The sequence below is a fragment of the Peromyscus leucopus genome, chromosome X, assembly GCF_004664715.2.
Source record: "Peromyscus leucopus breed LL Stock chromosome X, UCI_PerLeu_2.1, whole genome shotgun sequence".
Classification (NCBI taxonomy): domain Eukaryota; kingdom Metazoa; phylum Chordata; class Mammalia; order Rodentia; family Cricetidae; genus Peromyscus; species Peromyscus leucopus.
The window spans coordinates 135,160,407-135,280,207 of record NC_051083.1 but is presented as its reverse complement, the minus strand read 5'-3'; the positions used below and the strand labels follow the sequence as shown (position 1 = coordinate 135,280,207).

General features: G+C 44.8%; 4 protein-coding genes across 14 annotated transcripts; 2 read left to right on the top strand and 2 right to left on the bottom strand.

Annotated features, from left to right (window-relative positions):
- Positions 1–7,421: 7,421 nt before the first annotated feature.
- LOC114687200 (paraneoplastic antigen Ma6F-like) lies at positions 7,422–10,081 on the bottom strand. The gene has a single exon (XM_037199091.1). It carries the CDS (start codon positions 10,079–10,081, stop codon positions 7,946–7,948), a length of 2,136 nt encoding a protein of 711 aa, XP_037054986.1. The 3' UTR covers positions 7,422–7,945.
- Positions 10,082–31,504: 21,423 nt separating this feature from the next.
- Positions 31,505–33,798, top strand: Pnma5 (PNMA family member 5). The gene is given in 2 exon segments (XM_028861914.2): positions 31,505–33,077; positions 33,080–33,798. Coding segments are annotated over 2 exon segments (1,872 nt in total). The 5' UTR covers positions 31,505–31,684; the 3' UTR covers positions 33,559–33,798.
- Positions 33,799–36,068: 2,270 nt separating this feature from the next.
- Znf185 (zinc finger protein 185 with LIM domain) lies at positions 36,069–93,575 on the bottom strand. Of its 11 annotated transcripts, none has more exons than XM_037199309.1 (23): positions 93,003–93,573; positions 78,009–78,086; positions 77,725–77,848; positions 77,317–77,379; positions 76,248–76,286; positions 76,085–76,162; positions 75,446–75,532; positions 74,698–74,781; positions 73,671–73,754; positions 73,364–73,402; positions 71,347–71,430; positions 71,096–71,185; positions 70,097–70,183; positions 69,028–69,126; positions 60,690–60,884; positions 56,715–56,909; positions 53,697–53,807; positions 52,366–52,446; positions 50,197–50,268; positions 46,111–46,213; positions 38,762–38,860; positions 38,150–38,186; positions 36,069–38,058 (listed from the first exon to the last, which is right to left on the bottom strand). In XM_037199309.1, exons 2-21 carry the CDS (start codon positions 78,040–78,042, stop codon positions 38,762–38,764), a joined length of 1,848 nt encoding a protein of 615 aa, XP_037055204.1. In that variant the 5' UTR covers positions 78,043–78,086; positions 93,003–93,573; the 3' UTR covers positions 36,069–38,058; positions 38,150–38,186. The 11 variants fall into 11 exon arrangements, with proteins under 11 accessions (XP_037055204.1, XP_037055205.1, XP_037055201.1 ...); XM_037199310.1 differs by having other exon boundaries at positions 73,364–73,405; positions 78,021–78,086; XM_037199306.1 differs by having other exon boundaries at positions 73,364–73,405; positions 93,003–93,548.
- LOC114687199 (60S ribosomal protein L18-like) lies at positions 88,020–90,032 on the top strand. The gene is made up of 2 exons (XM_037198816.1): positions 88,020–88,131; positions 89,518–90,032. The coding sequence occupies exons 1-2, from the start codon at positions 88,020–88,022 to the stop codon at positions 90,030–90,032; spliced, it is 627 nt and encodes a 208-aa protein (XP_037054711.1).
- Positions 93,576–119,801: the final 26,226 nt, after the last annotated feature.

Genomic DNA, 119,801 nt, shown 5'->3' with positions numbered 1-119,801 from the left:
CAGTAATTCCCCAGAAATGGTCTGTTTTTGCAGGTTACTAAAGATCAAATTAAATAGGTCTCTTGGGAACCACTATAGCTACATCTTTTACATTTTTGGGGGTTGTCCTAATCTCTGAAATCTATCTCTGTCATTGTTTTTATTTAATCTTCTGCCCATATGAGATAGGAAGGGGTACATTTCTACAGGCTTCCACTTGGTTTTTCTCAGTGTGAAGGTCACCGGCAGGGAGAGGTGGGGCACTTACATTAAAAAAGTGCTGCTGATGTTGACACTGATGACCACACACACACACACACACACACACACACACACACACACACACACTTTGTTAGTTACATAATTGAGGGTTGGAGTGTGAGACCAAAATGAGCCATCTTAGAAATAAGACCAAAATGCTTTCACCCTAAAACTAAGGCCTAAGATTTCTCCTTTTGGGAATAGGCCATTAGTTACTGAAACCAGTCAGTTCAGATTCCAGAAACCAGGAAGTGTAAAAGTACAGAGTCACAAGATAGTCACGAGGTAATGCCTGCCAGACTATGGAATGTCCTCTCCCTGGTTTCCAGGGTAACTGACCACAGAAATGCCCCCATCTGAGGGCAGCCAATGAGAAATGGTGGCGGGCAACCACTCCCTTAGAAGTAATTTCTAGAAGTCCCTACAAGTGAGCCAATCAGAATTGTACCTGTACTAGCACCCCCAAATGATGTAACTTTGTGACTTTTCCCTTTAAAAACTGAGCTTGCAGACAGGTGGGCGCTTCCTCCAGCCTCCACTGCGTTGGACGAAGTCCCTGCCTAGGCTTGTATTGCTTTTGGATATCCAGAATTAAACCTTGCTTTTGCATTCCGGCATGCTCGTCTTTGGTGGTCTCTCTGGGGGTCACGATCTGGGTACAACAGAGGGTTGTAGAGAGTCCCGCAAGTCGTTTCACAGTGGCGGTACAAGGAAGGTAATCTGGGCTTCTGTGTGACTGATAGTGGAAGTTCCCATGTGACAACAGACATTTGCTTGATTTGAATATGCCTAGGATAACAAAGGGAACACCAAGGCTTTCTTAGCAGCTTGTTCTGGTATGTGAATCAAGATGGAAGATAGAAAACTAATTAAATAAAAACTTCTGTAGGCAATGAAGGCTGGGACAAGGGCTTCCGCAGTGCTTGTGCTCAGAGAATAGAAGTTTCTTGGTAGTTAAAAAATAAAGTGGCCTACACTCTGCCTGACCTTAAACCCTGAAGGTTTGAATGAGAATGCCCCTATAATCTCATAGATTTGCATGAACCATTTGTTAAAGACAAAGATGCAGCTTTGTTGGAGGAACTGTCACTGGGAATGGGCTTTGAGGCCTGAAAAGCCTATGCCAGATTTGGTGTTCTCTGTCTCTCCCTCTTTGCCTCTGTCTCTGTCTCCCTCTCCCTCTCTCCCTGCCCCCATCTCTGCTGCCTGAGGATTAGGATGTAAAGCTCCCATCTACTACTCCAGCACCATACCTATTTGCTTCTCATCATGATGATTATGGACTGTACTGTACTGACTGGTTTTGTGTGTCAACTTGATCCAAGCTAGAGCCATCAGAGAGAAAGGAGCCTCAGCTGAGGAAAAGCCTACAAGAGATCCAGCTGAAAGGCATTTTCTCAATTAGTGATCCATAGGGGAGGGCCCATCTTGGTGGTCCTGAGTTCTATAAGAAAGCAGACTGAGCAAAGTCTGTGGGCCTGCTGCATCTGGGCTCTGTGTTGATATCCATGGCCTGTGTCACCACAGGGGGCCATAGGAACCCACATCTGTTGAAATCCAAGGGCTGTGCTGAGCTGGCCCCGCCCTTCACTGGCTCTGGGGTAGCTGGCCCAGCCCCTCATTGGAGAGCTGACCCCCCACACCAGCACTTGGGAGAGATGGCCCCACCCCTCACCATGGTGATGGGAGGGTTGCTTCTGCCCCTCACCTGAGGGGTGCAGTCCCAGTGGCCTGGACTGACCAGCTCAGCTCCCACCAGAGCCCACATCCTAGGCCTTGGGTTGGTCTACCATAACATCTACCCCATCTATGACCTGCTGAAGCACGTGGAAAGACTGGTCCTGCAGAATGGTAGCTGCAGGATCTCCATTACTCAGAGCAATAGCAAGATGTCTGAGATGAGTTTCAGTAAGGGTCCAGTGATGATGGTGTGCCAGAGGCCAGAGACCCTGAACCATACCAATGACTCACAGAGACCTTGAACCATATCAATGACTCATTGTAATGAACATTTACAGGTGGGGCTGATGTGTAATCGGCTCCCAATGCCACTAGGGCGAATGAAAAGGTGTTAGGTGGAAAAGACAGAGGAGGTTTTTTGTTTGTTTTTGTTTTTGTTTTTAATTAATTTGGGGTTTTTGGGGGGGAGGACACTGCAGGGGTGAAGAGCTGATATGGAGGGACTGGAAGGTGAGTAGGTTTGGTGTGCATGATGTGAAATTCCCAAGGAATTAATAAAGAATTACTATATTCTTTATATATATATATATATGCATGCCAACCAGAAACTGAAAGGCTCTGGGTAACAAAGAAGCACCAAAGCTTTCTTAGCAACTTGTTCCATGTGAATCAGGATGGAAGATAGAGACCTAGAAGATATAGGCTTTTGACCAAGTATATAGGTGTGTGTCTCCAACATACAATAAACTCATGGAATAGGTCTAAATCCAGTCATAGAGTGGTTAGTTATGCTCAAATAACTGTTTCACTATTACACCAGTGGCCATAATCCCTGACTGGTTAGTATTATTCAAGACATGGTCTACAGCTAGAAAAGAGCCCTGGTGACTTTTCTCCACCAGCAGCCTACATAAGCACCACCCAGTAATATGATCAATAGCCAGCAGTGAGGGCATTTCCAGCTCCTTCTTGCAGGGGGTGATGTCTAATTCAGAGACACATAGCTGGTCAAAGCACTGAGAATAAGTGACTGATGCCTGCTCAGCCCTAAACTAGACAACTGTATCAACTTTTCCCTGTTCTCCAGGCCTAAGGAACAGCAGGGAAGAGAAGAAAGATCTTAAAAGCCAGAGGATTGGAGAGACCGTGATGAAATTCTGCCATCCAGATATGACACTGCACTTGCAACCAAATATACACATGCACAGCAGCTACAGATACCTGCACATAATTGGGCCTTCAAACTTTCCTCCATGGACAGGGGAGGTTCCCATGTGGTCTCATTCTTTCCTCAGGAGCTACTGACTGTTAATAGTTGTTAGAGGAGGAAGTGTCTTTTCTCTAATGGGACTAACTGGGAAAAAAGAATTCAGAGGGAAGGGAAAAGGGATAGCAGAGTGTAATGGAGGAGTGAATAAAGTATAAAGCAGTGGTGTGTGTGTGTGTGTGTGTGTGTGTGTGTGTGTGTGTGTGTGTAAAATAGCCAAAAAAAAATAGGAATGGTGATCTCTGTTAGGACCAGGTGGGAAGGAGTTCAGAGAGACAAGAAGGGAGATAGCAGAGTGTAATGGGTAGTGAATATAATGAAATTTCACAATATACTGCGAGTGTGTATAACTTAAAAAAAAAATGTATGGGGGGGGGCTGCGGTACCTGGCTCTGCATTACCAGGAAAGAAAATCCCCTTTTTGTTCTTCTCCGTTTTTACATTTAAACAAAGAGAGTCTCCATAACTATTGGGACTGGACAAAGTGTGGCCCCACAAGTGGGCCTAATCTCACTCCTCCACCGCTCACTTATTAAATACACAGGGAAACTGAACTCCCCCAACTGGTACGGCCGAGGTGGGCTCAGTCTTTGGGAGTAAGGGGGAGCCGGGCATTCTTGAGATCAGGACAGGTAACGAGGTCGCCTAAGTAGACTGCCCAGGCAAGGCCACCCTGTACACCACCATGGCCAATTAGGGCCCTGAAATGAGGAAAATGGAGGTGGGGGATGGGCAGTGGCAGCACGCTGGCGCAGTTGGGACTATTTGTGGTCCTCCAGCGCCATCTTGCGTCAGGTGCGGGCACTGCCTCGGGAGAAGCCCAGCAGAGGCCAAAGTCGCACCAGCAGCCATTTTATGGTTTTGCATAGTCGCATTTCCCAAGGGCCACAACTACTTGAGCTCAAGGATGCAGGAAATGGCCGCTTGCGCAAGCGCACTCTTACTCAGAGGGTGTCCCCTGGAGTATTCACGCGCTTACACTCATATGCAGACTTGTAGATCGCTAAATCTTAAGCATGCTTTGTTAACACTACCCTGGAATTAACACACACAGCAGTATGTGTCTCAGAAGCTCAGGCTGATCAGAAATTCAATCAGAAGCACCTAGGGATGGCATGTGTGGGGAAAATGATTAGAAATCTGCTGGGACAGATATATACTAGGGACAGAAGGTAAAATTAAGGAGACTGGGGGAAATTTTTATCTTGGGTATACATTTGAAACTTCCAGGTCCATGGTCCTGGTAGCTGGGGGATGGAGGGTCCCAACCAATGAGGTGGGGGAGGGAGAGGGAGGAAGGAGAGAGAGAGAGAGGAGAGAGAGAGAGAGAGAGAGAGAGAGAGAGAGAGAGAGAGAGAGAGAGAGAGAGAGAGAGATCCTACTCTCCGGAATAGACACCTTGAGAAACTTAGGCTGTTGATTGACAAGAGTATTTATCTGGAGTCAGTTTGACATGTGAGAGATGGATCCAAGTCTATTGACTCCCTGAAGCTTACAAGAATTTTTTTGGAGAAGCATTTTTTTTGTTTGTTTGTTTGTTTTTTTGTTTTTCGAGACAGGGTTTCTCTGTGTAGCTTTGCGCCTTTCCTGGAGCTCATTTGGTAGCCCAGGCTGGCCTCGAACTCGCAGAGATCCGCCTGGCTCTGCCTCCCAAGTGCTGGGATTAAAGGCGTGCGCCGCCGCCGCCGCCGCCGCCGCCGCCGCCGCCGCCGCCGCCGCCACACGGCCTTGGAGAAGCATTTTTAAGTATATACTTAGAAGACAGTCAAAGGAAATTTAAAAGTTTGAGTTTGTGACTATGAGGTAGTTGTTGTGCCCAGATCGTGACCCCCAGAGAGACCACCAAAGACGAGCATGCCGGAATGCAAAAGCAAGGTTTAATTCTGGATATCCAAAAGCAATACAAGCCTAGGCAGGGACTTCGTCCAACAGATCCAACGCAGTGGAGGCTGGAGGAAGTGCCCACCTATCTGCAAGCTCAGTTTTTAAAGGGAAAAGTCACAAAGTTACATCATTTAGGGGTGCTAGTATGGATACAATTCTGATTGGCTCGCTTCTAGGGACTTCTAGAAATTACTTCTAAGGGAGTGGTTGCCTGCCACCATTTCTCATTGGCTGCCCTCAGGTGGGGGCATTTCTGTGGTCAGTTACCCTGGAAACCAGGGAGAGGACATTCCATAGTCTGGCAGGCATTACCTCGTGACTATCTTGTGACTCTGTACTTTTACACTTCCTGGTTTCTGGAATCTGAACTGACTGGTTTCAGTAACTAATGGCCTATTCCCAAAAGGAGAAATCTTAGGCCTTAGTTTTAGGGTGAAAGCATTTTGGTCTTATTTCTAAGGTGGCTCATTTTGGTCTCACAGTAGTCAGTACTTTACCAGGGCTAGATTAATAGCTTATCAAAACTCCATTGATAATGTTAAAATTCTGAACTTTTTGAAGTCTTAGTATAACAATATACTAAGACTTCAGGGAAAGAACTATAAAACATTTTTTTTAATTTTTACATACCTTAAATCACTTCCTTCTTATAGCTTTATAACTTGCATTTATACATCTTAAAACACTTTTTTAGACCCTCATAATTCTCTTAAGCTTTCACATCACCAGACTGTCATAATTTGTGTTTACATACCTTAGAGCACTTTTTTAGACCCTCAGAACTTAAAAACTTTAAACTGTTTTTCTATCCAAGCATTTGCCATGAGATACAGGTGGTTGATTACTGAGACTATTTATCACAAAGCAAGCGACTTTTAACCAGTGCTGAGGCTGTGATAGATTATGGGCCCTACACCCCGCCCCCCCCCCGCCCCCCCCCCCCCCCCCCCCGTTTTTGGGTAACTGTTGCCTTGCTTGCTGACCTTGACCAGATTTCCTCCCTATGCTGATTCCCTGCAGATTTCCTTCCTCCTGAAGGCTGACGGAGGTTCCTTGTCTGTGTATCCTGCATATTGGGCGTTAACAGCTTAGATGTAAGAATGTAAAGCATCAGTAGTGAACTTCTGCCCTCCAGGGTTCTCCCATTGTGCTGTAAGCCTGTATTTAAGACCTCCTCCCTCTTTCAATAAATGGCATTTGGCATTCTGCTGAGATGAGTGACCCACTGCCTTGTCTCTGTTCTTTGATCCTCAGCCCCTGGCTCGGACATGGTGAATGGGTGGTGGTGGGTGATAGATTCACAACACGCCCCACACAGTTCGGCATGGTTGGGCATGCCCAGCAGACCTAGACACTTCCACCTAGCCAGTTCTGGGTTAAAATAGCCAGTTCCGGGTCAAAACGTCTCGAGTGACCAGAACCTCATGGCTTGGCATGGTTGTGTAAAGTCGGCAGCACAACCATGTGATCTACGCATATGCGTGGAATAGCCACATGGGCCTGTGTGCGTGTGCGCGGCCCAGCCTTTATAAGCCGGCGCCATATTCCCGGCTTCCCTCCTTATGCATGTGTCTTTCTCACAGGCCTGAGCACACCTGTCTCTCTCTTATCTTAATAAAACTCTTGTTAGTGGATTCTGTCATGTTTCGTGACATTTCCTCGCAGGATAAGTAGCGCGGGTGTTACTGCTACATATCAGGACTTTTGAATTTGGACTCAATGCATTTTGCATTATGGTATGGCTACAAGCCTATGGGGGCCAGGGAGTGGAGTGTGGTGGTTTGGATGAAAATGTTATTAGCTCATAGTGAGTGGCACTATTATGACAAATGGCCTTGTTAGAGTAGGTGTGGCCTTGTTGGAGGAAGTGTGTCACTAGGGTGGGGTTTGAGGTTTCAGAAGCTCAAACTAGACTCAGTGTCTCAACCAATTTCTGCTGCCTGTGGATCCAGATGTAGAACTCTCAGCTATCTGTCCAGCACCACATCTGCATGCACACCACCATGTTTCCCACCATGATGATAACGGACTGAACCTCTGAACTGTAAGCCAGGCCCAATTAAATGTTTTCCTTTATAAGAGTTGCTGTAGTCATAGTGTCTCTTCACAGCAATAACAGTAACTAAGACACCATACTAAGGCCCAACTTACCCATTCAACAAAAGCTCCTGAGCAGATGCAGGACTCAGCTAGAACATACATGAAATTTATTGAATAGAAACTTGTAGTGAAACCACTGAAAGGGGGGATGACAACACATATGGGAAAACCCCACAACTAATAGAGGCCAACGATCTTAAGATCTTCTCTTTCTGGTACTTCTCCAGAGAGAACCTTATTCACACCCCCACCCCCATTCTGGAGATCATTACTCACAATTTCTCTTTCCTAGGGCCTCAGATAGGCCTCCTTCCAGTACAATGGCTTCTGGCAATGTCCTCATTCTTTGTGGAAACACCTCAGGGAATAACCCACTGTGGGGTGGCTGTGCATTATTCTGGTATAGGATAGTCATAGGACACTGGGAAGTACAGCAAGGAACACCCTACCCTAGCAACCAAGGAGATGGAGTCACAAGTGACAAGTAGAATATCACACAGCAAGATCCACAAGCCCTATCCATTACTGGTTCCTGCCCATCTCAAGTCAAAGTCAATCAAGAGAAAAACAAAAATTCCACGCTCCCAATCCTTTTTCCTTCCCACTGGCTCCTGGTGCTGTGCTTGAGGTGTCTGGGGAGGACTTACTCAGGTAGGAACATGCATGTCTTTTGGATAACAAGCAGCTGGCCTGGGTTTATATCAAGAAAGCAGACCTGGAGATCATGATACAGGGCAGGAGAAGACTGAGCAGAGCCTTGGCTTGAGTGAGGACCTAAGGAGCCTCAGTGGGCCTCGCCTGGCCTGAGCCAGCAGGGGCCAACACATTTTCATCTCTCTGGGTGACAGGGAAGACCTTGGCCTCATCAGAGTCAGGGCCTGCCTTTATGGCGGCACCATCACTATCAGGAGCAGCCCCAGCAGCTTGCTCAAGAACAGCAGCAGCAGCAGCCTGGCCAGCATCTTCACCAGCTGGTAGAGCCTCTCTAACAGCAGGGGCAGGCTCAGCACCCCCAACACTGACAAGGGCAGCCTGGGCCACATCCAGCTCTCCACCATGCACTTCCACCCCTTCCCCCACTGGGACCACCGCATTTTCAGCCAGAGCTGCCTCCCACGCCTCAGTCTCCCGGACAAGCCTGAGCAGCCCCACAAAGCCAGGTGGCCGCCTCTCCAGCCGCATCCTCCTCAGGGTGTTCTGCAGCATCTGGTTGGGCCTGGCCCGCATCAGCACCTGCCGTACCCTCGCCTGATCCACCATTGCAGGCTGGATGGCCCCCTTCTCCAGGGCCATCTGCAGCAGACCTTCCAGGCGCATCACATAGGCAAAGAGGGTCTCCTGAGGCCGCTGGGAGCAAGTCAGGAACTTCAGCCGGGCGGTCATCACGGTATCCTTGTTGCCAAACACCTGCACCAGTGCAGCCAGGCAGTCCTGTGCAGGGGTATCTGGATGTTCTTCCAGAAGCTCACACAGGAGATCCAGGGCAGGGCCCCCCAGGCTCTCCACCAGCCGCCGCCGCCTCTCCCTCTCGGATATGTGGCGCCACAGGTATAGCATGTCATTGGCATGGTCCAGCCAGCTCTCGAAAGACTGACCCCCACAGCCGGGCTCTTCCATCCCAGAGAAGTGTCTCAGTTCCTGGTAGGCCATGTTTTCCAGGATGGGCTGCAGGGCTTGGCTCCACTGCTGGGTCCAGGCTCCAGCCCCATGTGGCCCTCCTGCCACATCAAAGGCCCCTTCCTCACCTGAACCTCCTGCCTCACCTGCGGCTCCTGCCAATCCCACAGCTCCTATAATGCCTGCAACTCCCATGTCACCTGCAGCTCCCTCCTCATCTGACATTCTTGCCTCACCTACAGCTCCTGCTTCACCCACAGCCCCTCCACCATCCACAGATCCTTCATCCCCTGCAGACCCCTCATCACTCCCAGACCCTTCATCACCCACAGACCCCTCTTCACCTGCAGACCCATCATCACCTGCTCCTGCCTCTAAAACGCCTCCTTCTCCTGCAGCTCCTACCTCACCTGCAGCTCCTACCCAACCCATAGCTCCTATAACACCTGCAACCCCCATGTCCCCTCCAGCTCCTTCCTCATCAGACATTCTTGCAGCCCCTGCCTCAACTACATCATCTTCCTCATCCATAGCCCCCTCGTCTGACAGTCTTGCTTCATCTATTACTCCTGCCTCATATATAACTCCTCCCTCCTCCTCTGCTCCTTCCTCATCTGACACTCTTGCCTCAGCTGCAGCTTCTTCCTCGCCTGTTCTTCCTGCCTCACCTGCTCCTCCTTCCTCACCCTCTGTCTCTTCCTTGTCTGACACTCTTGCCTCAGCTGCAGCTCCTTCCTCCTGTAGGAAGGAGGCAGGAGGGGCTGCACCCGCTCCTCCTTCCTCACCCTCTGTTCCTTCCTCATCCGACACTCTTGCCTCATCCTCAGCGCCTTCCCCAGCTGCTCCTCCTGCCTCACCCACATTCCCTGTCTCACCTACATCTCCTTCCTCAACTGCAGCCCCTGATGTCCCTGAAGCCCCTGCCCCACCTGAAGCCCCTTGCAAAGCTTGCCCATGAGCCTGTGCAGGGAAATTGAATGTACCCTGTAACTCGATATCAGGGACCTGAGGCAGGAAGATCACAGACCAGGGCCCCCTATCACTTGGTATTTGTCGGGGGATCAAACTTTGGTTCAAATTGTCAGCGAATTCAACCAAAGCAACCTTTGCCCCAATCTCCTTTCTGAAGACCTTGCCAAGCACTCGGTATCTGCCCAGGGGCCTGAGGGCAGCCTGCACAGCCTCCTGGAATTCGTCTTCCTCACAGTCATCAGGGATGCCCAGGATAAGCAGTGAACGCTGGGCATTGACACCCATCCACCCACACCAGTCCTGAAGAATCGCCAGTGCCATAGCAGTGGACCTGGGTGGACAGAGCATGATTGGACAAGAGTATGAGCTGAGTGTCAGTCTCTGCAGTAGTCTGTGAGTGCAAAATAGAAAACTGGTGCCGGAAATCCCAGCCTCCACCATCTACAGCAGGAGCCTGTGATTGTTTGAATATGAATGGCCCCTATAGGCATATATATTTGAATGCTTAGTCAGAGTGTTGTGGAATATTCCTTTACACTGTATGAAGATGTGTCACTGTGGTTGGTTTAATAAAGAGCTGAATGACCATTAGCTAGGCAGGAAGTGGTTAGGTGGAACTTCTGGGGACAGAGACTTCTGGGAAGAAGAAAGGAGGAGTCTCAAGCTGGAAACAGGGAGAGCAAGACATGCAGGAGGAGAAGTAAACGCCATGTCATGTGGCAACATGTAGATAAATAGAAATGGGTTAATTTGAGTTATAAGAGCTAGTGGCAAGCTTTCATAATTTATAACAAATCTCTGTGTTGTTGGGTTTTGTGTGTGTGTGAGCTGGTAGCCCCAAGAAAAATCCATGTACACCAGAAAGTGGAACTCATTGATAGGATTAGAAAGATTAGGAACTGTGGCCTTCTTGGAAGTGAGGCATCTGACCCATACCAGCTGAAGCCCCTTCCAATACCATCTGCTACAGGGTAACTAGAAGCCTTATCCTTTCTCAGCAGAGGATCTGAGCTTCAGCTTCTTACTCTGATCTGAAACCAGAAAACCTTGAGACCCCCTCTTCCAGCTGCCCCACTCCAACACACATTAGAATCAACAGCCCCACCTCTAGGATTCCCATTCCATCCCAGCTGGAATTGCTCAATTTCCCTCCCACCATCACCTGCAGTTTTGCCACCAGAGGCCCTTGTGCAGCCTAGAGCCCTCACTACTCAGGCTCCTGCAGCTACTGGAGAAGTGCCACAACCTCTCTGCGGGTGTCCCTATATATCTTAGTTAGGGTTATTGTAGATGAATTTCTAAACAGTCTTATTAAATAAGAAACACAGAGCCAAATACAGAGTTAAAAGCCCAAGAGATCAGAGCACTAGCGAAGAGCCAAGACTACCTTTACCTTTCCAGTCACTACCGTTGCTTCCCCTGAGAGAGAGTTTCTTCCTGTCTGACTTGTCTTTTTTTTGCCTTTCTGTTCTGCCTTCTCATTGGCTCTGAACCCAACCGCATGACTTCCTCATCACTGCCTGTCTATACAGACCTCCTGGTCTCTATGGTTGGTACTGGGATTGAAGGTTCGGGTCACCATGCTTGGCTGTGTCCTTGACCACACAGAGACTCTGCCTGCCATGTGACCAGATTAAGGACATGTGCTACCACTGCCTGACTTCTGTTTATGGCTGGCTATGACCTCTGGTCTCCAGACAAACTTTATTTATTAACATACAAATAAAATCACATTTCAGCACAATTAAAATATCACCATAGGTTTCTATTGGTGAGATGAAACACCATGACCAAAAAGCAAGTTAGGGAAGAAAGGGTTTATTTGGCTTACACTTCAGCATTGTTGTTCATCACTAAAGGAAATGAGAACAGGAACTCACACAGGTCAGGATCCTAGAGGCACAAGCTGATTGATTCAGAGGCCATGGAGAGGGTACTGCTTACTGGCTTGCTCATCATGGCTTGCTCAACCTGCTTTCTTATAGAACCCAGAAGCACCAGCCCAGGAATGGCACCACCCACCATGGGCTGGGCCCTCCCCATCAATCACTAATTAAGAAAATGCCCTACAGCCAGATCTTATGGAGGCATTTTCTCAGTTAAGGTTCCTTCCTTTCAGATGACTCTGGTTTGTATGTCAGGTTGACATAAGAGTAGCCAGCACACCATCTATATCCACTACCTGCTAGTGGTAACAATGTCATCTCTTCACAGGTTGTCTGTCTGTGGTCACTCTGAGTTCTTTTGTTGTTATTGTTTTCTTTTTATTAAAATTTTTCATTTATTTTACATACCAACCACAGTTTTCCCCAACTCTGAGTTCTTGAGAAAGCAAAACCTTCAGCTACTTGCTAACTTTCTCAACTCTGACTCTGGGAATGCTGCTGCAGCCTCCAGGAAAATGCTACCTTCAGATTGCAGAGAGGATTCTAGAGCAGCCTCAAGAACACACTTCACCCAAACATTCTAAAAGTGTTGAGTTTGGGGACAGAAGAGTCTCCCAAATCCTCTGTGGATAAAGCTTCTAGAATTCCTAGGAAGATGAAGGAGAGATCTCCAGTATCTGTTCAGGGCTAATAGATGGACACATGCAGGTATCAGTGTTGCTGTGGCAACAGAACTGCATAGCAAGGGTTTTCTGGTAAATGACTTGGAGGATCTGGAGCAACAGGTTTATCTAGTGACCTTCTACAAACAGAATGGCCCAGGGGATGTGGAGTAGCTCATGGCTAGGGAATGGTTCTGACACCTGGAAGTTAGTAAACAGCCAAGTGCTAGGATTACTGACTGCCTCCACTCTTCCTCTGAATTTGCCAGACTACTTCATTATTCCAGGAATATTCCCAATAGGCAAAGGCTGCCTGTATTCCTGACTCAGGAGTCACATCACAGCTTCTTGTATTGCAGAGTCAGTCTTTAACACCTATGGAGGCACTGAACTGGAGAGTACTTGCTTTAAGACAAGCAAAACTGCAGCTGAATATTCAGTCACCTTCCCCACTTTCTCAGTATTTTTTTTCAGAATTTTTATGAAGAATTCTGAAAAAATGAGACATTGTGCAATCAGGCTTGGAAAATTGACATAAAATCACTGGCTAAGATACATTTAAGTGTAGAAGTAACCAACCTTCTTATTAAATAAGAAACACAGAACCAATGTAAAAGAAGAAAGCCAAGAGGTCAGAGCTCAGAGCTAAAACCTTACCATTCGTCCTGCGGTGGTCCTACCTCTCCGAAAGAGAGCTACTTCCTGTGTGTTTGTCTTTAATATAGTCTTTCTGTTCTGCCTTCTCATTGGTTGTAAACCCAAACACATGACTGCCTCGTCACTGCCTGTATGTACAGACCTCCAGGTCTTAAAGGCATATATCTCCAATGCTGGCTGTATCCCTGAACACACAGAGACTTACCTAGCTCTGCCTACCAAGTGCTGGGATTATAAGTGTACACCACCACCACCCTGCTTTCCTATGGCTTGCTAATAGCTCTGATCCCTGGGCAACTTTATTTATTAACATATAATTCAAATCACATTTCAGTACAAATAAAATACCACCATATTTAAGTGTCCAATAATAATGAGCTTTATATTATTTATTAACCTAATTTATACATATGCATATATTCTCCTGAGTGATAAGAAATCAGCAGCACTCACAAAAATATTTGTCCTATCCTAGGATCATTTAGTGAATTAGTTTATCATAGTAGTACATGGGGAAAATTAATAGAAACAGCTATAGTTCCCCTCACTATTAATTTATAGATTATTTCATTATGATCTTATAAGGTACAAGTAATCAGTCTCTATTTTATTTGTTAAGATTTGCTTTATGACCTAAAATGTGATCTATTTTGGATAAACTTGGTTTTATTCCAGGGATGCAAGGATGATTAAGCATATGTAAATCTATAATGCACATATAATGAATCTGAGAAAGAGGCTTGGTGGTGGTGGTGAACACCTTTAATCCCAACACTCCAGAGCAGGGATAGGCAGAGCTCTGAGACTGAGGACAGAACAGCCACAGCTGTTACACAGAGAAACCCTGTCTTAAAAAAGGAAAAAGAAAAAAAAGAAGGAAGGAAGAGAGGGAGGGAGGGGTGGAGGGAGGGAGGGGAGAGAGAGAGAGAGAGAGAGAGAGAGAGAGAGAGAGAGAGAGAGAGAGAGAGAGAGAGAGAGAGAATCAGAAAATATGTCATGGTCATCTGAATAGATTATTTTATATTTAAAATTTTAATTACAATATAATTATATTATTTATCCCTCCCCTTTCCTCTCTTGAACCCTCCCATGTTCCCTCTCTAATTTTAAAAGGTCTTTAATGAATTATTTTTCTTTTGAAAATTTATGTGTTTTAACACTAGACATCATACTTAAACTTTGTTGAGATTTATGGATGGTAATGTTTGTTGTAGTGTGACAGGCCCATAGGGTCAGGAAATTGGGTCAAAGCAGTTGCCAAGGCATGCACATAATGTACTTCATTGTATTTAGTTTGTATAAACATTAATTATTCTGGATCTGGATCATGATTAGGGTCATGAAAATTCCAAATGTGTTGCCAAGGCAGATGTGGCTGTTGGAAGGAGGCAGGTAGATGGCTGAAAAGCATCTAAGCAAAAACAAAATGGAGTCAGGACAAGATGGTATTACCTTAGTTTTTTCACCTGACCTTCTCAGAGTCCTACATTCAGGTGTCCTAGCATGTGCTTACCTGTCTCTGAACAAGGTGATCACCATCCTACTGCCCTTTTACTCTGTGCCTTCCATGGCACCCTACATTCAGATTCTAGGCCCCTGTCAGTCTGACAGCATGGTTTCTGGCTTGTAGAGACCCCAGCATCACACTTAATGACAAATGATTTTAGGGGACTGTTCATTGGCATTCCTGACATTCTCTAGGAAAGAACATCTTAAAACAGAGTTGTGGTAGTGTGAATGTAATTGGCGCCCATAATCTCATAGGTAGTGGCACTATTAGGAGGTGTGGCTTTGTTGGAATGGGAATGGCCTTATTGGAGAAAGTATGTCACTGTGGGGACAGGATTTGAGGTTTCCTTTGCTCAAGCTCAGTGTGACACTTAGTTCACTTCCTGTTGTCTTCAGACCAAGATGTAGGAATTCTGTGGGATATCTTTCTGTATGCTGTGAATATGTGTGGCTCCCATTGGCTAATAAATAAAGCTGCATTGGCCTATGGCAGGGCAGGATAGAGCCAGGTGTGAAAATCCAAAAGAGATAGTTGGAGAAGAAGGGCAGAGTCGAGTAAATGCCAGCCCACTGCCAAAGGAACAACAAGATGCTAGCAGACCAGTAATGCCATGGCCACATGGCAACATATAGATTAATAGGAATAGGTTAATTTAAGATGTAAGAGCTAGCTAGCAAGAAGCTGAAGCCATAGGCCATACAGGTTGTAATTAATATAAGCCTCTGAATGATTATTTTATAAGTGGCTGTGGGACCATGGGGCTGGGCAGGACTGAGAAACTTCCAGCTACAATTGGCATCCAATGTGGGACACAAGTTTCCACCTAAGACCTGAGAGAGCTTAAGAAGAGATTATAAATGTAGCTAAGAGCACCTTCCTAATTCATGTTGCTCATAGTGGGCCACGGTGCAGAGATGAGTCCCATGGCCATGGTGGGCTTCAGAGGCAACATGGCAGACTCCCACAGTTTCTGACAAGCCATGCTGTAATACAAAGAGGCTTCTTCCAGCTGTTGCCTACAGCCTTGGGAGCACAGCCACTGGCTTAAAAACACAGGCCTGCTACTTAATACTCCTTTCCAGAATTGGGGAGGTAAGCATGACTCATGGTACCTGTGCCATATTAAAAAGTCGAATGGGGCGGAGTCAACAGCCAAAGTTGCCATGCAGCTTAGCAGTTTAAAATCTATCTTGGCCAGAAAAGAAATATAGATACACAATAAGACAGATTCAGATGGAATAAACCTCTAGACAGTTTACAATGTGTATAAAAGGTATGTAGTCTTGAAAGAGAGAAGAAAAAGGATATAGATAGTCATAAAAATAAAATAAAGACTTAAAAAACAAATAATATATAAAAATATGTGGTGGTATTGTGTTCCCTGAAATATTGTGCATGCTAATAAACTTATCTGGGCTCAGAGAAGAGAACAGCCGCAATATTAAACATAGAGGATAGGCAGTGGTAGCACACGCCTTTAATCCTAGCATGCCAGAGGCAGAAATCCCTCTGGATCTCTGTGAGTTCAAGGCCACATTGAAAACATCCAGGCATGGTGACTTACGCCTTTAATCCCAGAAAGTGAGCCTTTAATCCCAGGGAGTGATGGCAGAAAGCAGAAAGGTTTATAAGGCGTGAAGACCAGAAACTAGAAGCATTTGGCTGGTTAAGTTTTTAGGCTTTTGAGCAGCAGTTCAGCTGAGATTCATTTTGGATGAGGACTCAGAGGCTTCCAGTCTGAGGAAACAGGATCAGCTAAGGAACTGGCAAGGTGAGGTGGCTGTGGCTTGTTCTGCTTCTCTGATCTTCCAGCATTCACCCCAATAACTGGCCTCAGGTTTGATTTTATTAATAAGAACTTTTAAGATTCTTGCTACAAAAATATAATAAAACATGTAAAGATGGAAATTAGACAGAGAGTCTGGATTATATTGTCTTTGAGAATTTTTTTTTGTCTTTGAGATTTTTGACTGGAGGGAGACATTTGATTGTAAAGGCTGCTGAGTTAAACCAATAAATATCAGTGACTCTTCTGACATAAAACAGATAATTTGGATTTTCCTTTAACCAAACATGCTTGAGTTTAGAGAAGGAGAGAGCTACACTCTAACTCTGAAACCAGCTTTGATTTTTTATTGAATTGAGACTACAAATAGATTCTTTGCCTTTTATGTTTGTAGAGAGCAGCAGAAACAAATGTTTGGGAAGGTTTATGAAATTCTACCTTGTTGTATATGTGCTATGCCATTAGGCCAATTTACTCTTTTTCTTGGAATGTTTTCTTTTGATGATTCATTCTTCTTCTTCTGATTTCTCATTTGTCCAGTGATCTTCAAGTTCCTTAGTTGAATGCTTTTATTCTCCTGGAAAGACAAAACGAAACCCTGCCCTAACTCTAACTTTGGGGAGTTCATTTTTTTTTTTTTGGAAGGTTATATCTTTGTTAAGACAAAAATGGATTTTGGTAGCAGAAAAAGTATTATCTTTTAATAATAAAAAATTAATTTTTTTCTGAGGTGTCACAGTGCCATCAAAATATTCCACAACATTTCTAGATGCCCATTTACTCCAATGAGGCTCCACCTTCCACAGCTCTACCACCTTCCAGAGCCAGAGGCTCATGATCTAATAATCATCTCTAGAAATGTCCCGACAAAAACATGCAGAGGTGTAATCAACTAATATCCAAAGTGTCTCTCAGTCTAATCAGGTTAACAATCCAGATTAATCATCATAATGGCAAAGTAGAAACAACTGATACTCTAGTTATAAAAGGACCCTTATTGATGTCACAGTCTTCTTTTGAAGTCAAGATCTTCTTTTTGAAATATTTATGTTGCTATTTTATCCATGCAAATATCACCTAGAAAAAGCAAATAAAATTTTGTGTGTATGTGTAAGTGCATGTGCACATGTATGTAGATAAATGTGGAGGTCCAAGGACAACCTTGGGACATGTGGAGGTCATAGAGCAGCCTCAGGAACTCTGCCTGTCCCTCCCCCTCCCTCAAAGACAGGATCTCTCACTGTCTTAAAACTCTTTGAATAGGCTAGCCTTCTGGTGCCTGCTGGACCCCAGGGATCTACCTCCTAGAACTGTGATTGCAAATGTGCACTGCCAGGTCAGGTGTTTTTTGTTTTTTTGTTTTTGTTTTTGTTCTGGGATTCAGAGGGTCAAACTCAGGCCCCTGTGCTTGAAAGGAAAACACTTTTTCTACTGAGTTATCTCTCTAACCCTAAAGTTTTTTTTTTCATTTGACAAATCCCATGCAGCATATAGAAATATTAATCTTATTATTTTAGCCTCCTTTTTCTTCCAAGATATAAGAGAGAGTATTTCATGATTTAAAGGGGACCATCTAGGAAGTCCTAAAGACAATTTCAATTTAAAAGCACATCATTTAGGGACTAGAGAGAAGAATCAGTAGTTAAGAGTGCAAACTGTTCTTGCAGAAAACCCAAGTTCAAGTTCCAGCACCCACATTAGGCATCTCACAGCAACCTTAACTCCAGCTCCAAGAGATTTGACATACTATTCTAACATCCATGGGCATCCATACACATGTGCCTATATGTACATACACACATAATTAAAAATAAACCTCTTTTAAAGAGAAGAGACCATTTAGAATTTTATTTAGGGAAGGAAAAATGTCAGGTTGTTTGAGCACTTGGTATACACATCATGACTTAGTGAAAAATATAGCTTGACTATCTATTCAAACTAAGTGAGATAAGGATTTTTAAGAGTTAATATAGGGCGTTAGGGGATTATTTAAAAATTGAATGCATTGTACATGATAGAATTACCTTTTTTACAAGACAAGAAAGAGACTAGAACTCAGTGTTTTAGCAATGCAGAGAGCCATTGAAAAACTGCAATCTGCAAATCAGAAAGATAGCTCTGACCAGAAACTAGGAAGAGCAGTGCTTTAATCTTATACTTACCAGCCTTCAGAACTTTGAGAAACAAGTTTCTGCTGTTTGACCCACCTGGAGGTAGATTCTGTTAGATAACCGTAAAGTGACCATAAATCACATAAAACTATTTCAATGAGTATTGATACTGTGCCTTACAAAATAGGTTGTTCAGACAGTAAGGAAAACACTTTATTACCTATAATCATTAACAACATGTCAACAATCCAAAAAGGGGCATTTAAACAGAGATAGGGTAAAATCTTAGGCTAGCATTTGGTATGGAAGCTGTTTTTTTATAGACACACAGATGTAAAAAGGGCACTAATAAGGGTGAAAGTGGTATAAAAGGAGGGTAAAAAGGGGAGTGAGAGAAAATAATGAACTATAGACATGAAAACAGACAAGAGAGACTAATTGTGAGGACAGGAAGGAGACCAAGAAGAGAGAGGAAGTGGAAGGAGGAATTTAGTGGAATAGAGAGACAAATAAGAATAAAATGTAATGATACATACATATGAAAATCTATGGGAGTTTGGGAGGTTGCTCAGTGGTAAGAGTATTTGCTGAGCAAGCATTACACCCTGAGTTTGTGTCCCTAGCACCCACATAAAAGTTGGGTGTAGTTGCTCCATATGCCTGTAACTTTCAGTCAGACAGGAGGATCCCTGGAGCTTGCTGGCCAGTCAGCTTTCAGGGAGAGGAGGTGGGTGACAGGACACCCAGAGTCCACTGCTGGCTTCCCACTCAAGCATGGGTGCAATCACCCTTCCACACATGTACACATGCATACACAACACACAAATATTCATATGTACATATGCACACCAATTATTTAAATCAAGCATGCCATAATGAAACCCATTACTTTGTAAGCTAATTTACAAGATAAAAAACAACAAAAGATATACAAACAAACCCATCTGAAAATGAATGGTTTTAACTTTAACATAGTAAAACTATCTACAACAAAAACTGTTATCAATTAAGAATTAATTTACAATATTCAGTCAATTTGCATTTAGCAAATTCAGAGAAAACACTTCATCTATTCCATCTTAGTGACTCTAAAGTTTTGTAACTAATTTACTTTCTATCATAATTAAGGACTATATAACTATTTTGTCTTCAACTCCATCAAAAACCCCACAAGGGTATTAATGTTACCTAACAACAGAGACATCTGGCTGCCTGGACAGTCACCCAAAGTTCTTCTCTAACATAGAGGCATCCATCTTCAGCCTATAGGCCTAAAATATCAGGCAGATTTTTTAGTGAAGCAGGAAATTTGGACTGTCCTGCCCTGTATTGGCAAAGTTCATCAGTCATTTTCCTGTGGGTCTTGCATGTCCAATCTGCACAGCACACAGTCAAGCAGTCAAGGCAAAAGCAATTTGTTGCCCAAATGGCTAGCCTTGTCACATTGAAAGCAAACTCCTATGGAGTTTCTTTGATGTCCATCATCCTTTTATGAAGTAAATTGGTGCTTCCAGGAGCAGATGTGTCTCATTTTAATGAAAATGAAAAACTGTAGGTTATTAGACAGCTTAAATGCCATATTCTGTAGTGTTTTGGAGTGTTTGAAAATCATCTTAAATGTACCTGTATAACCTTGAAAACATACCTAATGTGAGTACAGCTTTGATTATTATAGATTAACTACTAACCTCATTTTTTTTTTTGTTTTTTCGAGACAGGGTTTCTCTGTGTAGCCTTGCGCCTTTCCTGGAACTCACTTGGTAGTCCAGGCTGGCCTCGAACTCACAGAGATCCGCCTGCCTCTGCCTCCCAAGTGCTGGGATTAAAGGCGTGCGCCACCACGCCCGGCATCTCATTTCTTAATTATACATTATATTTTTAAATGAGCTACATAAGTACAATACCCCAAACAAGAGTATAAACATATATACAGTATAACAAAATTAACTTTAAATTTGTATCAATATATCAAAATCTATGCCAATGCAAAATATCTGAGATTAATACTTGTCTTTTAAACTATTTCTATATTCCCTTAAATTGTAACAAACATCCATGATCCACAAAATAACCAAAGAAACCTCCCACACCCCATCTCTTGGGAATGTGTGTGTCATGTTCTCCAGACTGCTTCCTATTGTCGGTAGGTGAAGGCATCTTTAGTGTCCCTGAGAAAATGGTCATGTCCTGGGAAGACCAGTAGTAACCTCTGTTAGTAGATATCACCTGTCAAGATTCAGGTGGTCTTCCCTGATCAAATTTGATCCATCTCATTCCTGAAGGAATGCACAGCCTCTTGTCTCCTGTGGGACCAAAAGCAAAATGTCTTCTCCAAAGCATTTTCAATTTCCATTTAACAAATACATTTTTAACTTCTTTTTTAAAGTTAAGCTAGCCCTAAAGTATTTAGGCTGGTTCAATTTCGCAGTCCTATCCACAATCCCATGTCTGCCAGCACTTGTTTGCTCATCAGCATTCAAAAAATTCAAAATCAATACAATACTATATAGGATCCAGACTCCCTGTATATTTCCCATCTTTTACTGCTAAACTTTTTCATGCTCTTCCTGTTTTCTCCTTTGGAAGTATATCCTTAAAAAATGTTTTACTTTGCTCATTTCTATTGACTAAGAGTAATCTTGGTGTTGCACAAAGGAACACACAAAGTGAATGTACACTTTGACAAGGGAATTTCTTTAAAAAGAATGCATGAGCCACCACCACTGACTACTGAGCACATTTGGCTGAGTTGGCTACGGTCTTTTATTTGTGATATAGGTGATGATTGTGTTTCTTCTACCATTGGCAGGAGCTTGACTTCACAATCTGACCATTGACTAGTCAGGCACAAAAGGAAATGGGAAGGTAAAGAAATTTGGGCCTTTGTCCAGATATCTACCTTTGACAGAAAAAAAAAATGTTTTCACACTATATCCTGGTCCATTTTTTGTGGGTATATGTGTGTTGGGGGTGTTTGCATGTGTTTACATGTGTGTAGATGTGTGTGTGTAGGCCAGAGGTCAACCTGTTGGTTCTCGCCTTCCATTGTGGGTTCTGGGAATTGATCCCAGGTTATCAACCTTGCAGCTATCTTTCTGGCCCCATTGTGTTAACTCTTAAAAGAGGGGTCAATAGTTTATCTTTAAAATATTATAATATTTTGGGCAATTTATAATGTCATCATGTCTCCACCTAGGGCCAGGGGTGTGTTATAACAACAAAAAGGGTGGAGGGAGGGAGAAACAGTAGGTATTTTGGAAAGGAAGCTGAGACTAATTACCCTTCAAAATGAGCTTTATTAGGAGAACCTTAAAATCATGTAGTTGGACCTTGTAGTAGGAGAATGTTTGAGGTAGATGGAACATCATTTCAGTGATAACATGAGGGGGCCTTAAAGGGAACGGTGGGGGGGGACTTCCTTTTAAAACCTAGAGAGGTGTTTCATTAGGAGAAATAGCTTAAAATGAAGAAGTAAGATAGTTGCTATGGACAGCGACAAGGGGAAACCTAAAGGAGAGCAAGAAATCCACATAACAGGGTATACCTATTTTTTTTCTTTTGTTTTTGAGACAGGGTTTCTCTGTGTAGCTTTGCACCTTTCCTGGGACTCACTTGGTAGCCCAGGCTGGCCTCAAACTCACAGAGATCCACCTGGTTCTGTCTCCTGAGTGCTGGGTTAAAGGTGTGTGCCACCACCGCCCAGCTCCTAATTTTTTTTTTAAAGTTTTGGAGAACTCATGGGAAAGTCTCTTGCCAAGATGTGTGTTCTAACCTTCATAATGGGGTTCTGTCAGTTCTTTCTAGGGTTCAGACTGAAGGAAGGTCATATTCTGATTTCTCAAAGAGACAAAGAGGCCAGGTAATGGATCTGTGATCTAACAAAGTGCAACTTGGATTTTGTTCTTTTGATTAAAAATCACGCAAAAGAGTATATTTAAAAGAGTTAAAAAAGAATTTTTTTTAAAAATCTATAAAATATGGTTTGGTGATATGGCTCATTGGGAAAGAATGCTTGCTACCAATTGATTTGACTTCAATTCTCAGGACTGACATGGTGGAAGGAGAAAACCAACTTCTGCAAGTTGTCCTCTGACCTCCACATGCATACATGGCACATATGTGCCCACATACATGCAACACAATAAATGGTGTAATTACTTTTTTTAATCTATAAAATAGGAGCTGGAAATGTGGCTCAGTCAGTAAAATGCCTGCCATGCAAGTATGAGGTTCTGAGTTTGGATACCCAGGTTAAAAAGCTAGGCACAATACAATGTTTCTAACCGTAGCACAGGGTGAAGTAAAGATAGGAAGATTCCCAGAGCTTACTTGCCAGTCACCATGTTCAGTGGGAACTCTTGTCTCAAAATATAAGGTGGACAATTTAGGCCATTCAATGCTCATGTCTGTCTTACACATGTGCACGTACATCCATTCATACATTGTACTCATATGTACATACCCCCAAGCTATAAAATAGCCTCACTTTATCAAGAGGAAATAATCTTCCCTTTCTTGGTTTCAAAAAAGCGCTGCTATATTCCCCTTTCAAATTCTAAAGAGGATTTGTGCCAGTCCCTCATAGGGTGTTTTAAATTCTAAGGTGGAGCAATTGTGACACTTTACTTTCCTTAAAATTAGTGTATTGCATGGAAGCCCAGGATCTGGGCCACCACCTGTGGCCATGTTGGTGTTAGAGGGCTGCACTGCTGTTGGGCCCATACAGACCTGAATGACATCTACTGCCATGAGGGGCCATGACATTGTATGGGCCTGGGCTGCAGCCAGAGCCACGTCTGGGTCTGTGGCTCTCCTATAGGGTTCATGTGGATGTCTGAGGTTACTATTGCCATCAAAGACCAGGTGGATTCCTGGGGTCTGATCTGCCCCCTTTGGCCAGATGGGTGTTTGTGGACCACACTGCCTCTGGGTCCATGCCAATCTGAGTGATCTGTGCAGCCACCTGGGGCCATGGTGGCATCTGAGCCTGGGCTGCTACCAAGAACCATGTTTGGGTCCATGGTCCAACTGCAGCTGGGGTCTGTGTGGATATTCATGGCCTGTAAGCCCTTCAAGCCACTTGAGTGGCCAGGCCTCGCCCCCGAGGACCTCTAACTGCCAGGTTCCTCCCACAGAATACTCTTAACTACCATAACTGTTGGACCCTGCCCCCACCCTTCAGAGCAAAAGGCCCAATCTCTAATGTAGGTGGAGTTATCCTGTTCCTGCCTGGCTCCCGCAGCCCTCAGATCCAAGTAAATACACAGAGACTTACATTATTTACAAACTGTATGGCCTAATGCTCAGGCTTCTTGCTAACTGTTCTTACATCTTAAATTAACCCATTTCTATTAATCTATAAGTTGCCACAGGGCTTGTGGCTTACTGGTATCTTAACATGTTGTTTTTCCTCATGGCAGCTGGCAGCATCTCCTCACTCAGCCTTCCTGTTCCTAGCATTCTCTTCTTCTGCTTGTTCCACCTATACTTCCTGCCTGGCTACTGTCCAATCAACATTTTATTTATCAACCAATCAGAGCAACACATTCAGAGCATACAGAATGGCATCCCACAGCACTCTGGACATGAAATCCCACCAATCTCCACCCTAGCAAGCTCCAATCCCTTCCCAAGAAGCTCTCTATAAGCCCCCTATCCTGTTCAGTTTGCTGCTGTTTCTTGCTCAAGCAGAGACAGCCACACTCCTGTTTTTGTTCCTTCCCAATAAATCTCTTGTGTGAGGTTTGTTGTGCAGTGTGACTTTGTGGTATGGCTTGACTTCCAGCTGCCAGGATACCTTTCCATCCTAGCTGCAATGCTTACTATATTGCCACCAAGGGTCATGTGGACATCAGGGATCTGGGATACCACCTAGGACCATCTTAGTGCCCAAGGACTGAGCCTCTGCAGGGTGATACAAATCTGAGTGGGTTGCACTGCCACCTAGGGCCATGGTGTTGCCTAGGCCTAGGTTGTAGTTGGAGACCACATCTGGGTCCATTGCCCTGCCACAGTAGTGGTCTGTGGTAAGGTACATGGCTCCTGTTGCTACTAAAGACAATGAGGATAGGTCTGTACAGAGTTGGCCCTGCCCCTCACTGGCTGTAGCACTAGGAAGAGCTGTCCTTGCCTCTCACCAACTGAAGCAATTGGGAGAGTGAGTCCTGCATCTTGCCTGGGCATCACAGTAGAGCTGACCCTGTTGATGGTGGCACAGGTGATCCACCCCCATAAAAGTGCAGGGGAGATATGGCCCTGCCTCTCATCTGCCATATGGTAGAGGGGGCAAGGGAAAGAAAACCTACCTCTCCCTTAGCCCTCACCTCCTGTGGCAGGTGGGATAGCAGACCCTGTGGTAATGAGAGTGGGAGAATTGGCACTGAATCTCACCCAGGCAGCACAGTAGAGCTGACCTTCTTGGCAGGGAAAAAAGTGAGCCAGCCTGGAGGGTATGATTCCACCCCCCACCATCTGCCATGTGGTGGCATGGGTGAGGGAAAGATGCACTCCCCTGCCCACTTGCCCCTTGCCACCTATGATGGGTGGGAGAGTTGGTCCCAGGGACATAAAAACTGGAGAACTGGTCCTTCCCCTCACCAGCTACAGCACACAGAAGAACAGGCCCTGCATGTCACCTGGGGAGTACACTAGAGCTGACCCTGTTGTTGTCTATGCAGGTGAGCTGGTCCTGTGGTTGTAAGAACAAGAGAGCAGCACCTGTCCCCTCCCTCATATGCCATGTGGTGGCATGGGCAGGAGAACTATGCCCTCCACTCTCCACCCCCACCCCTTGCCAACTGCAACAGGCAGGAGAGCTGGCCTCAGGGGCATGAGAATATAAGAGCTAGCCCTGTCCCTCACCAACTGCAGCAACTGGGAGAGCAAGCCATATACCTCACCTGGGCAAAACAGTAGATATGGCCCTGGTGGTATATGTGTGGATGAGACAGACCCCAGGGCATGAGAGTAGGAGAACTGGCCCTGCTCCTTGCTGCAGGCTGTATTGGTTAAGCTAGCTGGGGCAATGCTAGAGAGCTCACCCAGCTGGCAGGCTGACCAACACAGCTACCATCCAGGCCCAGAACCAGAGCTATGTGTTAGCCCACCCCAACATCCACCCTATCTATGAGCTGTTGGAGCACATGCAGGGGTCAGTCCTGTAGCCCCAAAGCTGCAGGATCTCCAACCCAACCCAGACACAGGTGCTGGAGATGTCATTCTGTATGCTGTGAATATGTTGCTCTGATTTGGTTAATAAATAAAACACTGATTGGCCAGCAGCCAGGCAGGAAGTATAGTATAGGTAGGATAAGCAGAGAGGAGGATGCTGGGAACAGGACGATGGAGTGAGGAGACACTGCCAGCTGCCACCAGGAGAAGTAAGATGTAAAGATATCGGTAAGCCACAAGCCATGTGGCAAGGTATAGAGTCATAGAAATGGGTTAATTTAAGATATAAGATCTAGCTAACAAGAAGCCTGAGCCATTAGGCCATACAGTTCGTAATTAATATAAACCTCCGTGTATTTATTTGGGTCTGAGCAGCTGTGGGCCCGGGTGGGACTGGAGAAAACTCTAGCTATGCACAGGACACCAACAGGATATCCAGGAAGAGTCCCAGTATCTATAGGTTAGCAGAAGCCAGAGGCCTCGAGCCAGACCAATGATCCATTGCAAAAAACACTTAAAAGTAAAGATGTATGGACTACTGTATGACTCACTGGGCCACATTACGGCTACCACCCCAAAATTTTCTTTTTTTTCTTTTTTGTTTTGTTTTGAGGCTATATTTTTAAATTTTGTTTTGTTTGGGGGGCGGTCAGAGGGTGGAGGCAAGGGGATGGTGAAATGGGTGGTATTGAGATGCATGATGTGAAACCCACAAAGAATAAAAAGTTTAAAAAATTAGTGTATTGCCAGGAAATTAGGAGATAACTCCAAAGCTGATTATAATCTCTATTGACTAGCTAACAACATCTTAAAAAGGTTTAGGAATAAATTATGACTTGAAGACAAGATTTCACTTCCAAGAGAGGAGAAAAGGATGTTGTAGTAATAGAAAAAAAAAAAACTTGAATCATGATATCTTCAAATGTCCCAAAGGTTAGGCCAAAAAAGGGCTTGTGGTTTTTGTTTTTTCTTTTCTTTTCTTTTCATTTTTTAGTTTTACCCTGGTGATATGTTTTTGCCATAGTCATAAGGCTTTCTTTTAAAGGGAAGAACAAACAGGCTTAGAGAGAACTTGTGATAAACAGATAGATGATGAAAAGTTTTTCCTGGGGCCTGCCTATTCTAAGAAGGGACCATTAAGGCTATCTGCTGGCTTTAGAGTGAGCAGGGCAAAGTTCAAGAGTCTGGAAAAGAAAAGAAGCTACCTCAAAAAATATGTTTGTGTTAATCAGAGAGAACGAGCAGTTCAACAAATCATTTATGAGACACAAAAAAACAGAATTTAAAAGGCTTTGTGTCTGGCTTTCTCATGTGTAACCAAGGAAAACTTTCCTTGACTCTAAGTTGCATGGGGAAGGAAATTGCTTTTTGAGAAGCCCTTTTTTGGAACTCACAGTATGGGCTTTGTTAAACCTTCAGTATTTCCAGGATAATGACTTAGGTAAAACTCAACATTGGAGCCACTCCTCCATAACATTTTATTGTTGACGAAAGAATTTGAGATGAAGCTATTTCTCTACTAGTGAGAAGGAGAGAAATAGAAGTCTCACCAGTGGAGTATTCAGTATCCCAGAGGTGAGTGGGAGTTCTTTATATGGCATTGGCTAAATGGTAGGTTCTGGGACACCTAATGTGCTGGTGCTCTGACAGGTCCTAAGTAAAATGAACCTAATGAATTTGGGACTCTCTAGCAGCATTATGAACCCTGGGCAACTATCTACTCAAACCTGGGGATGTAGCTTCAGTTTCATTTGCTCTACCATGACTTCTAGCCTCAGTCCTGTATAAATAAACACATGAGGGGTGGGGAGATTGGCATGTCTGCAAATATCATGAGCAGCGACCCTTTTTATTAAAACATTCCAGAGATGCCTATTCTGTTTGTGTATTTTTGTTTCGGAGTTTTTGAGACAAGGTTTCACACTGTAAACCACACTGGCCTAGAACTGTGAAGCTTAAACTGGCCTTGAAAACATTATATAGTTTGGGATGACTTGAAACTCTTCATCTTCCTGTTTCCATCTCCCAGATGCTGGAACAACAGGCATGAACCAGTCAATTCTTTTTTAAAGAATCTCAAATAAAGCAAAGCAAATTTATTCTGCTACCAAAGGCCTCAAATATACACCTTGTTGTATGTTTCCTGTGTCGTACCCATGGCCTTCTTTGGAGTAGCAATTTGGTTCTCCTGGGCAAACATTTGAGTCTTTCCACTGTGGGAGAAGCCTTCCTTAGGAAAGGTTGGAAACTATTTAAAGTACTAGGTGGGTAATTTGTGGTTAGGAAATCTATAGACTGAAGTGAATACAAACTTGGAAGGAAGGAAAGAAGAAAGTGAGCGAGGGTGTTAGGATTCTGCCGCCACTCCAGCGGCATGACTGCACATGTGTAGTTCAGCAGTTAAGCAAGGGGTCTTATGTCTTGCATCATCAATGCGGTGTGCAACATGGTCACGCAATCAGTGCATGTGTGTGGTGTAGCTCCATAATGTGCACGGGAATCCTTAAAAAGCTGGACACAGACTCCTCCCTCTCTCTGTTCTTCCCTCCCCTCCCCCCTCCCTCTGCTCCCTCCCCTCCCCTCCCCTCCCCTCCCTTCCCCTCTCTCTCTATTCTCTGCATGTGCTTCTTCCCCAGTCCTGGTTCTTTTGTCCCCGCTCCTCCTAATAAACCTCTGATACTGGGTTTTGTCATGGCTCTTGACTCATGACCTTTCTGAACAGTAACTGACGCTGCTTATCATTTATAAAACAACAGAGTGAGGGAGGGGGTAAAGGAAGGAAGGAAGAAAGAAGAAAGAGGGAGGGGGAGGGAAGGGAAGGAGGGAGAGGGGAGGGAGAGAAAGATAGAGAGAAAGAAAGGAAAGAAAGAAAGGGTTAAAAGGTTTTCACCTTGTATCCCAGGCTGAAACTCATGATCCTCCTGCTTCTGCCTCCTAGTGAGTGAATGCTGGGATTACAGGCACTTGCCTTCAAAGCCCAGAGAATAAAATCTTTTGATACTTTGTATGTCTTGGTGAACCTGGAAAAGTTTCATGTGCTGGAGAAATGCAAAAAGCTTTTGTAATATTGGCCTTTCAACTCTACATCACAGCCTAATAAAAACATAAAAAGGGAATATATAACTTTCAGGTATTAAGTCCCTTTGAGCTTGTATTTTGTGTGAGGCCCTATAGTCTTGCAATTAGACACATTCTTTTCGCTCAGCCTGTAGGGTTAGGTGGTTATACCCACCTTTCACTATTTGCATATAGAAATAAAAGTAACTGATGACCATCACGTCACAGCTAGTAGCCAATGAGGCACAGGCACGTGAAATGGAGAAACCAATGGCTGCTGGGCCTGGCATGACACGTGCCATGCTTGATGGTTTCTAAGTCAAACTTTGGGCCACACCTCCAGCCACTCTGTTCAAATTCTGTATCCCTCCCACTTGCTCCCCATGGAACCGTCAGGATTGGGTGAGGCAACAGTATCCTCCTATTAGGGAGTGGGGGGAGGGGAGGTGATACCAGTGCGCAGCCCCAAAAGGGTCGTGTGCAACTCCACGGGGTTGGGGGGGGGCATATATAAGATCTTCCGGCGTTGGCCTCGGAGTCCATTTTGCTCTGCGGCGTGCGTGGTCCTCTCGTCTCCTGGAGTTCTGGTCTGGAAGCCTCTTCATCAGGTATGGTGCTGCCCTCCCCCTGGCACCTTAAGGTTTCTGCCGTCTCAAGACCTCATCCATTCCTTTTGGTGTCCTTTCCTTTTATAGCCTTCTGCTTACTTCCACTATAACCCTTTCTGGGAATGTGAGATCGAAAAAGTGTGGAGTGGAGGACATTTGTGAAGGGGTGGGAAGCATAGCGGATTATTTGTTGTTTTCTTTTTCTTTCTTTCTTTTTCTTTTCTTTTCTTTTTTTTTTTTTTTTGAGACAGGGTTTCTCTGTGTAGCTCTGGAGCCTGAGCCTGTCCTGGAACTCGCTCTGTAGACCAGGCTGGCCTTGAACTCACAGAGATCCGCCTGGCTCTGCCTCCCGAGTGCTGGGATTAAAGGTGTGTGCCACCACCACCCGGCCGGTTGTTTTCTTTCTGTGAGACAGTGTATATTGCACAGGCTGGTCTAAAATTTCTGGGTTCAGGTGATCCTCCTGCCTCCTGAGAAGCCAATGCACTGGGTTTTGTTTGTGTTTTAGATAAGGTCGAGGTAGGGGAGTTTAGGCATAAGTGAGGATGGTATTTGGCAGCAGGAGTGACTTTGGGTTGTCACTAGCATGTGATGGGGGGACGTGGATAGCTTGGGACCTGGAGACATAACTCGAAATGTATATTGGATGAGGCTGGGCCTGGTTCAGAAGAACTGAGATGAATGTGGGTTCTGAGAACACGCTGGAACTTAGAGGGGGTGATGCTTGGGACAGTCAAGAAGGTGCTGGAAATTGGATAGGTCACAGCTTAGTTCAGAGCTGGAATGGAGATGGCTGTGAGATCTGGGCATATGCCTGACTGGGGAGGAGGGGCGATGCTTGTGCCAGTCAAGAAGGTGCTGGAACCCTGGAACCTGGATAGGTCAGAGCCTGGTTCTGAACTAGAACTGAGATAGCAGCTGGTCCAAAATGGCACAGGAACAGGGAAGGGTCGGTTCTTGGGACACCAGGCACGGTTGGAAGCAGAATGGAGCTGGATGGGGTGGGTTCTGGAAATACAAGTGACAGTTTGTTGTGGGTGGGGTCAGTGGAGGTAGGGGAGCAACTTTGTTAGAATTCCTTCTGTCTCAATAGAGTCCCTTAGTATAGCAGTTGCTCAAATCCTGGCAAGGATTTTTTTTTTTTAAAGAATGTCTTACAATATAGTGGTGGCAGGCCTCAAACTGACAGATTAACCTCAGTTATCCACCTTCAAGTGCAGGATTAAAGGTGTGTGCCACCTTGTCAGCAAGGAGCTGTCTTTAGATTCTTGTGCAGACTTGGATTAGCACAGCCTGCATGGGCAGGGACATTCAGGACAGACCATATTAAATATTACTCTGCTTTGCATTGAACAGATCAGTGGGCAGGAACCAGCATCCCTGCACCGCCTGTATGGAAAGAAGCCAGAAGACTGCCAGCATCAAGTGCCTGTACCAGCCAGCAAAGCCACTGTATTAAGCACACTTCAGTGGGGCACTGCATAACCAACAGCAGAGGTGAGCAGCTATTTTGGTAGTAACCTCTAACTCTAGCAAAGAACAGGTGAAGGGGCTTCCTGCCAAGGTTCACAGACTGCAGGGTAGGACCATACTTAGGGTGACAGTGTCTGTTTACTTTCTGGGACTTTTTCTGCCTCTGATTGCAGATTCCATATAATTTGAAACCATAAGCTTTTTTTTTTTTTTTTACTCAGTGCCCACTCTGCTTACCTCCCTCTGCACCTGACACCACCACCATCTTGTTACTAAGACACTTTATTGGTTGGAGGACCATGACATCACCTGTTGTTCCTTAAGGACCTTAACCTTACCACAAGGCACTATGTGATAACTTATGGTAGAAACCCAGATCCATACTATTCTTGTTTCCATGGCAGTACTTTAGCGTGTCACACATTCCTTGCATCCACCACTCACAGATCATATCTGCTGAGTTCCAGTCATCTTTCTCATCTCCTGAGCATGTCTTCAGGAAGAGGGGAGTCTCCTATGTGCTGCTAGTCTTGGACCCAGCAAGGAGTGGTCTGAATCAAACATAGCCCCTAGTGGGTGGCAGTGTTCTTCTTCCTGCCCTTTCTTCCACTGGGTCTTTTCCAATGTTTGGAGGCACTAGTCTTTGCCTCCTAACATTGGCATTTTTCCCACAGGTACTTGCAGAATACATGGTAGAGTCCCTGGACTTCAGTGAGGTTGCTGTGGCAGGACGTCAGCAGGGTCCAGTGAGGTTCAGGGAGCTTTGTGTGGGAAGACCCTCAACAAAATGATTACAAGAGCCTGGGAAGCAAGACTGAATCTCTGAGAGGAGGAGAGGTGATAGGAAGTGTTAACTAAGCTCTTATCTCTTTTACATTTCAGGCTGTGTGAAGCCCAGGACATTGCTGCCTTTCTACATGGCATTGGCTTAGAATCCTCTGAGTCCTAGGAAAATTCTGAGCTAATTACCCTAGTGTTAAGTCTGTTCATACAGGGTGGGACTAATGGCTGTGGCTCTGCTAGATGACTGGTGTAAGGGGATGGACCTGGACCCCAAGAAGGCTGTGCTCATTGTGGGCATTCCTGTGCAGTGCAGTGAGGCTGAGATAAAGGATGCTCTGAAAGAAGGCTTACCTCCTTTGTGTGCTCACAAGGTGATAGGCAGAATGTTCAGGAGGGAAGATGAAGCTAAGGCAGTCTTAATTGAACTGACTGAAGTTGTCAATTATACTATGATGCCCACTCATATACCAGCAGCAGGGGGGGCCTGGGAAGTGGTAGTCAAACCCCGTAGCCCAGATGATGAGTTTATCAATAAGCTGACATACTTTCTGAGAGATGAAGGACGGAGAATGGTAGATGTGGCCAAAGCCCTGGGGTTTAGCATTGCCCCTACAGTGAGCATGGACCTAAGGAATTCAGACCAAGACAAACCAGAAGGCTTGAAGTCTCTGTGCAGTAGCATGTGTTATCAAAAATTGAAAGTGTTTTCTGGCAGTCCCTTTCCAGGCCCAGGAGAAGAGACCTTTGAAACCTGGTTAGGGGAGGTCACTGAGATGATGCAGTTATGGCAGGTGTCTGAGAAGGAGAAGAAGAGGCGTCTTCTAGAGAGCTTGCGTGGCTCTGCCCTGTCAATTATGCAGGCACTGTGGGCTACCAATGACGCCCTAACTATGGAGCAGTGCTTGAAAGCCCTAAAGCAGATCTTTGGGAATAAAGAAGACTATAAGCTCTTACAGTTCAGATTCCTTCAGTTTTCTCAGAAACCTGCAGAGAAGCTATCTGATTACTTGCTGCGCTTAGAGCCCCTGCTGCAGAAAGCAGTGCAGCAGAGCCCCTTGTCCGCGCATAGTGCAGACTCAATTCGCCTCAAGCATGTCTTATCTCGAGTCTCCCTGACCACTGGCCTTCGGGGCAAGCTGTCCCTCTTAGATCAGCAAGGATGCCCACCCACTTTTCTGGAGTTAATGAAACTCACTCGAGATGAGGAAGAGTGGGAGACTACCATGGTAGTGATGAAGGAGCAGCAGAATCAGACAGAAAAGGAAAACAGGATCAGTGAGGCAGCAACAGATCAGGTTACCACCCAGGCAGGATATTTTAGGGAGATCAGCACCCAGACCATAGGAGAGGAAATTACATCAGTGAAACGGAGGCGACTGTTATGGACACACAGTGGTGGGGAAGAGGTGCCTATTAGGGAATCAGGTTTCAGGGCTGAAAATGATCCTGATGAGCAGAAACCCCGTGTTGAAGCACAGGAGTCGGGAAACGAGAGAGGGGCTGGGGCTATGAGCCACCCCAACCCCAGAGAAATATAGGCTCAAGAGTTCCAAGAATTCCTTCCTCTAGCAGGCAACAGAGATACCTTGGCAAAATGATGGGGCATCCCAGACAAATGGCAGGGGAAATGAGTGGTGGTGCAGAAGGTCAAGACGGCCAGGGCCAGGGTAAGGCATCCCACTTGCTACTCGCTAGAAGTGATTCCAACAAGCAAAAACAAGCTCTACCTAGCTCAGTGACTATCATATCCCAGGCCCATGGAGAGAACCAGAGAAAGGAATGGGGACGTACTGTAGCCAGACTACAGGGTGATCCAGATCCCAATTGGCACACTAGTGAGTCAAAGGATAAAGGTGGTGAGGCTTGGGGCTCTGAGCTAAGGATGCCCATTGGCACTGAAACAGCATGGGGTGTAGAGGAACCAGTCACAGGGTTGTCTCGGCCAGAGAGAACCAATGCCTCGGGGGAAGTGCAGCAAGGCAGGGAGACAGTGCTCCGGAGAGGAGGCCGCAGGATCCAGCCCGTCTTCAGGATCATCTACACTGCTCTAGGGGAGCCCCATGAGGGCAGTACCCTTGAGTCCTTTCGTGAGTGAAACCCCTGGGTCCCTGGACCCAAAGGCTCCGGGAGGCCAGTGCCAACCCAGAGGCAGTTTCCTTCTGGACACCTTGACTGTGAGCGGGAAAAGACACCAGTGCCCAAGAAGAGCCCCAAGCTGGGGGTGTGCACCCAGCACCATAGGATTCATGCCCTCAGCTGGCCTGAGAGCCTTTGAGTGTGCAGAACAGACTTTGTGTGAACAGGAGTTGGAAGAACAGCAGCAAGAGGACTTGGGGGGGGGGGCGAGGGTAGTTTGTTCTGCTCTCTTTTGTCCAGGGCTGCTGGAGAATTCCAGAAAGCAAGCAGGGGGAGCCTGGTGAATATAACTGGGCAGGCAGCTGCCAAGGCTGGCCCCAAACCCTGCCAACCTGAGAGGATGGCCAGGCAGTGCTGCCAAGGTGCCATCCTTCATCTGTCACCCATACCAAAAAGTTACAGAAGAGGCCATCTCAAGGGTTCTGCCTGGCTCTCCCAACATGGATGCCCCTTCCCCAATGCTTTGGAACACCGCTCTTATCTTTCAGCCTCATGCTGACCCAGCTGTCCAACCAGTCCTTTCCCACCTTGTGTGCTTATCCACGACCCATTGCTCCTGTACAAAGCTGTGAGTGAGGTGTGTTAACTTGAGCAGCTGGAAGCCCTGACTACCTGGTCAGGGTCACCTCTACACCCTGGCACATGTTGTGAGCTTCTGTGCCAGCCAAGGCCATGCTAGCTCCTCTCCCACCAGTGTTGTGAACTCCTTGTCTGTTTTCCTGGTGTACATCTAGACCAGCCTCCTGCTGCTCGTTCTCCTGCAGATGTTTGTGTTGTTACCTGATCAGGTGCTCCCCAGAATCCCCAGGCTCAGTCCTGTGGGAAGCAAGGACGTTGACAAGGAACTGGTCAGTGACTTCAACATAGGATAGTGCTGTAATGTTCCACTCCTGCTGTTGCTTGTGAATATTTTCTAGGGTTGGTGGAGTTTTGCAAGCTATGCTCCCCAATTCCCTGTGACGGGTCTTTGTATACTCTAAGGCAGTACCACCCTGCAGTGGTGATCTCTTGAGAGCATTCCTTAAAGCAAAGGACATTACCAGAAATTGACAAGATTGACATTGACCAGATCTTGACAAGAGACAGATCTAGGGCACCCAAGACAGTATATTGTAGCAAAAGTCCTTGTGTGGGCAGGGCTTGTGGCTTTTGTGTCCACTGAAAGTTTCTGTGTTACCTATTTTTAAATGGTTTTAGTATAAGTTTTGCTGAATAAATTTCATGAATGTTTCAGCTGTGTCCTGCCTGTGGTGGGAGTGAATTGGATGGCAACAGTGGTGGCTGGGTTGACACTGGCATGTGTACATGTGCAAGACCATGAGGGACTGCAGTGGTCTGGATGGGAAGGAGTCAGTCTACTGGTAGCCAATGTGTGTGAGATAAAATGGCGGTCTTCTCAGGGCATTTACCAGGAGCAGGAATAAAGGGACTGCATGCTGAAGGGAGGGTGCAGTACATAAGGCAGGCTCCAGGATTCTTGTTGCAGCAATATACTTGTAGAGGGCACAGGGCATCTATGTGACAGATTGACAGATATGGAAAGGACTCCAAAGGGGCCAGGGAATGATGCCTTATAGATGTTGTGCATAACTCAGGGCATGGTGTTTTTCCACCCACTCTGTTCAGTCTACGCCCTGACTGGGTAGGGGCCAGCTCTGTCTCCACTGAAGGATATTTGAGGACTAGTTAGACAGGGTGCTTGGCAGACTGTGAAGGAAAAAGGGGGAATGAGGGACTATTTCAGACAGCCTGTCATAGCATTTTTCCTGTCCTTTTGTGGGGATGTGTATGTTGTGATCCCTAAGCAGGTGTGACTTTTTATGTGCACTTGTGTGTGCATGTACCCACTTGTATGTTAGCGTGCATTTTTGACAGTGAATGAATAAGAGTATTGTCCAATGAATAGGTGTATATATGAGTCACTGTGTCTGTGAAGGAGCATGTTTTTGAATGTTGGGAACATGTGTGCCAGTGTATGAATATCTCTGAATGTGAGTATCACTGAAGGTGAGTGTGATAACATGTCATTGTATGTGAGAATGGGTGTGTTGGAGCATGAGACTGGACTCAGTGAGGGTCCAGTGTCTTGAATGTGAAGCATGTGTGTGCTGATAAATGTAAATGTGTTACTGAATGAGTGTGACTGTCATATGTGTCACTGCAGAGCTTGTAAACCAGTGTTTTATAAGGTTGGTGGATTCTGACTTGATCAAATATCAGGAGGCAGTATCATCTATAGTGGGTGCTCAGGAAATATTTATTAATGAGTGAGCAATCCTTCCCCTTCCTTTAGGTTTATAGCTGGGCACTAGGATTGCAGGCATGAGCCACCATATCCACCTTGGTTTTGTAGTAAGAATGGCTTCTGGTAAACCACGTGCCCCAAATTACCAAGTTATTATACTCAAGTGCATTATGTACACACAAAAAAACAAAAATGTTTTTTTAAAAAAGAAGAAATCATAATACTGATGTGTAATATCTTAACATTTATTATAATTTGTACACATTAATGTGGGTTAGCAAATTTAGCTATAAACAATAAGCAATTAAAAAGAAGTAAAATAATGCAAAACCATCCCTCTTTTAAGACACAAAAGGGCTATTTTGTAGTCAAATCAATACCAACATTGCAACCTGTCTTTGAGTATCTTCCATATTTCTAAAACTCCTTAAATGGCAAAGTACACCTTTAAGGTGGGGAAACCATCCTGCCTTGGGCCTCTTTACTGTGGATCCCATCTATGGGGCCTGCACTGAGACTCCCAGGTAACACCTCTAACCAAAGGAGTAACTTACTTTTCTCTTACTAATTCATTTGGCACCCATATGTTTTTGCCTACAATCTGCCAAGTCCCATGCTAGAGCGGGACTCGAGAAAGACTAGTTGGTAATTAGTGTGGGGATGTGGCATACTGTACTCCTTCTTCCCTTCAGAGTACACGCAGCAGATAAATATGCAAATAAATAGAATGTTCTTCTCTGATTACTTGAATGGAAGAACAAGTCTATACTCAAATGTGCTTAGAACTTAGAGTCTAAAGAAAGAGATGAGTTATTTTATAAGTAAATCAAATGAAGAAGCCTCCATTTTGCATCCCCAAATCTTGAGGGCTATTTTTCCTTTCAAGGAGCTTATAATTTAATGCTGTACCCAAAGGCAGCAAAGTGAAGTTGAATTAGAGCAGCATATTAGCAGACTGCAAAGATGAACCTGCCTCTGCTCTGGCAAACATCAGCTTTTAGCACTTTGAGTACCTAGAAGTTGATGTTGGTTTGAATCAGAGTCAGGACTAGAAAATAGGTCACTGTGTGCTTAGGGCAGAGAGCCTACTGCACCATTCACTGGATGTCAATTAGATTACTGTAGTGCTTCAAGGAGAGATCCAAGAAGCCCAGAGATGGAGTGAATTTCACACTTTTCCCATTTCTAAGAGTATGCTTCAGGGCAGTATTTCATAGTAGGGACCCTCTACACAGTGCCTGGCACATGCTCAATACTAGCTCAGTGTCATGATGGTTATTGCTTCTGGAAAAAGTATAGGCTCCAGAGAGAGACAATAGTGGTTCTACAGGATTCTTCCCACTTCTCTGAGCATTACTATCTTCATTTCTAAAATGAGAATATTTTAGAGACTACTAAAGAAATTAAAAGCCAATGCTTTGTGGTAATGCCTGGTGTGTGGTGAGGTCTCAAGAAACTTTATCTGTTTTCTTCTCTACTCTTTTAGAAGCTACATACTTCAGAGAATTTCTGTGTAAAATCTAGGAAACAGGACACTGAGGGTAAACACTTGAACTAGCTATTAAAATTCAAACAGACACAGATATCCCTTTTGTTAGAAGCCTCCTAATATTGTATCTTTTCAAATTTAAACCTGGGTAAACTTTTCAGTATGTACTGACATACCTGACTGGAAAAACTCAAAGGAGAATGGGAGGAGGTAATTTAAATCTGCTACATAATTCAATCAAAAACAACTTTTAAGAATTGTATGAGAAATTAAAAATACATACACACATACACACACACAGTGATTATCTTGTTGCCAACCCTTAGCATTCAATGCCTGTAATTTCCCTACTAGGGATCATCAACAGCATTTGGTTTGGTCCCTCAGAAGCCTCCAAAAGTCTGCATACACTGATACCTACACTTGTGCCCATGTCTAGCATACCAGGTCATCTGCACTCATTAGAAAGCCAACATATTAGGGAAGTCAAAGTGGAGTCCTTCATCCTGGGAGCAACTGAGATATGGATTTGAATTTCTAAGGTATAAAAGGCTATACATGTGTAATTATAACATCATTGAGATACAATACTAGATGTATTATTTCAGTACAAGGTGGGCAGAAGGACAGTGAAACCAGGTAGGGGAGGATGTAAGGGAAGAACCAACAATTTGGGGGCAACTGGACACCCAAATGTATCTGGGGCTCATCAGCTTCTGTTCAGCCTGGAGGAACAAAAAGGAAACAGGTAGCAACGAGAATAAGCATCTAATATCTGACAGCCAGGTTCCCTTGGGGTAGGTAACTGTTACTTACAGTGATTGTGAGCCTAAGTCCAACACAAATGCATTTCCTGGAGAAAAGGCAATTTTTGTGTAGTCAGAGAGGGAAAATATGCTGTGTTCAGACACTTGGGACAGTCCCACTGGCTACTGGCCCAGAGACTGCTTTATTCAACATCTTCGTTATTAAGTCTAAATCTAAGGTCCAAAGGAATATAGCAGAGAGCACAGCACTCGAATCTGAGACCTGGGATGAGGTCCAGATTCTACCACATACCAACTGGGTGTTTGTCCAGAACCATTTCCTTTCTACATTTTTATTTCCTTGTCACAAGATAGGCCCAGGTGTAACAGGGTTAGAGGATTCAGCTGAGGTTCTGGATGGGAGAGGTATTTCTTTTGAGGAACATACTATGATTCTAGCAACTTGGAAAAGGTCTTTAGGGAGGGATTTTGCTCACATCACTTAAGATCTCAAAGTAGCATAGAGCACAGAACAAGGACTTGGGATTCTCTGATTAAATGACTGAGAAGCATAGCAGGGTCCTGGAGTAAAACCCAGGTCCAAACCAGGGCGAACGTTTGTCTTGTTCCTTTAGTCTAATGAGGCTTTAGGCTGCTTATTCTATGGGCTTCCAGCACTCACCTAGAAGAGCTTCTCATAGCATTTCCCACAGTGGATGGTGTCACGGTGAATGAAGATCTGATCTAGGAGATCACCCATTGGTTTATTGCAAATCCCACACTAACAGAGAAAGCAAAGTTGAGGTCAGGACTCAAAGCAGATTCTGTAAGCTGATGGCACATCCTGAGCTTCCAAGAAGATAACAAGACATTGCAAAAATAGATATAAAACCTGATCTAGAAAACAAGATAAAACAAATAAACACAAAACACCAAAGTAAGCTGGTAGGGACTGGGGAGATGGCTCAGTCAGGAAAGCATTTGCTGTGGATTTGATCTCCAGAACTCATAAAATCTGGGTGCAGAGGCACAAACCTGTAATCCCAGTGCTTGTTGGGTGGCAGACACAGGAGTATTCCTGGGGCTCTGACCACTCCAGGGTCACTGAGAGACCCTGTTCTTGCTTAAATAACACAGAGGAAGGCGTCCAATGTCTGGCGCGCGCGCGCGCGCACACACACACACAGAGTGGGGGGCAGGATGATCAGCATTCTGGTTAAGGGTCTCAGTTTCACAATTCAGCCCAGGTTGACTGAGTGAGATGGGCAAGTAATTGAAACTTTTCCAGCCTCTACTTCCTTATAAGATTAGGAGAGGCTAGAGGATGTGAAGTTTAAGGTCCTGAGGAAGGTAATAGTGCTCCACAGAAGAGAAGGATGTTTTAGTAGCTCAGTTCTTCCCACAAACCCATGTTCCCAGGAATGGCAGTGGCAGGACTTCTTGGCACTGGGGGTTAAGTAAAAGACCAAAAAGTTCCTGGTTTTCCAGATCTCTCAATATCTCCAGCCTGGGGCCTCTAGCTTCAAGGAGTCAAAGGTGCCAGGAAGGATAGGACAGCACTTAGACAACCCCAACTCCCTTTGCTCATTCCCACCATGCACCCTTCTGATGGCAATCTGGATACTTCTACTTCTCAACATTCTCCTGGCAGAGTATTCCTCAATGTAAATCAATTATGCTTTTGTTTCCTGTATAATGATTCTGTCCTTTTAGTTACTGTGCACCAGACAGGAACATGGACTTAGAATGGTGCTCATCCATTAGGGGGTCACTTCTGGGCATGCAGAAAATGAACAATGTATACAAATGACTCTAACCAGTGTGATCACTTTTCTTGGGGCAGCAAAAAGCAGCTGGGTAGTGCCGATGATAGAAATCAGTGGCAAAGCACTAATACAACATATGTAAAACCCTAGGTTCAATCCCCAGTATGAAGAAAAACATGTCTGAGAGACCTCTAGCTCTCTTGGCACAATCTAGAATTGAGCAGGTTTCTGTCAATGCTGAGTAACTCTGTGACCTTAGAAAAATAATGCTGGACTAGGGAGATGGCTCCATGGGTAAAGCACTTGCCAAGTAAGCATCAGGACCTGGGTTTGGACCCTTAGAATGCATATAAATCTGGATGTGGTAGCACGCATCTGTAATTTCAGTGCTCCTATGATGAGATGGGAGTCAGAGAGGTGACTCCATAGAAACCCATAGGCCACCTACACTGGCATACAGTAGCAGACAAGAGACCGTTTCAGACTAGATGGAAAGTAAGTCCCAACACCCAAATTGTCCTATGATCTCCACAAGAATGCAATGGCACTAAAGGCACATGAACACCTACACATACATATACAACAAACAATCAAACAAACAAACAAAAACAGGGAATCTCTCTCCAATCCTGTACTTAAGGCTCATGGGCTACAACTCTTGGTCATTCTACTCACCTTCCAAGAATCCCTCCCATAAGCATAGCAGCTTTCTGCCACAACTCCAACTTTGCCACACAGTATGTGATTCCTACTCGGGCCAGGTTAGAATTTGTCTGACATTACTTCTCCCTATGTACCAGTTAGATGTATACATGGCAGTTGCTTCATGTTTGTTACTTTGAAACTAACTTCCCTTTACCTCTAACTCCTATTCATCCTCCCTCACATAGCCTCCCTGCAGTTCTTGCCCACTCCAACTGCATTCTCCCTTGTGAATGGTCAGTGCTGTGTAACCACATGTATTCAAGAGTAGCCTAGGTTTTAGGTTCCCCATAATTTTGCTGTGCTTTATGTAATGGTCTGTCATTAAGTACATAACCTCAAATCAACTCTTCTGGTACTATTCATAGAAGTCCGCCAGTCAAGGAAAACAATATACTTTGTACCTTCTGTAGGTGACCTACAAAGTTGGCCAGTTCCTCAAGCAAGTCACCCAGACTTCGCTCACCACCTTTCATATGACCTCTTATCTCAAGTTCAGTCCACTCACAATTTGGTCTCCATCATATCACTGAACTGTTCCTAGTAAGGCACTGATAACTATCATGTTACAAAATTCACTGGTCACATTTCAGTCTTCATCTTATTTGCTCTTAGCAATTGCTGACAGGGTGACGTAGCATTCAGGCATTTACACTGGCCTGCTCTCAGGAATGTAGCAGGACATGTCATCAGCAGCAGCCAAGATGTGACATTGTAGCTAAGATGTGACACTGTAGCTACTCAGCCACTAAGTAGAGCACTGTCCCTTTGTGCATGCACTATATTCCCTTATAAAAGGCAAGCCCTTCTCGCCCCCTCTCTCGTTCCTTCTGCTCTTAGAGGCCACCTCTGCACCTCCCCACAATAAACTTTCCATGTGAGCTCTGTTGCATGGTGTGACTTTGTGGTACTGTCATGTCATTTTTTCATTCATCTGGTGTTGAAACCATGGGAGTAGCATTATATGAGTTCCTTTCCAAGTGACTCACCTCTCCAAACTAAGCTGCTGGCCTGACTCTCCAAAGGTATGTATGGATCACTTTTTTCTGCTGCCTTCTTCTACCCACCAAATTTGACTGTAAATTCTGGATTCCACCTCTTCAGCTGCATCTTCCCTCCACCTGCTTGAACCATTCATCTCTCCTCATCTACTTGGTAAGTGTCTCTCTAGCTCCTGCAGCCTGCTATACTTCCCTGTGCACTTATCATGTAACTATTGGTCTCTGGCTCTTGGACCCTCCTATGCCCTTCTGGCATGACTATCACCTGGGCATCTCTTTGTCTCTCTGACCTCCAACACGCATGTGGGCATCCCTCTGCTAAAGACACGTACCCCTCTCTTTTCCCAAAAGCCTCTCCCAGTCCACCTCTTCAATCATTTTCCCCTCTACCTACTTTAACCATGCCCTCTTCTTCTGCTGCATAAGTGTTACACTGGAGCTCCCTGCTTTGTCTACTTTTAATACAAAAGCCACCTAGTGTGCCAGGACATTCCTCTTGCCCTACTGGACCCCTATCACATAGACAGGGTCACCTCTTCTCTGTGATTTGGAACATTTCTCTCTGACAAGTCTCTCATTTCGCTTGGAGATGCCCTAGATTGAAATTCTTGTCACCACTATACTCACTCCCTCTGCTCCTTTTGTTCTCAGCTCCTTTCTAGTCTTCCTCACCTCCTGCTAGGAGCTTCAGTGTGACCCCTTCATTGTCTCCTCCCAGTCAGAGCTACCAGCTCTGTCTTTCCTTATGCTGTCCTGGGCCTCCAGTTTCTTATCTCCTCTTGAGCCTTATATGACCCTTTCTCTCTTCCTCCTTGGACTCCAAGATTATTAAAGTCTCACTGTCTTACTGCAAAAGGCTTGGCCTCAGTATATAGATCAATCAGTGGCCAATGATTGGCACACTAGATTTTCAAATTCTCTCATATAACAACTTCTGCCACTGCACAAACAAATGATCCCCAAATCTCTTATATCTAAACTTGCTCTGCTCTAAGTTTTTTCTACTTTCCAGTCTTAAAAATCTTCTATCTATCTCAGCCTGGCAATGGTAGCATAGGCCTTTAATCCCAGCACTCAGGGAGGCAGATGCAAGTGGATCTCTGTGAGTTCAAGGCCAGCCTGGTCTACAGAGTTGAGTTCCAGGACAGGCTATGGAGAGAAACACTGTCTTGAAAAATCAAAAACAAAATAAAACAACAACTTCTATCTCTACTATTTCTTTGCTATCTACTCTCAAATAAAATCTCTTAAAACTATGCTGTAAACTATGTCAGGATTTTTTAAGTTCCTTGGGTTGGTTAAAAAAAATCTGTAACAAATTTAGCTTAAAACTTTTAACAAAAAGGTTACAGTTAAAATCTTAATTTGCTACAACTTACTATTCAACTCTTGTTTAAAAAATAGATCTATTAGAAGATAGATGTTTTTAAATAGCAACCACACGGCTGATAGCTGTCTTTACTAAGGTTAAAAAAAGAGTACATGCCATGTGACTTCACCACCTTGATTAAAATGACTACATGGTATAAACCAACCAAAGCAACAATTATAAAACTTGTTAGTACTACGGAGCCCTTGGCTTATCAGTGTATCTCCTTTTAGACTAAGACAACAGCAGGTCTCCAGAGTATTTTGGATTTAGATGGATTTTCATATGATGATCAATTCCTAAGGTTATAAAGGTCTACTTAGGTTAACAGAAACTGACTTAGAGTTGTATGTCTAACCACTTATGTCTTTGCTGTGTTCAATACAAGGCTTCTGAAAAATCTTAGATAAGGAACAACATATGTTTGATGAATAATATATATTTGATAAGTAAGGTTTATAAATTCCTAAGATCTACTTAGGTTAACAGTAAGTAACTTAAAGATATATGTCTAGCCTCTTTGTCTTTGTTAATTTTGTTAAGCTTTAGCCATTTGGAGAAACTGAGTTATACACGAAACTGATATTCTGTAAGGATGCACTATAAAAAAGATCAGGAAAGTTCCCAGTCTCCTATGGACTGTATTTACGGTTTAAAGTTTACTGCATTTATGGCTTAGAGTTTTATTTTGATGCTAAACCATCTTCAATTAAATCTTCAACTCAATTTTTTTTTTTTTTTTTTTTTTTTTTTTTTTTTTTTTTTTTTTTTTTTTTTTTGCTATACACATCTCTCTCCATTATTAAATCTTCAACTCAATTTTTTTAAATCTCAAACTTAACAGTGATAAAGCTATAAAATCCTAATCTTATAAAAGCTACTAGCTTATGGTAAACTGTTAAAGTGAATTAATACATGCAAGTTAATGCTCAGAACTATGTTCTTAGTCATGCTAAGTACAAATATAATTCATTTGCAGGGACATGCTTTATTCAGCCTCCTGTATGTGTTTTCAAGGTTAAGCCTAAAGCAAGTAACTTTTAAGCAAAAATGTTTAATGAAAAGAAGCTTCCTGTGATAAACAGAAATGTCAGCTCCTAGTAGCAACCCTAAGTCTCCAAAGAAGATGATGCAGATAACCACGTGGAACTATGTCTCCTCACTGCTAATGTTTTAGGGACTCATGCTGAGAAATCCATCTTGCAGTATTGTTGGTGAGTTTCCCTGTCTATTGTTTGCTGATCTACCTTGTTAAGCAGGGCTTGCATGTTAACTTGGCTCTGTTTTTCTGGCCAGACACCCACTTAGTGTTTGGTAAGTGCCACTGGCACAAAACAAACAAACAAACAAACAACAAAAAACAAAAAAACAACAGAAATTGTTTTTGACATACCCATACTCTGCTTCTGGATCAGATGGAATGGTACATGGCTTTTCCATGAGATATCTTAAGACCTAATACCCACATATGTCCTCAGTCATTCTTCTACCTCCAAGAGAGCATCCCAAGAAAAATAGAGAACTACTTCCTCAAAGTGGCACATTAGGAATACTATAACTTTTATGTTCAAAATAGATAAATTTAAAGTAACAATGAGAAAAACATTTTCATCAGTAAATGCACTTCCTCTCCCTCAGCTATTTAGTTCATTAAAAGAGAAAAAGATACTATTTCATGTCTACATGACAAACTTCATATTTTGATTTTTTTTATTACTAAGCCTTTCTCATATCTTAAAGAGATAGGGATATAAACATCCTACCTTTTTACACCATTTATAGGCATACCATTTATAAAGCTACTTTTATTAAAATGTGGTTATAGATAGAACCAACTTTCTGAGTGGACTTAAGGACTTCTTCACAGGGGGGAATTCACATCTGGTTCAGGGAACTTAAATAAAACCTTTGTTGCCAAGGAAGTCATAGGCCCAGTGGTTAAACAACTGCAATTGCTTTAGTAAATGAGTGTGATGTACTGACTAAGATGATGTTTATGCAGGCTGCTGAGGGATAATTGTCACCAACAGTCATACCTGGATGACAATCCTGCATGCTATACTACCAATACACGAGATATGTGTTCTGGTATAACCAGTAACATTCCAGTTGGATTTAAGGCCAGCTTTATGGAAGGGAATTCACCTTTTATACTGTAAGCCCTGTCAAAGGCAGTGGCTGGGGAGTGCATAGGCCCTGGTGTGGAAAATACTAATGTTGTTCTGTTAAATAGACATTTGTTCATAGCCACAGATTATTGCTACTGTTAACTTTTATTAAGGAAGCTTCTTTTTGTAGTGAGAGGTGGTTACTCTAGATTTCTAATTGGTCATAGTGCTGAATGATACTATTGCTGAAGCATGGTAGCTCTGAGTGGGAGAAAATAATCATGTATCTCTATCACCCCCTTCCAAGACCCAGAGAACATCACAGAAGAAGGAATGGAAAGAATTGTGGGAATCAGAGGGAAGGATAAACATCTGTGGAACTCTGTTGTCCTGGCAAGGCATGGCTGTTGCATCTTAAAATCAGAGTGTCTATGATCATCTATGTGAGATCCTTATAAGACTGGGCCCAATAGCATTCCCTTGTAGAACTCACAGGGCAGCTCATGAAAGGGTCACTGGCACTTCAGGAGAGGTATATGAAGCATATTAGACTAGATACAGTAGGTCCCACCCCACCCCAAGAATATATAAGCAGTTAATGCTTGCTGCTTGGTGGTGTAGCTATGTCATAAGTTACCCATGTTCCTATAGGCACCCCCTCACCTATACTCCTGTAATTAACTCTGGTTAAACTCACTGTTTCACCAAACTAGACTTGAGTGGAATCATTTCGTTCATCTGTTTTTGGTGTTCTATATGGGGTGAAAGAACATCTGTTCACATGTTCCCCTAGGAAAATTTAATACAGTTACCCCCCCCCCATTTTGCCATCTTCTTCATGCCAGTTAGAATGAGCCATGTTTCTATGTTGGGGCCTTTGCATTACTGGTCCTCCATGAAAAATAGACTCTGCACAGAACACCCTTTTTGCCTCCATTATGTTACTAACCATGTGGAACTGCCAACATTCCTCTCTAGTCAGCTCAGTGCTCTGTTGAGCCTCTAAGATTGTTCAGAGTTGTGTGCAGAAATCCACTGTCCTCTATACTTCCATAATCTCTCATCAGATCTGTGCTCTTTCTTACCTTAAAACAGTACTCATGGCAGCAGATGCCAAGATGTTCAAGGGTAATCTTTGGACAGTCTCGGATCTCATGGGTGCAGTAAGTACAGACCCCTTCAGTTGGTCTAGGAGACAGAAACAAGAAACAGGTTCTCAGGCTGGTACCCATACTTCTTATATGATGCAGCAGATCTTATTTGGTGCAGACAGACCTAGGTTTGCCAGTATTCCCAGCTTCCCATTGTGTTTTATGTTGTATAACTGAGAGCCAAGTTTGTATATTGTATCACCTATGCCAAATTGGTTCTCAAACTTGGAACTATTCTCCCAAACCAGTATTCATAGCCCTTTTCTGCATGCCTGGGACCATGAAGCCCAACCTTTCTCCCAGTTACTATCAAGGCCACCTTATCTTTAGTCTGATTGTATAGCCTCATTCATTTTAAACTCCTAGAAGATACTGACTTCTGGATCAGTATATCCTCTGTTCTAAGATTCCTTTTATTTCTGAGAATCATCTCTGATCCTATTTCTTTTCTATCCTTAACAGGAACTGCTGAAAAAGTCTCTTTTCTCTGATCCTACAGGCTAAAATTAAGAATTCTATCTTCCAGAGATGTAGACTTGATTTCAACAGAAGCCAGAATGTCACTAGCAACCAGGACCCAGAACTGCCATGGACACTGATGGTTTGCCCTGTGTGGTGGTTTGAATGAAAATGGCTCACACAGGCTCATAGGGAGTGGCACTATTGGGAGGTATGGCCTTGTTGGAATAGGTGTGGCCTTGTCGGAGAAAGTGTGTCACTGGTGGTGGGCTTTGAGGTTTCAGATGCTCAGGCAAGGCTTGGTGTATCATTCTCTTCCTGCTGCCTGCAGATCTGGATGTAGAACTCTCAGCTACTACTTCTCCAGCACCATGTCTGCTTGCATGCTACCATGCTTCTTCCCATGACAATAATGGACTAAATCTCTGAACTGTAAGCCAACCTTTATAAGAGTTGCCGTGGTCATGGTGTCTCTTCACAGCAATAAAAATCTAAGAAAGAACTTAGTACTAGGGATGGGAGTATTGCTGTGATAGGCCTGACCATGTTTTTGTTTGGAGGAATTTCATACTTTGGGTTAGGAAAGGAGTAGAATGCTTTAAGTGGGCCTTAATGGGACATACTAGTAGGGACAAGGAAGACAGTGGTGCTGAGTGTGATTTGAACTGTGGGGGCCCAGGTCAAGAGGTTTCAGAGGAGAAGAATATTAATATGTGAAGCTGTGAAGGTGAAGCCTGGATTGCCCTGGAGACTCCAAGATGTTGGAGATGCCAGAGCCATGGGATACCTGCTTAGAAAAGCTGCTAACAGGGAGTGGAACCAGCCCAAGAAAGAGAAGTGTGTTTGGTCAACAAAACTGCAAGGAGTTGGAGATCTGAAGATGTTTTGATATCAGACATGGGGATACAGAGTTTGTAGGGAAAGCTAGTGAGCTGACCACCCTGCCCCAGAACCAGGTGTATGAGTTAGCACATCTCAACATCCACCTCATCTATGAGCTGTTGGAGTAAGTGAGGGGGGGCAAAACTACAGATCCAAAACAGCAGAATCTCCATGACACAGGACAACAACAGGATATCCAAGAGCTGCCCAGTGAGAGCTCATTATCATTATCTGTGGTGTAGCAGAAACCAGTGGCCTTGAGCCAGACCAATGACTCATGACCCTGGGGTCAGGTCTCTTGCAATTGGAAGAGAGGGCCCTGAATCTCACCTGTGCAAACTGTAGAGCCCTCAGCCCTGGTGATATGAGTGAGGGAGACCCAGATCTGAGAGTTCAAGAGCAGGAGAACTGGGCCTGCTCCTTGCTACAAGCTGCATTGTGTGAGCTAGCCAAGGCAGTGCTGGAGAGTTCATCAAGTAGTGGCAAGGGAAAGCATAGTGAGGAAATACTGGACCAAAACAAGACCAAAAAGCAGCTGTGCAAACTCCAAACTCTGCATCTCCATGTCTGATGTCAAAACACTCTTCAGGTCTCCAAGTCATAGGAATGAACACTTGCAAGTGAAGATGAACAGACTAAAGGGTAATGGTGTGACTCACTGGGCCACAGTACAGCTTCCATAAGCTGCTTCTTTTTTTCTTTTTGTTGTTTTGTTTTGTTTCTTTGTTTTGTTTGTTTTTTGGTTTTCCTTTTAAATTTGGTTTTGTTTTTGGGGGAGGTTGCAAGGGCAGAGAGTGGATGGGAGGGGACGGGCAGATAGGTGAGATCAGAATGCATGATGTGAAATCCACAAAGAATCAATAAAAGTAAAAAAAAAAAAGTTGGGGACTAGCAGGAGGCAAATAGTTCACTGTAGGTGCTTCCTTGGAAGAGAATAATTTAGTTCTTATAGGATCAGTTTAGTTACTGTGAGGATACACTGTAATAAAAGAAGCCTGACGTTCCTTTTTTTCAAATATGCCACTTATGTGTCTTCTAGTCTATGGGATACCATCTGCTATGAGATCCCTAACTACAGCCAAATAGATATTAGGTCCGTGCTTTTGAATTTCAAAGACTGTGAACTAAATAAACCTCTTGTTTTTATAAAGTGGATGTTTTGTTTATATGTTTGTTTTTGAGAAAGGGTCTCACTGTTTAGCCCTAGGTGCCCTGAAACTTGCTATGTAGACCAAGCTGGCCTCAACTTCACAGAGGTCCCCTGCCTTTGCCTCCTGAATGCTAGGAGTAAAGGCATGTGCCCACGCCCAGCCTTGGGTATTTTGTTAAAGCAGCATGTAGCAGACTATGAAATCATCTGATGATTTACTTACCAAGTGATCTGTTATTGTTCAGGATTCAGTTATTTGGATTTTTCTTCAGCTATATTGGAGGGGACATCTGTAACCTTGTGTTGGAATTCCTAGCCACTGGCCATGCCCCCAGCTACATGATGGTGCATGCGCTGGCAAAAACAATTAGTCATCCTAAGGCCTTACATCCTACATAATCTGTGTGCTGGGTGACGGCGTAATTTGCATGCAGCATGATCATGCAGTGTATGCACATGCGTGGCATAGCTCTGTAAGCCCATATGCGCATGTGCATAAAAGCTGGTCACAGACTCCTCCCCGCTTCTACCTTTTCTCCTTTTTCCCCTTTCTCTCTGCACAATCATTTCCATAGGCCTAAAGCACATTCCCCTCTGCTCCTTCCCCTAATATACCTTTATAGTGGGTTTTGTCATACCTCATGGCTTTTCTCGCACGATTAATAGCACTGCTTAATGAGTAACATTGCGCTGCTGCATAAAACCAACACCTTGTCTATTCACAAGCCCCATACTTGTTTGTGTGGGGGAGGGTAACACACTGGTAGGATTTGCTTCATCTTAACTTTCTCCCCAGGCTGGCTGTTGCTTCTGAGTGTAATCCACAGTAAGCTAGATTGCATAATAAATGGCAGAGGTGAAATATCCATAACCAGGATTCATTTTTGGCTCTGCCAGTAACTCCCCATGACTCCCCCCCAACACACTACAACTTGAATAGATTCACTAATGCAGACTCTTTTCTTTCCTATTCCAAGAATTTAAAAATAGCTCTTCTTTGTCCTTAAGACCATCCTATGATTGCTGTTATCTAGTGACTACTTTCAGGACTGCTAAATGAGGTGTCCTAAGCTCCTACACTTAGTTCCATTGCTCCAGGCCACTATACATCCTTAGTTCTGTCTTCTTGATGATAAAACACTTTTTTCCCTATAGGACAATCTCTTGTGTAGTTGTGTTTTCTTTTGGCATCTAGTCAGATGTGCGATTTAATCAAATGAATCATTGGGTTCTATTCTTAAGAGCCTATCCTGCTGTCAAGAGCCTTCTTGGGTCTTCTTTCAGACACTGAAATTTTCTTCCTCAGAAGCCTTTTGTGTCTATACTTCATCTGGGTTTACAGGCTTCACTTGATGCAAATGTGACATCCTAATTAGGATAGTACCACCTTATGCAGTGTTCCACTGTGTGATTGTTCTCAAACAGATCAAAGGCTTCAAAGCAGCAGAGAAAAGACCCATGTGAAGATCTTCCTTAGCTCTCTCTCACCTAGGTAACTGGAAGACTTCTGTCAAAAAAAGCAGCCATACCTCTCAGAGGGTGGAGTGCCTTCATGTGGGGGTTTCTTCTCCAGGTTCAATGAGTCTTCAGTGCTGCTGGTACTGCAGGGAATGTAATGGAGAAGAGAGCACATGAGCCAGCAGGATCTTCAGTTCCTTTGACCAGCAGGAAAAAAGTAGAGTTTTACTACTTGTGGATATGTATGGGTTACTATGGGAACTTTCAGGAGCCCATACTCTGAAGAAATAAGAAACTAGATGTGCTGGCTAATTTTATGTCAAGGTGACACAAGCTAGAGTCATTTGAGAAATGGGAATCTCAATTGAGAAAATGCCTCCATAAGATCAGGCTGTAGACAAGCCTGTAAGGCATTTTTTCAATTGGTGGTTGACATGGAAGACCCAGCCCATTGTGGGTGGTGCCATGCCTTGGCTGGTGGTCCTGAGTTCTATAAGAAAACAGGCTGAGCAAGCCATGAGAGCAAGCCAATAAGCAGCATTCCTCCATGACCTCAGTATCAGCTCCTGACTCCAGGTTCCTGCCCTGTTTAGGTTCCTGCCCTGTTTGAGTTCCTGTCCTGATTTCCTTTGATGGTGAATGGTGATATGGAAGTATAAGCCAAATAGACCCTTTCCTCCCCAACTTCATTGTGTTTCATCATAGCAATAGTAACCCTGACTAGGGCAGAAATTGGTACCAGCACAGTGGGGTAGTTCTATGACAGACCTGACCATGTTTTGGGGAGGACTGTGGAAGGACTTTGGAACTTGGGGTTAGAAAAGCTACTTAGTGTTCAAAGCTTGGTGAGCTGTTCTGTGGGAACTTGGAAACTAAGAATGCTGAGAGCAATTCAGATGATCAAGGCCTGGCTTGTGAAGTTCCAGAGGGAAGTTTGAGAGAGAGTCCCTTAATGACTCTTATAATGGCTTTTGCATATTCTGAGTTAAGAATCTGTAGTTCTGGTTAGCTGGAGCTGAAATATCAGCTATGATTAATAAGAAACCAGAAGAACTAAAGTGAAACTTTTGTTTTGCTGAGATACTCGATGCTGGTCAGCTGGGGCTCAAGAAATCAGCTCTGATTAAGAGACCAGCTTCAGTGAGGTGAAATCTTGTGGGAAGTGTTTCCTCAGAGTTAGCACACAGAAGCTGGATTCCAGAGGAGGCCAAGGCTGTACCTTGTGCTGGAAGCTGAACTTGGTAGTGTAAGAGTCACCCAGGTGGTACTGCATTTGAAGGCATGAAAGGGTGGGTCATGGAGAACAGCCGAGGCTTGGCACTGTGTGGCAGGATTTGAATTCCTGAAGAGAGCCTGGGAGAGGCTACTATTGGTGAAAGTATAGCCCAGTTGTAGCAAGAGACCCCAACAGCAGCAGCAGCAGCTGTGGAGTGGGGCCAGCCAGAGCCTAGAGAAGACAAGCTGTGTGTGCTGCAGAGGGCAGAGCTAGAGAAGTGACCCAAGCACTTTGGAGGAGCCCAGAAGATGGTGAGTGGACCTCAGACATTGGATACTAAGTTGTTAACAGAGTTTGGGTTTACTTTTATTTGCCTGTGACTGTGTCTTGGTTCTTTCCTCTTGAAGTAAAAAAATATTTATTTTTATTTTATAGGTGCCCACAATTGAGACATTGAATTTTTTCAAAAGTTTCAATTTTAGAAGAGACTGGGTGTTTAAAGAGAATGAATTTTTTAAAGACTGTGGGACTTTTAAATTATGGATTGTTTCTAATGTAATATAGATATTAACATGTGATCTTGAGGATGAAGAAGAAAGGAAAGGTTATGGCTTAACAGTGATATGCTTGTGTGTCAAGATGACAAGGGGTCAATTGTGCTGGGTACTTTCATATCAACTTGACACAAGCTAGAGTGTGGGTGGGTGGCTCAGCACTGAAAAGACATGGGAGTACCTTCCTTCATGGCATCAGAATGCAAGCAGACAAGGTGATCAGTGGAAAGGTCTGTATATGAGGCCACCTAGCATGAAAGAACATGGGGGCTAAAGATGATTTTCTATCCACCTAACTAGACAGAAAACCTGGAAACCCATAAATCATGCATTAACAGGCACCTGCAGTATTCTTCATTCATTCAGTAGCTTCTCTCTACTGAGTCCTGAATGAGGGAATGGGATGTAGAAATGAAGGGAGCACTGGGCCTGGTACAGGCTATGACAACAATGCTGAAACTTGTTCTTACCTGCCATAGTGTGAAAACACTGGCTTCCCAGAAGACACTTCACTAGCATGCATGTACTCCTTCACGAAGAGAATCCCTTTGCTGTAGAAGGAGCACAGCAGAATAGGACGTGTACTAGAAGATTCCAGGGGACTGGGCCTGGCCCACAGAGGAGGGTCAGTGCCCCCTGCCCAGTTTGATAGAAATACAGAAGCTCATGTGAAGGCCTAGGATAGAGGGGCTCGTGGGCCTCACAAGCCAGGCTGCAAGGGTAGCTGCAGACAGAGATGCCAGGCTGTTGATGCTATTGTCATGTGGGCTCAAATCTTAGCTCCTGTGTTCATTTCATATTTTGTCTTAGAGATATAAAAGGTGGCTCCCTGAAATCAATGGTAGCATGCCCTCTTCCATAGAATCCCCAAGCCTCCAACCCTTTCCCAGACTTCTGTGAGTCAGTCCCTTCGCTTTCCTTTCCCTCCTCCATGGCTGAGGCTTTTCTCCATTCTACCAACAATCAGAATGTTATCAGTGACTGAATGATGGACAGCTATTTCTTTCTACTCAGCACCTTACCTATAGCATTTACCTGCTACTTCACATTCCCTTATCAATCATGTTTCAGGGGCCTACAAGTCACCTTATTCTAACTAAGCCTTTGGAAAGTCTCTGCAAGCTTTGGAAACAAGGTCTGCTTCATGCTGGCTCAGTGTAGTTTCATTGTTGACCCTGAATTCCATGTTCCAGTTCTCTAGCCTGATATCAGCAGAGAACTTTTTTTTGGTATCTCAACACATACCTCTCACTCAGTAGGCTCCCTAGAATGGCACCCCTTCTTGTAGGCTAAAAGATATTCAATAGTACAGGTGAAGGAGTGAATATGTGTGTGTGTGTGTGTGTGTGTGAGAGAGAGAGAGAGAGAGAGAGAGAGAGAGAGAGAGAGAGAGAGAGAGAGAGAGAGAGAGAGAAACAATGGCCTGGCCTCCCTGACTTTCATGGGTCTTCCCAGGCATGTCTCCCAAGGATGCTAACTAGCAAAGCCCTACAGATAGCAAACCCCTGCAGCTGACTGAATCTGCTAGTGTCCTGTATGTGCCACTTTAGCTTCTTGTTGAGATGAGAAGAGGGAAAGCATGCTGCAGGACCATGTCTAATCCTACCAATAGGCTTGGGGAGTGCAAGATTTACACTTGAGGAACTAAGAACTATATTATATCTGTCCATTTGTTACAGGATGCTAGGAGTTGTCAAAGAGAAAGCAACAAAGAACAAAAGCCGCATCCTTTACTTGCAAGGAGGTTACAGGGAACCTCTATGCCCAAGAACATTGCAACTTGCTAGATGCCCCTTCTTACATAGTTGAGCTGAAGTCCAGCTCACTTGAGGCAGCTGGAATATGCAAGTGAGTCTGTTCAGAGATGGTACCAACATTAACAGTGACCATGGAGCTTTCAGGGCCTTTCAGCCTGAAAGAAATGGAGAAAAGAGTGAGCATGTCTCTACTTTCAGATTTAAATAGTGCTTTATGGACTAACCTCAAGTTTGCCACTTCAAGACCTCTGAAACCATGCCAGTGCTCTGGGATGTCTTTCTGTACACTGTGAATATATGTTGTTCCCACTGGTTAGTAAATAAGCTGTTTTGGCCTATGGCAAGGCAGCTTAGAGGCAGGCAGGAAGAAGAAAGGCAGAGGTGGGAGAGACGTGAGCCAGCCGCTGAATGAACAGCATGTAATGGGATGCAGATAAAGCCACAGAACACGTGGTGATACATAGATAAACAGATATGGGTTAAAGATATAAGAGCTAGCTAGCAAAAAGCCTGCCATAGGCCATACAGTTTGTAAACAATATTAAGCCTCTGAGTGATTATTTTTATAAGTGGCTGCAGGACTGCAGGGCTGGGTGGGATTGAAGAAACTTTCTGGCTACATGCCACTGTTTTGGGACCAGTAGCTGCAAATCTTATTATTGCTCTTGAATGTTTCTCAGAGATCAGTGAATAGAGCCTCTCTCTATACTCATGAAAAAATCTAGGTAAAGTTGAGAGAAGACACAGCCCACTTCAAAATGACTCAGGAGTGAAACTTCCATATTTCAATTTCTACTCTAATTTCTGGACTACAGTCTAGGCCCTTGACATTGGTAATTTATCTATCAGGCTACTGGGAATGTGGCAGCCAGGAGGGAGTAGCTGGAGAAAACAGTATAGTTTGCTAGTTTGGAAACCAGACAAGACAATCCTTTTGTAGGATTAACTCCCTCGCCTCATACCAGACTTCCTGGAGAACAGCGGGCTATGGGAAAAGAGTTAGACTCAGGCGTTAATGAGAAGGCAGATCAGATGCACCTCATTCTGCAACACACCAGTCACTTTGGCTGTAACACATGGCCCTGGTCCTGGATGCCAGCCTCCAAGGCAGCTCACAAGGCCTTTCTTTGGCGAGCCCTTACTGACTCAGTATACATATCCCAGTGATTAATAGTGCAGGCTCTAGGCTCTTGACTATGAGTATTCTAATTCATGTTAGGACCCTTCATACTGAAACAGTGAGATCCAGGTGTGATAAGAGACCCTGTCTCAAAAAATAAAGTGGAGAGGGTGGGGAGAATAAAAGCACTTGCCACACAAATGTGAGGACTGGATACACATAAAAATCTAGGCAATGTGGCAGCCACCTATAATCTCAGCACTGGGAAGGTGGAAATAGAGGCTCCCCGAGGCAAGGTGGCTAGCTATACTAACAGGAATTGGCAAGGTCTAGGTTAGCAAGATATCCTGTCTCAATAAAAAGAGAATTATTAAAGATATCTGATAGCAATTTGGACCCACATACAGGCACCTGCACCCACCATGTACCTACACATGCAAACATATGCACACATACCACATACATACCCATGCAAAACATTAATAAAGTGGAGAGTGATAAACAGACGAGTTCATCTTCTGGCTTCCACATACTCATACATAGGTAAGCATGCCTGCATACACACACACACACACACACACACACACACACACACACACACACACACTGGCAACAGTAAAGAGACAAAGTAAAAAAAAAAAAACATTCAAGGAGACTCTCCAATACCTGCAATGTAAATGCCAAGAGGCCTCCAAAGTTCTTCATCCCTAGTGGTAATGAAACATTTCATTTCCTTCCCAATGATCGCCTCTCCCTAACCTACAAAAGCCCACCTCCTGTACCCTGTTCACCTTTCTCTATCCCCATCAACCACAGGGCCCATCTTTCAGGCCTTCTTTCCTCTTCTTTTTGTAGGTTGCTTTCTTCCAGCTGCTACAGGTCTTCCCTGTTAACAATACTTTGCCTGAGCCCCTCTCTCTCATAGCACAAGATATTTTTTTCTTGGCTTATTACAAACAGAAAAACAGTATGCATATCCTGGTGATTAACAGTCCAGGCTCTGGGCTCTGACTATATCCTAATTCTTGTTAAGACTCTCGGAACTGAGAGACATGGAAAGGCAAAGGTGAGAACAAGACAGTCAGTCAAAATCAAGTCAGAAGGAAGAATAATAACTAGTAAGCCCAAGAAATAAAGGAATACTGAGGACAATAAGCATGTGCTGCCTTGATCAACAGCCTCTACTACACATCCTGCTAAGGCAGTAACCAGTGACAGCTGCCAAGGAACCCACGATGGATGTGGAGTTCAGAAAGTTTCATCACAAATGGAAATAAAAGTGACCTTGTAGGAATAGAGAGAATGCCATCAAGTCATCCAACAATCCTTAAGCCCACATTGTAAATGAGAATTGACAGACTATTTCAGGATGAAGGACAGTTGTACTAGACTTTGGGAAATAGAGTTGTTTTTTTTTTTCCAATGTGAAAAAAATATTAGCAACCTTGGAATGGTCAGGTCCTGCTTTTCCAAGGCCAGGAGTCAGAAAGCTCCCATCGTGGCAGGCCTGAATTGCTCACAGAAAGTGAAAGAGAAAACATTGTTTACTTTCTACTGTATTCTGCCTTGGTATCTTTCCTCCTCTTGCAGAAAACTTCTGACCCTTGTTTCCTCAAACTACTGCTGTCAGCCAATTTCAAGCACCACACACTCCTAGGTCAGCACTACAGAGGTGATTTATTGCCTTACTGGTCCATCTCAGGCCATCCTGGTTGTGGTGGCATTGAGAGAACTTATCCAACTGGCAGCCTTTAAACATGGCAATAAGTCTCATCCATACCAGGCTCTACCTTTCGGAGACCTTACAACTCCATGAATGCAAAAATATTCCATATCTTTAACTCCACCCCTATGTTTTGAGGCTTCAACTGGCTGCTGGACAACATGATACTCTATGCCAGTCCTGGGTCAGGGGCAGCAGACAGCCAGTGCAAGCTCTTACTTGGTACGATTGCCCAGTTTGGTTTGCTGCTCAGATCTGCTGGGGCTGCTCTGTGGCTCTGGGGTGCTGGGATCTGCAAGTTGTTGAGTAGCCACAGCTCGGTCTCCTTGGCAGCCTCGTGGGGGCTCAGGTGTCTCCTGCCAGGCCTCATTGATCTTGGGAGCTGTATTATTCTCCTTGCAAGCAACTGGAGTGCTGAGAAAAAAATAAATATTGTATATATTATGCTGAGAGGAGCAGACGCCTGACCTTTGCTGGGTCTCTGGGGTCTGGATGTCACTTACCAAGGGCATTGGGGAACCCATCTCAAGGGCCAAGCAGCCACTTAACTCTCAGAAAGCAGGCAGTCTCAAAGTGGCAATCACAGTACAGTCACCTTGGTTTGGTTTCCATGACTTCAATCTTTACTAATTCTTCGATTTATCCAAACATTTCCTTCTTGGTACCACACCCAAATAATCTTCCTTCCAGGCCCTTCAGTATTTTCCTTCAAATTTTTGCCTACATGGTTTTGCTTCTCTCTTATTTTTACCATTGTGATGGTTAATCTCGACCACCAACTTGATGGGGTTTAAAATCATCTAGAAGACATACCTCTGGGCATATATATGGGGGTGTTTCTAGAGATACTGAATTGAAGGAAGGTTCTTTTGAATTGGGGTGGCAACATTAGTTGAGACCCTGAACAGAATAAAAAATGAAAAAGGAGGAACAGATCTGAATAGCTTTCAGCTCTGATTCCTGATTGCATATGCAATGTGACCAGCCATCTCATGCTCTGATGCCATCCATGCCTTCCCTACCATAATGGACTATTTCCCTCAAGCTGTGAGTCAAAATCAATTCGGCTCTCCATAAATTGCTTTTTTCAGGTGTTTTGCCACAGCAATGAGAAAGGCAATTAATGTAACTTTTTTTCCCATTTCATTTCCTTCCTTGCTTAGGATTTTAGGAAAAGACACTCATTACTACCTCTGTTTTTCTCATTTTGAGTTAAAAGAAAGCAGAAATGGAGAGAAATGTCTACTGATGAAGGTTTGGAGCCTACAAGTTTGTAACCAAAAGGAAGGCTCCCTTTACATCCCTGAACCACATGGATTTACCCATCCAGCTGACAGCGGCAGCTAGTCAGACAAGTAGTATGGGGATTTTGTAGAGAAAAGCAGAGAATAAACACTGGCTTCCAGACTTGTTCTTATCCACACCCCTTGCTTGTTACCTATAAGCTGACAAGTCTCAGCACTCTAGACACAGATCATAGCTTTACTCAATTCCAGCCTAGTGGGTTGACTTATCACCTGGATCCTCTACAAGCACTTCAAAGTCAACATGGCCCAATGACCTTAACATCACACCTGTACAGCAACTCCTCTAACTTTCTCATCCTCAACTAGTTCCTTTCGGTGTCCACCCTGTCACCATTACCTTTAATTAAAGTCAGCAACACCTGTAGCCTTATCAGATCACCGTCAGCCTGAGCCACAACCTCTGTACAGGTCTCCTACCTTGTGTGCTGTGCATCTCCTTGGCCTAACCCCCCTGTAACTAATCTTCTCAAGGCTATCTCCTATATGAAAACCATGTTTGTTGGCCCCTTGGCTCCTCAGGAACAAGTGCTTGCCTAGCCCCCCTCAGTGCTTCCTGGTAAGTCACAAATTAGCTTTCATTCCTGTGGCTGGGCACACAGGGGCTCCCTAGCAAGACCTTACTCAAGGGAATCTGGGCTTGCTTTACCCAGCAGGGCTTCATAATGGGGTGATTTGACCACAGGTGTGGTTACCAGGTGTTTTGAAGGGTCTACACTTGGCTGTACATTGTGCTTTGATCTTGAAAGGAGGAGGTCTTTTGCTTTTCCCCTTGGTATTATATAAAAACCCTTTGGAATAAACCTTGAGGCAACTTGGTATTGACCTAGGGCCCTCCCGAAGCTATCTTGTGTCTCTGTCTTTCTTATGGTCTCCTTTTATCTTTCTATCTAATACTTCCCATGTCTCTCTCCTCCCTACAAGAACCCTTTGATAAGTTGCAGCTGGACTCCAGCAGACTCCCTCACATTCCCTGTAGTCACCCTGACTCTACATTCATCATATACCCTACCCTTTGCCAGGCCTCTGTTTTTTTCAATCTGGAATGCCTTCTCTAGCACATCTATTGGGGGAAATTCTCCTTAGCCTTCAAACCTAGCTCCAACCTCACTCTTCCTGTAAAGAAAGCCACACCACTACTGTCCATCCATAACCAAAGGAAAGGAAAACAGGACCAATCACCTTCTCCTGCATCTGTAGGCTGTACTTTTTAAAACTTATTTTAAAATTTTTTGTTGTCTCTTCATTGTACCTGGTACTATGTTACGTAAGGGAAATTTTAAACAAGCATTTGGTATACTGAACACATTTCCCCCAGACATCTTACCTCCCATTTCGCACACCCCTCCAACTAACTCCCTTTGTTCCCCTAGCCAGTTTCATTTCTATGTGGTATCATTGATTTTATGTACCTTTAAAAAATCTAGAAACCATAAAATAGAGAAAACATGATTATTTATCTTTCTGGGACTGGCTTAATATGGTGATCTCCAGTTACATCCATTTTCCTGAAAGTGACTTAACTTTTTATGGCTAAAAAGAACTCCATTGTGCACAGAGACCAAAGTTTCCTTAGCCACTTCTCTGTAGCTGGATTCCTAGGTTGGTCCAATACCTTGGCTGTTGTGAAAAGTAGGCTGCATGTCTTATAGCCCTTAGTATACAGACATGAAGCACTGAAGGAAACCAAATTATGTGACAATAACTACAAAGTTGTTTAATCAATGTCCTTGCTCAACTGTACCTTCTCCTGTCTCCCTGGTTAGAAAGAGTCTTGACTCTCAACATTTCTGTCTTCTGTGAGGAATCTTTTGCTTTGCTCCTCATGAGTGGCTAACACTTTTGCTTGTACCCTAGAAATCACCAAGCAGCACACGCACTGTGCATGTAATTATCTGTGTGCATGCCCAGAGTTGTGTGGAACAACATGGTGTGGGCTGGCAGTCTGCCAGCCTTCTCAAGAGCCTAGATTGGAACATCTGCTCATACTTCACAGGTACCTCTACTTACAGTCACAGTACCCATCAGTCATGTACAGAGACACACCAAAACCAACATTCCTCTTCACTCTTTATCTTGCTTTCTCAAGCATGTTCTCTTCTTTGTCCTGTGGCTGTCTATGTTTCACTTTATTATTCTTTTTCATTCTCTCTATTTCTCCCCCCTCACAGTCTGTATAACTCATGCTCTCTGTTGTTGTTGTAAAAAAATAAGCAGCACTGTTACCAGGTGAAAACATCATGAGACATGACAAAACCTAGTATCAGAGCTTTATTAGGAGGGGGAGGGGGATAGAAGAGAGTAACCAGGCCTGGGGAGACACAGAGAGAGAGAGAAGGAGAGGGGGAGGGAGAGGGAGAGAGTGGGGGGAGGAGAGAGCAAAGAAGAGAGGGGAGAAGTCTGTATCTGGCTTTTTAAGGATTCCCCTGCACACTCACAGGTGGGCTTACAGAACTACACCACACATGCACAGATTGCGTGACCATGCCATGCATTACATAATCACGCAGCACATGGATGATGTAAGACGTAAGATCCCTACTTAGCTACTGAACTGTGCATGTATGGTCATGAAGCTGGAGTGGGGGCAGAATCATAACAGTCATACTTTTTGACACCATCATTGTATAAATAAAAATAGTCTTCACCATCCCTAGGACCTCACACTTGTATACTCTGGGAAATAGCCAGGCTTCTTGCATTGATTACAAGCCCATCCCAGCTTCTTAAATCTCAGGAAGCTGCCTAAGGACTAGGCTATCAACATCCTGAGCATATTCAGAGAAGAATCCACACAATGGCCTGGAGTGAGAGAAACAGCTCCCACCTATGTTGTGGCCTTCACAGAAACCTTGGCCACAGGCATCACAAGGCCAGTAGAAGACCTTACCTGCTGACACAGGCCTCAAGTTTGATGACCTGATTGGGTACACCAGGGCTGCTCTCCAGCTCTGGGGTGCTGGGATCTGCAGAGTATTGAGTGGCCATGGCTGGGTCTCTCTGGCTACCTTCTGTAGCTCCATCTGTCTCCTGACAGGCCTTGATGGTCTTGGGGGCCACATTCTTCTCACAATCAGCTGAGGGGCTGAGGAAGAACAAGTATCATATAGAAAGAGGCCCAAGGGAATGTCCCACTGCACTCTAAAACTCGCCCTCTCATGTAGGATACAAACTAGGGAAAACTCAATCGAAAAGGAAAAAGGCAAGACAGTGTGTTATTAAATGACTGAATAAAGAAATTGGGAACCACGGGATAGCTTTTTGAGTATCTTTAAAGAGTTTCAAGTCAAGGAAATATTTCTCTACAACTACATTTAGTTTGAAGGCTTTATAAAACGAGTATTTGATAGAATTTTGTATTCCCCCAAAATGTCCCACATCCTTTACATATGTAAACCCACTTAACTCCCTCTATATCGTAGGAGCTATTTCCATTATTGTTCATGTAAGAGCTGAACAACATGCCAAAGGTCCTATAGACTACCTTGGGCTTAAATCAAAGCTTCAGAATCCAAGCCCTTAGCCCACTATGCACAATCAAATGAACATTGGGCAAAATCCTTACACCTTCTGACAAATTAACTGTGACCTAGGCAAAGTTTTGCCTCGTGGCTGGTCCTGACCTCACACCCCTCAACCAGTCTGTTTATCAAATGTACAGGGAACTGTGAATTCATACAGCAGAGTCCTGGCCCAGCCGGTACAGCAGTAGCCGCTGCAGTCTGCCAGGTGAAGCCATCCACAAATTGCCCACTGTAGCCAGCTGCCCCACCCACCCACCCCAAAATTGGTGGTGATGATTGGAAAGGGAGCTCGCTGGCGCAACCAGGATTTGTGATCGCCCAGCACCATCTTGCGGCTCGTGAGGGAACTGCCTCAGGAAAAGTCCTGTTGACGCCAGTCTTTGGAGCAGCCATTACGCCTTTCCGGCTGTCTTATTTCCCAGCGGGCACCACAGCCTAAACAGGCTGCAGGAAATGGCTGCGCAAGCAGGCGTATTCATACGGAAGCGCTGGCCTAGACGCCGACGCCCAGCGAGCGCATCATGCGCATGCACCCATATGCAGGCAGTGCACCAAATTGTAGACCTGCGCAACTAAAGTAGAAGGCAGCCTACTTGGGCTAGGCACAGGCGCATTCGTTCTGTGTCCACGGTGCCTGTTTGCGGCAGTTTGATTGGACCTTTCACATTTTCAGTGTGTGTACCCGAAGAGATGGTGCTAGAGGAGGGCTTGTCAACCTTAATACTATTAACATTTTTGACTGGATAAAGCTAGTATGTGTGTTGAGAAGAATCAGGCACTATTTTCACTTGTACTATAGGTCGTTTAGCAGTATCCATAATTCCTATCCTTTAGAAGTCACCCTTGGTTGTAGCATCCAAAAATATCTCGTTATTATGAGATGACACAGGAATAAAGAGGGTGAGCAAGGCAAACCCCTGATTAAGAACTGCTACCCTTAGATTGGTTCCCAGTGTATACTGGACAAGAGAGGAAATTGGAGAGCTTAAGAAAAATACTGGAGGCCGGGCGTTGGTGGCGCACGCCTTTAATCCCAGCACTCGGGAGGCAGAGCCAGGTGGATCGCTGTGAGTTCGAGGCCAGCCTGGGCTACCAAGTGAGCTCCAGGAAAGGCGCAAAGCTACACAGAGAAACCCTGTCTCGAAAAACCAAAAAAAAAAAAAAAAAAAAAAGAAAAAAGAAAAATACTGGAGACATATGCTCAGGAAATTAAACAAAAATCTCAGAAAGTGTTTTGTTATTAATATTTTTCCAGGCGAGGGGCTGGAGAGACGGTTCAGCAGTTAAGAGCACTGTCTAATCTCCAGAGACCCTGAGTTCAATTCCCAGCAGCCACTTGCAGCTCAAAACCATCCGTCTCTGCGGATCGTTTGCCCTCTTCTGACCGTCACTGACACTGCATGCAGATGGTGTGCAAAAATACAAGCAAGCAAACACCCATACACATAAAATTTAAAACTTTTGAATGAAAAAACAAACAAACAAACAAGAATTCTTAAGCACACCCAGAGTTATGAAACCCCGTCATCAGGAATGTTTGCACTGAGTTTTCAAACTGGTAAACATCAAAGGAATGTACCTCTTGGAACCTGGGTTCTACAATTGGCCAGATTTAGATTTTATTCCTAGTTCTGCTCATCACATGAATGGACCCAAGTTTTCTTCCTGTCAAATTGCACAATCATAAGTCTTTCTTGGCTTGGGGAATGATAACACCAGATCAATACATCAGCTGGAAGGTGACGTTTCTGGTCCTGACATTAGGCTCTAAACAAATTTCATCAACTAGCTTGCTGAAGTTTCTCTTAAGGTTTATCTTTAAGCCTGTTTATTAGGATAACTTGGCCACAGGTATGGTTTTGTATAAGTCACTTAACCTTTCTGTTTGCTTCCCCATTTACCCATCTCACAGTTATTGGGATAACTTTAAAGCACATAAAGACAGCATACTGTAACTATTATCAGCTAATATTTTCAGAGTGTTAATTGTTAGTGCAATTTAAGAGAAGAAACAGTGCATCACAAGGCCTGTAACTTAGAGGGGAACTGTCCATACCACCTCCCAGCAAATGATTAAAGTAAAAAGGCAACTGTAGTGATGTGAAAATCACCTTTAAGTCCATAAACCACAGCAGTCTCTTCTTTGGATTAAAACCTGATAGATAAAGTCTCATTATTATACTGAACAAGTCCCTGTTCTGTCATCCCTCACTCATTAGTCACCAGTTACTCTATGCTTTGGAACATGCTAGGAACATTTTCTTCACAGGGTTATAGGATTTGCAGTTATGTAGCTTCAGTTGTACCCCTTCTTTCTAGAGTTGATTCTCTTTGCTCACTTGAACTACCTCCACCACTCCCACAATCCCTTTAACAAGTATCCCCCTGCCCACCATCTCTATATCTTAGAACCATGGCTGTTATCTTCAGAGCACTGTCCTTCCAAGAAGACATGGGGACCTGGGTTTCAAGCCTTTGCTTTTCATATAAACTAAGTACAATCCTGAAAGATACTGTGGGAACAGAATTGAAGGTTGTGGCAGGAGAATGGATCATAGAGAGAGGCATCATGATTAACATAGCAAAGAAACCATGGTTAGAAGACTGGACCTCTCCACACATACATCACAAGCTACATGTAATAAAACAGCACAAATGAGAAAAAAAATCATGATTTCAAATGTGTGAGTGTGTGGGCCTACATAAATCACCCATAAAGGATCAAGATATTCCTCATACAAGGCTTTTGGGCTTCAGAATGTTCCCAGATTTGGTCCACTTCCATTCTCGTGTGTGTGTGTGTGTGTGTGTGTGTGTGTGTGTGTGTGTGTGTGTGTGTGTGTGTCTGCACATTTGGAGGCTAGAGGACCACCTCAGGTGTTACTCCTTAGTTACACCATCCATCGCCTTCAAGACAGGGTCTCTCACTGGCCTGGAGCCCACCAATCCAGTTAGGATATACCAGCAAGACCCAGGGATTCTCCTGTCTCCACTTCCCCATTGCTGGGATGTCAAGCTTTTTATATGAGTTCTGGAGATTGAACACAAGCCTTAATGCTTGCACTTTGCCAACTAAGCCATCCCTCAGCTCCCTACTTCCATTCTCAGGAATGCTTTTCTCTTTCTTAATAAACTGCCTCCACTTCTACTTCTATCTCCCTGGTTCTATTCTCATTGCTTGAGAGGCTGCCATTGCCATCTCAATATATAACTTCAGAACCAATCTCCACTAAGCTATCTCAAAAACCCCTTATGTTGTAGTACTGATTTCTTATTTAAAGCATAAGAGTTCCTTGAAAGCCATATCATGTCTTCATTGTCTGTGGACTGGTATAAAAGTAAAGTGCCACCCCAGCAGTTGAAGGAAAGTGACCTTTCTTAATTAGAGAGTGCTTCTTCATTGGAAGTAATTGTACTTAATGGAAAACTTCCTGGCACAGACAGGGGCTGAAAAGTTCCATCTGGATCTTCTGTCTCTCCATATATTTCAGGCTAGCTCACAGGTATAGCTGGCTTCATCTTCCTAGCCAAAGTCTGATAGATACCCAAGGTGCCTGGATTTCTAGCACTGTCTGCTAATGCCTTACCCCTTGGGGTCTGCCTTTTTATTTTCCATGTCTGGTGCACTGTTGTTCTTCTTGTTATCCAAGAAAGAAATTATGTTGCCAGACCTGAGGAAAGGAAGCACTAAGGTCTACTAAGGCCCAGAACAGAGGAGACTGGGGTCCATGGCTTCCCCTTTGCCAGTTGCCTTCTCAGAGGAAAGGGAAGGACTGAGTTTGCCAGTAAAGAGAGTCCTGTCTTTTGTTCACTAAAGTCACTGTCATTCTTAGAGAAGTGTTGTCTAAGACTCAGCATTCTAGTGCTGGCTGTCCACCCCTGAGATTTGTCTCCCCAAATCCTACTTGTTGGGGCAGGCTACAGTCTATACAGAAGAGGTTCACTGAGACTGGCTGTTCAGCTTCCTGATGATGCTTTTCCACAAGTTTCCACCACTACCCAAAGTGGGTCCATGTAGGTTGATGCTGGAATTTCTGGGCCAACAGACTCATCACATGTCCCTCTTGTAGTGCTTCCAATGTGGGGAATGCAGTTCTAGGTCAGGCCCCAGCAGGCTTTTGATCCAGCTATGATTATCTGATGGGGTAACGGTCTAAAGATGAGGGGATCCTTGGCCACTGGAACTGAGAATGAGCTCTGTCTGATAATAAGATAGATTACTGAAGTGCTGGCTATACCTTTACTGGTACAGGCTTGCAGAAGTGAGAGCTGGCACCTTGCACACCCTGAGCATCTAGAAAAGGGGTTAAGCTAGCAGCTGATCCCAGCCTGTGGAAAGAAACCAAACCTTGTCTGAGGTCATAAGTCTGTTTCTGCATGTCTTACCCTCTTCTGAGTGAGTGGCCTCTAGCCCTAGCAGATTATGGGCAATGAAGAGCTGCTCACATAGATGCTTGGGGGAGTAAGACTCATTTTCATCCCCAAACAGCCTGATATCTGGGGGCAGTGTGGATTCAAATCACAGTTTTATCAGTTAGTAAATTAGGAATGATAATCATGTCTGTCCCATAAGTAGTCTCAATTCATACTTCAAATAACACTTGGGCCATAGCCTCTGCTAACATGTTCTCCACTCCTGCTAAGCCCAATGGTCATTGATAAAAGCGTAGCTCTTTCACAATTCATCTGTATGTGCCCAGCTGATACTGGTATAGAACTCTTTTACCTAGGCTTCCCAGTTAGGCCCCATCCTCTTTCCTGGCAAACTGATGATGCCCATAGGGCACCCATCAGTTACACAAGCCCCTGTCTTCCATATGGATAGCATACTGTCTTACAGTCCTTTATGTTTACTTTTAGGCCTAGAACTAAATTCAACTATTGAGCAATCTCATACAAGGAAAAGGAGGGTAGTGCTTTCCAGGAGAGGCAACCCTTTGAAAGAATTGTAAACCATTTTCTTAAAAGCACCATTTTCTTAAAAACAAAGAAGCGGGTTGGGGATTTAGCTCAGTGGTAGAATGCTTGCCTAGCAAGCACAAGGCCCTGGGTTTGATCCTCAGTTGGGGGCGGGGGGGGGGGGGGAGAGAAAAGAAAAAAAAAGAAAGAAAACAAAAACAAAACAAAACAAAGAAGCAAAAACAATTGGGTGGGAGGGATGGCTTAAATGATGATGAAGAGTTTGTCTTGCAAGCCCAAGAACCTGGCTTTAAACTCCAGGACTCATATGCAAAACAAAAAGCCAGATGTGGTGGTGTGCATTTGTGATCCCAGCACAGTGGAGGTAGAAACAGTCAGACCCCTGGGGCTTGCTAATTGGTAAGTCTCAGGTCCTGGTATGAGACTCTGTCTCAAAAAACAAGGTGTATGGTGCCTAAGGAACAACACCAGAAGTTGATCTCTGACCTGCGCACACATGCACACATGAGCATACATATAGACACACATACACTTGTACACACACAAAGTCAAACTATTATAAGTAAGACAACTGTGATAGACTGCACTAACACCCTACAAATCTAGAAAATTCTTCATACTATTTTGCAAATAGAAGGGGGGCACAGTAGAGAGAAGTCCCAAACCAGCTTTGAGGTTTAGTCTCTAAGGAAATGGATTTGTTTTATGAGGGTGTATAAACAGGAAGGATGACTCCAATGAAAAGTCAAAGAGGAAGCCACCCAGAGACAGACCCAATCATACTGGATCAGATATTTTCTATAGTAGCCAACAGCACACTGAACCAGTCTGCACCACTGTGGTACAGGAGAAAGTAAAGGATGGATATGGAGTCCCCACTACCATGCAGAACTATGTGAGCTACGGAAAGGGGTTTGGACTTAATTTCAAGGAAGTAGGGAGCCACTGAGAAGTTGAAAGAGGGCATAAATGTATTCTGGTTTATTTTGGGGAAATTGTTCTGATGCCTGTACATACAGCAAAATGATATATTAGTGGCAAAAAGAACTGAGTCCCTGGCTCAAAGGCCTTTCCTAGACCTGCTCAGAAACAGAGATTTCAGAGGTGTGGCCTACTATATCTACTTCCAGGTACCTAATGCAACTAGGTAAGTTAGTGAGAAAATGAACCTACTGAGAGAACCAGTTGGGAAAGCAGCCAGAAGAGCATCCTCCCAGGATCCTTCTGGGTAGACTTCAGGAGGTCGTGGAGTTGGGCCGACCCTCCAGCAGTTTCAGCCCTTGACAGACCAATCATAAGGTTGCTATCACAGTCTGAAACTGTACTAATATTTGTGCCAACATCTGCATAACTAGCCTTTGTCTCCAGAGATGACTCGGATTTAGTTTGGAACCACATGGGAATAGGTAGAACCATGTTACTCCTCAAATCACCTGATAAGAGTGGCTCATGACTCAGCCGAGGCATTCTTATCTCCTAGCTTGTTTCACTGATCTACTTCTTTCACTGACTCTCAGAAACATTTGATTTAGAGATTTAGGGGCTTCTTCCTCTTCTGGAAAGGGAGAAATAAGAGACAAGGGCCCCTGAATTTGTCTTCAGAGCTCAGTCACGAAGTAAGAAGGTGCTGATTCTTCCATTATTAGGTCATTCATTAGTTTGTTTCTTCCATTTTCCTCACACATTCATTCTACCCAAGGCCAGTCCTTGCTGAAGGATGGGCCTTTAGCTGTGAGTTAGGGCTTGTATTTGCTCTGCAGGAATTTGAGAGTCAATAATAGAGGTGTGGAGGTGGCTAGACTGGAATGGAAGCAAATCCAACAACAAGTAGAAAAGCCAAGAGCAAAGGAGGGGGGTGTGCGCGGGGGGGGGGGGGCACAGTAGAGAGAAGTCCCAATTGCAGCAGTCCAAGGAGTTTGGCTGCTTGAACCTGGCCTCTCACCAGGGATCTGAGAGAACTGTCTCCCACTAGCATCTCACCCTCTTTTCTCCGTGCCAATGCCTGCTCCAGCCAAACCTTGTGGTGGGGATTCTGTGGCTCCTGGTTGCTCACTGCCATCATTCAACTGTGCAGCTGATTTGATATTGGAAGAGAAGCATTTTTTGACTTTGATCAGGCTACAACCTTGTGTAATTTAGATGTCTTGAGAGTATGTCTCATGGCTTGGGAGCAGAAGTCTTTGGTTGCCTCCCTAAATTGCTCTGATCAGAGGGAATCCAAGCCTAAGTGGACTCTATCAGCAAGTATTTCTGTTTCATTCAAATTTAGTGGGTTGGGAACATGAATGGAAACAAAATAAGCTGAAAACTCAGTGTGAGGCAGCCACGTTGGTGGCCAATGGTCAACAGAGCAAGAGACAAGGAATTTGGGGCTGCTAGTAAGCCAGAGAGGGCTGACAAAACAAACAAACAAACAAAAAACAAAAAACACTTACCCATTCATCTAAGGCCCCCTTTCCTAATTCCCAGGGATCAGTCCACACTAGGGGTCAGGGATCCCAAATGAAAAGATGGGTCAGGGTAACAAAGGGCTGTGAGAGAGATAGCCTGGTCTGGAGTTGGTCCTCTCCTGAAATTTGATATCTGGGGAAAACATTACAGTTTTGCTCTCTATAGTCCCACCCCCTCTTTCTCTCTACTTCTCCCTCTACAGATATGCAGCAATAGTATAGTGCTGGTCTGTACTTCAGCTACTGACTTTGGACCCAGGCGCATGGAAGCCCTTTGGTTGAGTGCACATGGGCTTTGTATTCTGGGGAAAGTCTACTCCCTGCAGTGAGTTACCTTTCAGAATCTGTGTTGCAATTCTTAAATTTATCCTCATAAGCTGAATCTCTTTTGAATTCTTCAGAGCATGATACTTCATTGTTTTTGTGGGAAGACCTGCAGAGGAAAGAAATGACTTAATTACTCCTCAACCACTCACACTCTGGTAGTTACCTCATCCTTAAATGCCAGCTGTCTCTTAGGAGCTGAAAATGTGCTAATGATGGGCTGGCTAACCCATAAATTCTTCCCTGTCCACATACTCTACTACCTACTAGGCTACTCACATTCCTTTCATGCCATCAACTGTCACCCTTCAGCTAATGACCTCCAAATGTCCCCAGGCAGATATGTGGAAGATAGCATGGAAAATAGACAGTAAGAAAGGTGGTAGAAGTTAGATGATTGATGATGGAGCTCTGGGTAATATTGTTATCCATGCCCATTTTCCAGATGAGCCACTTGATGCTCAGGAGGCCCAAGTGGTGTGCTCTCTAGTTTTTGATCCTGCTGGCCTATTTCCTGGCTGTTTAACCTAGTGCTTCTCCCAGGAAAGGAACTTGGACCTTTTTGCTCCCTGATGGATGCAACCCCTTCACCCCAAGCATGGCACTAGGCATTATGAGCCATGGACCCAAGAACCCCACCCTAATGCCTTCTCCTATAAACAAGACAATTAAATAATAATTTAATTTTAATAAAGGGCTACACAGACCCAGTACCTCCACTCAGCTCTGTTGGCCAGTCCTGACACTTTCTGAGGACATTGGGGTGTATATGCTATGGTCAGCAATGCAGGTTGATCTTGTCTGTATTAGCATCTGTCTCCTTTGTCAGAGTCAGTAGTTCTGGCCCAGGGAGTTCCAGTCATCACTGGGTCCCAGGGCCAGGTCTTTGGCCTCATAAGAACCAAATACTCATTACATAATTATTGTTGAATAAAATATTGAGACAGTGATGGAGAATCCAGGCTGGCCACACCTCCTACCAACCAGTCATCCCCATAGTGGTAGAGCTAGCTTCCTGCCTCTCTGCTCATCTTGACAAAGGTGCAAAGGGAGGCAGGACAGCAGTGGGGCCACAATACCTCAGGGCTTCCAGATCTGAGGCCACCAGGTGGAGTCCTGCTCTGGGGGTCGTGATCTGCAAACGGACAATCTCCTCAGTTTTCAAGCTGTGGGCCAAAGGAGAGACTGGAGAATTTCTGGGAGAGAAGCTTCCTCTTTCCCTCTGTGTCAGCATCCAAGAGCATTCTCCATCTGGTGCTTCCCTGAAGTATGATACTCACACCCATCTTCCTCCCCGTCCTTGCCCTCATCTGCTCTTTGTTTTTGAGACTTCTTGGTACTATAGCTAAGCTCAAGCCACTGATCCATAGGCCTGTGAAAGGGTATTGCCAGTCTCCTACTCAGAGCTGACTCTAGGCCATTCTCAGAAAATAAAGGGGCTTCTAGATGAGCATTGAGCAGATGTGTCTGTGAGACGGGCTTAAAGTAGAGGTGAAGTTTTCACATGGTCAAGCTGACCATATTAGAAATGCCACCAGGACATGGGAGGCAGCAGCCTGAAAGCAGGGAGGTAGGCAGTCCCCAACCTAGATCACAGCCCATGGAAGGCTAAATCTGGTTGCTTAACTCTGTCCCTTAGTCTCTACCCTGACTAATAGAACTGACTTATAAGAATAGACCCCCTTTCCTTTCTGGCTTCAGGAGTTTTTCCAGGGTGCCATGGAGACACAGCCCTTAGAAGACTATGACCTTAACCAAGACTCAATCCAGGTTGAAAGAAACAGCAACAGGAAAGCTATACCCTCTGCCAGACTCAGCAGCATTCAACGCAAAGTACAAGGAAGCATTGAGGGCTTGTTATCTGCAAAGAAGAGGAGAGTGCCTGTAGCTGTTGGGATGCTCAGGGTTTGGAAATCGGGGCAAAGCATATCCCTACCTGGAGTGAGATAGGCAGAACTTGGATGGCCCTGCACTGTCACCTCACTGCAAGACCTTCCTTGGTTGCCAAACCCAGCCAGCCAGGCCAGTGGGAAACCATGTTATCATCTCATAGTCCAGAGCTGGTTCATGATACCCACCTGGGTTCCTGACTTCCAGAGGGGCTGGGTACACTGGTCATGCACTCAATTTGAATTGCTTGAGACACTTGGGTTTTGCCTCCATCCACACTGGCAAAGAAGGTAGGTGTGAGAAGTGCTGGAGACAACAGGTCTGTCTCCTAGGTAGGGTAAACTTGGCCAAGTTAGAGAAGTACCAGGAGCAAGCTTAACAATGGGATGCCACTGCTACAGTGGCCAGTCTCTCACAGCCTAAGGGGAGTGACTATTACCTGCTTAAGCCAGAAACAGGTCTTGCCAGAGCAGGTGGCTCCTGTTTTTTCTGAGGAGGCACATCTTCATCAACCACATCAACCCTGTGGGCAAGAAAAGTGGCACCTGTGGTCTTCTTACCTACCTTGGTGCTTCCTGGCCTTTGAAGGGTGTGTTTTCACCAGTGTCCAGATAAGGTGGGTGACTGAAGCCTTGGCCACTCCAGCTCAGGATGAGAAGGACATTGCCATTGAATATTCCCGGGGAAGCCATGGAACTTCATTTGGAAATAGGTTCTTAGGAGATGTAAGCAGTATAAGATGAGGTTTTGCTAAATTAGGGTAGGCCCTGAATCCAATGGCAATGTCCTTCTGAGACTAAGGAAATCTGAACACAGACACAAAGTCAATGTGAATGAAGATAGTGGCCTAGTGAGGTAACTACAATTGGTCCCATTCCTGCCAACATCTCAATTTCAGATTTCTGACCTCTATTTCTGGGATTTTAAGTTATTCTGCTGGTGGTATCTTGCTCCATTAGTAACAGCTAATAAGCACACACTATTCTCTGTTACTCTGTGCTGCCACTCCCTCACCCCTCAGTGCTCAATGTATTCTAGTCAGCTACTGTCATTTAACAACAGCACCGTATTTCCACTCTGGGCCTTTGCACTGGCTAGTTCTTGGCTTGGAACACTTGGAATGCTGGTTCCTCGTTGACTTTCTACCTACAGCTTATTATGTATGCCACCTTATCTGGAAGGCCTTTTTTTCTTTATTAAGACATTTTTTATTCAGTTTACATACCAACCACAGATCACCCTCTCTTCCCACTCCCTATTTCCTCCTTTAACAAGGTAAGGCCTCCCATGGGGAGTCAGCAAAGCCTGGTACATTCAGTAAAGCAAGGTCCAAGCCCCTCCTTCCTGCATCAAGGCTGTGCAAGGTGTCCCACCATAGGGAATGGGCTCCAAAAACCCAGCTCATGCATCAGGGACAGATCCTGATCCCACTGCCAGGAGGCCCCTTAAGCAGATCAAGCTACACAACTGTCTCTCTTATGCAGAGGACCTAGTCCAGTCCCATGGAGACTCCACAGGTGTTGATCTAAAGTTCACGAGTTCCCACTAGTTTGGTTTGGTTTTCTCTGTAGATTTCCCCACCATGATCTTGATGCCCCTTGCTCATAGAACTCTCTTCTGTCTCTTCCAGTGGACTCCCTGAAGCTTGGCCTGGTGCTTGGCTGTGAGTCTCTGCATCTGCTCTGGAAAGCCTTTGATATCCATTCAACTAAAGTCTCAGTCCCTAAGATTCGGCTTCATACAAGTTTCTTCTCCATCCTCTATCCAACATTTTCCTACTATAGAAATTGACCTATGTCAAATAATAATAGTTATCTCACTCAACTAGTTTCCTGACATATGGATCATTCTCCTTTTCATCCTGTTTGCCTATAGGACCAATCAGTATCATCACAGTCAGCTCCCATGGAGTTTCTCTTGTTGGTTCTGGTTCTGGTTATTCAAGTTCCTTGGGACATTTTGAATCTACACATAAGCCTTTTCCATGGACCCATGTTTCCTAGATTCTACCCCTACAAGGTTCTTTGAAGTTTCTCCTGAGCTGGCCCAGCACTGAGAGGTAGTTCATAAACTTGTGGAATGACAAGTGTACCTACACACTATGGGGTGTTCTCAGGGCTTATGTGCAATGCATTTTGTACTCTGGCTGGTATAATTCTTTTCAGCGGTCTGTGAAGACTCTAGCCCCTGCCCTACTCATGGGTATGCCTATAAGAGAAACCGTTACCGCCATTTCTGTTCATCTGAGATGAAGGGCACCTCCTCCTCCTCAGTCCCTGTGGAGGTGACAGGAGAGCACATAGCAGGACAAGAGCAAGAGAATTCTTGCTATGATTGAGGAGGACAGCTCTCTTTGCTCACTGAGAGCAACCTTCTTTTTCCCTATACCCCTACTGACAGGAGGCTTGCTGCCTGGATAACATCTGGCTCATGAGGTTTCCCTTGGTGATACTTACCTCTTTGCAATAAATGGGGCCTGCACCTCTTGAGTAGGACTACTAGAAATGAAGCAGAATGGAGACATATTGGAAAAAGCTCAAGCGCAGGTGCCATCTTAGAGCCTCTCCTATTCCCAGTACCTCCTGTTTTTATTCTAAGAAGTGCATCTGAGACCCTCGAGAAGGTCAAGATCGAATGCCCTTATTCTTTCACCAGTCAAAGAAAAGCTGAAGCCCCACGCAGAAGAAAAAGACCCCAGATCACGGAGTTAGTAGTGGCCAAGGCAGGCTCAAGCCCACTGGGCCTCATTCTTGGACAACTTACCTAGTGTTCTTCTTAATTGCTGAGAGGACATAAGAGTGCTCCCGTGGGGCTGTCTTCCTCAGAACACCACTTGCAGCTTGTGATCTGGGGTAGTACAAAGTGGGGGCATCTGATAGGTGTCAATCTAGCCACTGTCAGTCTAGCCTTGGATATTCACTGGCTGACTCAGGAATATCCCCGGGGAGTTGAGGAGGGTAAGCCAGAGTAGCACTGCTCTAAGAAATATTCGGAGGACCCATGGACATTGAGGAAGGACCCTTACTTAGGGAGCATGTAGCATGTGCCCAGCCCTGCCCTGAATACTGACATTCTCACATTGGTTAATTGACCCCCACAACCAGGCAAGTACGTGCTGATATATTCCATGACTGACTGAGCCTGACCATTGCTCTGGTGGTTTGCCCAAGTGAACACACCTAAGCATTCAGTGAGTCACCTCCAGAGCTTCTTATTCATTCCCCTCCTCTGCACTATCCAGATTTCATGCCTCATGCAACTGTGGTCTTTTTGCATAGAACTGTTGGCCTTCTGGGACCTTCAGCAAGGGATTGTCACTCTGCTTCCTAAACCACATATGGGTTGGCAGATACTGGCCTTTATTTGGGCTCCTTCTTTGTAAGTACAGGGCATTTGAAACTCTGGAGACCATTCCTGCACCCAAAGAACATTGCAAACACAACACACTCAGACACGGCAGGGTGCAGATGGCCTTTCCCAGGGCACTTTACCCTGAATATTATTCAAGTTCCTTGGGACATTTTGAATCTACACATAAGCCTTTTCCATGGACCCATGTTTCCTAGATTCTACCCCTACAAGGTTCTTAGAAGTTTCTCCTGAGCTGGCCCAGCACTGAGAGGTAGTTCATAAACTTGTGGAATGACAAGTGTACCTACACACTATGGGGTGTTCTCAGGGCTTATGTGCAATGCATTTTGTACTCTGGCTGGTATAATTCTTTTCAGCGGTCTGTGAAGACTCTAGCCCCTGCCCTACTCATGGGTATGCCTATAAGAGAAACCGTTACCGCCATTTCTGTTCATCTGAGATGAAGGGCACCTCCTCCTCCTCAGTCCCTGATGTGGAGCTGCACTTGATATTGTACAGTGCCCTGTGGGGGAGAGGAGCAGGTGTGGCTCTTCTTCCTCTGTGTCCTTCCTGTTCCCTGTTACAGGCTACTCCCCTTGGCTTCTTGACTGCCAATGCCACTAACACACATTGCTGTTGCAACCTTGAGCCTTAGCTCCCACTTGTTCCTCCTTAAAAGCCAGCACTCCTTTCTCCTGTCCCGTCCGTCAACAGCCAACACTCTTACTACTTCCCTAAAAATATATGCCAGCTGTTCCATGAAATAGAACGATGGGGCAAGGATAAGCTGTATAAAGATTTAGAGTCCTGGGAAGTGCTGGCACAATCCAGACATTTGTCCAGAGTTCCCCTCCTTGGCCAGGGCCCCTTGGAAGGAACCTCAAGAGAAGCTCAGCTTTAGACACAAAATGTCCATACCAATAGTCTATGGGGACAGTGACAACATAAGAAACATCATGCTCCCAAGGACAGCTCATCTGAACCCAGCTCAGTCTGAGAACCCGAGACCTGAAGGGGTACAGGGGTACATCTAGGAAACACAGACAGTGAGCAGTAGTCCCCATGGCCATGGCTCATTGTCCATTCTTTAGACCTAGGACTAGCTTTCCCCAACTAAGTGACTAGCTCAGATGTAAGTGTCCACCTGCCCTCAATAGGTCCAGTGTCTGGGATCACTGTATACTCACAGCTTCTTATAATCTTCTGTAGTCATCTTATAACCAGAGGACTGATGAGGACGACCAGAATTAGCTGTTCCCAGCAGTTCAGAAGCACTAGAAGAGCAAGATATTTCCATCTGCCCAACCATAGGTCCCCTCTTGTCTCTAAGTTTACCCACACAGCCCAGTAGAGACAGGACATGAGCCACTAGGAGATTTTCTTCCTTGTTGTCAGCCCTGCCAGACATTTTGAGCTTGGCAGACCCAGCTAAGTCACAAGGAAACAGCCCACCAGGCTCTCATTTGTATCTTCCCAAATGGAGCCCCAGTTGTGACTGATACCAAGGTGTTTATGTAACATGCCACCTTAGCATACTAAGAAGGTGAACTAAGCACATGGCTTCAATACCCTCAGTAAGTGCACGGTGTCAGCCATGAGGCCAAGGGGACAAAGAGTAAGTAAAGTAAAGATATGTGGGCACTAGGAAGTACAGGCACAATCCACATCTCTGTCCAGAGTTCCCCTCTCAGCCACTGCCCATGGCCAGTGGCCAGAGCCAGGCAGGACATTCCCTTACTTCTTTGCTATCCCTCTCTTGGACTTGGCTCTGGACAAGGCTTTCCCACCTTCCTATTGACCATCTGGCTAGCACACCAAGGATGTACCTTCTTGGCGCTCCATTGGTCTTAGACAGGTGCTGTTGGTAGTGAGAAGAGCTGTCTATTGTTCTGGTGAACACTCCCCTACAAGAGACACCGGAAGGTATTGAGAAGTCTAGGTGTGGCCCTAGTGGTATGAGAATGCAGGTAGAGTCTTGAGGTCACTTACCGGATGATGTAACCAGCAGGAGCCTTTGTATTTGGAGACCTGCCAAGAGAAAAGGAGACATAAAGGGAACAATGGCCTCACTACAGAGCTCAGGACACTTTATTCCTTCCTGTTCGCAACTACAGCTGATGGATGTCCCAGTATAGTGGCCAAGTTTGTCCCAATATAGTGGCCAGATGCCCACTCTGCTCCACCTATCTCTCCTTCAGTCTCTCCCAGGCACATTGCCATGGCCGACTCCTCCACAGCCATGTCCAGCATAGCCCTGACTTACAAAAGGGTGCCAGGCAGGCTTGCTGTATGGTTTAACATTTACTGCAAAGTTCCAGAAGTTTCTGCTCTTCCAGGCACCGGGGCACTTGAAAGAGAGCTCTTCCTGTTCTCTCCTGGATCAGACTGAAAGACCCTTGGTTAGAGCCCAGGTTGACCTCAATCTGAGGTTGAAGTGAATAGAAGGTAAAGCCCTATGGCCTTCCCTTACCACTCCTCTAGAATGTTTCCTCCTCTGGCCCTTAGGGCACTCACATCCCAAGTGGTGATGGAAGTATGAAACCAGAAGGTACTCCTCAGGCTTGGTCACTGGCTGGAAAACATTAGTTTCTAGGTACTGGGGCTTTCCATTTGTCAACAACAGATGGGGTTCAGAAGACATGGGGGGCACTGGTGAGAACATGCTAGAAGTAGTGAGAGAGAGGGTAATCTTGGGCTCAGGGAAGGCAATGAGGGCCCCTCCAAGGAGTTGGCAAGAGGACAAGGACTCAGCAGACAGTCCTATTCAGCAATATGAGTGTTCTGGGCTGGAACAGTGGGGTTAGGTCTAAAGGTACCACGGAGCCCTAGCATTTATTCCTACAGACCCTTTTTTTAAATTTTAAATCAGGGAACAGCTTCTTGGAGATGGCCAAATTGCAGGAACACTAAAAGGGAAACCCAAAGAGCCTGTCTTTTCCATGCATTCCAAATGACTCAATTCAGGCTCCCTCTGTGTTTCCTATGTGATATCCACCCCTCCTTGCAGCAGAAAAGCCTCTGAAGTCCATTTAAGAATCAGCTAGGTACCACCTCTTACCTGACATTTGAGACCTCTCCAACTGATGAGGATGTAGTATGGTTTTGTCCAGAGTGAAGCTGTCTGTGGAAAGACAGGGCCTGAACATACTGGCTCCCATGTTTCTTGCTACCTGTTACCCTGTGGTTCCATCCCAAAGTTGGCCTGTATGCACCACCACTGCATCTTACCTTCTCCTCTACTGACCCACTTTATAGGTATGTGACAACACGTGCATTAGTATCTAGGACTGCCCCATCTGTGTCTGTGTTCAGGTTTTAACCTCATCTGGCTGGCCAATGGACACACAGCCTGACCTAGCTCTAAATGGTGGAATGTCCTCAGTATCCCCAGCTAGGGTTGGGTCCCATGCCCCCACCCCCAATGTTGCTTGCTGCCTTCCCTTCTGGCCTTGCCTCTTGGACTTACATAGTATGGTCCTCTGAGTCTTCATGCTTGATGATCCAGCTCTTGTCACCCTTCAGTGTAGTTCGTACTTTCATTTGTTTTAGGACATTATTGCGCTCCTCTTCACCAGATGACAAAGGTTTCCCTGGCAGGGGCAAGCCTAAGAGCCTTAAAGGGGGAACCCCAGCCCCTAATCCCAGAGCCCTTGCCAGCCCTTCTATTATGAGGTCATCACCTGGGCAATGTTCATCTCCCTCTAGGGGTTTGCCTGGGATAATTCAGGCAGACATGTAGCCCAGGCTCACCTTTTCCATTACCTCCTAATGCTGAGACATTCATGATGTTTATTTTTCAATTCTGTTACTAGTGGATTCAGTGGGCTCCTGGGGACAAAGACAAACACAGATTTGTCAATACATGAATTTGTAATGGCTTATGGGTCACCTCTAGAGTTTGGATGTGGTTTGTCCCCTAAGGGCTCTTGTGTTGGAAGCTTGGTTCCCATACGGCAATATTAAGAGGTTGTAGGACTTTTAAGAAGTGAAGTTTGGGGCATGGGGAAATGGCTCACTCTGTGCTAGGCATGGTAACACACCCTTATTCCTAGCACTGGGAAGGCAAAGATAGCAGGATCCCTGAGGCTTGCTGGCCAGCCAGTCTAGCCAAATTGGTGAACTCTAGGTTTACTGAGAGATCCTATTTCATAAAGTAAGGCAAACAGTGATAAAGATACCTGATATTGACCTCTGACTTCCACATGTGCATATGAACATGTATACACATGTACATCTATACTCAAACCCCCTCTATGCACATATCCACACCCATGGCCCCCACCCCCACCCCCACCAAGTAAGGCTTGATGAAAGGTAATTAGATCATTGGGAGAACTGTTGTATGATAGAATTAATGTCTTGGGAGAACCTGGTTAGTTCTCATGAGTGTTTGATATCCAGAAGCATATCTAGTCCACCTCTAGTTTCTCTCTGGCTTCCCATTTCACCATGTAAGTTGCCTCTCTGACATACAGGTTCTTCTGCCTGCCACTGTGATACCACCAGCTGTGAGATCCTCACCTGAGCTAAGCTGCTGCTAAAATCATGCCTTTGAGTCTCCAGAACTAAATGAGTATCTTTCCTCTCTAAAGCACCAAGTCTCAGATACTACATCATAATAACAGAAAATGAACTCATAGAGGCCCTTTGTGATCCTAGCACACCAAGATCATACAGATTTCCCTTCAGGTATCAGGAATGACAAGTGTCAGTAGAGTTCTGAATGATTTCACTGCTGAATGCCACACCTGCCCATATAGCCATGGCTGCTTACCTGGAGAATATGGAACTTGTAGGCTGTCAGGAACTGTCTGTTCTAGTCATTTTTTAAGGGCAGACCACAGAGAGTGCTAATGGAAAGACTCTGGGGAAGAGAGCTGGCAGCAAGGAAGTTCCAACAGTGCCTTAGAGACTAGTATGGAGCTGAGCCAGCACTGTAGAATTGAGATGGTTAGGATTGAAGCACATCTCAGGCAAAACACCTTTCCGGGTAGGTAGGTGGCTTGGAGGTAGGGAAGAACTCAGGGAACCAGCTGCTTTAGGACTGGACCATCTTTCTTACACCTTAGTACCTATCAGATCTTGCACAAATCAGTTATTCTCTTTAGGATGCCTCAGTTTTATTATCTGCAAGATGAGAGTGAAAAGTCTCTACCTTTCTGGACTGTTGTAACATCAGGAAATATCATTGGGCAGCAGGACTTAAGCCAAGTCACGGTGACTTTCAAGCTGTTTGCTGGAGGAAAGATAGTCAGTGTCCTCCAATCAGTAGAGGAAATGTGGGTATTTGTAGCCCTATTTGGGGTTAGCTCCTCATCCTGTCTCCTCACAGGAACCCAGTACTAAGGAGTTGCCTCAGCATCTGACAAGGAAGAGAATCTGGTCAGGACCAGCAGGTTCCTTGTACTCTGTTCTACCTCCTTACCTCCTCCCTGGCTTGCAGAGAGTGCACCATTCCTCTTCCTCAGCTTTAGGTCTGTTCTCCATGCTGAGAGTCTCAAAGCTGAGGAAAAGGAAAAGCCTAGACTGTGGATTTGGATGTTTCCCTGAATAACCACAGCTGATCCTTTGGACCTAAAGAAAGCCTGGGAGGTTCAGGGGTGTGGGCATTACAGAAAACAAGGCCCTGGCTGTGTTAAGGCAGAAAAGCCTTCCTTCCTGGGGTCTGTCACCCTCTGGGTTCCTTCAGGGCTAGGCTTTGACCAGCTCAGTAATGATGCCAGCTGGCAGGACCTGGACATATTTCCATGGAAGTCAGAGGCACACTAAAAGGGGAAGGAAGGGGGCAAAGACCAGACTAAATTAACCGTGTCAGCGAGAGTCTGCTCTCCCATAAACTGTACCAAGTGCAGACCAGGCAGATTGAATCTTCTGCATGCCAGGAATGATGCCTCATCACGGCATTGAAGCTTCCACATCAGAGTTCTGTTGCTGTTATGATTGCATAAACCCCATTGTCTGCATCCTAGCAGGATGTTGAGTGACCCCATTAGCCAGAATGCATGGGTACAGTCAGTGCCTATAGACCATTGAAGCCTGAGCCCTTGGTCCCTGAGTCTTTTGATGCTACCAAATGAAAAAACTTGGACAGTCCCTCACCTCTTTGCCTGGAAGCAAATGCCCACTTCTTAGTCCCTCAAATCTTACTAGGTCATTTTTGCTGTCTTAACTTATTTTCTGTAAGGCATCTCAAAGAGATACTCCTTTTTAAGACCCAAGGGATTAAGGCCACTGGTTTCCACAGAGGAACTGGGCAAGCAGGTGAAGTTCATTCCCAGTATTAGCAGTCAGATCCATCCTAGGCCAGTACTTAAATTCAGAGCTTGTCAGTTTCTCCTTGATAGATCCAATGGCCATGCTGTCTAGAAGTTTTATAACACATTAGAACCAAATAAGCCACATCTCAAATCAAGACAGACTCATACATGTGCATAATGTAAGAAACAGAGGGTCATTGGCAACTCCTCAGGCAAAGGAGCAAGGACATGTGCCAGAAAAGAAACAGGGCTGGTGCTCCTGCATCAGCTGCTTTCCCTTGAGCCTGACTACATCTCAGAAGTCCAGTTCCTTTTTCAATAAGACGGTAAACCTGAATGGCCTGGGAATGTAGCTCAGTTTTATCAGTACTTGTTGAGTACCCACAAGGCTCTGGGTTCCATCCTCATCACCATATAACTAGGTATATGGTAAATTTCTGTACTCCTAGCATGGGAGGATCAGAAGTGCAAAGTCATCCATGGCCATACAGCAAGTTCAAGATCAGTCTGGGATAAAAGAGACACTGTCTCAAAATATAAAAAAGAAAGAAAAGAAAAAGAAAAAGAAAGAAAGAAAACACATATTGTGGTGTAGAGCTGGGCATGGTGGTATATGACTGTGATCCAGCACTTGGAGGTGGGGGCAGGATGATTAGGAGGCAAGGTCACTCTCAGCTACTCAGCAAGTTCAAAGTCAGCCTAGGTTGTTTTGAGATCCCATAGTGAGAAACAGTAAAGAAAAGATCACTGCTGAAATAAACTGAAGACTAGGGAAGTTCACTGGAGGGAAGAGCCAGGTCAGGAAACCACAAGTTTGCTCCCAGTCTTAGAAACCACAGGGAACCATGAGTAGATGTGTGAGAATCAAGTGCCTAGTAGGATTAAGGGGCCTGTGAGTGCTGTTGGATGAGGTACTGATGGAGGCAGGTAGACTGGGGAAAAGGTCAGCAGTGACCCTGGCTTTAGCCAAAGCTAAGGAGAGGAAGATGCCAGCCCTTTGACTGGCAGATGGGTGTAAACCCCATTTGTCAATCTACCTCACTAAAGTGCATCCCTTTAAAGACTCTTCCTCTGGCATACATCTCTGTCCTATTAGTGCAGTTCTTCTTTAGATTAGACTGCTACAAGGGAAATGGCTGGAGAATCAGGTTTACCTTTAAGAATGTATGTATTGGTGGGAAGGTGAACTGAGACATCTTATAAGAGGACAGACATGTCTGTAGGTGTCAACATTGTTAAGTGTAAACCTGTTGCTCCAACAGTTTCCCTTGTAGCAGTCTAGTCTATATATCCTGATCTCCCAGCTCTTTTAGGACAGTAATTATCCCTGGGAGAAGTCCCCAGGTTTGTCTTCAAGCCTCCTGATCCTTCTAGGTCCCACCCACTTCTAGGTCAGCCTGTAATACCTGGCATGAGGACAGAGGGTCCTTGGGGAGTACTAACAAGACTGGCCTGAATCATAGTGAGTCTGTGAACCATATAACCATCTTCACACACACACCCACATACACATCAGAGATAGAGCACGGATGTCTAGAAGCCCATCTGCAACCCATGGACAGGAAGCATATTTTCAACCTCAAATCACTGTGAGCAAAGTGAGCTGAGGAGAGCCAGTTGGCTACCTCACAGATCAGCCCTGCTAACCCTAGATTTGAGGGCTTCAAATCTCCTGGGGCAAAGTGATGAGATCCAGGTGACTTAGGTATACTCACTGCTGGCCACTTTTACTGCTTCCTCCAAAGCCAGGCACTTAAGTTCTGATATCAACTCTCCTTGCTGAAGGGAGGATACTTCAGACTGGGGCCAACCGCACAGTCCCTCAGCCTTGCCTGGCCTAACTGCTGAAATTATCAGCATGTTCCCATTAAAGCCCATTTGATGGCTACTGCTGGATGGATCAGGGACTAGGAATTCTGGTTTTGGACCTGGGTTTGATTCCCATTACCTGCCATGGTATAATCATTCTGAACACTGTGTGAATATGTGTCGCTATGATTGGTTTAATATACAAGTTGACTGGCCAATAGCAAGGCAGGATAAAGTTAGGTGGAACCATCAAACTGAGGATTCTGGGATGAAGTAGGGTAGAGTCAGAGAGCCACTGGCAGTTGCAGAGAGAAGCGAGATGGGCATACCATACTGAGAAAAGGTAGCAAGTCACATGTCAAAGTGTAGATAAGAAATATGGGTTAAGTGTAAGAGTTATCTAGTAAGAAACCTGAGCTATCAGTCAGCAGTTATAATTTATATTAAGCCTCTATGAGTTTATTTGGGAAGTGGTCACGGCACAGGAAAACTCTGCCTACAATTATCTACATTGAGAGGCTCATAATTGCCTTGTAACTACAGCTGCAGGGGATCCGTTGTCGTCTTTTGGCCTCCAAGAGCAAACATACACAAGTGACAAACACACAGACACACAAACATACGCATAAAAACATTCAGAAAGATGTCAAGAAAGTGCAACATACAGAGGTGAGGTCCCTGCACATTCCCATTCACCCATGTCTAGCTGCTTCCCTGGGTACTCTTCTCTTTTTCTGGGTACTTTGGCCACTTGATCCCATCACAACTGACATCCAGATATGGTCCAGTCTGAAAGCAGACAGTCTTAAACCTCTGCTCCTCTCCCCAAAGTAGCCTCACATGACTGTGACTGCTAACTCACTTAGCTCAGGTCTCCCCATCTGTAAAGTAGATCAGGGCAAGTGGGCCTTCTCCTGGCATGGCACCCTTAAGTTACACTATGTGCTCTATCTGGAATTTTCCATTCCACGAAAATGCTGATGGATGTTCTCGCCTCCCAAATGGCCCACAAAGACACAATTCTAGTCAGAGGGCCTTTTCTATACTACCTTGATGGGGAAATGACTTCTGGCTCTTTGGGAGTTGCCAAATAACTCTTCTTGGGGCTTGGTCTGTGCCACCAGGGAACAAGTAGCTTAACTAAGATCTTCCATGTAAGTGTCCTTTATGGTGTCCCCCTGAAGCCCCACTTCACAGTACCCTACATCACAATACCTCTTTCTTGCCAACTGGATGTAAATTTCTGATCTGTACTTGTCTCTTGGGGCAGGTTAGGCTGAGAAAGGCAAAGAGAACAATAGAAGGAAGTATTCTGGCCTGTCTGAGTGATGGAGATGGGAACAGTCCTTCCTACTATTAGATGATCCCAAAGCATTAATGGGTGGTAAGTTCCTTTTCTAGCTACCTCCTTACTATTGCAGCTTCTCAAGGCTGCCAAGCAACCTCTGGGAAAGAAGTCCTTGCCCTGATTGGACAGACAGAAACAACAAGCCAATGAGGGAGCTGCAAAGATCTTGTTTTTCTAGACTACTAAGGCCTGTTTTTTTTTTTTTTTTTTTTTTTGACAGAGGCATCAGAGGAGAGTCAGAGGAGAGTGAGAGTGACCATGAGAGCTGCTGCACACAGGGACAGAGGGAGTGGGGACTCAACTGATAGTGACACAATGTGAGAAAACAGAGATGAGAACAGGAGCAGCAGCAGCAGCAGCCTTTTGCTCCACAAGGCCTTGCTCTGTCTCTAAAACTAACTCAGAAGGTTTAGCAAAATCTCCTACACCACACACACACACACACACACACACACACACACACACACACAGCTCCATACCCGCCACCATTCATGTACACCTCCACATACACTCACCACATACACATACCACATACACCAGAAACACACACACTGCATATACATCGCACATTCATACATACACCCCACACCACACATATACATATCACACACCATCCATGCATATATACACACTCACACACATGCACAACACACATACACACCCCACACAAAAATACGCATGCATACAACACTCCTATACACACACCACACACATACACCCTAGACCCCCACACACTACATACCACACACATACCACCCATACCTATACACACACACACACACACACACCACAGACAAACATATACACACTCTTTCTCCCCATATACATATCACACATACACACACCACAGATCACCCCTATCTATATACACACCACACACATAACATATCCCACACAACAAATAATAATTCCACACCCTGCACATACTCCCCTACACATACGCATACCAAACACACACAAACACACACACAACACACACACACAAACATACCATATACTTCACATACATACACAACACCACACACACCACACACCCTCCACATATCCCTCCATATACATGCATGTGCGCACACACATACACACACACATACATGCACTACCCACCCCACATCTACATATATCCTGATCACACATTCCTCACTCACAAACCACATACATGACACACACGTACATACACAGATCACATACAGCAATCACATACCCCCCCACATGCATTCTTGATTACCTTTGGGAGGTACCCACCCCCCCTCCCCCCAAAAATCTCATTTTCCCACTCCTCTCTGGCTCAGGGTTACAACTTAGTCCCACTTGGTCATATTGTACTAAACATAGAGGGAGAGGAAACCATGGGAGAAAGGAAAGTGTCAGGTGGTCTGTCTAAGGAGTTAGCCTCCTTCTGACCAAGTCCAGGCTCCTTGATGCTCTAGCCTGGAGGTAGGAATCCCTGGGTGCCACTCTATCCTAGGGCCCTCACTCTGGTCTTGCTGCTCTTCTCATATCCACCCACCCCAAAGAGCTGGAGTGGATATTGGGAAGAGATAAGATGGACTTATCCAATCAGCAGCTGGCCCTCAGCTCTTGGCCCACTGGCCCTACATTAGACCTCTTTCTTTCTTTCTTTCTTTCTTTCTTTCTTTCTTTCTTTCTTTCTTTCTTTCTTTTTCTTTCTTTCTTTCTTTCTTTCTTTCTTTCTTTCTTTCTTTCTTTCTTTCTTTCTTTCTTTCTTTTTTTTTTTTTTTTTTTTTTTTTTTTTTTTTTTTTTTTTTTTTTTTTTTTTTTTTTTTTTTTTTTTTTTTTTTTTTTCTTTCTTCTCTTTTCTTTCTTTCTTTCTTTCTTCTTTCTTTCTTTCTTTCTTTCTTTCTTTCTTTCTTTCTTTCTTTCCTCCCTTCCCCCTCCCTCCCTCCCTTCCTTCCTCCCCTTTCTTTTTTCTCCCTTCCCTTTTCTTTCTTTCTTTCTTTCTTTTCTTTCTTTTTTTTTCTTTCTTTCTTTCTCTCTCTTTCTCTCTTTCTTTCTCTCTCTTTCTCTTTCTCTCTCTCTCTCTCTCTCTCTCTCTCTCTTTCTTTCTTTCTTTCTTTCTTTCTTTCTTTCTTTCTTTCTTTCTTTCTTTCTTTCTTTCTTTCTTTCTTTCTTTCTTTCTTATCCCAGGCCACTATGTAGCCAAGGATGACTGTTAGCAGGGTGACAAGGAGATGCTGCCAGAGGGCATAGGTGACAGGGCTTGTTTGAGTGCTTGTTTGCTAGACACTGGTCTGAGTGCAAGCAAGAGCAGGGGGGGGGGTAATAAACTGTTCCCAACTCCACTTCTCCAAGCTTGCAAACCAGGTTTACAGAGATCACACCACAGTTCTGGTTTTTTAGTACAGAATCCACATCTCAGCCCTAGATGGACTCCCTAGGCATGGGGGGGGGAGCAAGATAGAGCAAGAGCATGTAACCCAGTGGTTAAATACAGATGGATCAAGTGACATCTGTATGAATCCAATAAGGCTGGAGATTCCCAGTGTAGGTGCCCAATGTCAGCCTGACATTAGGCCATGCTGTAGAAAAGGTTTGCCTGCAAGTATTTCTCTGTTGTTTGGGGGCAAAGGCTTGCACCTACTGTGACAGAGCCAGAGGCTTAGAATGTGGCTGGGAATGAGCTCTTCTTCACACCTGGTCATGAGGATAGCAACAGTGACACTAAGTTCCAGTATCCCAGGAATTTGCTCTCCAAGATGGATGAATGCAGTCAATACTAATCTCTTGGATGGGCACTGCTTGGGGGTGGGGGTGGGGGTGAGAAACAGTCTCAAAGACAGTTGGTCTGTGGGAAGGAGAATGCATTCTCATACTAGCTCTGTCACCCTGGGACAACCCTCCTTCTACCCACATGGGACCTTGGTCCCTTACTACTGTGTATGAGTACAGGACCAAACTTGGAAAATCAAAATCTGCAAGGGAGACAGACCCCTGATGTTACAGCTGTCCTGAAAGAGCCTGATTTGGGCTCTTCAACTCTGAGAATCCAAGCTTCCTGAGCCCTAGAACCCAGCCAGCCTAGGTAGCTCCTTGGCCTGAGTCCTTCCAACCCTCCCTTATTGCCCAATCCAACCTGTGCCAGCAGACACAAAGATGGCCTTAGGGAAGCCCTGTTCTCAAAAGGCACACGAGCCCGTATCTGGTTTTTCCTGTGGGGAAGGCAGGGGCTTCAAAGCAGCTTCTCTGCTCATCACCCTGTCCACCAGAACCCAAAGAGTGTTTGCTGCTTTGTATGGCTGGTGGGAGGTCAGCATAGTAGGGAAAGTCTTGGCTGTGGCTGTCTCCCTCTAGGGGCTGCAGAAGGAAGTGCAAGAATGAGCAGGTACATTGGGTTTGCCAGGTTGGAAAAAGCACTGGGTTCTCAGTTCAGGTCATTGCCAGGAGTAAGAGGGGCTGAGAAATGCTAGAATTCAGGAAACACAACCTCTACCCCCAATTCACACTCAGCATACTTAGCTGTGCTAGTTCAATCCTTTCTCAAGGAATGCACTTGGCCCACGGAAGTTTGGACCCAGGCTGACCTAAGCTAGCACTCCAGCTGCCAACTCGATTCTCTAGGCCAAAAGGACTGGAATGGTGAAATGATCCACTTGTGAGGCAGCCTCCTGTGGCCAGGTTTTGTAACCCTGGGCATTCTGATTCCCACTGTCTTCCACTGGAGCCCCATCAGTAGTCAGCAGACAGGTTGCTTTTCACCCATAAGGACCTAGAAGAGATACTACTGCCGCTGGTCCAGGAGGTGCTGAGATCAAGAGCTGGGATTAGGAAGGGAGTTAGTTGCAAGTGATTTAGAGACCTTAGACAGAGCCGGCTCTGCAAGAGCAAAGGCTGAGCAGGAGCTGGCTCCATTCTGAGCTCCCGAGTCTGTTGCTCAGTGTACAGGTCCTAGGAACTGAAGGCTGGGCCCCTCTGGCAAGATCTTGTAACCTGTCTGCAATGCTGTAGTCACTGAGGCTCCCGCCTGCAAGCCAACAAGGCAGAAGGAAGGAGGAATACTACGTGGAAAAAAAAGTTGGAAGAAACTTGGGTTGCAGAGGGGAAAATGTAATATGGAAAAAGCAAGCATGGCAGGGGAGTGTATTTTTAAATGTGCTTTACAGGTAAATGACTTCTGCATGAAAGTTTGGAATTTCACCTCCTGCCATCCCAACCCCAAACCTCAGATTCTAGACTTCTTGGCGTCTGTGTTAGAGGAATTCTGGGAGGAAGATGTCTGAGGCAGGCCAAGTCCTTCCCAACTGAGTAGGGAGCTAAAACCCCAAAAGGGAAGGGGTACTGTTAGCTATCTGCCATTCCCAAGACCCTAGAATATTTCTGGCTCCCCTAGGAATGGAATTAAACACCTGCTTGGAGAAACTGGGCCACTTCAGGGGTGCCTTGGACTACAGGACTAGTGAGGAATGCTGGGAAGAGCTCTCAGAGATGCCTCTGAGATACCTGGGTGAGGCCAGTCTGCTGAGGATAGCAGGACCATGGGACCTCCTGCTCTCAACAAGACCCCTTCTCTAATTCTCCGTATGAGCAATTTACATTGCTACCATTGTTACCTCTACAGCTATACCACAAGAAAGGGACCGAGGAACTCACAGGCCTTCCTCCACAGTCCTAGCTACCTGTGCACTTTCACATCTTCACATCCCGATAGTTATTTCTGCAACTTGAGATCTAACGTTTCATGTTAGCCCTAGTCACTCAGAGATGCTATCTTCATCTGCAGATGGGCACGTCATGGGTCAAAAAGGGCTGGGGATTCTGGAACCCACCACCACCTCAACATTTTCTCCCTTGGTCCTTCATGAGTATCCCAAGTCCTCACAGCTGCCACCTGTTCAACCTTTGTCAGAGCACAAAGAAACAAGAACTCAGCCCCACTTGCTCCTAACTTTGGCCCAAACTGCTCCTGTCCTTCTTGCAAGGGATCCTCTAGTGAGGATGAAAGGAGAACTACCCAGCAGTTACTCCAGCACCTAAAAATGTTTCTCTCCATAACTTTCCACACTCCAGGCCCTCTATACCCTCCATCACACTTTCCTGCCCACTTTAAACCCAAAGTCCCTTTCACTCTGTCCTTGCCTCTACAACAACCCCCATTTTGGGATAAGAATATGGAAGCCAAGAGATGAGAAGGCATTCGCCCAAGGTCACATTTTCTTTTCTGCAACAAGCACCCATGGAAAGCTACTGGTCAGATTGGGTGTTAGGGAGATAGACAGGAGTGAGAGGAAGAGAGATAGATCCTGTGGGCCCTAACAGAGTGCTGCATTTTCCAAGGAGGCACCCTTGGATCAGGTCCTAAACTATAAAAGAATGAGTAGGAGATGAGTGCACACATGGGCAGAAGTGGTGAAGCAAGGTCTGCTTTTTGGGTTTTGTGGGTTTTTTTCTTTCTAGGCTAAACCAGGCAGTGCCTAATGTCAGCATTTTCAACAGGGATCCCCATTCCTGTGACTGGAATCCTGGTGCCTCTTCTTTCCATGTGGCAACCCTCTGCCACATCAAGCTCTCTGGGAAAGTGACTTAGTCATCAGAAAGTGTTGTTCTGAGCCAAACATCACAGGAATTACCCTAGGGGGTTGAACCTCATGCTGAGATATGCTTACAGAAAGATCCAAAGACAGGGACCACCAATAGGCATCACCAGTAGCTTGGGCTTGCCCACCACTGGCCCCAGAGGCCAGGTTTTCTCTGAATCCAGGGTGTGTCTCCAGAGCTCCACAGCCTCCCCAGGCCACCAGCGGTAACCTCAAGGGTCTGTGCAAGAAGAGGGGCTACAAAACAGGCATTAACAAGTAAGTAAAGAACTGCCTGCTTTCTGGACCTGGCTGAGCAGGAGGCACCATCACGGATGTTGACATTCACCACAACAATGACCAAAAGGTTCGGTGCAAGGAGCCCAAGAGCCAAGGCATCTACCTGTGGCTGCTAGTCAAGCTGTACAGGTTTTTGGCCAGACGAACCAACTCGACCTTCAATCAGGTTGTGCTGAAAAGGTTGTTTATGAGTCGCACTAACCAGCCACCTCTGTTCCTGTTCTGGATGATCCGAAAGATGAAGCTTCCTGGCCGTGAGAACAAGACAGCTGTGGTTGTGGGGATAGTCACAGAAGATGTGTGGATTCTCGAAGTACCCAAACTGAAGGTGTGTGCACTGTGGGTGAGCAGCCGCACCCGAAGTCGCACCCTCAAGGCTGGGAGTAAGATCCTCACCTTTGACCAGCTGGCCCTGGAATCTCCCAAGGGCCGTGACACTGTGCTCCTGTCTGGTCCTCAGAAGCGCCGAGAGGTATACTGGCATTTTGGCTGTGCTAGAGGCAGAAGGGTTAGCTGTGGCTACAAAAACTAACCTTGGATCCTACTGTTATTAAAAAGAAAAAAAAAAGAACTGCCCATCTTCTGCTTTACCTATTCCCCAAGTTCCTAGCTCTCTCTCAGAACAAGAAGTCAGCACTGCCCACAGGAAAAGCCCAGACTGTGTTTCTGAGAGCAGCCTCTAGGTTTCTCCAGCAAATTCCCCAGGGACATCTACTTGAGCTGCAGATTCCTTCCAGCCTCCTCACCTCTGAGTCTGAGTCTGCACATCAGCCCTGGAGAACAACACGCACAGGGCCTCTTGGCCTTGAGTTTTCCAGCCTCTTCCCTACCCAGACCCCACTCCCTCTTCCCTGTCCATACCCTCTAACTTTGGTCATTCTAGCAGGGAAAGTGAACTGAAAAGACCTGCCAAATGCTTTCACGTGGATCCACAGAAAGTAAAAGGGCTCCATTCTGTGTCTCAGTTTCCCTTTGGGAAAAATGAACTGACTCCAGCTATGTCAATGGAGAATCAGCTCATACCAAGACCAGGGCAGTGTGCTAAAGGGACTGACAGTAGATGAGGGGGATGAACTATCCAACATATTGTCCCTAGCAGGGTCTCCTGTCATTGAGGATAGTGTCTTTACAGCCTTATGGGTAAGAGAAAGGCCCAGAGGCCACAATGAGTTCAGAATCCAGCTCAGCAACCATCCACTTGTACAAACCTGGGCATGCCACCCAACCTCTTACGGCCTTGATTTCCCCCCTCGTGTTCAAGCAGCTTGGTACAAGGAGAGGGTTTAACCAGGGATGATGGTTTCCTCCTCTGGTCATGGGAGCAAGAGGTGAGGTAGGGCGTAGTTTGGGATGAAAAAGCTGGATAAGTTGTGGGTTCCCAGGTCTATTCCCAACCATGGGTACCCAAAGTCTGGAGTTCAACATGAGAAGTTTCTCCAAGCAACAGAGACCTAGAAAGTAGCTTTTTCTTTCCTGGCAGTGATCCTATCCTATGTCACCACAGGGCTGGCAATGAAAGTGGCCTCAGGGCTCAGCAAGCAGAAGGCAAATTTGTGTTATGTATGACCTGGCACAATATAGGCTATGGCTTGAAGCAACATCCCAGCTAAAGGGATAAGTCATATATGGAGGCTTCAGTGAGAAAGGAGAAGGGCAGGTTTCTGGCTTTCAGAATGCATCAAGCCAGAATTGGGAGTGTTTTCTTGGCATACAACTGAAGACAGTTCTAGAACAGGTACCAATGCCTACCTTAGCCAGGTGCTGAGTGCTGGGAAACCAGAATCCCTGACCTAGCAGGTCTTAGAAGCCTTTAAAGGCCTCTGGGAGCCCAAAGCAGTTTGAGGAAGGGTTGTGCTAGGTTCTAGATGCTCCTGGGACTACTACCCTCCCAACTTGAGGACACACAATCACTCCTGTTATGATTCAGATGGCAGCTCCTTCTGGAGTGATCTGTCCCTTTAAAGACTTCTTTTTGTTAAATGTTGGGCTGATTTCTCTCCTACCCATCTTGACCTGGAGGCTGCTGGACTCTCATTCAAAGTCTACCTAATCTTTCCAGCTAGGTTGGCATCTCTGATCCATGTTTAGGGAGCCACCAGTGCTTTAATGACTCTCAAAGCTACAGCACCCTCTGTAGCCACCTTTGTCATTGACTCATGAGTGTCCAGAGGATGGAAATGAACATATTTTGAGCACCTGCTGTGTACTTGGTCTTGACCTAGGTACCTTTTGTCAGTTCCACCCCACTGAGTTCAGAGCCCCAGCCAGAGCTGAGGATTGATGGTGCTGTTCCTTCCAAACCTGTAGTGAGTGGGCTGAGGGTGGTGAGGTGAACAGTACATACACCAAAGCCCTCCAGCAAGTTGTACCTGGTGAGTGCATCTGTGCCCTGGAGACTTGTTGGCACCCAAGCTGGCACTGTTTGCTCAGATGAGCCAGTTGAGGCTGTGGGAAGATAACCTTCCAAGCCTCCCACTGCAGCTCTGTGATTCAGAGTCCCTCATCACTATTTAGGCTTATCAGTTTGTGGAAACCTCCTTCCTCACCCAGACCAGGCACTATGATGAGAAATCCAAAGAGCCATGAGACCAAGACAAGACCAAGAGCAGGTGTCACCACCTGCCTTAATATCAAGACTCAGTACATATGGCTTGTGGAGAACACAACTCTCAACAAACTTCAGAGATTCCACAGCCCTGGAGGGGAAGGTGGGCCTGGTAGGCTTCTCTCTTTGACCAGCGGAGCTGCCAGGTGCCACAGCTTGGAAGGAAGTGGCAGAGCTGACAGGAGGGCCTGAGTTTTCAGCCTTTCTCAGAGGCCAAGTATCATTATGCAGTTCCAAAGAGGATGAGGCTCTTGGCTCTCCCTTCCCCCGCACAAACAATCCAGTCATAGAGCCTGTGCACAGCAGATCCTGCTGATAACACCACAGTGACATTTGATTCGGCGCCTTCTGTCTGAGTATAAGCAGCTCCCTTCTGAGATCATCCAATGCCCAGTACATGTCTATCACAAACCACCATCAAGTCCCTTTGTCCTAGGCTCCAGGCCAGTGACAGGGGATTCTTAGAGTAAGCTTGCCTCTGCATCTCAGTTTCTTTATCTACAAAATGGGCACATTTTACTGAGAATGTGGTATTTCGTGATTTTTGCAAAACGCCAACTCTAGGCTCACCCTGTCCCCTCCTCCCTCAGTCAGCAGTTTACTAACAAACGGTCTCATCCTCAAATGGTCAGGAGAGAGAGACAAGGCCAGCCAGAGGGCCACTTGCCTTGGTTGGTCACACTAAAGTACCCTGCTTCTCAGTTTCTTCACCCAGAGTGAAAAGCAGAAAACCGAGAGTACTGTCTCCCTGACTGGAACCCCAGAATCCCTTGGAGCGAGTATGAATTATGGGTAGAGAAACCGAGACTCTGCTTGTGCCCAGGAGGACACAAACCGGGTACCCTTTGCTGCCTCCCTGTCGGCCGCGTCCTTAGGACGGCAACTCAACAACCCTACCTGGTACAGGTGCCTGGCTTGTTGGACGGGCGGCGAGTCGGGCGGGCGTGGTGCTCGGGCTCCCTCGGGTGGGCAGTGCTGGACCCTACCGAGCTGTGTTGGCGGGCGAGGGGCGCAGCGAAGAGCGCGCCTGGAAACGAGGTGGCACAGACTGGGCTCCGCCCGCCCAAGAACAAACAGGTTTTCTCCGGCTGCAGGGAGCCTCGCCCCTTGCCCCTCCCCTCGGCCGGCCTCCTTCCTCTGCCCTCTCCTGGGGTAGGTAGATGCGCCTGGCACATTCCGCACATTCTCCCACCAGTGTCCTCGGTCCTCCCACCCCTTCCTTGCTCCGCCTTGTGGAGCTGCTGGAGAAATCAAGGCTGTGTCTCCACTGGCCTGGCTTGGAGCAAGCTCCAGAAAGTTTTGCCGCCATGAAAAACTTCCACGCTAATTCCTCTGGGCACCCGGCCCCGGGGGCCGGGAGGCCTCCACCATGTAAAGGGCTCCCCCACTGCCTAGTGGCGTCCCTGCCTGCGCCTGGCGAGATCTGGACCAGGCTCAGGGCCAACGACTTCCACAGATGCAGGCGGATCAGTTCTGTAGAGAACTACTGTGCCTAGATCCATTTTACAGATGGAGATCCCAGACAGGGGCGGGGAAAGGACCGGAGTTGTGGGGGTGGGGTGGCGACTGGTGGCTGAGATCATGCAGGAAGTCAGGCAGAGGAGAAAAAAAGAGCGAGCAAGAAACTTCTGTCTGGTGCCTGGCAAAACTTGCACCCTGGTAGTCCATTCTTGGATGGAGTGGGTGAGACACAAAAATCAGGGCCACCTCTCAGGCCAGACCAGAAGACACACATTCAGTGACATTCATTCACACTTGTTGGATACTTAATGTGTGCAAGGCACTGACCGGGTGGGATGATGTAGTGAGTGTCAAACTTAAGAGAATATCCGACAAAGGCTCCTAACCCTATCTGTGAGATCAGGGAAGGACTTCCAACAGAAGAGATAGTTAAAACCAGCTCAAGCAACAGCCTATCAGGTTGACAGGCTCAAAAAAGAAAACAAGAAAAAGAAAAAAGGCCAATAGGTCCTACTTCTCAAGTCTTACCAATTTTATAGTCATTGCAGTGGCCTTCAAATCTGCCTACTGGTGTCCCTGCCTGCAACTTATACTTCCTTCCTACCCAGCTATCACACAGAAGTCTGGTTAAGCAGCTTCATTGGGTGAATATGACCAGATGCTACCTGCTTAGAGCTCTTTCCTGCAGTTTCCTGTTGCTCTTCAAATCAAAGGAGATGTCTTTAGAAGGCCTAATGGTTCACTGTGGTCAACCTCTCTCTGCAAGACCAGCCACTCTTACTCACCCTGACTTCCCATGTCTTCTGAGTACATCATGTGTCCTCACACCTCAGACATTTGTTCCTGTACTCACACTCTTGAAGTGCCCTTCCTATATCCCTCTGCTAGTGAACTCAGTCATTCCTCAGACTTCATCCAACCATTTGTAAATTCTTTCTGGCCTGCCACCTAGTCAAATTGACCACTTCCTTCTGTTCAATCACTTCCCTTTATTCTCGATGGTGAGGTTGGCACACTGTCTGATTATCTCTGGATCACAGAGACCAGCCCAGGGGATCTGGGACATTTGTAGAAGGAAGAGATGAGAGATTGCAATTCTAAAAGAAGCGTTCTTCTTTTTGTGGGGTTTATCAGACAGCAAGAAAGTGCTCTGTGTGTTCTGGGGGAGTGGTTAATCTTTGTCTCCTGCCAGCAGGTGTTTTTCTCCTTTCAATTTAGTTGGCCCCAGGCTAGTGGCCAGCATCTAATGCTTCTTACCCTTCTCCCACAGAGGCTACTTATGGTCTTGTATTTGGCTTGGCATCCTAGCTCCCAAACATACTAACTATATGGCCTAGAGTAGATGACACACCTTTTTTGAACCTAGCCTAAAAGGAGGCAGAATGTAAAACAAAGTGATACACCCTAGGGATGAGTAAGGTGGTAGCACTTGTCTCCCAAAGCCCTCTAGAAAACAGAAAGCTCTGCCCCAGAACCTTGAATCAGGATGGAGCACATGAAGAACATGAGCAAGAATGGTGTCCAATAGCATAGCTGGCCACTGAGGGTTGCACCAGACCTCAAGTTCTTTTCCTGCCCAAAGTGACTCAGCCCCTGCTCAGGATAGATCCCTCATGACAGCTCTAACCAAAGAGACCAGCCTTTGACACCTTCCTCCCAGCCAGGCTGCCAGGCCCTGCAGGGGTTCTTGCCTGCAAACGAGTTTGACTCGAATGGTAGGTGCCCTGCCCTGCCCACCTGTTCACTGTCCCAACAGAATCTTCCAATGATGCTTTCCACTCCCACCCTCTTCCAGGGCTACCTCCAGTCACCTCAGCTAGGCACCATTTGGGGAGGAGGGATGCTATGTAGCCCATGCTGGTCTCAGACTCACAGCAATCTTGGACTCAGCCTCCCAAGTGCTAGGATACGGATAATGTACAAGTAACATGCACTCAGATAAACCAAGTACTGTCATATGACCAAGCCCCTCTATTAGGGATATTTTTTCTCTGGGGACATCAGGTACTCTTTTACCCATTCTCAGCTGTCAAGTTGTTGTCTTCATGAACCTTTCCTTAGACTTTCCTCAAGTTCTAGCCCAAGGTTTTTGTGGCCCTCCTTTCCATTACTGTGCCTTAGTCCCTGGCTCAGTTCCAAGACTAGCCAAAAAGCCTCCCCCTTTCAGAGTTGCAATTTCCCTCTCCATCTTTTCTTTCTAGCTCTGGTATTCCTTGAGCTTGTGTAGCAGTGCCCAAGGGGACTGGGCAGTAGCCCCCAGGAATGCCGTCAAGAAGGCATTGAAAGCACAGGTGGTGGTTCTTAAGTGTAGAAGGCTCAAAGAGCAGGCTGGACTACCAGGAAAGGAAAGGGGTGGTAGGCAGTATCCCTGTTTAGAGGGAGTCATAGCTCAGGAGTAGGTATATACCCAAAATAGCTTCTCCAGAAGGCCAGATTGAAGTCAACAGATGGGCCAGAGGACAGGTGGCTGTCTGAGAGAATGGGCCAGCAGGATTACTAAGCTCCCAAGTTGCCCCCTTCTCATTTGCAAGGTTGGAAGCAGAACCCGGCAGGCCTATTTAGCTGAAGCTTTCCCAGGCTTGGAAGGGAAAACCAGGTGGTACCCTGAAAGCTTTCAGGACCCAGAGGTATCCGAGGTAGGATCCCTATACCAGAGTACATTGGAGACAAATGGCCTGAACCCTGCAGCCGTACACATGGAGAAATGGAAGCAGGGAAAGGGACCTTAAGATCACACAGCTAGTCTGGTGCAGAGTTGAGCTCCGGAGGCTCTGGATGGACTATGTGTTCAATTGGTAGAAGCTGGGGTGTTCGAGTTTGTGTATAGGGAGTGCCACATTCCTGCTTGTACCCTAATCCCCTCTTCCCCTCCCTCCTTCCCAGGTCCCGCCCTGCTGCCTCATCCTGCTAAGCTCTTCAACCAGTTTATACTTGCTGGGTGACTCTGCTGACTCTCAGCAGGGTGCGTCCCCTGGGGCTAGGGGTCCCCAAACTAGCCAGAGCTATACCCAGAAAGAGACCTCATGGAGCCCTGAGCTTGTGATACTAGGCCTCTTTGCTTGTATTCAGTTCAGCTGCTAGGAGGTAGCCCAAACTCTTAGAATTTGGGGTGAGTTTCTCACCTACAAAATATTGCCTTCAGGGACCTGTAACTTAAATTTCTAAATAATCTTTTTTTTTTCTTTTTTCTTTTTTTTGGTTTTTCGAGACAGGGTTTCTCTGCGTAGTTTTGCACCTTTCCTGGAACTCACTTGGTAGCCCAGGCTGGTCTCGAACTCACAGAGATCCTCCTGGCTCTGCCTCCCGAGTGCTGGGATTAAAGGTGTGCGCCACCACTGCCCAGCTTCTAAATGATCTTTTAATAATAATAACAAAAACAAACAAAACCAAACAAACCCTGGACCCAGATATTGGGGTAAATGCTGAAAGACCAGAGAGACAAAGGAGCAAGCCACTGTCTAACCTCTAGGACTCCTCAGCCTGAAAAAGCCTCCAGTTCCTGTCTCCTCAGGCCTTATGTACCTTTCTCCTCCTGCCATTAAGGGTGTGTGATTCCCAAGTACTTGGATTAAAGATGTGTGCCACCACTGTCTGGCTCTGTCTCTCTCCTAGACTGACTCAATCTCATGTAGCCCAGGGTGGCTTTGAACTCACAAAGATCCAGACGGATCTCTGCCTCCCAAGTGCTAGGATTAAAGGTGTGTGCCACCACTGTCTGGCCTCTATGTTTAATCTAGTGGCTGGCTCTGTCCTCTGATCTTCAGGCAAAGTTTACTAGGGTACCCAATATATCACCACAGGGACCCCTTACAACTCCAGTAGTTTGCACTAGCCACTATGAGGTTGTGCCTCTTCTTCAGCAAGCACAAACACTCTTACTTGTCAAGAGCTCCCACTATACTGCTAGCTCCATCTTGCCCAGGAAGAGGTAGCTCAGGGTGGTGGCAGAGGCAAAGAAGTCCCTTTCTGAAGACTAGTTTCCATGCCCAGGGATTGTTTGCTCCACAGGCTGCAACCTTGATGGGAGTCTTATCTTCCAGTAAGGGGACTGGAAGATCATGCACCTCCTGAGATGGGCCACTTTCAAATGCCTTCCAGCCCTGTGTTGGGAGCTTTGCTATTTTGCAAATACACTGTTTTGAATAATCAGGACACACTCTACCAGCAGTCTCTGTCTGCATGACCTGATGCCCCAGAACAGACTCTGCCTTTTCTCTCTGGCTCTGAAGCTGCCCCAGACCAGGCCTCCAGAGCACGAGTGCACAAGCTGAGCCAAGGTCTTGCTGGCAGATAATCCCCACATGCACTGAAGAATGGCTTTTTGCTGCTTTAAGAATCATCCACAGATCGGAAAAATAATGTTCTAATTGGAAAACCTCCCCGCCATGGTTTTCCGGAGTTTTAGTACAGTTGGCCGGCAAAGAGGTTCCTGGGATGAGGAGTAAGAGAAGTCATGAGGAGGAGACAGTGGGCTCCCTGCCCAGAACCCCCTCATCTCCTGAGTTAGTTCAGCCACTGCTGGCCAGCATGGGGCCATGCTGAGGGCCTGGGCTTGTCATCTTTGAGAGTCCAGAGGCTGTCTGGCTTTAGTTGGGAGCTTCTTCCTGGAGTCCACCCCAAACTGGCCCCAAAGAGGCCCCATCGCTGCCCCAAAAGTATTCCAGGCTCTTAGGACCCTCTCATAGGACTGATGCCCATTGGGCATTGTGAACCAGTGTCTGGAAGAGGAAAGGTATGCCACCTGCTCAGAAACAGGGAGGCATAGTCAATACTGGTATCTATGGGGGCCATGGCTCTAATGGGCTCTGCACTAGGAGGCCTGGTAGCCTGCACTTGAACTTCTGAGTAGCCCCATCTGTTGCAGGAAGCAGAGAAAGAGGCATCTCAGACTCTGATCCTGCTAAGCCTCACTTGGTAAGCTGCCAGAGCTGTGACCATAGTTACTCGAGGAGCTTTCAAGTGTCAGAGCTGTGGATTTGCTTTGTTGGGTTGAGCTCTGCCCTTATACCTGTAGAGCACCACCCAGGAAGGAGAAGTGCAGGACATCCCTGAAACCCCATTGCACCTTCTTCACCCAGGAGGGATCAGGTTAATTGTAGCTTACCTCTTTCAGGCTGTAGACTTACTAATTTTTCTAAGAAACCTTCCTGGATGCTTAGCTGCCTTGACTTCACTGAGGGAGGCAGCCGTTGGGAAAATAGAAGGGAGAAGTATAGGGAATTTCTTCTTGTCCATCTGAGGAGGATCATTACTCCCCTGCCCCATCTTTCAACTGAGATGAGCAACTTTCTTCTTCTTGTCCAAGTTGCTGCTGGGCAGATTCCTGGCCCAATCATGGAAAGTCAGGCTCAGTCATGGCAAAGACCTGGCTTTCATCATAAAGGACCAGACCGACCTGGCTGGGGGATGCCCTTGGTCCCTGTTCATGGCATGTAGCTTTAGTAATCTGTATCTGTGGACCATGAATCAACCATATGGCTCTAGGCTGACACTGTGCCTTCCCCTCTTCTCTTCCTCTTGTCCCATTCCAGGCTTAAGGGTCTGTGACTATGTAACCTGAAACCAGTATATATCTGTAGAGCTGTACTGGCTTAGATAGGCATCACTGGCCACGGGGGGGGGGGGGGGGTATCCATGGGATCCCTGACCAAGGATCTTGGCCTGAGAGGACTACCAAAGAGCTACAGGGTCCACATGAATGCTCATTTCTAAACAGCTGCATCTGTTCTGCTCAGAGGCCTTACTATTGAAGTTTAAATGAGTCACAGTGAAATACTATTGGAAATTCTGTTCTTTTGTCATCCTGGCCACGTTTCAAATGCTCAACCTCTCCATGGGATTGATGGCTACTGTGCTGGAGAGCACAGACAGTAGCTACATCCATCATTACAGAAAGTTCCATTAATAGTGCTCCTCTGGGTGCCCACTTCCCCTTTGATGGATCTCTCTCTACTTCATTCCTAACTAAAGCTTGCTCCCTCCACCTAGCAAAGGCCCCCTGGACCTCTTTCCAGGAGAAGTTCTCCCACATTCATCTTTCTTGGAATGGGCTATTTTGTTCCTGAATGAAAACTCAGGCCTACTGCCCTTTGTAGCAGATGTGAGAAGATGACTAGAGGGCAACAGTAGTGCAGTAGGCTAGTAAGTATGTGACATCAGTCACTCTGATCTGGGGACTAACCATCACCAACCTTCACCTCCCAATTTAATGTACCTTTGTGTCTCTAAAGACTCTATCAAGTCCACTTCAGGCACTTGGCATGGTGTCTGAACTTCTACAATCTCTAATATGGGCCTCAATTTTTACCACAACCTCCTCTCTTCTAAGGGTTTGTTCAGTTGCTTCTGGAACAACTATCAGTCAAGTTTTGTAGAGCTCCCAGCCTCATTTCTCTACTTGCTTTAGCCCTTTCCTTTGTTTGTCTCCTGATCCAAGTTCACAGCCCATCCCTTCAGCCATCCCTTCAGCCACACTGTCTTGTAACATCCTAGTCTTTCTCTGTCACCTCCAACGTGTAACAGCACTGTATCTGTGCAAAGGGAAACATCTGCATCTTTGAAGTTCATACAACTGTGTAGAATGGTGCACCTTCCTAAATCCTTCATAGACTTCCTCAACTGCTCCCTCACTCACTTACTCACTCACTCTATCTATCTATCTATCTATCTATCTATCTATCTATCTATCTATCTATCTATCTATCTATCTACCTATCTATCTATCTATCGAGACAGGGTCTCACTACTTAGCCATGTCTGGCCTGGAACTTGCTACATAAACCAGGCTGGCCTTGAGCTCACAGAATCCAAGTCCCTCTGCTTCCAGAGTGCTGGAATTTAAGAAATGAATCACTATACTGGGCCATTTTATTTTTTGAAATAAGATTTATAACTGAACCTGGAGCATGCTGGTTCAGCTAGACTAGCTGGCCAGTAAGACCTTCCTGTCTCTGCCACCCCAGTGCCAGCTTTACAGGTGTATATCAAGGCACCTGGCTTTTAAAAAACAGAGGCCATAAGGATTGAACTCAGGTCTTCATGCTTATATGGCAGACAGTTTACTGAGAGAACCACCTCCTTAACCCTATAACTATCTCCTTTTCTTTTGTATCATAACAATGTCTGTCTTATCAGTTCATTGGTAGAATGCCCACTTAGCATGTGCAAGGCCATGACCTCAATCCCTAGCACTTCAAAAGAGTACCCACCTTATCTGGAGCATTTCCCATCATCATCATCATCATCATCATCATCATCATCATCATCATCAATTTTAACCTCAGTGAACCCTACTCCCACCTCTAGTTGCTGTTCCATTTTTGTTCCTCTACTGGGCAAAAACCTAAAGTAGTTTTTTGGGCTTGGAATCTCTACTTCTCCCATTTTTTCACAATCTCATTCCCATCAGGATTTCAACCTACCACTTGCTTAAAGTCACTCTTGTCACCAATTCATATTGCCAAACTCACAGCTCACATCCCTGCCCTTACTTCACAGGTACAACTGACTGCTCCTTCTTTCTGTAAAAACTTGCTTTTCTTAGCTTCTCTGATACCTCACTTATCAGGAGATATGAAAGTTAGATGCTCAGTCTCTGGAACCAGATTATCTTGGTACAAATCCTGGATATGCAAATTATCTAAGTTATTTGCCCTATCTGGGTTTCAATTTCCTATCTGTGCATTTGAAGAAAGAGTACCATTACCTAACTTTGTGGGACTGTGGTGGTATTGTGTTCCCCAAAATATTGGGTACCTTAATAAACTTATCTGGGGTCAGAGAACAGAAAAGCCACTAGTTAGGCAGTGATAGCACACGCCTTTAATCCTAGCATTCCAGAGACAGAAATCCCTCTGGATCTCTGTGAGTTTAAGGCCACATTGGAAACAGCCAACGCACGCCGGTAGGATTTGCTGAAGGAGACAGAGGCAGTAGGATCCCGAGTTTGAGGCTGGCCTAGGAGGCTTGGGAGAAGCTTTGGCCCCGACTGAACCACAAACAGTGATGGTACCATGGAAGTAGTGGCTACTGCTCCACATTGCCAGCTCCTTCTCATGGTGTTGGTGACTGCGGTGATGCTGCTACCTGGGACGAAGGGTTTACTGCTGCTGGTTCAGAGAAGAATTGCCAGGACCATCGTGTTACAAGAAAGCATCGGCAAAGGTCAGTTTGGAAAAGTTTGGCAAGACAAATGGTGGGGAGAAATTGCTGTGAAGATTTTCTGTTCTAGGGAAGAATGTTCATGGTTCCAAGAGACAGACATTTATCAGACTGTGATTGCTCCAAACCAGAGAGGAGGCACAAAAAAAAAAAAAAAAAAGTCTGCATGGAACCATGACCCCATGACCACACCTAACAGTAACTTTGAAATCTTCAAAAGGACTATGGTAAAGCCATTAAGCTGATTAACACCACGGAAAGATCTGCTTTGGACTACAAACTGCTTAGGAAAATTTTGAGATGGCTAGCTGAGATGATCCAGCCTGACAGACTACTCAAACAAGGACTTGAAACAAGCCCTGAACTTTCCTATTATGCAGAGACTGGACAAATGATACAGGACTTGACAATTAACCTAGTTTTTTTTTCTTTTCAAGATTCCCTAAAGATATCTTCACCCCTAGAAAACAAAAAGAAAAAGAGAAAATAGATATGAGATAGATCATCGAATCTACTCTGAGAAAAAAGATAAAGAAATAATAGGATAAATAGGTGGATCATTGAATCTACACTGAAGAAAAAGGGGAAGATATAAAAATGACAAAAGGTAGACTACTGAATCTATTATGAAAAGAAAAAAGAGAGAATATGGATATGATAAGACAAAAAGGGAGATTATGGAAATTACTTTTAAAAAGGAACTACTTGTTTTAAATAAGATAAGTAATGAAAATTTTTTGGTCTGAGTTTATCAGATGTTACTGGACTGGACATTGTTAAAATATATAATGGAGTTTTTATCTGAATCTGTCAAATGTTAATGGACTAGACAACATTAATGTTATTTTTGGTTGTATATATTGTATATACTTATTGGATAGTTTTTCTTGTATTAGTTATAAGCCTTTTTTAATTTTAGACAAAAAGAGAGGAAATGTGGTGGTATTGTGTTCCCCAAAATATTGGGTACCTTAATAAACTTATCTGGGGTCAGAGAACAGAAAAGCCACTAGTTAGGCAGTCATAGCACACGCCTTTAATCCTAGCATTCCAGAGACAGAAATCCCTCTGGATCTCTGTGAGTTCAAGGCCACATTGGAAACAGCCAAGCATAGTGACACACACCTTTAATCCCAGAAAGCCAGCCTTTAATTCCAGGGAGTGGTGGTAGAAAGCAGAAAGATATATAAGGCGTGAGGACCAGAAACTAGCAGCATTTGGCTGGTTAAGCATTTGGCTGGTTAAGCTTCAGGCTTTCCAGCAGCAGTTCAGCTGAGATTCATTCTGGATGAGGACACAGAAGCTTCTAGTCTGAGGAGACAAGACCAGCTGAGGAATTGGCAAGGTGAGGTAGCTGTGGCCTGTTCTGTCTCTCTGATCTACCAGCATTGACCCCAATAACTGGCCTCGGGTTTGATTTTATTAGTAAGAACTATTAAGATTCCTGCCACAGTGGGACACTGTAAAAGTTGTAAAGCACAGCACATACTCAATGAATGTTTGCGGTTGCAAATATTATTACTTGAATTCACCACATGGATGTTTAAGAATCAACTAAATTTAAACATGCTCAAATAAATTCTTGTCTTTCCATTCTAAGCCTTTGTTTTATGACAGACTTTTAGAACACAAAAAAAAAGTGAGCACACACACACACACACACACACACACACACATATTTATTCATCCCAGATAGGGAGTCTACAACGGATCAAAATATGTATATACCTAAGTTTAACTTGGCAAACCAATTGGTTTTGTTGGGGTTACTTACAGGAACAGAAACGACTCAAAGACATCCCAGCACAGGTGACAGTTCACAAAATCTGGTGTTACTCACAGGAATATAGGTGAGGGGGGTTATTTAGAGGAGCAGAAATGACTCAAAGACAGCTGCATTACCAAAGACCCTCCCTGTACAGGTGACAGCCTACAAAAGCTGGGAATCTGGAGCACACTGCACAGCCTGCAGGCAGCTCAGCAGGTTGGAGAGTGTCCTTTCCAAGTGACTCAGTTGGTCTAAACCTCTTCCAGGCAACTCAGCTAGTTTCTGCTTCTTTAGGCAGCTGAGCTGGTCTCAGTCCTTTTTGCAGCTTGGCTTATCAGAGAATGACTCCTGGCAGTCTTTATTGTTTACTCTTGGGAGGGAGAGGCCTAGTGAATGTGTTCAGTTTTAGGGAGCTACTGAAGCTCTTTTGAGTCATTCTGTCTGAAAGAGCTTCCCTGGGAGGTGGAATGTTTCATTCTCAGATTAAATTTCTCCAAACAAATCTTCACTCCCTGACTTCATTATCAGAATGGCTCCTCCACATCCAACCAATCTGCAAGTCTTGACTGCAGGTCTACCTTTCTGAGCACTCCCTACCCACATCCATTGCCATCTCCATCCCTATACTAGTGTCCTCATTCACCTCTTTTCTGCTCTTTTGGCTGCTGCTGTCAACCCACTGTGTCCATTAATTGCAAAGCAGCCAGAGTGGTTTATCCCTGGGCTTTCTATTCAAGCTGGCAACAGGGCACTGAGACTCTGTAGCTCCTAACCATGTCTGATGCCAGATATAGCCCCAGCCTCTTCAACTCCACGTTGAGTTCATACTGGATTTCTGCTTGTTCCCATCTAAGACTTAGCCTGTCTCTAAGCTTTAGTGTTGACTGAGGTTTCCCTCACCTGCCTTACCACCACTCTCAGTTTTCAAGGCAAGGTCACTGCCTCTAGCAGGAAGTTGGGTTTTTTTTTTCTCGGTTTTTTGAGGCAGGGTTTCTCTGCATACCAACCCTGGCTGTCCCAGAACTCACTCTGTAGACCAGGCTGGCCCTGAACTCACAAAGATCCGCCTGACTCTGCCTCCCTGGTGCTGGGATTAAAGGAGTGTGCCACCACTGCCTAGCAGGAAGTTGTTTTCAACCACTAAGATCCAGGGCAAGGTCTTTTCCATTGGCTTTGTCACAATACACTACCTGGCATGGTCACTGTCTCCTGACTGTCTCCTTCATTCCTCCTTGAGTGGAGGGCATATATATCCTTCACACCTGCCCTTTTCCTGAGTGAGCCCTTGATACCATGCCTGAGTAAGTGCACAGGAAACATCTAACAAATACTTGAAGGAGGAAAGAAATAAAACAATCATTTAAAATGCAGTGTGTGACCAAGGTAGCACTTCAAATTAGTGCATTAAAAGCATATCATCTAAGAATTCATGTTGGAACAACAAGTTGGGTTTCCTACTTCACACTCCACATAAAATAAACTCCAGATGGCTGAGAAATTTAATGTAAAAATGAAACCATAAAAGCACTAGAAGGAATTTTGGGGTGAGAAGAGCCTTTCTAAGTATGTCATGAAAACCAGAAACCATAAAAGAAAGATGGAGAAATGAAAAACTTCTGTACAACAAAACCTACTGTAACTATAACTACAGAAATAACAAATGGGCAAGAGTTGTTTGCTGTACATATTACAGCTCAAGCCCTCATCTTCTTAAAATTAACCCAACAGGAAAATAGGCCAGTAAAGGAATGGAACAGATAGAAACAGAGAACTCATCAATCACCAATTAACACATAATGGAATACAAAAGAAACAGGCTGTTTCTACCTCTGCCTCAGGTATGAAGAACTGAAAAGGAACCTGTAAAATATGGGTTATTTGGGGTGAGGAAAAGTGTTTCATTTATGTTCCAGTAGGTCCTAGGAATGGGAATATAGATCAGTGGTGTCTTCTTCCTTCAAAGTGATCCTGGTAACAAAATGGTGACCCAATAGTACTAACATATACAGATTTCTTTTATTATGTGATATAATTTATGCACATTTGTATATTATATAAAACATGATGCATATAAATATCTATCCATGCCATCAGCATTAGCTAGGCACTCCAGCCTTTGTCCTGGTGCTTGGGCATGACATGTCCTTGCTCAGATGAAAGGGAAATTTATATGCTGTAGATCCCATCTCCTGCCATGTACACACACTTCTTCCTTCCTCCTGGGTTAGCCATTAATCCTTCTTAACCATTCTTCATTCTTCATTCTGATCAGCATTCTATAAGTTTCCTCACCATAGGAAGCCAGCTTTTTCTTGACCCCATTTTCCATTCAGAAAATCATCTGCATTTCCTGCTTCTAGCTCTTCTTTTTTTCCGTCTTTTCCTCATTTGTATCACTATTGGCTCTTGTCAGGGTCTGAAGTCTGCTGCGTTGCTAATCCAACAGCTATTTTTAAAGTTCATATTTTACTGGACACCAGTGTCATTTGAGACCAGTCACTCCCATTTCCTGTAGACCCACCTTGGCTCCTCCTCTTTCCCCAGGCCACCCTCTTAATGTTGGAGGGATCCAGGACTCAGTCCTTGGAACTCTTCTCTACTATACTAATTTCTATGGTGACTTCAATGTGGGAGGCCAGCTCCCACCTTTTAAAAGGGTTCCTATGAACAGGAGAGAGAGATAAACTTTTAGATAGAAAGATAGCAAAGAGGAGAAAGAAACACAGGATCGATTCAGGAGGACCTGGATCAAAACCCAATGGTCCCTGCTGCCTCTTCAAAAAGGGCTTTTTATAACAATGCTAAGGGGTGGGGCAAAAGACCTTCCCCTTGCTAAGTCAAAGCATACCACACAGCCAAGTTCAGACCCTTCCAAACACCTGGTAACCACGCCCATTGTCAAATCATCCCCTAATGCAGCCCTGCTGGGTAAAGCAAGCTCAGATTCTCAGACCCTGAGTAAATTCTCACTAGGAAACCTCTGTGGGTCTCTATACTTCAATCCATCTTGTAGCTTTAAATACTACCTAGAGAACAATGGCTTCTAAATTTTGAATTCTAATTTCTTATTCAAGCCCATCCCCTGAATTCCAGGTTTTTGGATCACATGGCTTTTTCAGTATCTCCATCTGTGTATTTATTAGGTGTCAACTAAAAAGACATCACACACACACACACACACACACACACACACACACACACACACACACACACCAACCAGAATGCTCAGAGATCCTTGTTAAATATGATGTATACCAAACCTATTTGACCTGACAGTAGAACACTAATTTTTCTGCCTCAGAATCTCCAGTGTTCTAAATCCTTGCCAACACTTGATACCTTCAGATGTGTTGTTTTTCAGTGCAGTGGATACAAAATGCTAACTTGCTGTGTTTAATATTATTATAAGAGTTCTCAAATTCAGATATTTATCTTAGTTTGCACCTGCATCATGGTAAGGAAAATGGAGTACAAGTATGCTCACTACAATACTGGTATTTTTAAACTCTTGTTTATGCTGGGAACTGTAGTAAAAGCCTGTAATCCCAGCATTCAGGAGGTGAAGGAAGGAGGAGCAGGAGTTCAGGCGATCATGAGTTTGGGTCACATGAGTCCTTGTTTTAAAACAAACAACAGTAACAAAACCAACCAAATTTTAATCAATAGGTACAACATACCTGACAGCAACAACTTAAAGGTTTATTTGACTTATGGTTTCAAAGTCCATCATGGCAGGAAGGCAAAACATGGGCTCAGCCCATGGTACTGGTAACTTGTGTCAGTGGTATGGGCCAGGAAAATAGAGAGACATAAGGCTGGAACCCAATGTGAGTATACTCTGCAAGACCTGCACCAAATGACTTACTTCTGTCAGCTAGGTCCCATATTACAAAGATCCCACAACCTCCCCAGATAATATCACCAGCTGGGGAACAAGTGTTCTAACACACGAGCTCATGGGCAACATTTCACATTCAAAACCAAACAATAACTCAAATTTATAACAGCATACTCTGGCTGAATAAGATGATGATTTTAGATCTCAAGCTATAGACACAGAAAATTACACATCATATTGTTAAATGAAAGAGGGAAAATATGGCTGGCATAAAAATAAGGCAACATGCATGCCTTTAATCCTCAGGGAGCAGAGGCAAGTGGAGTTATAGGAGTTCAAAGACAGACTGGTGTACATAGCATTAGGATACATAGTGAGACTTTGAAAGAAAGGAAGAAAGAGAAGGATATATGGCAACATAGTGTGATTTTATTTCCATAACACAGTACAAAGGCATTGAGAAACACCTTAGCAAATGTTACTGCTTGCTATGGTCTATAAGCTGGAATTCCAGTCACATTTTTGTTTTTGTTGTTGTTTTTGTATGTTCTATTTTTGATTTCCTATAATGTTTCACATTTTAAAAGATTTATTATTTCATATGTATGGGATTTTTGCCTGTATATATGTCTGTGCACCACGTATGGGAAGTACCCATGGAGTCAAGAAGAGGGCATGCTGGCCCCTTCTGGGTTTGAATGGGAAGAGGACATAGATGGCTCCCCCACCACGACTTCTTGGTCTGGGATAAAGGGGCACAATCAACCAGGAACCCGCTGGAAGCCAGAGGCACCATCATACCAAATGCCACCCGAGGTTTCTAGGCCTAGGACAAGAGAGGAAAGGCAACAGATCTGTGCCATTCCTTGTGGCTGGGATGGGCAGGACTCAACCAAGCACCACCTGTGACCCATCTAAGAGCCCTGACGCCAGGAAGCCAGACACCATTGCGGTGAGGGAGTACAGGGTGAGAAGGTGGAAGAGGAGGACAGGCAGAATGATTTGTAGGCTGGGGAGAGAGGCAGATCTGGAGAGGTGAGGGTGGTGAGAAACAGGCTGATGTGAATGGCCTACTGGCCATCAGAGTCCAGGATGGTGCCAGTCCTGGCCTATGGCCAAGGGCCAGGTCTTGGTTCAGGGCCCTGGAGCAGCCGAGGGGGCATGTGTTGATGTCTATGGCTCCTGTTGCTGCTGGGGGTCATGCAGAGGCCTGTGGTCTGGGCTGTGGGAGCCCGTTTTCAGGTTCCTCGTGGCTTTACCCAGCAGGTCCGCATAGAGGATGATTAGGACCACGGGCCTGAGTGCAGGTGTCTGAGATGGTCTGCACTTGGCTGTGCTGGGGGAGGAGGTCTTTTGCTCCACCCCTTGGCGTCTCTATAAAAACCCTGGGGCAGAGGCAGTCCGGGCCCGTTGGAATAGGTTCCAGGCCATCTCGAGGCTATCCTTTATTTTCTGTTTATCTCTACACTCTAAATCCTTCTATCTAATATTTCCTGCTGCTCATACTCAAGAAAACTCTGGGTAGCTGTGGGGTTGGTGGGTAAATGCCCTACAGAATGGCACCATGAACAGGGACTAAAGAAAAAAGAAAAAAAAAGGGACTAAAGAAAAAAGGGGACTAAAGACAAAAAAGGGGAACTAAGACAAATGAACAGGAACTAAAGACAAAGTAATAGGGACTAAAGAAAAAAGAAATAATAGTTTTATTACAGAGTTTTTGGTGAAAGTGTGAGTCAGCCCTGCCAGTGGAAAGGCATGCCAGTGTTATGGAAAATATATCTATTATTAAGGGGCAGGGATTTTATCCTCGAGAGAAAAGGAAAACGGACTGGAAGGATATCTGATGCTGCAGCACAAAATTCTCTATCAAAATTTTCTATCTTCTATCGCTTTCTCAATTTCTATCTGTGAAAAATAAGTATAAGGTATAGGGTAGTAATATTGTAAGGATTCTGTCCTTAATTATGTCATTAGCTTGCCACAGCGTCCCAGCCTAAAAAGCAGGTGGGTCCTCTGTGCGTCCCTCTCTTTCCGCTCCTTCCTTCCATCTGTCCTCTCTCTCTCTCCCCCTCTCCCCCTTCTCCCAATAAGGCTCTAAAAAGGTAACCATGGCTGTGATTCTTCTGATCAGCACTCTCCTCTACCAGCATGGCTGCTGTGGGCGGCGGCCAGCCATGAGCAGCGTGCCCTTTAACCAACATTGGTGACATGACTTATATACACCACTGAGCACCGAGGACCTGCTGTGACCGCTGCCACCTCCTACCTCTTCCCCCACCCAGCGAGACTGCAAGACCGTGAGTGTGTGTGTCCCTCACTGCCTCTTCTGAACCCCCACACAGCTGCTGTCACCACAGTGAGTCTGCCGTTCTTGTAGCTGTAGTCTGAGCTATATTCTTTGTGACGGACACCCTGGGGGTTGTCCTCCTGCTGTGCTGACAAGGGCAGGCACATTTTTGCTTCTGAAGAGGGGGTAAATGGTGTCTAGGGTTCAATGGTGGACCAACTGCAGTGTAGCCACAGTCCTCACCTTCCCTTGATGAAGAGGAACCGTGACATGAGCTGATTCATAGATCTCTCTCCACTCTTTGGGGACGCCCAAGATTGTAGTCTGATCCAGGTTTGTTATTTTAATTTTTTATTTTTCTCTCAGCTCCAACCATGAGACAAAGGGGCAGATATGATACATTTACCACCTACATTGGCGGATCGGGGCGGGCACAGCATAAACCTGGCCACATAACAAAAACTTCTGCCAGCGAACAGGCCAATAAAAGAGTTACTTTATCTACAATCTTTCTGCTAAAGTTCTAAACCTTCTCCCTCCCCACTTCTGTGTCTGCCACGTGCAACCTTTTCTGTCTGACTTCCGACGACAGAGGGCAGGCGCAAATGGGCGGGCTTGGGCGGTTTCTATGACTCTCTCGCCCTAACTCACCTTAACTCCATCCACTCATTCTCAAACTGCCTTGAGAAGCACAGACGGGTCTGGAAGCAGCTGAGATCCATACAAATAAATTTGCAGTAGTCAGGATGGTTCTTAAGCCAAAAAATCAGCTTATAGCCTCAGACAAGTCTTCCAAAAGGATCGGTTTATAGTCTGTCTACTGGCAGATCTTCCAAAAGCTGTCCTTAAGCCACCAATCATCAGGAAAAAAAAATTCAGGACACGGAGTAAAATCCGGCTCTTGTTCCCCAGACCTCTCCGACTACAACTTAAGCATCTGGAGAGCAAGGCTCCTGACCCCACAGGCAAAAGAGTCATCTGTGGCATTTAAGGTGTGCCAGGAAAGAGACAAAAGCCTGAAAACAAAATTGCCAAGTGCTGGCACTCGCTGACTTCCAAAAGCTGTTGGGTCCCTGTTTTAAGTGAGGAAACGGCCACGGGCTAGCAAATTCCCTGCCAGGCCATCAACAGCCTTGTTAAAAGTGCCGCCTAGAAAGACAAAGAGTCAGCTGACTGCCCCCAGGCACCAAGATGCATGGGTACATCAAGCTAAGACCTCCAGCAGACCTAGGCCTGGCTACAGACATGGCAGGGAACCCAGAACGCAGCAGGGAAGTGATCTGTTTCTTTCCTTCTGGACACCAGAGCCATTGACTCAGTCCTGGGAGTTTTGGGATGTCACCTCTCCTTTATTGTCGGGTACAGACAGATTTAATTGCACTTTCAGAGTTACTTAATGAAAAAGGATTTTACAAATATAGTGTAGGAAAAACTTAGAAGTGTAAGATCGTATAGAAAAAAATAAGTAGGACAACTAGACAGAAAAACTCTTCAGTTTTCTAACTTTGGGGGCTATGAATGCAAACTGGGAAAAAATCTTTCTTTGGGCTTTATGGGTAGTAAAAAAGCTCTTCTTTGAGCTTATGGGGAAGAAAAAGTTTCCTATGGAACTTTTGGCCTAGGGACAGCTGAAATGCTAAGTCCAAGCAGCAGGAGAAAGTGATTTCTCCCTGAGGCAAAAAATGCAGGTGTAAAAAGCCAAAACGTTTTAAGTTCAGAAGTTGTGGGAAAAGTTGGTCTTTCTCTCTCGGGAAAAAAATCTTTCTCTTAAACTAAAAAGCTTTTCTTGGAAAATTTTTTTGGGGGGAATCTCTCTAAAAAGCCTTAATCTTTCTCAAAAGCTCTCAAACTTAAAAAATAAAGTCTTTAACTTTCTCTTTCAGAAGGAAAAACTAAGCCTTTAACTTTCTCAAAAGGACAAAAATTAGAATCACCTGAAGATATTAGTATGGGGACCACCTGTGATTAGCTCTAAGGGAAAACAACAAACCTCTTAAGACCACAAAACCTCTCTAAGCTTTAAAGATCCTCCCTGCAATGCAGGAGGCAGAGACAAGTTCCTAAAAACCTCTAAGCTCTGTCTCTTCAAGCTAGTAAAAGACAGTGGGTCAGAGTACCTTGAGGGAAACGCTTGGGAGAGTGTGGGTGAAGAGCTACAAAGAGCCCAAAAGGGCAGGAAACTTTACCTGAGAAAAGCAAATAAGCCAAGCTTTTCAGTTACAGCCAAGCTGAGGCATCAAGGGTTTTGTTTCTGAGTGAGCATTTCAGAATAAAAAGGTCCTCCTAATCATCCTAATGCAAAGATCCCCTGAAACTCTGTTAGCATTGTATCCTCTCTTCTGACCAAAAACCCAGAGGCGACTGGCCAGCGTCTCTGAGTTGGAGTGCATTTTGGGGATACTAGGGTTCCTGCATTGTAAACTTCCTGGAGCACAGAGCTGAGGCAGGAAGGTGCAGGACCCAGGGGAAGATTGCCAATGAACAAACAAAACTAAAGCCGGTGGGAACGGCACAGTTGTCTGCTTTCCTACAAGTCCTGGGTTGATAGAATCACAGCTGTAAAAAGAAATCTGAGAAAAGCTTTCCTATCAGAGTAAGGACCTTTCTGGGAAAACAGTAAAGCTGAACTGGGTCTGAAGCAGTTGTGCTGCTGAGTCAGAACGCTGTCTGGGAAAAGAGCCCAGCCAGGGCAGGACAGAACTATCCAGGAGTAAAGCTTTCTTTTCTGTCAGAGAAAGCACCTCTTTGAGAAAAGCTTAGTTTCAACTGACTCCCTGAGATGAGGGAGTGTAGCCCTGAGGGGTGATTGCCTCTGGCATAAGCTCTGTCCTTGAGCACCCAGACATGCAAATGCAACCCATTGGGGGACTGGGCCAGGTGAAGCCCTGATGAGGCAAAACACCTGTCCTAATGGGAATTTAGAAATGGCAAAAACCTCCCTTGTTAGATTTTCAGTCTGTATGCAAACCACACAGAACCCAAAAACAGAAATGGACAAAAAGCCCCTATCTCCAGTAGCAGGGAAAGCCGCCACTGTAGTGTTGGAAACTGTTTCTGGGGCAGAGGGGATAAACTGAGACCAAACTGGGAAACTCTGAAGAACGGAGAAGGGACAGATTCCTCCCCAGAAAATGCATGACCTGAAAAAGCTGCTAGAATGTGAGGCAGATTGGGAAGGGGGGGGGAGCCCCTACCTCCAAAGGCAGCTAGCAGAGGTACAGAGCTGCAGATAGCTGAAGCTCTGCATCTGGGGGGGGGGCGGGGACAAGCAAAATGAGATAAATCAGTGGGAGAAAATCTCTGAAGGAGCTATGGAAAAGCTGTTGTAAATGCTTTTGTTTTTCACTGACTGGCTAAGGCAAACACAAGCCCCGAGGAAAGTTGCTATCACAAATGCCCACCTCAATGCGTGCTAATGAGGCAAGTGCAGTTCTGATTCGGGGGCCAGTGTCAAATGAAGGAGAGACACCTGTTGAAGCCAGCTGAGGAGAGACCAGAAACCTCCCAATGTGCCATAGCTGAAAATGTAAAATGCTTGTTCAAATCTCCTGTTGCAAAAGCAAATAACTTTGTTCAAACCTCCCGGGCAAGAATTTGTAAGCAAGTCTGGTAAAAAAGAACTTAGAAGTTGACTCTCAGACCCGAAAAGAACTATGGGAAATGAAGTCCAAAAGCTAGCTTGCAATAAGGGACTGATATAAGGGAAACGCAACCTGGGAAAGGTAGTTTTTCCTCTAAAGATGGCGACATTGCCCTGAAACACATTTGTCAGCTCGAAAATGTGTTCATGGTAAACTTAAAATACAGCTTTTAAAAGAATAAGGAGGAAAATCGTCTAAAGGTTTAAGTGTCAGTTCCAATGAAAAATTGAAAGGATATGGAACTAGGTGCGTTGGTAAAATGCCTTATTTACCCTAATAGCTGTGCAAAGTTTTTACGGTAGCTGGATGACAAAAAGCTACCTTTAAGAGCAAACAAGCTACTTTAAAATCCTTAAAACAAAGGAAAGCAGTTTATACAGTGAACGTTGTCTTAGATATGAAGAAACTTATGTGAAATTAAAAATTCTTTATTTCATGAACAAACAGCCTGCAATGAGTGATTCCTTTGCAAATCTAATTAAGGGGATAAGAAACAGGCATTCAAAAAAGAAATGACTGCTTTATAGAATGGAAAATCTAGCTGTCTTACAAAAGAGTTGCTTTACCTGAAAGTTCCTTATAGAAATTAATGCTAAATATCACAGCTGCTAATAACATCAGGAGTTAAAGCTAATGAAGTGAAAATACTAAATCCTGAAAATGCTTTTTCTCAAAGTAAGCTAATGAAGGATACCGTTCATGAAAGACCATCTATGTTCTTGAGTCCTTTGAATAGTAACAGTTTTGGTGAAAATATTGGAACTAACAACAATCAAGTCAAAATGTTTCAACAAATTCAAGATGCTATTCACAAAAGAAAGCTGCCATGCTTTGTGGCCATATTAGAGCTCACTCCAATCTTCCTGGTCCTTTAGCTGTGGGTAATGCAATGGCTGATAAGTTAACAAAGATAGTAGCATTATCCCAAGTGGAAATGGCTCAACAGTCACACGCTCTTCCTCATTGAAATAGCAAAAGCTTAAGAAAGCAATTCAATCTTATCAACGAAGCAGCTTGTCAAATAGTTAAACGATGTGGGGTATGTCCAAAATATTTTCTTGTCCCTCACTTAGGGGTAAACCCTCAAGGTCTTCTTCCTAATCATCTATGGCAAATGGATGTTATTCATATTGCAGAATTTGGCAAATTAAGATATGTACATGTGACCATTGACACTTATTCAGGATTTTTAATGGCCAGTGCACAATCTGGGGAAGCTACAAAGCATTTAATTATGCACTGCTTGAAGTGTTTTTTTTGTATATGGGTATACCAAAAATTATTAAAACTGATAATGGTTCTGGATACAGTAGTAAGGCATTTCAACAATTTTGTACCCAATGGGAAATTGTACATAAAACAGATATTCCTTATAATCCTCAGGGACAAGGTATTGTAGAAAGAGCTCATAGCAGTCTTAAAATACAACTTCAAAAATAAAAATAGAATAGGAAGAAATTTATTCTCAATCACCACATAATGCATTAAATCGTGCTTTTTGTTCTGAACTTTTTGAATATGGATGTCTATGAACAGTCTGCCGTAGATAGATTTTGGCACAGTGACACCCAAGCGACTTTTGCTCAAGTGAAATGGAAAGATCCCTGCTCAGGATTATGGAAGGGTCCCGATTCTGTTTTAATATGGGGTCGAGGACATGTTTGTGTTTTTTCACAAGAGGAGCATGAAGCTTGGTGGTTACCGGAGCATTTGGTAAGGAGCATGGAACTAAGGAAAGTCAGCTCCAATGACGTTCCTATAAAGGAACCAGAATGAAAGTGGCTCAATTAGTGTTTCTGAGGTTCTTGTCACTGGTTTAATGCTGACAGTGAGGAAATAAGAGTTCGGAGCTGTGCCACTTTTGGCTTTACTAGCTCCTTTAGAAAAATACTTTATATCACCTAATAGCTGTGCAGTATTGGCGAAGAGCTTTATAGCAGCTAAATACGGTAATTTCACCCTCAGCGTGAAGTGAAGTTTTTCGGTAGAACAAACCAAGAGTACCGCTGTAATAGAAACGTTTGTCTGAATTGAAGCACTTAGGGGAGCTATTATGAATTTGGGTGAAGGGACAGCTTCTAGTTAAAAACTGTTTACTGCTGACAGTGCATCTCTGCTGGTTCTGGAATAGCTGAGAGAACTTGGCAACTTTGGGGTGTGGCTTTGTCACGAGAATGTTACAGTCCCCTAGCAACAAGTATCACAACTCTATAATGACAACACTCACTAAATCCCAGTGTTGTATAGCAAAGCTGACTATAAATTCTAAACTTTAGAAATGATGTACGTACTTCCTGTCTAGTTAAGAGAATCTTTCTAATAGAGATAGTGATAAGAATAAGAAGTAGAAAAAGATTAAAATAATATTTGTGAGTTTGTAGAAATTATTCTGTTGCCGGGCGGTGGTGGCGCAAGCCTTTAATCCCAGCACTCGGGAGGCAGAGGCAGGCGGATCTCTGTGAGTTCGAGGCCAGCCTGGGCTACCAAGTGAGTTCCAGGAAAGGCACAAAGCTACACAAGAGAAACCCTGTCTCGAAAAAAAAAAAAAAAAGAAATTATTCTGTCTTGTTATTTCTGTGTTAAGAAATCTTTAGCTGTTTGCTAGGTTAAATATAAGTGAATGGTAGCCCTATATGTTTGTAAAATAGATCTATAGAGTTCCTTTAAGAATATAAGCTTGCACTATTTGTAATAGCCAGAACCTGGAAACAACCTAGATGCCCATCAACGGAAGAATGGATGAAAAAATGTGGTACATATACACAATGGAGTACTACTCAGCAGAGAAAAACAATGAAAGCATGAAATTTGCAGGCAAATGGATGGAACTAGAAAAAATCATCCTGAGTGAGGTAACCCAAACCCAGAAAGACAGTTATGGTATGTACTCACTCATAGGTGGATTCTAGATATAAAATAAAGAACAATCAGACCACAACCCATAGAACCATAGAGGCTATATATATAGCATGGAGGTTCCTAGGACGACTGTGGCATATAATAAATTTCAGTTTTACTCAATTATTGAAAAAAATAGCCAAATGAATGGAAACACATGAACTATGAACCAAAGGCTGAGGGGCCCCCAGCTGGATCAGGCCCTCTGAATAGGTGAGACAGTTGATTGGCTTGATCAGTTTGGGAGGCAACTAGGCAGTGGGACCAAGTCCTGTGCTCATTGCATGAGTTGGCTGTTTGAAAACTGGAGCTTATGCAGTGACATTTGGCTCAGTCTGGGAGGAAGGGACTGGACCTCCCTGGACTGAGTCTACCAGGTTGATCACAGTCCTCGGGGGAGGACTTGTCCTGGAGGAGGTGGGAATGGAGGGTAGGCTGGGGGTAAGGGGAGGGGGTGGGAGGGGGGAGAATAGGGGAACCCATGGCTGATATGTAGAACTGAATGGTATTGTAAAATAATATATATATATATATATATATATATATATATATATATACATGAATATAAGCTTGCAAGAAGTATCTAATGTAGTCTTAAGATATATAGTAATAAGCTTGTAAGAAGTAAAGATGCTCATTGTAAATGTAAGTTTAAATAAGAAATAAGATAAGAAGTACATAAGAAGTAATAAGAAATATATTTGCTAAAGTAATTCTATAGTTTCCCTAAGGAGTCTAAATGAGTAGATGTTAATGTTATATGTGAGTTTGTAAAAAAAAGTGTAAATGTTAAGTGTGAGTCTATGCTTAATGTATATGGTAAAAGAATCTGAGACACAGAAGATAGTGTCCTAGTAGACTGTGAAGTAGGCAGTCTGAATGGTTTCAAAAGCTCCAGAAGCCACTAAGAAACTAAGAATGGTGGATGCCAGAACCAGCACAACAAAGCATCCGCAGCTGAGATCTGTGGAAAATCAACGCAACACAGAAAAACCTGAGCTAACGGCAAAAATGGTGCGGTTTAGAATACTACGGTACCTAGAAAGGTCTCTGTGAGAACAAAAGTTGCAGAGACACTGGTTTGAACTAAAATTATTAACTGCAAAAAGTTTTGGTTGTAAACGTCTCTTCATATTTGAAAGTGAAAGCTGGATACCAGATTTTACTTTTTTGAAGTTTTTGAACTTAAAATGAGATAAAACTACAAGAAGATATTTGTTATGGATTTATTCATATTTGGAAGGCTAGTACCAGAATTTATCGTTTGAATTTTGAGACTTAATGAACTGAACAATAGATTTCATTGCAATGGGATAATTTTGTGTTTACTTATAGTAATGACCTAGAAACTGTTTTCTGGAATTGGGTTAAAAATGGAACTGTTTAAATGAAGAAATTTATTGTTTCTACCTAGAGTCAAGATGAAATTTGTGTATGCATATATGGTTTATTAACTGGTGGTTCATGAATTGTTTTGTGGAACTGTTTATGTAAAAATGGAATTACTTATGGAACTGGTTTTGTGTTACAAATGGAACTGTTTAAACAGAAAAGTTTGGATTTTCTAAGTAGGCTTGAGATTTTGTTTAAAAAAATATAAAGAAAAGGGAGAGTTAATATTCCTTAGTCAACTTAATTTAAAAAATTGTTTGAGTGTGTTAATGCCATGTTTTGTTAGTAAGAAATGCAAATGGGGTATAGTAAGACTACTTTTAAAGTGTAAAGAGTTTTATTATGAAACTGCTTTTGGATGTTTTGCTAAAAGTTTTCAAACTGTTAATGGTTAGATTGAGAATATTTTTTTAAATTTATTTATTTATTTATTTTACAATACTATTCAGTTCTACATAATAGCCACAGATTCCCTTGTTCTCTCCCTTCCTGCCCCTCTCCCCTTCTCCCCAGCCCACCCCTCCATTCCCACCGCCTCCAGATCAAGGTCTCCCCCAAGGACTGGGATCAACCTGATAGACTCAGTCCAGGCAGGTCCAGTCCCCTCCTCCCAGATTGAGCCAAGCGTCCCTGCATAAGTCCCAGGTTTCAAACAGCTAACTCATGCAACAAGCCCAGGACCTGGTACCACTGCCTAGATGCCTCCCAAACAGATCAAGCCAATCGACTGTCTCACCTATTCAGAGGGCCTGATCGAGTTGGGAGCCCCTCAGCCTTTGGTTCCATTCATTTGGTTATTTGTCCCTGTGCTTTATCCAACCTTGGTTTCAACAATTCTCGCTCATATTAACCCTCCTCTTTCTCACTAATTAGACTCCCAGCACTCCACCAGGGGCCTAGCCGTGGATGTCTGCATCCAGATTCCTTAGTCCTTGGATGGGGTTTATGGCACAACTATTAGAGTGTTTGGCCATCCCATCACCAGAGTAGGTCAGTCCCGGCTGTCTCTCGACCACTGCCAGGAGTCTTTTGTGGGGGTATCTTTGTGGATTTCTGTGGGCCTCTTTAGCTCTTTGTTTCTTCCTTTTCTCATGTGGTCTTCATTTACCATGGTCTCCTATTCATTGTTTTCCCTCTCTTTTCTTGATCCAGCTAGGATCTCCCACTCTCTTTCCCTCGACCCTCACCATTCATTGCTCCCACTAATGTCCAGGCTGTTCATGTAGATCACATCCATTTCTCCATGTCTTTCTTGGGGTCCCGTTTTCCAGGTAGCCTCACTGGTGATGTGAGTAGCAATCCAGTCATCCTTGTTCCACATCTAGCATCTTCCTATGAGTGAGTACATACCATATTTGTCTTTCTGAGTCTGGGTTACCTCACTCAGGATGATTTTTTCCTAGATCCATCCATTTGCCTACAAACCTCATGATATCATTGTTTTTCTCTGCTGAGTAGTATTCCATTTGTGTATATGTGCCAATGCTAAGAGGGAAATTCATAGCACTAAATGCCCACATAAAGAAGTTGGAGAAATCCCACACTAGTGACTTAACAGCACACCTGAAAGCTTTAGAACAAGAAGAAGCAAAGTCTCCCAGGAAGAATAGACGCCAGCAAATTATCAAAGTGAGAGGTGAAATTAATAAATTAGAAACTAAGAGAATAATACAAAAAATTAATGAAACAAAGAGTTGGTTCTTTGAGAAAATCAACAAGATAGACAAGCCCTTATCCAAAGTAACCAAAAGACAGAGAGAGAGAGAATCCAAATCAACAAAATCAGAAATGAAAAGGGGGACATAACAACAGATATTGGGGAAATCCAGAGAATTATAAGGTCATATTTCAAAAACCTCTACTCCACAAAACTGGAAAACCTAAAAGAAATAGACATTTTTCTGGATAGGTACCACATACCTAAGTTAAATCAAGACCAGATAAACTATTTAAATAGTCCAATAACCCCTAAGGAAATAGAAACAGTCATTAAAAGTCTCCCAACCAAAAAAAGCCCAGGACCAGATGGTTTCAGCGTAGAATTCTACCAGATCTTCAAAGAAGAGTTAATACCAATACTCTCTAAATTGTTCCACATAATAGAAACAGAAGGAACATTACCAAACTCCTTCTATGAGGCTACAATTACCCTGATTCCTAAACCAAACAAGGATGCAACAAAGAAAGAGAACTACAGACCGATCTCCCTCATGAACATTGACGCAAAAATACTCAATAAAATACTGGCAAA

Bases quoted from the DNA above. Each gene is read 5' to 3' on its own strand.
- Znf185 (XM_037199308.1), bottom strand. From the start codon at position 78,042: ATGAATGTCTCAGCATTAGGAGGTAATGGAAAAG. The intron at 77,849-78,008 runs GTGAGCCTGGGC...TGCCCCTGCCAG, and splicing joins ATTAGGAGGTAATGGAAAAG to GGAAACCTTTGTCATCTGGT. The intron at 77,380-77,724 runs GTAAGTCCAAGA...GTCTTTCCACAG, and splicing joins GACTCAGAGGACCATACTAT to ACAGCTTCACTCTGGACAAA.
- LOC114687200 (XM_037199091.1), bottom strand. From the start codon at position 10,081: ATGGCACTGGCGATTCTTCAGGACTGGTGTGGGTGGATGGGTGTCAAT.
- LOC114687199 (XM_037198816.1), top strand. From the start codon at position 88,020: ATGGAATTAAACACCTGCTTGGAGAAACTGGGCCACTTCAGGGGTGCC. The intron at 88,132-89,517 runs GTGAGGCCAGTC...GACCTGGCTGAG, and splicing joins GATGCCTCTGAGATACCTGG to CAGGAGGCACCATCACGGAT.